This window comes from Microcaecilia unicolor, chromosome 12 (assembly GCF_901765095.1).
Source record: "Microcaecilia unicolor chromosome 12, aMicUni1.1, whole genome shotgun sequence".
NCBI classification, from domain to species: Eukaryota; Metazoa; Chordata; class Amphibia; order Gymnophiona; family Siphonopidae; genus Microcaecilia; species Microcaecilia unicolor.
Window position 1 is genome coordinate 110,666,957 of NC_044042.1, and position 113,593 is coordinate 110,780,549.

Consider the following 113,593-nt stretch of genomic DNA (forward strand, 5'->3'; position numbering starts at 1 on the left):
CAGATGGGGGTAAAAATAGCAAAATCAGTTAAAACACATCAACCATCCTCATTATTATTTGCAATGTGGGCCTCATACTTGTTCAGGCCACAGGTCAGTCAGCCTTCTAGCACACTTTTTCTTAGTAGTAATATCTCTCGTATATCTTTCCCAATCTGAGTAGCATCCATCCTACCCCTTTGTCACGGGACTGCTCACAACGTTAATCATTTTTAAACACAATAATAAATTTCTCATTACAAGTACATTTTCTCATTTATTAAAATATCTCTTTAACCCTTAACATGAACGAGGTTTACTTCCAAATCCTTCAGCCTCTTCTTAGCTTTATTATATATAATTCAAAACATATCTTTAACCCTCTGACATTGTGGCTTCCTGAATTAAGCAGCTATACACAAGCAACACAGATGATTTTTTTAAACAAAAATAAACAAGGCACTGAATCTAGAATCAGAATATAAAGGTAACATCTTTTCCAGAGTGAAACATTTAAATCTTTAAATCATTTTTTCTCAAAAAACCTCCAGCAGCAGTCAGTGGTGCAATTCTGTTATCTTTTCCTATTACTAAAGCAGAAAACTATAACCTTAAATCTAAAATAACATATAGGGAATAAACAAAAGGTTTAATAAGATACCATCTAATTTCTAGAATAGCAACATGAAACAAAACAACTTGTTAGTGCAGCTGTACTGTTTGTCAGGGCCGGTCTTAGACTGAGGCGGCCGCATAGGGCCCCGTGCCTCAGTCAGCCTCTTCCCTCGAGGGCGGGACAATGAGAATGAACGAATCAGGAAGACCTTCTGCGTTCTGATAGAGACATCGGGGGGGGGGGGGACTCGGGAGGGGAGGAGCGCTTTCAGTGACGCTGCTGTGCTGGATTCCGGCGATGGAGGGTAAATTTAAAAGAAAAATGATCCTTCCTTGGTTGGGGGGAGAAGAGGAGGGCAGGGGAGGGCAGGGGGGGGACAGGAGGGTCGCTGGACATGGGTGGATGGAGGAGAGGGAAGAAATGCAAGGGAAGAGTGAGGAAGGAGATGAGGTGAGGGAAAAGGAAGAGAGGAGAAAAAGTGCTCATGGATATAGAAAATAGGCAGAAGCTGGATCCACTGGACAGTCAAGTCTGCGGAGGACCCAGCTTTTACTTACGGATGTAGGGCAAGAAATGAAGAAGAAATGCGGAAAGTAAAGAAATAAATGGCAAGGAAGCCCTGGAAACGGGAGTTAAAAGGACAGATAGCAGCACAACTGGATACTGAGCCAGCACGATCAGAAAAACAAAGTCACCAGACAACAAAGGTAGAAAAAACTATTTTATTCAGGATTTATTAATTGGAATATGTCAGTTTTTGGAAATGTGCATCTGTGATATTTTTCATGTAAGTTTCAATTTTTGTAGTATTGCTGCATGCTGATTCTGACTTCTTGAGGTTACTTTCCAGTTCAGTATTTTGCCTTCATGTGTTTTTCAGGTGTGATCAAGGAAGGTGCAGTATTCTGCTAGCGTATAGTTTGCAGCCATTTTTGTTTTTTTTTTCACTAGGTTGTGCACTGGTGTTTTAGAGCCCCGGAGTAATTACAGTTGGCTTTCCATGCCACGCATAAGGTTGTAGCTCGTCTTGTCCTTGGAATTAGTGCTGTTTATGGTTTCATGATAGCATTTTGCTTATTATTTCAATCAGTTTTTTTGTACAAGTTTAGCGTCATTTGTCTTTATTTGAAATTTCATAAATAAATTTTTTTTCTAAAAATGGAATAATCGTATCAATGGGGTGGGGCTAGGGTGGGGGCGGAGCCAGGCTGGGGCAGGGCTAGGGTGGGGCCCCACCAAATTGGTCTGCATAAGACCGGCCCTGCTGTTTGTCACTTACACATTTCAAACAAAGGATGTTTACAAACAGTACAATGTGACCCCCCCCCCCTTTCTTCCACATTCCCTTGCTGCAGTCAAGAAAAGAGGAAAAAGGAATTCCTCAAATTTGGTCCAAGTTACATTTTTGTCAAAACCCAGAACAAATGGCAGCAGATTTAAAAATAGGGGGGAAAAGATCCAAGATGGCTGCCATTTGAACCTCACGTGCGTGACTGTTCTCTGTAATCCAACTTCTTACCGCTATGCCAGAGAAGGGGTTGGGCCACTGCAATAGTCTGTCAGCGTCAGTCTCCCCTCCGTGATCGGCTCGATCGAGACTTTTTTTTGCAGAGAGCCGGGACTCCGGTGACGTCGGAGAGTAGCCCGTTGGATCAACCCGGGACAGATGGAGGACCTGGTGTGATCTCTGGGCTGGAGGTTTCCCTCAGCCCTGACGAGAGAGCCCCTTCCCTGCAGTTGCGTGGCAGCAGCTCCCTGATGTTGGCATCTGCGGCCCTGCAAGTGAAGGGTTCAGCAGGAGTTGAGTGACGAGAGGCACTTTATGATCCCAAGGGAGCTCTAGAGAGTTTGGAGTTGCCGGCTCTACCAGCAAGGGCTGAAGCAGCTATATCTACTTTGGGGGAGTTGGAACATGCAAGTAAGGAGAGAGACTATCCTAAACTGCAATCCAAGGTACTGACTACTCAATTTACCTTACAATTTTCTTAGCCTCCTGAGGTAACACTGGATAGTTTGTGGTGTTTAATTGCAGACCTGCAGAGCCGGTAGTGGGAGGCGGGGCTGGAGGTTGGGAGGCGGGGCTGGTGGTTGGGAGGCAGGGCTAGTGCTGGGCAGACTTATACGGTCTGTGCCAGAGCCGGTGGTTGGGAGGCGGGGCTGGTGGTTGGGAGGCGGGGCTAGTGCTGGGCAGACTTATACGGTCTGTGCCCTGAAGAGCACAGGTACAAATCAAAGTAGGGTATACACAAAAGTAGCACACATGAGTTGTCTTGTTGGGCAGACTGGATGGACCGTGCAGGTCTTTTTCTGCCGTCATCTACTATGTTACTATGTAAGATCTGTCTTGGAAGGGAAGTTAAAAGAAACAGATGCTGGATTAGAATCTTTGATTCAACAAACTCAAGTACAAGAGAAAAACTTTCAACATATACAGACACTTCAAAGTAATATAGTAAAAGATTTGTCTAATTTGAGGAGGAAAACTGAATCGCTTAAATTTTTTTAGGAGTAATAATTTCCGTTTTCTTAATTTTCCTAAACAATTTGCAATTTCCCCTCAGGATATGTTAAAAAAAAGTATGTTAAGGAAATATTGGGAGTTTGCTGAAGAAAGTATTCCACCTTTTTCGCAAGTGTATTATTTGCCTACTAAACTTGTAGATAACCAGCAACACCAAGATAAGCAAATGTTGGATGTATCCATGTTGTTAGAATCTTCAGATACTGATTTAGTTACTGCATCAACTTTACATAAGTACATAAGTAGTGCCATACTGGGAAAGACCAAAGGTCCATCTAGCCCAGCATCCTGTCACCGACAGTGGCCAATCCAGGTCAAGGGCACCTGGCACGCTCCCCAAACGTAAAAACATTCCAGACAAGTTATACCTAAAAATGCGGAATTTTTCCAAGTCCATTTAATAGCGGTCTATGGACTTGTCCTTTAGGAATCTATCTAACCCCTTTTTAAACTCCGTCAAGCTAACCGCCCGTACCACGTTCTCCGGCAACGAATTCCAGAGTCTAATTACACGTTGGGTGAAGAAAAATTTTCTCCGATTCGTTTTAAATTTACCACACTGTAGCTTCAACTCATGCCCTCTAGTCCTAGTATTTTTGGATAGCGTGAACAGTCGCTTCACATCCACCCGATCCATTCCACTCATTATTTTATACACTTCTATCATATCTCCCCTCAGCCGTCTCTTCTCCAAGCTGGTAGCTACTGTGGTGTTGGCACCAGATAAAATGTGGTTACTGAGAATGTTCTTTAAAAATAAAGAAAAGACTTTTATGGGACTGAGAATTCAAATTTTCCTGGACGTTTCTAGAGATACCCAGAAAAGACATCAGCAATTTCTTCTAATGAAACCAGACGTTCTTCAGTTGGGGACTACATTTTTTCCTTGTAAATGTGTGATCAGATACTGATCAGTCAAATATGTTTTCTATGAACCCTCCCATCTTACAGCTTTTTTTTATCATCTAAACGGATCACTGGGGGGTGATCTACCTAGTGATTGGCTCTTGTTTTGTAATAGGAATTCCAAGGCACGCTAGGTTACATTTGCCTTTATAAATTTCCTCAATTATTCTCCACTGTATGGAATCTTGGATCTCATTTGCGGACGAGTATGATTAACAGATGAAAAAAGTTTTTTCCTTTTTTTTTTAAATTGTTTTATTCAAATATTGGCATATGCTTATTGTTATACTTTCTGTACAAGTCTCATTTTTGCTTATTGAAATATTGATTTAAAAAAAAAACTAGGGGGGGAAGGTCACAAATTAAATAATATAACAAATAAATGCATCAAAATTTAAACTATCCGCTTCCACATTCAGTTTAAACTTCTCGTACTGACCTGTAAATGCATCCACTCTGCAGCCCCCCATTACCTCTCCACTCTCATCTCTCCCTACATTCCTCCCCGTGAACTCCGCTCACTGGACAATTCTCTCGTCGTCCTCCTTCTTCTCCACTGCTAACTCCAGGCTTCGCTCCTTTTCTCGCGCAGCACCTTATGCCTGGAATAGACTTCCTGGACCTCTACGTGTAGCTCCATCTCTACCTGTTTTCAAATCTATGCTGAAACCCCACCTTTTCACTACTGCTTTTGGCTCCTAGCCGCAATTGCCCTCCCCTTGTCCCTTCCTCCCTTCTCACCCATTACTTCCCTCACCTGTAACTGTCTTGTCTGTCTGTATTATTATTTAGATTGTAAGCTCTTTTGGGCAGGGACTGTCTCTTTGTATCAGGTGTTCAGCGCTGCATGCGTCTGGTAGCGCTATACAAATGCTAATAATAATAATAAAATTAGTACTTTCACTCGGTAAATAAATGAAAAAAAAAATTAATAAAAAGCTACAGGTTGCAAAATTCCAATTATTGAAACTTAGGGCCCTTTGTAAGTCACACTAGTATTTTTAGCCCGCGCTGAACACTAGAGTCACCCATATATTCCTATGGGCAACTTAGCGTTTAATGCATCCTAAATGTTAGCATATGCAAAAAACGCTAACATGCCCTTAGCATTGCTTAGTAAACAGGGCCGTTAATGGCAAGAGAGACCTTTTTTCTTTTCAAGCAATTCCCTGTTAAAGTAATCTCTGCAATTTTACAAATCTCTCTGGCTCTTATCGGTCCCAGAAACAAAGGAAAGCCTGGCCTTTTGCCACTAGAAATACTGCTCTTACAGGTGGGGCTTTGTGCCCCTGGGGAGGTTTGTTCACCAGAGGAGGTGGGAGTGGGAAGTTTATAAAGATTAAGATAAGGGCCAGAAGCAGTCACATCTTTAGCCTTGTTTTCCTCAGTTGCCCTCTGCAGCTCGGGTTGATATTTGAACCTGTGATCTTCAGAGTTGGTTGAGTGGAGATCCTGTTGTTGAAGACCTTGGGTGGGGATAAGGAGGGTGAACAAATGGTCTTCTATATCTTAACAGAGCAGAGGAGAAGACAAGGGTAAAAGGGCTGATATTGTGATCGGTGTTGACCTGAACATGTATACCCTGGAGGAAAGGAGGAACAGGGGTGATATGATACAGACGTTCAAATATTTGAAAGGTATTAATCCGCAAACAAATCTTTTCTGGAGATGGGAAGGCAGTAGAATGAGAGGACATGAAATGAGATTGAAGGGGGGCAGACTCAAGAAAGATGTCAGGAAGTATTTTTTTCACGGAGAGGGTGGTGGATGCTTGGAATGCCCTCCCGCAGGAGCTGGTGGAGATGAAAACGGTAACGGAATTCAAACATGCATGGGATATGCATAAAAGAATCCTGTGCAGAAGGAATGGATCCTCAGAAGCTTAGCTGAAATTGGGTGGCGGGGCAGGTAGGGGGAAGAGGGATTGGTGGTTGGGAGGCGAGGATAGTGGAGGGCAGACTTATACGGTCTGTGCCAGAGCCGGTGATGGGAGGCGGGACTGGTGGCTGGGAGGCGGGAATGTACTGCTGGGCAGACTTGTACGGTCTGTGCCCTGAATAAGGCAGGTACAAATCAAGGTAAGGTATACACATATGAGTTTGTCTTGTTGGGCAGACTGGATGGACCGTGCAGGTCTTTTTCTGCTGTCATCTACTATGTTACTATGTGTTAGACCTACAAATAGCTCCAGAGCTGTCAGTAGGTCTGAGTCGTTAGGGAAGGAGATTTTTGTGACCTGGTTTTCTGAGCATTGGAGAGAATTGCTAATGAGCTCATCTAATTTTAGTTTCTTCCTGAGACCGGAACTTAGACGTTATCCAACACCTTTCCTGTGCAGTCTCTTGCCACCAGCACAAAATCTGCCAATCATGGTTTTTCTGATCCCTTGCATGGCACCCCAATTGTAAACGAGTTGCTAAATTACCCTCAATAATCTGATGCCATCAAGGGATGGGAAAGAGTGTTCCCTTGCCATGACTCTTCAATATTACACTGATCAGGTGGCCACCTTTACTCTTGGCTTCCTCTATTATCCTGTAGCAATTCCTCATTATCTTATTTTGAATAAGAACCCATGGTCCTGAGCATAGAGGGGGAGGCGGCACAGGCTGGGCTGATGGACGAATAGAGTCCCACTGCCAAAACACACACCTCATCCTCATAAGCAGGTGGAGTGGTGGATTCAGATGGTGCCTTCAATCAGGCAGTGCAAGCCATGCACCTTCGATACATTTGTTTTTCAAGCTTATAAACTATCTCTTAACTCTTGTAACACTCTGTTTTCACATTCTCTTCATGGATCATATTGTTCCACCAAGACAATATGATCTTCTCTTGACTACTGTGTGGTCATCCTAAATTGGCCAGTGGCATCTGGTTATCAATTTGTAAAGCCCGCCTCTTGCCTCTAAAGGAGAGCTGAACAACTTCAGAAGAGACTGAAAGCCCTTCTGGCAAAGGAAAAAACACTCCAGAGTTTAGTTTTTACCTTTTATAATAATACTTAAATTTATTAGAGTAAATAAATGATTACAAAAATTATTCTTTTATCCCAGTATTACAGAAAATTGAATTCATATGGATATCAGTCTAAATTTCAGCATAAGGAAAATAAAATATCTCTCTGGTCTTTCTGTGTATTTCCCTGGAAGCTTAACAAATCTGACTGCAACAAGATGTGCTTAGTCAGATTACTGAAGCTTAATTTTGTCCAATCACTTAATGCCTTATATTTTCTCTCTTACTATCTGGTATTCTTCAACTCAAGTTGACCTCTAAGGTCACCTTCACGTAATTCTGCTTCTTTGGTATTTTTCCCAATAATCCATCATTTGCCCTTTGGAACCTCAAATCTCCCTGAATATCACTCATATTTCCTCCACTGAGAGTGTCTCTGCATTATGTTCAAATTTAAAAACAGACAGACACTTGATAAAGTTTATGGCCCATTATTTTAGGCCAAGCAAGCCTGTTAACTTGTCCCTGAAAAGGCCAAGAAGACACAGGCTAGCTGTAGATCATAGATAAGGGAATAAGTTATATATACAAAGCTGGCTGATCTCTGCAAAACCAGACAGATCTATACTAAACAAACTTCTCCCCCTCTCTCTCTCTCTCTCTCTCTCTCTCTCTCTCTCTCTATATATATATATATGTATAGATATATCTATCTATATCAATAGATAGATATAGAAATACAGTGCACTCCATTTAAGTGCGCGTCGGATAAGTGCATGCTCTGTTTAACTGCATGCCGTACTTCGGTCCCGTTTTTGGCACCATCAATTTCTATGGGGACAAACTTCAATTTAGCGCACCACTGATAAGTGCAAGATTCGCTTATATGCATGGTTTAAGACCACTCCTCTGTAGAAAAGACTCCACATAAGGGCGTGCTGGAATATGGAAGCCGATTGGCACGTGACAACCAATGAGATTTCAAATTTACCGCCTCTTTAACTTCCACAGGCAGAATAAGCGAAAGAATGTTGTTAAGAGTGTACACTGGGGTCGTTGTCGTCGCGGCGGAACTGTAAGACTTTAACACTGGCTGAACGAATAGAAGTTCTTAAAAAATTAGAAAGCAAAGTCAAGCATCTATTGCTAAAGAATATGGTGTCAATCCCAGTCAAATTTCACGTATCTTGAAGCAGAAAGACCAGCTTCTGGAAGACTGGCAAAACAATACAAATCCACAACGGAAACGAAAACGGGCAGGAAAAGCTGAGGAGGTAGAAGATGCTCTTCTTCGGTGGTTTTCTCGTGTCAGGAGCAGTTTCCTGTCAGTGGTCTACTGTTTATGGAGAAAGCTAATCAGCTAGCTGAAAGTCTTGGACTAACTGAATTCAAAGCCACTGTTGGATGGTTGGAAAGGTGGAAGGAGAGGAACATAAAATTCGAGAAACAAGACGCTGATGACTTTGGTGCTGAAAATTGGGTTGTTTCAGTTCTTCCTACCATCTTGAACGAGTTTGCACCTCGTGACATTTTCAATGCTGACAAAAACGATCTCTATTGGCGAGTGATTCCTGATGGAACACTTCCATTCAAACATGCCTAAACTACTGGAGGTAAAACATCCAAGGACCGACTACGATCCTCCTTTGCTGCAATATGGATGGGAGTGAGAAGTTGGAATCCCTCATCATTGGAAAGAACAAACATCCCCGTTGCTTCAAGAAAGTTAAGCGACTTCCTGTGTCATATGAGGCTAACACAAATTCATGTATGACTGGGGAAATTTGGAAGCAGTGGCTAAAGAAGTGAGACACTAGAATGTGGGCACAAAAGCGTCAGATTTTGTTGCTTTGTGATAATTGTGCTGCACACAGGGATGATGTCAGGCTAACGTCAAGGTGGTCTTCCTGCCACCAAACACTACCTCTCTGATCCAACCTATGGATCAGGGCATAATAGCCAATTTCAAACAACATTATCGGTCTCTTGTGCTACGTCATCTGATGAGCCACTTTGAGCCCGCAAACTGTGGGAAAAATGTGGGGTATAAATGTGCAAATAAATAAATAAATGGACTGGCAAGGATAAACGTGCTGTTGAACTGGCTCGTAATCTATCACTGTTGGATTCCCTACATATGCAGAAAGAAACCTAGAATCATGTTACACAGGCAACCATTGTGAACTGCTACAAGCGGGCAAGCTTTGTTAAGGATGTGGAGAGGTACGAAACAGATGCAGCTGTTGCAAACGCATCAGATGAACAGGTCGACATCCCAGCCAGTATTACTGAAGAGGAGTTCCATTGCTTCGTAGATATGTCGAGATATGCGCCTACAAGCAGGCAACAGCTGATGATGGAACAGATGATGAAATGAGCAGCGAGGCACATGCTGACGAAATTCAACAACCTCCTCCTGTCACTTTTGCAAGAGCGCTGGAGAGTCAACACCATGCGGGCCTATCTGGAGGCCACTGGATGTCAGTGCTATGACAGTTTTTACCATCTGGCAGACGTAGTCTATGGAACTCACAGACCCAATAGTGTACAGAGGACTATAACTGATTACTTAAAGTAAGCCTAACGTCAGTTAATGGAGACTGCATACTGTACGTATAATAACAGTACTGTACATATGTTTATCAGATGTCAAGCTTCTTTGGGTCACAATGGTTAAGTGCACGCTCCAGTTAACTGCATGTATTTCTTTGGTCCCAGACCCTTGCACTTAAGTGGATTGCACTGTATATATATATATATCTACATATATAGATGAATAGATAGATATAGAGAGAGAGTGAGAGAGATTTAGGGAAGCAGTCTCACAGCTGCAAAGTCCAGCAAGCTTTGTTTGACTGACTTCTGACTTCCCTTCTAAGCTCTGCTTTTTTTTCTTTTCTATTACCAATGATCAAGCATGACTGCACATTTTACATGATTACAAATTTGTTGAATGTATTTCTTTCTCAGATATTGCTTGCAACATTTACAGCCCACCTTCTCTTCTCTGGCTAGACTACATATACATTTCCTCCCTTAGGACTTGTTTCTTAAGGTCCTATATAGTACATTCTGGTTTAGCAATTACAGATAACAGATATTTAATTTATTTATGCCACTTGATATACCAAAACCTCACCATAGGCAACACAGCAGTTTATAATAAAAGGAGAAAAGGAGGTACTAGACAGAATATAGCTGAGCAGAGACCTAGGTAACGGAGGAGGGGAAGAACTCTAGGAAAAGGTAGGTCTTAAATAGTTTCTTTAAAAAGGTGAGGGTTGGTTGGTTGGTTTAAGATGGAGATGCAAGTTGTTCCAAAGTTTGGGTCCTCTGTATCTAAAGGCAGAGTTCTTGAGACTTTGAGATGAAGAACTGAAGGTGGGGAGAGGGTCAATAGGTTCTGATCTACAGAGCGGAGATGATGGAGAGGAGTATAGGGAATGATAAGAGAAGCAAGATAGGAGGGGACAAGTGGTGGACAGGATTTATAGACAAGGATTTTTTTTTAAATTATTTATTTATATTTTGCGATTATATTCAAGACATACAATCTTTTCAAAACACACCAATAAGTGGAATATAATAAAAAGAAAATATAACAAGAAGAACACAAAATTACATTTGGTGATTTTAGCCCACATTATGGGGATCCAAGATTCAAAGTTAAACCAAAGGGACTTGGCATAATAGGAAACAATTTCTGATAACATCTCAGGCTCTACATTATTTATTTTCTGCTAAGACATATGGGCTTATCTAGCTACCTTCTGAGCTTTAAGAAAATCATTCAATTGTTTATCATCATAAAATATATATTTCCGATCTTTAAACATTACTAAGCATTTACATGGAAAACGAAGCTGAAAACGTGCCTGTAAAGAAAGCACTTCTGTTTTCATTTCTAGAAATTTCTTTCTGCGTTGTTGAGTCCATTTGGATATGTCAGGAAATATAGAAATTTTACCACCAAGAAAATCTACATTTGCTTTCTGAAAATAATTCTTTAACAGCATTTCTTTGTCTTGCATGAAGACAAATGTCACAAGTAGTGTTGATCTCAGTTTTATCTCTTCCCTGGATTGCTCCAGGAAAGCCGTTAAATCTTGTGTGGGCGTTTCTCCTTTCGATTGAAGCTCTTGTGAAGTTTCTGTAGTATTTTTCACCGGTAGATAAAATACTTTTTGTAATGGAGGTAACATCTTTTCAGAATATTTTAATTGTTCCTTCAAAAGTCTAAAGAACATCTCTTTCGGCGAGATCATGGCACACACCGGGAAATTGAGTATCCGTAAATTCAAATTTCTCGTGTTATTCTCTAAGTTCTCAATTTTTCTAGAGATCAACAATTTTTCAGCCACCAATTGCGATTGAGTAGCTTGTATTTTAGAAATATTCTGTTCATTATTCAGTTGTTTAGTGGAAAAAAGTTCCATTTTGCTTTTCATGTCTTTAATTTGAGAACAATTATTCAATGATACTGTAATAAAGGATGTACAGTCCTTATGAAGGTTTTCCAGAGCAGTCCATATCGCCTCCAGCGATATTTCGGCCGGTCATTTCAGGGGCTGAAGCGCTTCCGCGCAAAGTAGAGATTCAGCTTGCTGGTCGGCGTCAGTCTCTGGGGCTCGCATTAGCTGCCTCTCCTCCCAATTTTCTCCCATAGCTGCTGTTTCATCGGAGCCTGCCTCCCCTTCAGGGGCGCTATACTTCCAGCCTCTGGAAACAATGCTCCGGTAGCTTGTGGGATCGGTGGGGTAGCAGGACCCAGCGGGCTAAGCAAAAAATCGCTCTCCAAGCCAGTATTGTCCCTTGTACTGGCAGCGGATACGCCCGCAGGTGTAGACGCCAAGAAAGCTGAGATAGATGTTTGCCTAGTTCCTGGGGTCTCTTTCCGAGGGAGAGGAGGTCCCCTCGTTTCCCCTTTCGCTTAGGCATGCTCTTTCAGAATTATGGGTAAGAAAAAAGTAAGTAACGCTGAAATTTGAAAGTAATTCTAGGGAGCAAATATCTCTGCTTCCTGTCTATTCAGCCATCTTGGATCCTTAGACAAGGATTTTATATTTAATGCAAGCAATGACACAGCTTGTTCCCTCCAAGGTTACAGCTCATCAAAAGAAGAATTTAATAATAATTCTTTATATGATGGAGAGTTTGTGCAATTTCTCCTTGGTCCCCTGTTAGACCCCACTGACAATTCTCCACGTTTCCTTGGTCCCCTACTGAACCTCTTCCACATGGCCCCCAAGAGAAAAAGGTTGGACAAGCCTGCTCAAAAAATAGATGACATAATATAATTGATTACAAGGAGGTAGAATTAAAAAGCAACCTTGGGAAATATTTCTTCACAGAGAGGGTTGTGGATACCTGGAATGCAGTCTCAAAAGAGCTGGTGGAAGCAAAAATAGTGCTGGAATTAAAAAAGGATTGGGACAAACAGTGGATTTCTAAAGGGCCAGGAGATGGAAACCAAGAAGGGAGCACCTCAACAGCTGTGAAATAAATGCTGTGTTTCTCTTAAACCATGGGCAATGTAACCTACACTGCGTGCAGGTATTGCCCGGGCAACTCTACTGGGTAGAGTGGATGGACCATATTGGTCTTCATCTGCCATCATCTTCTGTTACAGGGTTATGCAGCAGTTCCATTAACATAACCTGGTAAACTTGAGGACTGCTACTACTACTACTTAACATTTCTAAAGCGCTACTAGGGTTATGCAGCGCTGTACAATTTAACATGGAAGGACAGTCCCTGCTCAAAGGAGCTTACATTCTAAAAAGACAAATGTACAGATAATCAGATAGGTCAGACAGATTAGGGCAACCTATATGTTCGAAAGGTTAGGTTCCGAATGCAGCATTGAAGAGGTGAGTTTTAAGCAAGGATTTGAAGATGGATAGGGAGGGGGCTTGGCGTAGGGATTCAGGAAGACTGTTCCAGGCATAGGGTGAGGCAAGGGAAAATGAGTGGAGCCTGGAATTGGCAATGGTGGAGAAGGGTACTGAGAGGAGGGATTTGTCATGTGAGCGGAGGTTACAGGCAGGAACGTAGGGGGAGATGAGGGTAGAGAGGTAGGGTGGAGCAGCAGAGTGAGTGCATTTGTAAGTAAGGAGGAGAAGCTTGAATTGGATGCGGTATCTGATCGGAAGCCAGTGAAGCGACTTGAGGAGAGGGGTAATATGAGTATATCGGTTCTGGCGGAATATGAGACGTGCGGCAGAGTTCTGAATGGATTGAAGGGGGGATAGATGGCTGAGTGGGAGGCCAGTGAGGAGCAAGTTGCAGTAGTCAAGACGAGAGGTAATGAGAGCGTGGACGAGAGTTCGGGTGGTGTGCTCAGAGAGGAAAGGGCGAATTTTGTTGATGTTGAAAAGGAAGAAGCGACAGGTTTTGGCAGTCTGCTGGATATGCACAGAGAAGGAGAGGGAGGAGTCGAAGATGACCCCGAGGTTGCGGGCAGATGAGACGGGGAGGATGAGGGTGCCATCAACTGAGATAGAGAGTGGGGGAAGAGGAGAAGTGGGCTTAGGTGGAAAGACGAGGAGCTCGGTCTTGGACATGTTCAGCTTCAGGTGGCGGTTGGACATCCAGGCAGCAATGTCAGATAGGCAGGCCGATTGTTGGATTATTTGTAGTAAATAATTAGCAGATTTTAGTACACACAGCTTCAGCTTTAGAAATGTTAATTTCTTTCTTCATCTCTCTCTCATTCACCCCTGAATAATTCACTGCTGAGTCACTTTAAAGTTGAAGTAACAAAACATCTGTTTACTCACAGTTTGTAGTTAGATTATAATCAGACAGGCTTATATATACATATTACTATACATTTGTATTATCAGCTCCTTCCATGTGCTTAGATGGTAATGGATGCTCACACCACCATAGATCCTCTCAGGTTAGGAGAGATCATGAGCTCCATGTGCTCCATGTGCTGCATGTGCTGCATCTGACCCCCACAGGAAGTTGCATAGCTGTGTGACCTCTCTAAGTAATTCACATCAGAGGTCACAGAGTAATCACAGAGAAATAATAGGTGACAGGCAATGCATGTAAAATACAATTACATTCCAACAAACCCCTTCTCATGCATAACTGTCATGCAATTATTTATTCATACAAAGTCCAAGCTTTATACGCAGATTCACAAAATGTTCTCTGGGTAACGGTTTGGTCATGATGTCAGCTGTCATCTCACTGGTGTGACAATAGTGTAGACTGATGACCCCTTCTTTCACCAACTCTCGCACGTTGTGGTATTTCGTTGCGATGTGCTTGGTACGTGACTGAACCTTGTCATTCTGTGACAGTCGGATGCAGCTCTGATTATCTTCCATTATCTGGATTGGTCTCTTTTCAGCTATACCAAAATCCAGCAAAAGTTTTTCAATCCACATCAGTTCTCTGCACGCTTCCGATACGGCCACATATTCAGCTTCTGTAGAAGACAAACTCACAATACTTTGTTTATGACTGGCCCATGAAATTTGTACATTTCCATACATAAACACATATCCACTTGTGGATTTATAATCAGAATGATCCCCTGCCCAATCTGAATCACAGTAACATATTAGTTTTGGATTACTATTGGCTGAAATCTTTAATTTACAATCAATGGTACCCTTTAAATACCTTACCATCCTTTTAACTGCAGTCCAATCTGATTTGGTAGGTGAGCTGACCCTTCTGCTCAAAATTCCTACTGCATTTGCTATATCAGCCCTGTATGTGGTAGCTAGATATAAAAGCTTACCTATGGCTGATCTATATTGGATGTTATCTGGTAAAGGTTCTCTTACTGTTTCATCCTTCAGAAAATCAGTGATCATGGGAGTGCTTACAACTTGGGCATCTTGCATACCTAAACTTTCAATAAGCTCATTTATTTTCTGCTTCTGGCTTAGAAGATAAGAACCATCATTTTGTTTCTCAATTTCTATACCAAGATAGTATGACACATTACCAAGTTCTTTTATCTCAACATTGAGGTTTAAACACTTTACAATGTCCTTGTACTCTTGCTCACTTTCGCTTGCAATGAGCAGATCATCAACAAAAGCTAAAATGTATGCATATTGTCCATTTGTGCACCTAGTGTACAAACATTTATCTGCTTCACCTTGCTTAAATCCTAAATTTGTCAATATTTCATGCAATTTTTCATTCCAACATTTTGCACTTTGCTTTAATCCATAAAGACCTTTGTTTAATTTACACACTAGCTGTCTTTGTTTTGTATTTATGAAACCTGTTGGTTGTTCCATGTACAAGTCTTCAGTTATATCTCCGTGAAGAAATGCTGTTTTCACATCAATGTGGTTGACTTGCATGCCTTTTGAGACTGCAATGCTCAGAAGTGTTCTGATTGTCGTGTGTTTCACTACAGGTGCAAACACTTCATCAAAATCTTCTCCATATTTTTGAAGATATCCCTTTGCCACTAATCTGGCTTTATACCTTTCCACTTTTCCTTGTGCATTCCTTTTTAACTTGAATACCCATTTGCATCCTATAGCTTTCTTGCCAGGAGGTAATTTTGTAAGAATCCAAGTATTATTTTTATCCAATGCATCAATTTCTTCTTGTGCAGCTTTATGCCATTCAGCAGCTTCTTCTGCTGGCATTTTCTCAATCTCATCCCATGTTAAGGGCTCTTGAGCTTCTGCTGACTTTGTTAGGTAAGACAGTCTTGGGGGTGGAACACCTTTGTTTTCCCTGGATGAGCGTCTGACAACAGGTTGGTCTGACCTTTCTGCATCCTCTATATCTGAGAGTTCTTCTCCAATTGATTCCCCTTCTCCAACTGTACTGTCTTCTTCAATGATCCTTTCTGTGTCTGCTTCCTCTGCCTGTTCCTCGTTAGATACAGGTGAGTTACTTTCAGACATCTGCCTTGGTATGGCATTTATATACACTGGCATGTCTATTATGGTTCTAGTTTCATATTCTGGATGATAAGGCTCATCTGGGATAATCCAGCCTTTATCAACCCTTTTGTTTTCATCAAAATATGTAACATGTCTTATGCCAACAATGCCAGTTTTCAGATTCAAAATTCTATATCCTTTGTGTCCTGGAGCATAGCCAACTAAAATGCCCCTTTCTGTTGTGGAATCCAGCTTATGCCTTCTTTGCTTTGGTACATGAGCATATGCTGTACTTCCAAATGTTCTTATGTGTGACAGGTTTGGCTTCCTACCCTGCCATGTCTCATGTGGTGTGCGCTCAGCGCCTTTAGTTGGCATTCTGTTTTGTAGGTACACTGCTGTGAGAATGGCTTCCCCCCATAGTCTTTTAGGGAGATTGCTATCTGACAGCATACATCTGGTCATTTCCACAATTGACCTAAATTTTCTCTCTGCAACAGAATTTTGCTCTGGTGTATAAGCTACTGTTGTGATATGTTGAATGCCTTCTTGTTCTAGAAATGTGCGCATGCTTTGTGAAATGAACTCACCACCATTGTCGGTCTGAAGAACCTTTGGTTTTCTTTCAAATTTATTGCTCACCATGGCTACGTATTTCTTCAGCATGTCTGTGACTTGACTTTTTTCTTTCAGCAAATAGGCCACACAATATCTAGAGAAATCATCCAAGAATATTAGCACAAATCTGTTATTTCCCAATGATGGGATATTAAACGGTCCACATAAGTCACTGTGTATTAAGTCCAGCACTTTATTACTCCTATTTCCTGTGTATGCAGGAAATGAGGGTCTCACACCTTTTTGAGTAACACAGTCTATGCATTTCTCCATTTTACCAGCATCTGCACTTATCTGAATGCCAGTGGCCAGTTGCTTACTGTAAAGATCCTGGATCACCTTAGAATCACGATGTCCCAGGCGGCGGTGCCAGATTTCCAGACTACATTTACCATCATTCTTCCTTACTTGCACCATATGTGAGGCTTCACCTGAAATGTTCAGCTTATAAACATCATTATGCATAAAAGCTTCAGCATACACTTCATCATTTTTAGAGATTGTGCACTTACTGTTTTCAAAATGAATCACAAATCCCTTCTTATCTAATGTAGATACACTAAGCATATTGCAAACTGCTTGGGGAATATACAAGACATCACTTACAGGAATTTCTTTAACTTCATTAGACACTTTGCATTTTAAGAATCCAATACCTTTTGCTTGGATCTTAGCAGTCCCTGCGTTTGCAGTTTTAAGAATACCTTCCTCTGGACACATCTCCTGAAAGAAATCCTTACAATTGGTTAAATGGCATGTGCTCCCTGAATCCAAAATCCAAGTACTTTCATTTGAATTATTATTTACCATAGTCAAAGATTTTTCTGCCATTAGAAAGCCCTTGTGTTTATCTTTGTCCTTCATACATTTCCTGGTTTGAAAATTCTTTAGTTCCATTGGCTTAGGTGAGCTAGAGGGAGTGTTTTGTGTTTCCTTACACCATTTAGATACATGTCCCTCCTTTCCACATGAGTAGCAAATCAGCTTGCCCTTGGGTGGAGTTTTCTCATAGCTCCGCCTTCCTCTGTTCTTTGCCAAGAAATTTGTTTCATTTCTCTCTGACTTGCTTTGAGAACACATCTCCTCAGAATCATTTATTATGCATTCCTGCCTTAGTTTTGATGTTGCCTGTTCAAAAGATTGCCCTTCAATGGCCTCATTTACAGACCTAAAAACATCAAACTTCTTTGATAGTGAGGTAAAAAGAAATGCTCTTTTCAATGCATCACACATGGGAATTCCAGAAAGTTCTAGCTTTTGAAATGAAGACATAAGATGCATAATGTGATCATTACATTTACTTTTATCCCTTAATTTGGTTTCATTCAACTCTGCCAGCCAAATTGGTTGCTGCTTTGCATATGTAGTTGCATACATAGTTCTCAGTTTATATAAAATGTCCTTTGGTGTATCTTTTCCCTCCACTAATATGGCTTGTTTCTCTGAGAGAGCTTCCAAAAGCATGCACTTCACATAATAGTTTGCATTGTCCCATTCAGCCATATTTTCAGCTGTTCTGTCTTGGTCTAAGCATATATTTAATCTTTTTGCTCGAAGGAGACATATGAATCTTAATTCCCACTGCTGATAATTAAACTCATTTAATTTAGGCACCTTGAGAGAATAGAACAATGGTGAATTTCTTCCCTCAGCCATTTTCTTAGCCTTCTGTCTGCTGTGTGGGGGGAGAGAGAGACAGACTGAATCTTTCCTTTAAAACTTAAGAGAAAAATGTGGCCTTTTTTTTTGCCTGGTAATATTTCTCTTCTTTTTCAATTCCTGGCCCTGGGCCCATAACCCTTTTGTTGGATTATTTGTAGTAAATAATTAGCAGATTTTAGTACACACAGCTTCAGCTTTAGAAATGTTAATTTCTTTCTTCATCTCTCTCTCATTCACCCCTGAATAATTCACTGCTGAGTCACTTTAAAGTTGAAGTAACAAAACATCTGTTTACTCACAGTTTGTAGTTAGATTATAATCAGACAGGCTTATATATACATATTACTATACATTTGTATTATCAGCTCCTTCCATGTGCTTAGATGGTAATGGATGCTCACACCACCATAGATCCTCTCAGGTTAGGAGAGATCATGAGCTCCATGTGCTCCATGTGCTGCATGTGCTGCATCTGACCCCCACAGGAAGTTGCATAGCTGTGTGACCTCTCTAAGTAATTCACATCAGAGGTCACAGAGTAATCACAGAGAAATAATAGGTGACAGGCAATGCATGTAAAATACAATTACATTCCAACACCGATACCTTGGCCTGGGTCTCTGCGGTGATGTCTGGTGTGGAGAGATAGAACTGGGTGTCATCAGCGTAAAGATGATACTGGAAGACATGAGATGAGATCAGTGAGCCTAGGGAAGAGGTGTAGATAGAGAAGAGAAGGGGTCCAAGAACAGATCCCTGGGGAACTCCAACAGATAGCGGGATGGGAGTGGAGGAAGATCCATGAGAGTGCACTCTGAATGTGCGGTGGGAGAGATAGGCTTCCTGAAGGGCCATCTGTGTTAGTGTACTGAAATAGCCCAGGCTAATGGAATTTTAATGGAAAATGAGGGGACAAATCTATCACAGCATTTATGCAGAGCAATTGTGAGGGCACAAGACAAGTAACAATTTTGCATGAAGAAAAAAAGCACAACTGTCCCTTCCAACACAGGATAATCATCAACTGTGCAGGTCATGTTCTCAATTTTCCTTAATTTTTTTTTTTTGCAAGTTGTGAGGTAGACTATAGGATGCTGCCCCTTTCCCCTTAAGAACACTCCCTCAGAGTCAGAACCACCTTAAGCCCCATAGGCCTGCCCAAAGAGGAAGTGAGCTAGGAGGGGTGGAGCCAGGACAGCTGCCAGGAAGTATAAAAGGAGGGGCAAGAGTTGGGTTAAAGAAGCCCAGGGAAGGGAGAAAATGCTCCACAGCATATGCTAGGAGGTTTTCAACCCAGTCCTCAGGGCACACCAGCCAATCAAGGTTTTCAGGATATCCCCATTGAATTTAATGAGAACCAAGAAATAGGAAACAAATATTTATTTTAAAATTACCAATCCTAAAATGTAAACAAACTTATAAAAAATAATTATAGATTGGATCACTTACCAACTCACACTAAATTTTAATAAATTAAAAAATATACGAACATACAAATATATACTATGTGATATGCACTCAGAACCACGTATCCATATAGTGGGCAACCCACATCATCGCACATAAGGAGTCCTCAAAAGTCAATCAGCTCTTGCAGCTACAAGACTTTTAAGTTCAAACTAATGATAATGTCCAAAAATAATCTTCCAAAATGGCTTGCGTACTATAATCAAGTAACACAAATATAAGGGAATTAAGGTCCGTTGACAATAATGTGATTGACTCCAGAATGGGCCATAGGGGCCAGAGAGTGTGGGCATTGTACATATTGCAAGTATTCCATGACTATTTATCAATTTCAACAACGCACTTGAGGGTTTACATTCAAAGATCCAGTACCACATGTAATACAGCACAGGTGGTCTATTTATTTATTAGGATTTATTTACCGCCTTTTTGAAGGAACTCACTCAAGGCGGTGTACAGTAAGAATAGATCAAACATGAGCAATAGGCAATTAGAGCAGTAAAAATATTCGAACAATACAAAGTATGGCATGGTATACTACTTGCAATGACAACACAGTATGTACTAGAACATTATAATTGGTAGTGAAGGGTAAGGCAAAGTTGTAACATATAGATGAGTAAGAAAGTAGGAAGAATTAGAAACTAAGGTGACTGATTTGAAGAAAGTTGCACATGAGGTCAGAGAGATGGTTAAATATCATCTCAGCTAGGGTAGGAGTGGATAAACATGTCCCGCTGCAGTATGTGCAGCCCGAGTCAATCCTTGTGTGTGTGAGACTAACAAGTTAGTTACTTCTTCCATTAAAGGCTTGGTTGAACAGCCAAGCTTTCACCTGCTTCCTGAAGTAGAGGTAGTCTTGTGTTAAGCAGAGCCTTTCAGGCAATGCATTCCAGAGTGTGAGGGCTACTCTGGAGAAGGCTTGCTTGCGGGTATCACATTGTGTAATGTCTTTTGGAGAGGGTGTAGTTAGTTAAAGTCCTTGGGAGGACCTTAGTGTCCTTGGCGGTATGTGGAGGATCATCCTATTTTTCAGATACTCAGGGCCATTTCCTTTCAGGGCCTTGAAGATCAGACATAGTTTTAAATTTAGCCCTGTATTGTACTGGAAGCTAATGAAGTTTTTGCAAAAATGGTGTAATGTGGTCACGTCGCTTGCAACCTTCTATGAGTCTTGCTGCTGCATTCTGAATCAACTGGAGCTGGTGCAGGCCCTTTGTAGTCGGAGCATTGTATAGTGCATTGCAGTAATCCAGTCTTGATGTTACCATGGCATGCACAACTGGGATAAGATTTACCTTCTCGATGTAAGGAGAGAGGCAGCATAGCTGTCGCGAATAGTAGAAGCAGCTCTTGAAGATTGCTTGGATTTGGGTAATCAGAGTAAGTGTTGAATCTAACTGTATTCCAAGGTTCCTGACTTGTGATTTGAGGGGGAGTTCATACTTCCCAAAAGGGATTTTGATGTCAGGTATGTATCCACTTGTGTTAGGGACCCAGAGAAGCTCAGGTTTACTTGGGTTCAGGCAAAGTTTCTTGTGTTTAGTCCATTCTTGAATTGATGTTAGACAAGTGATCAGTTTATTCAAGGCTGTAGGTAAGTCAGGTTCAATGGGTATGAGTAGCTGCACATCATCCGCATAGATGTAGAACTGAGTGTCCATTGACCGAATCAGCTCTGCTAGTAGCTTTAGGTAGATATTGAACAGAATAGGTGACAGTATCGATCCTTGTGGTACCCCGCAGGTCAGTGTCCATGGTGGTGATGAGTTGCTGCCAATCATTATGGATTGTTGCCTGTCTGATAGGATCTGAACCAGGCAAGTACTGTTCCATTGATACCTGTTTCTGTCAGTCGTGCTAGCAAGATATCATGATCCACAGTGTCAAAAGCTGCTGAGAAATCTAGCAGTACTAACATCGAGGCAAATCCCTTGTCTCAGTTTCTGTGAAGACCATCTAGCAGGGATACGAGGACCGTTTCTGTTCCATAACCAGGTCTGAATCCAGATTGACATTGATTTAGCCAGTTACTCTTTTCTAGCCATTCAATAAGTTTCCCTAGAAACGGGATGTTGGATACTGGCCTGTAACTTTCAAGTTTGTCCTGGTCAAGGTTGTTTTTCTTCACTGCCCTTTTTAATGCTGTTGGTAGTTGCCCATTAGAAAGAGAGGTGTTCACAATTTTTGTGGCGCCTTCTATAAGGCCCATACTTGCCTGCTGCACTATCTTTGATGGGCAGGGATTGAGGGAGCAGGTAGTTGGTCGAAGGTCTCTTAGGTTATTAGGTTAAAAGTGTTCCGTCTCTGTTAGGAGGGGGCAACTTTGTGCACACCTGGTTGACTGGTTGGGATTGCCTGTAAATCCTGGTGGAGACTTTTAATTTTGTTGGCAAAGTATGAAGCAAAATCATTGCAGTTCAGTTTAGACTGGGCAGGCTGGTTTTGTTGTGGGGGTTGCAGTAGGCTGTTTACTATACTGAACAGCTGCTTGGTTGAATTGGCAGCCTGTGCAATGCATTGAGAGAAATACTGTTTTTTGGTTGCTGTTAAGGCTTGGCGGTACTTTGCCATGTGCTTCCTGCAGTTTAGCCTGTCTTCATCCAGGTGAGATTTGTGCCATCTCCTTTCCAGTTTTCGTCCTTCACGTTTAAGGACCCGAAGTTCTGGAGAAAACCAAGGTGAGCATTTGTGAGTGGGGCATAAGACCTTTTTTTTTAATGGTGCTGTTTTCTCTAAGGTCTTGGCTAGGTGTGTATTCCAGATGTCAACTTGTTCTGCCACTGTTGTCTTTTCATCTGTATGCATAGTCCAAGGCCTCTAGGAAATTCTCAGTGGTCAGCTTTTTTTTTTTGTCTCTGATCTCTTCTGATGATTGTGTGTCCTTGCAACAAACTGTATATTGGCCAGACTATTAGAAAATTAACATTTAGAATAGCACAGCATCTCAGCAACATTAGACTGCAACGTGCAGAAGCACCGCTTGTGGAACACTGGAGTGAGGCTCACCATTCTATGATGGATCTTCAATTTGAGCCTTAATATATGTTCAACTAATTCGGGGGGGGGGGGGGGGGGGGGGGGTAATGTACTGCAAATTCTGCACACCAAAGAACAGCGATTAATTTTTCATTGGGACACTGTACAGCCTCACGGTCTTAACCATGAGGTTGAACAGTTTGCTCCTGTTTAAAAATCTGGAATTCAGCTCTCAACCAATAATATCATTCGTGATTACACATGACGCCTGATGGGGGCAGTTCCCCTATATTGAGTATTGGCATCTTTGAGCAGTTAATTTATTTGGGCTCATGGAGTGCTTATGTCATGGGTAACTGCAAAAGAAGCTATATTTAGGACTGTTTAAAGTAATTAAGTTTTTGATACATTTTATTATTTTTGTTGGTGCTTAGATATATTTTGCATTTATTTTCATCTCCCATGTTTTTAAACCAAAGCGCTGGAGTCATGTGTTCATTAAGTTGTCACTTTTCTGTTTCTTTAAAAATTTTTAGGGGGGGAAGCTGAGGCAAATGCACTTGAAATAGCTGTAAGTGCAATAGTTCGCTTGGTGGCATGTCTGATGTCAAAGTCTCCTTCCTTGTTGTTATTTTATATCAATAACTCTCATAATTTAAAAGAAAACAGCTACAATATAAAAAGTAGCAATGCTAGCACACATATAAAAGTATTGAGAGTTGTATGTTCTCTTTGTAAGTTTTAGCATGAGTTTTCCATTGCCACGTTGGTAATAGTCCCAAGGTAAATATAGGAGTATCTCTGAGAAGTGCCCCCCCCTTTAAAAAATATTTTGAAAGAAATCAAAATAGCGCCAACATTCCATGCTACCAATCCCAGGGCAAGCTGTTGCTTCCCCATATCTGTCTCAATAGCAGACTATGGACTTTTCCTCCTGGAATTTGTCCAAACCTTTTTTAAACCCAGATACGCTGCTATTACCACACCCTCCGGCAAAGAGTTCCAGAGCTTAACTGTTCATTGAATGAAAATACATTTCCTCCAGTTTTAAAAGTATTGCATGTAACTTCCTTGAGTGTCTCCTAGTCTTTGTACCTTTGGAATGGGTAAAATAAATAAATAAAATTACTACTACTACTACTATTTAGCATTTCTATAGCGCTACAAGGCATACGCAGCGCTTACTCGTTCTTGTAGCTGTGAAAGCTGATTGACTTTTCAGGACTCCTTAGCTGCGATGATGGGATGGTTGGTGGGTTGCTCTCTATTGATGAGTACCTGGTTCTGAGCACATATCCCTTATATATTTTTTTGATTTATTAGAATTTAGTGTGAGTTGATAAGTGATCAATGCATAATTATTTGTTGTAAGTTTGTTTACACTGAATTTGATAGAGATATCCTGTAAACCCCTACTGGCTGGGTGTGCTCCGAGGACTAGGTTGAAAACCCCTGGCGCATACCTTCACTACTTGTGTGTAGCTACCAGAATAGTAGAGAATCCTGTTCTTGAGGCCTGGCTGGAGCCAGACCAGCATTTGGACAACCTTGCAGAGAGACTGTATAGAGTATACTTTTGGGCCTGTCAGCCTCAGGCCTATGTAAAAGATTGCCTCTGAAGAGACTTTATTCCTTATTTTTCTGTGGCTATGAAGTAACAGGCCTCCACTTGTGTTTAATAAAAAGTTTTGCTTTACCTTTGTAACCCTGTCCGGCTATATGATCCGAAAGCCCTTGCTCATGCTATCACAGAAGTGTACAACTGTTATACTGAGGCAGCAAGGCAGTTTTCATTTCATACCCAAGAAAACACTATACAAAAAGATGAGCAAAAATGAAGGAAGGCCGGTCAGAACAGCAAAATTTTATTTTCCACAACATATACATAAATACAATATTAATCCTATTCCACACATGCAAAAAACTGACAACTTAAGACAAAGTTAACACCAGAAAACTGACAAGACAAATTTCCAACATTGCACTTAAAATACATTTTTAAAAGCTCCAGTCCAAAGTCTATAAAGGACAGAACCCCTCCTCTGTCTTTAAAGCTCAGCAGACTTTTAAAGTCTAAAATTTTTCATACTCCAACTTGCCTATTCACACAAGCACAGATATCACTGACTGCAAAATTGTTTTATCATATCAAAACATAGTAAAGCTTGCTCCCTACAAATTAAACTTAAACCACAATGTGCCTTCTCTCAATTTGTAACCTGGCAATATTTTACTCATTTTTGAGTCGTTCTGAATGTTCCAAAGTAGATTTAAGTGGCAATGCAGCATACCCAGTTACATTTGCTCCCTGTCTTAATGTGGCCTACAATCCAAGCTATGATTTGCAGTTCAATTTGAATCTGCATGGTGGTATTAACAATCCAACTGTTTTTATTCCACACTAAGAAATGTTCTCATTTGCCTATAATCTTTGCTTAGCAAAAAAATGCACTGATAGAAAAGAATTAAACACTTGGGAACCAGTCAATTTCCCGACTTATCACCGATAAATATAATACGGTAGATCTGTGTGCATTTTTTAAAAACTGTACAATAGTCAGTACTGCTAGGTAACGAGTTTCTTTAAGAATGTACCCCATTGCTGCTTCAGAACAATTCTGGCTTACTGAGGGGATGGTGGATGCTTGGCTTCACTTATCAGCAGAGACTGTTGTAACTAAAACCAGGGCTGTGGCAGTGGCATAGCTAGGTGGGGCCATGGGGGGCCTGGGCCCTCCCAAATTTGCTCTGGGCCGCTGGTTGACTGGTGGGGATCCCTAACCCCACCAGCTAAAGACTTCGTCCAGCACTGGTTTGTGCAGTGCTGCCGCACTGCCTGCCCTGCTCTCTTTTCCCCTCATGTTGGGCATGCTCCTTTTAGTGAAATTGAGCATGCTTAGTTTCACTAAAAGGAGCGTGCTGGATGCGAGGGGAAGAGAGAGCAGGGCAGGCAATGCGGCGGCAGTGCCGGAAATCGGCACTGGATGGTCTTCAGCTGGCGGGGGTTGGGGACCCCTGCCAGCCAAGGCATTTGCGGCGGCGGGTGGCAGAGGGCGGCGTGCTGACCAAAATGTGCCCCCCCCCACCACGAGGTCTGATTACACCCCTGTGGGGTTAAAAGCAAAAAAAACCTAAATATATGGTTAATTTTTCATTTTATATGTATAACTTCATCTTAAAGTACTGGTAGATTTTAAGTTATTATTTACCAGTACTTTAGATCCAGGACAAATATATATTTGGGCTGCACATTTAACATGTTAAGTATTTAACTCATGTTCAAATTTCTCTTCCTCCCCCCCCCCCCCCCCCCCCTTTTTGTTTTCTGCTGGCACCTCTTCTTACCTCTCCAACAGCTCCCTCTCCTCATGGCTGTGGGTTTGCCTGATGCAGTGAAAGTACGCTGCATCTCACCCAGTTAGTTCCCAAGCCTCTCTTTGTAACAGGAAGCTCGATCAGAGGAGGTGGAACTTCCTGTTAAAGAGGCTTAGGGTGGGTGAGATGCAGCATGCTTTCACTGCAGGGAAGCTTAGAAGGAATTTATTTTCAATGCCTTGTATCCTTTCCAATAAAATGTGCGTCTCATACATCCCTCTTCTATACATATAGAATACATTCTTCTGTAACAGATCATGATCAAACACCTAGACTTACATATTTTACTTAACAGTTCACACCAGACTATGCAAGATTCCCCAAATCTCCTAAAAGGCCCCTTTAGGTTTTTAAACTTAAGCACTCTGTCACATCCTCTAATTTTGGTTTTTGAATATTAGCTTCTTGGTAACTAACCCCACACCATGTCCCTATTGAGCATTTCAGGGATGTGTTTACTAAAGTGTGTTAAGCAGTCTGCATGAGCTTCAGTATAACCTAACTAGCTAATGCTATTATTATTATTATTTTAATAAATAGCCAATGCAGTAGCCTAGTGATTAGTGCAGTGGACTGGGGAACTGAGTTCGATTCCCACTGCAGCTCCTTGTGACTCTGGGCAAGTCACTTAACCCTCCATTGCCCCTGGTACAAAATAAGTACCTGAATATATGTAAACCGCTTTGAATGTAGTTGCAAAAACCTCAGAAAGGCGGTATATCAAGTCCTATTTCCCTTTCCCTTAATAGAGGAGGGGGTGGGCAGAGAGTAGGTGCTAAAGAAAAATTGTAAATTATCTGATAATTTTCTTTCCTTTAGTCACAGCAGATGAATCCAGAGACTTGTGGGTTATGACCATCTATCAGCAGGTGGAGAGAGTACCAAACTGAACTCTGCCACATAGGACAGTATGCTCCTTTGTCAGTCACTATTTCTCATAACAAAGCAGAAGAAATAAGGCGGCAAATATTTCTCCCGCCTCACAGAAATGAGGCATAAACCCGCCAACTAACAGAAGTATGCACAGGCAACCACAGCAAGAAACCTAAGTAGAAAAACAGACTAAACTGACAGCAACCACCTCATGAAAGGGTGGGACTCTGGATTTGTCTGCTATGACTAAAGGAAAGAAAATCATCAGGTAAAACAATTTTACCTTCCTTGCCATCAGCAGCAGACAAATACAGAGACTTGTGGCATGTAGTAAAGCAGTCCATAAGTTGGATGGAAAGCAGACACAGCTGTGGAAAGAACTGACGTCCCAAAGGATGCCTTGGACCTAGCCGAAACCATCAACCAGACAAGCAGGGTATGGAGACATGCCAGGACATACCCCAAGCTCTGGCTCATTATGAGGCTGCATTTCCTCAACTGGGGCCCCACCAGGAGCAGGAAGGGAGACCACACCCAAACATCCATTGGTTGTCAGAAGGTACCAGAAAGGCCCACAGAGACTGTGATATAGTGGCAGATGGAAACTCTCAGGATGATTTTTGTCCCGAAGAATGGAGGGAACAATGGCTGATTAATGGAAATGGAAATCCGGAAAACACCACAGGCAATAATGGCAGGACCATGCCAAGAGTCACCCTTGACTCCAAGACATGAACAAGGTATCTGCAGAGAATACTGTCCGGATTTCAAATTAGTGATGGAATCAAGCAAATAAAATGCCAAGTTGGAGTCACAATGTCCATGCAGAAATGGCACACAGAACTCTGACTTAAGACAGGAAGGATCCTGTTGCACAACAGGGCTGAGGCTCAGGATAGGGCGACTGTGCCCCAAACCTGGAGCCAAGCAGAACCCTATAAGACAGGATGAGCTGAAACATGACACTAGCAAGTGACATTCTACACAGAAAGGGCTGAGTTGTACACTACAGTACATCAGAGGGGCGTTCCCCAGCTAGAACAGATTCCTCAACAAAGATGGAAAGTCACAGATGACAAATACGAGACCAGTCCGAGAATCAGATATGAACAGCATTGAAGCTGTTGTGCACTTCATGAATGGTGCAGTACTCCTAATCCAGAGATGCAGCTGCCCAGATCAATAGGAAGAACTTCACCCCAGAGCCAGACAAGGAGCAGTACTCTGTAATCTGAGATGGAACTGAACTACGCATTCAGAGAGAGAGAGATTTGGACAACTCCAAGGATGAAGCTATGAGGCATAACCAGAGAAAGGAGGAGATCCACTTTCTACAGTGAGTATACACACACGAGCCATGCCCCAAAACTCAGAAAAAGCAGTCTCTCATAGACAGAGATGGAGCCAACTGTATTGGAGCGATACAGAAGAAGAAGATGAAGATACGGCTCAGTAGCATGAATCTTGCTATTTGGGATTCTGTCAGGTACATGTAACCAGAATTGGCCACTGCTGGAAGCAGGATACTGGGTTAGATGGACCATTGGTCTGACCCAGTATGGCTATTCTTACGTTCTCATGAAGCTATGAGCCACGCCCAGTCATCAGAAATGGAACTGTGCTCCACAAAGGAGTCACAACCACCAGGAACAGATCATCATGTTCAGAGCAGAGTTCCACACACACAAAAAGGAGGCGTTTGCTTCCCATTCAGACATGGAGCCGTTCCAATCAACAGAGAGGAAACTGGGAACAGCATCCCAAAATGGAACCGAACTGAGATTGGGACCAGCAAAGCACGAGTGGAGCATGCTAGATATGGTGATTTGGCCACTGGGTATAGCCAGAACCATGCTCCACCAGCCAAATACTGAGCAGGACAGCATGTGGAATGGGGGAACTGTGCTGTACAGACAGTGATGGAGCCATGCTCCATATGTACCAACAGAAGCAGCTCAACAGCCATGAAAGATGAATACTGCCAATAATATAGAGCCACAAGCTAGTCAAGCAGCCGTAGCCATGTGCTAAGCTGAAGCTATCAACGGCCACAGGAATTGCTGGAGGTCGACAAAGCTGGAGCTGCCAACAGCGGAGTACCTGTAGAAGCAAAAAGACACAACCATGCCGCTTGCCCAGTGGAGAAGGGGCACTCAAAACAGCAAAAACCTAACAGTAGGAGGTGGGTAGTGAGGCTAGACAGCCTGCATAGCCCCTCAAAAGACAGTCCCGGAACAGCCATGAAGAGGCTGGTGAATGCACCACAAACTGTCTTCTGCTGATCAGCGACAAAAAACAGAAGACTGCAACCTGCCAGGCACCAAGGGGACATCCCAACCTGCACCTACTCCAAGATGCAAGGCTAAAGCGGCCCAAAAGCGAATAGTGCAAGCGCTAAATAATCTGAACAGTACATTGCCCATGTTGGAACAGCCCCAAGGTGGCAAAAGGCGAAGAAAGCTGAGAGGTGGAAACATTGCCATATGCTGAAGTTGAAGTCCGCAAATGTAGTCGGGAGCTGAAGACTGACAATTCCACAAGGTACCGAAAAACAGGTCAAACAACCGGGAGTCTAAGGCTCCCAACACAGCATGGGATCACCATCTTAGGGAAGCCATGCTGACATGACCAACATGCCCTGAAAGCAGCTGCTACAGAAGCACACCACTAGATGCTCATGCGGACATGGGCCGCAGCTGCACCCGCATCAGAGTAAAATGGCCATGCCTCAGGAAGGACAAAACATAGTCCAAGCAGCACAGGGCCACAGCTGCCAAACAAGGGACACTGCAATCCAGTAATCTGGAGTAAAACACAGCAGAGGACAGCAAACACCCCTGAAAATGGAAGCAAAAGCCTAAGGCTGCCTATGCAGCCGGGAAAGAGCAAGCTAGGCAACCATGAGATGTTTCCCCATAGCTAGAGGCGAGAAGGAAATACACTTCCCCCTGAAAAGAGGGCAGCCTTTGCCAGCATAGCCCAGGTCTCAGATGGAGAAGTGAGCTGCAGATTGAAAATGCAGCCTGGAGAAGGGCACCATCAAGAAGGCTGAAAGGGCAGTCAAGAAGAGTACAACCTGGGAGTTCTGTATGGGAATTTGTCATGCAAGAAGGAGCCAAGATCCGGAACCACAAAGGCAGACAAAAACCTCCATAAATCAAGGGAACCAGCGTAGTCTGCACCACAATAGCCCGGAAATTGCGAAGACAGAAAAGAAGAAAGAGCAATCCATTATTGCAGCCTCTGACCAAAATGGCTGCCGCTGACTGAAGAGAGGTATTGTAAAAAAACAAAAAAAAAAAACAAAACACCAAAATCATTCCTGCACTGGCCCAACAGTACTGTCCCCAAACACAGGCAAACCCCCACACAGGCTGCTCAAAAGGAAATATAGTATATTTCCACAGCTGCAATAACCCGAACAGCACAAATTCAACAGAGGGGAAGAACGAAAGTTGATACAATTTTGCAGGCCTTACCAGTATCCACAGGCCTTCTGACTCCAATCAGGTGGCTGAATCAAGACAGCTACAGGAGCGCAATCACACTCTCTCCTCCAGAATGCCACATAAACAGAAACCTGCTCTCTTCTAGCATTATTTTTTTTTTAAGTTTTGTGAGGAGGGAGGAGGAGGAGAGGGACCTGGCACCACCAGGTGTGCCCAAATCAGGCACCTCTACTGGCCTAGACACCCCCTCCCCCCCTACAAGCACAAGTGAACTGGAACAGGAGCTACAGAAGCAGGAGAAACCATGAGCACGTGAGAAACCATCCACAGTCTTCTGGAGATAAAGAATACTGACTGACCAAGGAGCATACTGTCCTATGTGGCAGAGTTCAGTTTAGTACGCCATCTTCACCTGCTGGTATGGTCATAATCCACAAATCTCTGGATTCGTCTGCAGCTGATAAGGAATTATTACATATACATTTAACACCACTTCAAATAGGCAACATTAAGTGCAGTAATGCATGCTAGACACCCTGTCTTTACTGACATTGCTGAGAGAACGCTAGACACCCCCTCCCCCATCAATTACTGCTGAGCCTCTGCACTAAATGTGCATTAAGACACCTGTTTGGGAAATATTTTAACTGTTGGTTATTTTTGGTGTTATACTTTCTTTCTATAACCTGCTTTGATTTCTTTAAGGACTAAGCAGGATATAAGAGTTGGAAATGAAATGAAAAACCAAGTGCACTATTATTTGTTACATTTGTACCCCGCGATTTCCCACTCATGGCAGGCTCAATGCGGCTTACATGGGGCAATGGAGGGTTAAGTGACTTGCCTAGAGTCACAAGGAGCTGCCTGTGCCTGAAGTGGAAATTGAACTCAGTTCCTCAGTTCCCCAGGACCAAAGTCCACCACCCTAACCACTAGGCCACTCCTCCACGTGTCCCTTACCTCTAAGTTTTATAAATTCTGACCATGTTCCGTCAAGCTCACAGAGCAGCCATGATTAGTACGGTATCGCCAAACTGGAACCAAGCAATTATGGGATATCACAAATGACAACAAAAGCACAATATACAAACCAATTGGATGTGAGGGGTAATTCAGGGGAATTGCAAGGGAGCAAAAAATCTAAACTATGTTGATAAAATCTTTTAATACTTTGGTTGGAAAAAGCCAAGACATTAATATCTCCTATACATCCCTCTCCCAGCACAATTATCTTCCATCCCTCCGTTGGCTGCTGGCCCTGTTGTGAAAAATCACAAGTACAAAAAATGTGTGCTAAAATTGAGCATGCAATTTTTTTTGTCTGCATTACTGCATCAAGTGTTAAAAGCATGATGATAAAATGTTTAAAAACAAGAATAAAAAAAAAAAAAAAGGAGTGAACTGAGCTAAAACTGTAGTAAAGTCCTTTCATTAACCACTGACGTTAAAAACAGCAGTAAGAGGTGGAAGTCTAACTCGCATCCAACCACTGCATGAAAATCTGGAAGTTCTGCTCAGCCCAGGACCCCAGAGCCAGAGGACTCTGCCACATGACCCCCTGACCTAGCAACAGCTCCCACCACCCATCTAATTGCCTTGCACCCTACCCATTCACTAATCCAGTCAAGACATGAGAGGGAGTCAGGAGCTTACGGGGAGGTCCAGGGCAAATATCTTGTCTATTTTTTAGGCTTTGAATTACTGTACCTCTGATCCAGGAATCTACCCCATCTCTGGAGCTAGCATCATAAGTGGTGCTATGAAAGCATTATCCCTGAACCTGGAATTCCCAGAGTCTGTGGTCAATCCCAGACCTAAATTATCAGAGTCCACCACCCCCACACCCAGGAACTCCAAGTCCAGGACCACAGTGGTCCAGCACCAAAGATTAACATTAGCCCCAGAAATGTGAGAATTCAACCTCTGGCCCAGGGGTTCAATTTCAGGTGTTAAGGCCTTCAAAACCTTAATGCACTTCCTACATCAGAGAGTAAAAGCTAATCATGTAATTTAAATAGGATTTGCATGGAGGGGCACTCATTTTAGAGACTTCAGACCATGTCTTTTTGCGAGTTCAAAACCTTATTAAGTCATAAGTAAAGCCGAACTCACAAAAAGATCTAAATATGAGTAACGTGGTGTGCTAATCTCAGTGTACCTAATTACATCGACCGCTCCTCCCACCCCTGTGATTCTTTTCCCCACACAGCACACACAACATGTATTTGATTCCTGTCAATATTCAGCTGATAGAGATCAAGCAGGTAGTTCAGGGCCCTGTGATTTCAAGTGCAGAAGGCAGCCCAGAAGGGGCGATGGTGGCAGCAGCAGTAGTAAGAGCACGGGACCAGGGTCGTATTTAAAATGCAGGTGCCCTTAGGTAACTGGGGAAAGAGGCCCCTCAGAAGTTAGTGGTTGGGATGATCCCTTTTTTCCTCCCCAAATTATTTATTCCCAAATCCCTTCTGCTCCTGGCATTCCCCCTCACTTTGGAGTTGACTCCACTTCCCTTTGTGCTGGTATCTACCTTACAATGGCAGTGATACTGGAAGGAAATTTAGTTCAGGGCCTATGAGCTGTCATGTGGTTACAGGCCTTGTGGCACTCATGCTCTCTCTTCTCCACATATACAAGAACAGGGTGCCACAGGACAGATTATGTGATGACTTGCAGGTCCTGTGCAGAATTTCCTTCTAGGAGTTGTTGCTGCAAGGCAGGCCTAGAGGAGAATGCCAGGATGGCAGGCCCAGATGGCGGAATTTATCAGCAATGCCCACATCCATAAAAGTTTGCAAAGCAAATACCATTCTGATTGCTTAGAAATATTTTTGGCTCTGCTAAATTGTACCTTTAATTTGAAGAGCTATTCACCTGTTCAGTATCCATGTCTGTTTTGATCATTCCCACAATAAGTAACTTCCTAATCCCTTATTTGTCCTGTAACTATCCTGAATAGATTGTAAGCTCTGTTGAGCAGGGACCATTGTACACAGTGATGTGTATGTTTAGTAGTAGTATAGAAATTAGGACGATCAGTGCCAGTTTAAAGGCACCTCACTACCAGGTTTTCATTTTCCTGTAGTGGACTGGACACTGTTCTGTGGGCAATTATTTCACTGACTGTTTCACAACAGCACGACTTACATTCTTTGCTTTCAGTCCAATAATCATGCTTGGCTGTTAACCAGAAGAACTCCACAATCCTACATTCATTTTCACTGGTCTTTATAGCACTATGAGCAGTGTATCTCACAAGGAAAGAGGATCAGCATGCTCAAGGTTCCGCTGGCTCTCTGAAAGAGGATTCTGGGATCTTGAAACAGGTAAAGTGCTTGTTTATTACTGACCTTAGTCACAGCTTCCTTGGAATTGTATGTTGAAGGGAAAAAAAAACCCCACCACACTGTCTACATTTTGCTGCATCAAATTAGTCTTCATTTCAATAAATCTAGCATAGTAAATGTCTTTCACTGCATGCCACCTGATGGCATGCACTGGAAGTGAACGTAGGGTTATTTAACCTATCTCTGGAGGTGGCCACACGATGGCCAAGAAGCTAGAGCAGGCAGAAGTGTAAATATCTAAGAGTGGCAGGGACACACATAAAAGTTACGTAGGTACGTACGTTAAGTGGGAGCCTCGCCTGTGTCCCACCCCCTTGCAAATACACACTAAGGGGCCCTTCTATGAAAGGGTGTTAAGCACTTAACTTGCAGTTAATGCATTAAGGGCTTTATGATAGTCTGTTTTTGCACATGACTGAATTTTTCAGAACTTTTCTGTCGGGGGTGTGGCAGGGGAGGAGAGAGATGTGCGCGTTACATTTACCATGCACTAACTGGCCAACACAGAGTGAACGCGGGACCACTTACCACCTCCTAAACAGAAGGTACTGAGTGCTTCCACATTAATCAGGAAGCAGATATCATGCGTAAATGTAAACACAAGACCTGAAAAAAAAAAAATTATGAAACACCCCTTCTTGATGCAGCATTAGTTTCAGGCTTGCGGTGTGTTAAACTTCTGCATTTTAGTAGAAAAGTCCCTATGTAAGTTAAGCAAGTATTTGCAAAATAGCACTTGGGCAGAATTTTTCCATACGTGTGCATGTATATACCGTTATTTTAAATGTTTACGTGGTAACATGTATAAGTGTGGGTACCCAGGTTACAGAATTGTATTTCATGGGTCCAACTTCGCAAGGGATTTCTCTCATTCTGTGTCTACAGCAGTGGTTCCCAAACCTGGTCCTGGAAGCACCACAGACAGTCAGGTTTTCAGGATATCCACAATGAATATACATGAGAGACTTGTATGCAGTGAAGGCAGTGCATACAAATCTCACAAATCTCTCAGGAATATTCATTGTGGATATCCTGAAAACCCGACTGGTGTGGTGCCTTCAGGACCAGGTTTGGGAACCACCTTTGCTAAATATGATCCAAGGTCTTAGAAAACACAAAGCCACAACCTACTGCTCTTCACATACTTACCAATGCTGATACAAACTATAAATAAAGTATCATCAAAAAGCATCTTTGATATTCTTTAGCTGACGGACCGCTAGGTCAACAGGCAAGTTAAACTTTAAATGACTGAGCCGGCTGAGGATATTAAGGGCACTCTCAAAGCCACTGTTGGCCATGTAACTCCAAGCTTGGTAATGAGACTGAATTAGGAGGCCTGATTTACAGATCAGATTAATCCAGGAGACCAGGCGCTGCTCATTCAAAGCCATGCAGACCAGTGCTTTGAACTCAGAGTCAGCACTGCGCTTGAATGGGTCGTGCTCCGTCAGTACTGTGTGGATGGCAGACAAGAGGCTCTGCTTGGGGGTGACAGTGACGCTCCCAGACACTGGCAGGGAAAAAGACTGAGACAGTTTGCGAGCTGGGGATTCCACAAAGGCTCGGCCATTCTTAGCATTGTAATACTTCACAAAGAGTTCCCAGGGGTGCATGGACTGGGGGGCAGTGCTGAACGCAGGGATTAAACAGGCAATGGGAGCCATCACCAAACTCATCCCTTGTGAGGAAGCATAGAGCCCGTGGGCCAGCAAGTCCCGGATGGCTATAGCCAGTTCCTTCCTGACAGCCACCGTCAGTTCATCTCGCCCACCCAAGAAAGTATCTTGCCTGGAAGTGTAGCTGATCACGTGATCAGTGTGCTGCTGGTACTTCAGGGCCAGCTGTTGCACTCTGTGCACAGTGAATTCCAGTTTCTTAACTAGGGGAGAGTAGTTTTTGACAGCCTCGTCCTGCTGCCAAAGCCTGTTGGGGATCTGGCCCATGGAGCAACCAAACTGGCTGATGGCAAAGATCTGCAACACAGCCAGTGCTCGACGCAGCAGCTGCAGCCCCGTTTCTCGCATCTTTTGTGCTTGTTCCGGATTCACTGTTCAGATGCAGGGTGAAAAACAGAGAAAATGGTAATAATATTCATCTACTGCCATTAACATACAAAGTACTGTGCAAATTAATCTCCAAGGCTACAAAATCCAGTCTTCTTTTTCAGCAGGTACATTCTACATGAAAAGCAACAGTGCCAGAGACATTTGCTGCGTTATGGGTCTCTCAACACTCTGGTAAGTCAATTCTTCCAAAACCATTAAAAGGAAAAATATATTTTTGAATAAAGATTTTGGTTAGAAATTTTGTGAGGAATTGTAATAGATATTTTCTTAGAGAAAAAGAAAACCTCTGCCATTACCTCTTTTCTTGTTGAAAACAGGTCTTTGCTCTTGTTTTCTACTGAGATTGTTGACAAGGCATGAATTAGAAAAATAAATACAATTTGGAACAGGACTTATTTTAAAGAAGCTGCTAGAGAGCAGATTCCTAATTTACAGCTATACAGCCCCTACATTATTAGATTTGCTGAACTGCTGAGGACGGAGGATGAGGAGGAAATTCCAGGGATTAGTTTAACACAGGGGTTCTCAACCCAGTCCTCAGGACATACCTAGCCAGTCAGGTTTTCAGGATACCCACAATGAATATGCATGACAACTGGCATACAAATCTCTCATGCACATTCATTATGGATATCCCGAAAACCTGATTGGCTGTGTCCCAAGGACTGGGTTGAGAACCCCTGGTTTAACAGAATAGAGAAAGAATTGACAAAAATGACTAGGAAAAGATACACACTCTTAAAGGAAAACAAGATCCACCTGAGACTCTGGTCTCAGTTAGTGTGCAGAGTTCTATGTGAAGTGCCCTGATTTGCAGGGCGGTACTCTCACGTCCAGATCTTCAAATACCATTAAAAAGGCACATTCCTTCCTCAGTCCTACATGTGTGCAAAGTTAGGGGCCTCCAGCCCTTGTCTCTGCAAGGCTATAAAGAAGTCTCAGAGGAAGGGACTATTTGTGAAAGCAAAGATATACTTTTTGATTCTGCATTAATCTACCTTTGCTGTTTCCAGGGGTCTTCCTGATATGTGGCTTGGAAGAGCCACCTCCATCACTTTGGCCTGTTGAGCACTTGCAGTGCTTCTCCTCATTCAGGGGGCTGCCAACTTCATCTAAAAAGAACAGTGAGATGATTTAGGGCTGAAAAATAACTCTAGCTTCAGAAAGCCTCTCCTTAACTAGATCATTCATTGACTGCTTTTACAGGAGAGCTCGATAATGGAATGGAAAAGTGGATCAACCAGGTATTACATAATAGTGAGTTAATCATTACCACAAAAAGGACAAGTTTCATCTGATTTCAATGGTTTATGAAATGGCACTTTTGCAATTAGTTGCTCTTCCTTGCCTAATTTTTTCCTAATTGTTTTAAAAACAATCCCTCAAAATATTTTTCTTGTACTGCGATACACACTGATGAAGGCTCCTAATACTGGAAGAAAACTAAAGATTTTAAAAAACTAATAAAAGTTTAAATTTTAAGGCTTAATGATTTGATATACCGCCTATCAATTGAAAACATAAACAGTGGTTCACAAATTTAAAACAACTAAATCATTCAAGGGAAATGGAAAAAAAAAATAACACCACGTAAATTAAAACACATAAAATGGAAGCAAAACATACACCATTTCAGGAAAAATCTGAAACTCACGCAGAAGGACACCCACTTAAGGAAATTGATACAAAAGAAGAAACAAGAGAACAACAATGTGAAAGTTAAAAAAGTTCCAAGGTACTCCCTAAAGCAGCGGTATTTAAATGACTGCAAAACAGTGGCCACTGTCAGAGAGGGACCAACATGATGCAAAGTGAAGTGTTTTGCTTTTTTGATTCATTTTAAGAAAACCATGGGAAATATTAAAATATATAAAAACATTAGAATATAAAAGACCTGCTAAATCTTCCAGTTTCCCTCCATCTACTTTAAGAGTTTCTTCAAACTGCTGGATCTTCAAAGCAGTTTAATTCACAAGTGGGAGAACGGAATATTTAGCAGACCAAGTTGTACAAGTGAAAATTTCTCTTATACTGGATCATTCACTTTTTCAGAGAAAAGTTGAGAACTTTGAATTACTAGGTTTTTAAACCTTCGCCTGCTTTACTTTCCTCAATTAATATGTCATTAACTCCTAGAAACGTTTTACAAATATCTTCAAGTTGTTTATAAGTATTCAACTGAGGTGCTTCCTCCATTGCATAGAATATATTATTTGCCTAATTCTAAGAAACATAGTAACATAGTAGATGATGGCAGAAAAAGACCTGCACGGTCCATCCAGTCTGCCCAAGAAGATAAATTCATATGTGCTACTTTTTTATTTGTACTGTCCTCTTCAGTGCACAGACCGTACAAGTCTGGCCAGCCCCATCCCCGCCTCCCAACCACCAACCCCGCCTCCCAACCACCAGCTCTGGCACAGACTGTATAAGTCTGCCCAGCACTATCCCTGCCTCCCACCACCGGCTCTGGCACAGACTGTATAAGTCTGCCCAGCACTATCCCTGCCTCCCACCACCGGCTCTGGCACAGACCGTATAAGCCCCATCCCCGCCGCCCAACCACTACTCCTGATAGAGGATCTTCTGTGGTGGATGTTTCTTCAGACAGTCTGAATTTGACGGATATATTGGACACAGAGGAGGAGATGGTGTCTAGATCAACCCTGATGGTGACTTGTTTTCAATCACGATAAAGAAACTTTGCTTTCCCTTTATTTTAAGACTAAAGATTTAAACTTTATTGAAGGCAAAGTTTCTGTATTTCCTGATGTAGCTAAGACTACCCAAAGTCAGACAACGGCAGTTTGAGCCTTCGTCAAAAGGCTATAGATTTGGGCGTTAATTTTCAGCTGAGATACCCTTGCAAATGTATAGTTTGGTTAGATAATCATGCTTATATATTTTATAAACTACCTCAATTACACTTTTTTGTAGAAGGCAAAGGTGCTACGGATAGTGGGGTTTGAGTTACTTCCATTTGTGAGAGCTGTAATAATTAATGGGTGTTCACTCGGTCGACTTTTCTGTCATTTCCTGTAAAAAACAAAGTTGCTCTTCATTGGAATAATTGGGATTCTTGTCTCTCTTTAGTGGACTATATTTGAGCTCTATGGTTGTTTACGCTTATGAAAAATTTCATGTAAAATGTTTGTGGTATAAGGGTCATTATTCTAATTCAATTTATATTGCTGTTATATTGAAAACGCAAATAAAAAAAAAGAATATAAAATTAAAAGTTTTGTAGTATAATTGAAAAAGTTTTTGCCTACAATTGATTATGAAGATCTTGTCTGTGTGCCAAGATGAAGTCAGAGGTTTTTTCTTCCTGCTAATATATTTTTTCAGATATACATTGGAGTACTGCATTTTTACTATGAATATACATATTAAATGTAAGATGTAATTCTAGTACAATGCACAACATTCAAATTGAATCATTATAAGAAAGGTTAATATTTTGAATCATAGATTTAGACAGTACCGTTGCTGAATCAGATGGCTTCAGGTTTCTTGGTATTCAGTTTTAGGCTATGATCCCTCAACCCGTCAGCAACCCACTCTATACAGACATTACGCAGACCATTATCTGGTCTAGCTGGACCTAAGGATATTAGCAGCTTAATGTCTTAAGTACAGCACAGACATCAGAACTTATAAGTTTGACACTAGATTGTTAGCTAGATCAGAAGGGTCCGTTAGACTTCTTGAAAAATGGCCAGAGATTTGCAGCATGCAAGGAAGCCCCCAGGTAAGAGGCTACTGTTCAACAATGCAACCAAGAAAGGGAGCAGGCCATCGTTAAGGTGTTTCACAAACTGGGGCAGTAAGGGATCAAATTAAGTGGAAGCTTTCACTGAAAGCAAGATCCTAGACAAGGAAACACTAATGCACAAATTAAAAATGCCATAAGTGGTACCCAAAAAGGAGAAAATGACAGCAGGGCATGCAATACAATCTATATATACTGAACTAAGAGAGAAGTTGGCTGCCAGATCTGTTCTTCCACTGGATCAGACAGGTTAAGTCCATGAGACAAGAAGTGGCTAACACTTGACAAAGTTACAGAAAATGATTAAAGAAATCGTCAAAACAATCTAATGGAATAGCAGATAAAGTGGAACTGAGCCCTGATTAGAGCTGGGCCATCTAGAAATGATAATAAACTGTTTAGAACTAAGTTGGAATACTACATCAGCTTAACATGCTGAATTTCCTTTTTTTAAAAGAAAAGTTGAGTTAATTTATGACATAAACCAGTAACTAGGATATAACAAAGGAGAGGGAACGACGTACAAACTAAAGTCCAAACAAAAAAACAGCGCCACGGGCCTTTAAAAATAGAACAGTTCTTTAATGAATGAGCCTTGACAAAAAGACCCGACACGGGCTGTGTTTCGGTGACTAGCACCTGCGTCAGGGGTCACAGTGATGACGTGGAAAACTTGGGGAATAACTCGAATATATTCCTCTACAATATATTATTCCTTACCCCACGTCCCCAAGTTACTTTGTAGCTTTTACTATATGAGACGTGGGGTAAGGAATAATATATTGTAGAGGAATATATTCGAGTTATTCCCCAAGTTTTCCACGTCATCACTGTGACCCCTGACGCAGGTGCTAGTCACCGAAACACGGCCCGTGTCGGGTCTTTTTGTCAAGGCTCATTCATTAAAGAACTGTGTTCCATTTTTAAAGGCCCGTGGTGCTGTTTTTTTTGTTTGGATAAACCAGTAACTAACCATTTACTTTTATAAGATACAAACATACCAACCTTGGATAAAATTGATGAACATTTCTAGATCTCTTATTTGCGTCTTTAGCTGTTCCACCAGCTGCTCTTTGACCCTTGCTGGATTTACTATTTGAGCAATGGCAGCATCCACTCGCTGGCGCAGCTCTTCTGGTGACAGAGAGTCAATGTCCTCATTCAAATTCATGTCCAATTTCTTTATTAACTCATCTATGATCACCTACAGGACATAACACAGCAATCGACATTAGCAATGTCAGTCTTCAGCCTCAGATATCTATGAATATTCCAACATAGGGTGAAATCACTCAAATAGACAAACCCAAATATGCCTCGTAATTAATGCAAAACAGTACATTGATTCAGATAAAGTACTAAACAAGGGTGCATGGACCTTCAACAATGGACCTCAGCCTAAAGGGCCCTGAGGGGATCCATGAAAAACGAAACTCTATTTACATTAACTAGAGACAATCAACAATTTACAATGTCTATCACCAACAGTTAATTCTATCCAAATTACAGCTGATATTGGAAAGTAAATCATTCCTGATTGTAGCAACTCTCCAGACTTCTACTTGATATCAGGTGCCTTCCTGCTTTATTTTTATTTATTTTGTTACATTTGTATCCCACATTTTCCCACCTATTTGTAGGCTCAATCTGGCTTACCACAGTACTGTAACGGCGTTAGCCAGTTCTGGTATGAACAAATACAAGGTGGTATTGTGGTAGAATGAGGTTCATGTATGGTAATTACATTAAGAGGCTTTAGAGAGGAAGAGGGGGAGTTAGGATATGTCCATTACAGTCTTTGGTTATGTTATGTCGCAGGTAACCAGGTTTTTTCATGTAGGTTTGGTGGGGTATGCCTTTCTGAACAGGTTTGTTTTTAGTGCTTTCCGGAAATTTAGGTGGTCGAGTGTAGTTTTTACTCCTTTTGGTAGTGCGTTCCATAGTTGTGCGCTTAAGTAGGAAAAGCTGGATGCATAAGTAGATTTGTATTTGAGTCCTTTCCTGCTTGGGTATGGAGGTTTAGATATGATCATGCTGATTTTGTAGTGTTTCTGGTTAGCAGGTCAGTGAGGTCTGTCATGTATCCCAGGGCTTCACTGTAAATAATTTTAAGAACTATTGTGCAGATTTTGAAAGCAATTCATTCTTTGACTGGAAGCCAGTGCAGTTTTTCTCGGAGGGGTTTGGCGCTGTCATAACGCATTTTCCCAAATATAAGCCTAGCTGCTGTGTTTTGGGCGGTTTGAAGTTTCTTTATGATTTGTTCTTTGTATCCTGCATAAATTCCATTGCAATAGTCTGTGTGGCTTAGTACCATTGATTGTATCAGGTTGCGAAATATTTCTCTCGGGAAGAATGGTTTCACGCGTTTGAGTTTCCACATTGAGATAAACGGTTTTTTTTATGGTGGATTTCGCTTGGGTCTCTAATGATAGGTTCCGGTCAATTGTTACTCTGAGAATTGTAACCTGGTGTTTCAAATGCTTGTGGGTTTGTATGCATTGTATTGGGATGAGATGATGAGACAATGTGTTTTTTCTGTGTTGAAAAAGTTTTAGTTGGAATGCATTTGCCCATGAGCTCATGATGTTTAAGCTGAGCTTGATTTTCTTGGTGATTTCTGCAGGGTGTGTTTGTAGGAGATGTATATTGTGACGTCATCAGCGTAGATGAAAGGGTTAAGGCCTTGGATGGATAAGGCCTTGGCTAGTTGGGTCATCATGAGGTTGAAGAGGACCAGTGATAATGGCGAACCTTGCGGTACTCCGCAATCTGGTTTCCAAGGTGATGATATATTTCTGCTTGATTTCACTTGATATGTTCTGGTGGTTAGAAAACCCTTGATCCATTTGAGAATGTTTCCACAGATTCCGAAGTAATCTAGGAGTGTTAGCAGTATGTTGTGGTTAACCATGTCGAAGGCCCTGAACATGTCAAACTGGAGGAGAAGAATACTTTTACCTATTGCTATTTCTTGCTTGAATTTGGTTAGGAGAGTAAGTAGTACTGTTTCGGTGCTCTGTAGGGGGCGAAATCCTGATTGTGACTCGTGTAGTATTGTGAATTTGTTTATGTAATCATTAAGTTGTTTGGTTACCAATCCTTCCATTAGTTTGACTACTAATGGGATAGATGCTACTGGGCGATAGTTGGTGATGTCATTTTTTTTTTCTTGGTGTCTCTTGGTATTGGGGTGAGTAGGATGTTGCCTTTTTCTTTAGGGAAGATACCTTGTTGAAGCATGAAGTTTAAGTGGGATGTGAGATCTGTTATGAAGTGGTGGGGGGCGGATTTTATTAGGTAGCTGGGGCAGGTGTCCAATTGACAGTGGATGTTGGAGTATTTTTTTAAGCGCCTGGGTAACTATCGGCAGAGAGGAGAGCAAAATTTGACCAGATTCGGTCCGCTGGGGTTCACCAGGGGTTGGGTCTAGACCATTAATGAAGTTTTCTATGTCCATGTTGTCCTGAGGTAGAGTTTTGTGTAGGTTTGCAATTTTTTCGTTGAAGTATTTAGCAAGGTTGTCTGCAGATGGGATGTCAGTGTTGGATGTGATGACCGGCATAGTTTGTTCACGAGATGGTATACTTCCTTCATGTTTTTGTAATCTGGCCCAATTTTAGTTTTGTAGTATGACCTTTTGGTCTGTCTTATTGCATATTTGTATTTCCTTTGTATTTGTTTCCATGCATTGAGTGTGTTTTCGTCTTATTTTTTTCCATGCGCGTTCCAGTTTCCTGGATTGTGTTTTTAATTTAGATAAAAAGGATCTCTAAAAGTTACTCTCTATACACCACTATTAAAAGAATATTAATTTACTTTCTCTTTCCATTAAACTTGTTCATCAACTTACTACAGGCTTTTCCCTTGCCCCCACTTTAAAAGGGAACAGTCATACTGCCCTTCTGGTATTGTTGACAGTAGATGTTTTGGAAGGATAATCAAGAAAACATTCAGGTGATTTTTCGAAAGAGAAGGGCACCCATCTTCCAACACAAATCGGAAGATGGGCGTCCTTCTCTCAGGGTCGCCCAAATCGGCATAATCAAAAGGCAATTTTGGGCGCCCTCAACTGCAGTCCGTCGCGGGTACAACCAAAGTTCACGGGGGCGTGTCGGATGCGTAGTGAAGGCAGGACTGGGGCGTGCTTAAGAGATGGGCATCCTCGGACGATAATGGAAAAAAGAAGGGCGTCCCTGATGAGTATTTGATCGACTTTACTTGGTCCATTTTTTTTCACGACCAAGCCTCAAAAAGGTGCTCGAACTGACCAGATGACCACCGGAGGGAATCAGGGATGACCTCCCCTTACTCCCCCAGTGGTCACCAACCCCCTCCCAACCAAAAAAAAAACCAAATTAAAAAACATTTTTTCCAGCCTCTATGCCAGCCTCAGATGTCATACCCAGCTCCATCACAGTAGTATGCAGGTCCCTGGAGCAGTTTTTAGTGGGTGCAGTGCACTTCAGGCAGACGGTCCACAGCCCATCACCCCCCCTACCTGTTACACTTGTAAATGTGAGCCCTCCAAAACCCACCAGAAACCCACTGTACCCACATGTAGGTGCCCCCCTTCATCCCTAAGGGCTATGGTAGTGTTGTACAGTTATGGCGAGTGGGTTTTGGGGGGTTCAGCACACAAGGTAAGGGAGCTATGCACCTGGGAGCAATTTGTGAAGTCCACTGCAGTGCCCCCTAGGGTGCCCGGTTGGTGTCCTGGCATGTCAAGGGGACCAGCGCACTACGAACGCTGGCTCCTCCCATGACCAAATTTCTTGAATTTGGTCGTTTTTGAGATGGGCGTCCTCGGTTTCCATTATTGACGAAAATCGAAGTCACCCATCTCTAAGGTCGATGATCTCAACATTTAGGTCGACCATCTCTTAAGGTCGACCTAAATGTTGAGATTTAGGCGTCCCCGACCGTATTATCGAAATGAAAGATGGACGCCCATCTTGTTTTGATAATATAGGTTGCCCTGCCCCTTCGCAGCACCGTCCTTAGAGATGGGCGCCCTTAGAGATAGTCGTCCCCGTTCGAAAATGCCCCTGTCAATTAACTGTTACCCATAGATGAGATTAATCCTTTGAATTAGGCCCTACAACCAAACACTGCATCAGGAAGAAGAAAAAAAAACCTACACCCTGAAAGGAAAAGTTAAAATCACTGAATATACTACTACTTAACATTTCTAAAGCACTACTAGGGTTACGCAGCGCTGTACAGTTTAACAACGAAGGACAGTCCCTGCTCAAAGGACGAAATGTCAAGTTGGGGCAGTCCAGATATCCTGGATGGAGGTATAATGGTTATGTGCCGAAGGTGACATTGAAGAGGTAGGCTTTGAGTAAGGATTTGAAGATGGGCAGGGAGGGGCTTGGCGTATGGGCTCAGGGAGTTTATTCTAAGCATAGGGTGAGGCGAGGCAGAAAGGGCAGAGCCTGGAGTTGGCGGTGGTGGAGAAGGGTACTGAGAGGAGGGATTTGACCTGTGAGCGGAGGTTTCGGGTAGGAACGTAAAGGGAGATTTTATTTATTTATTTAATTTGTATCCCACATTATCCCACCTCTTTGCAGGCTCAATGTGGCTTACAATTCGTCATGGATACTGGAAATAGAAGAGAATATACATTTGGTTTTACAGAGGGTTTTGGGTTACATGGTGGTGAAATACATGGTTGTATTAAAGCAAAAGACATTATAAGACATTCCTATATATATGAAAGATTGTACAGTTACACGTGTTGATCTTTGTGATATATCTTGTCGAAGAGATAAGTTTTCAGTAGTTTACAGAAGTTGGTCAGTTCATGGACCGTTTTCAGGTTACGTGGTAGTGCATTCCATAGCTGCGTGCTCATATAGGAAAAGGTAGATGCGTGCATTAATTTGTATTTCAGACCTTTACAGTTGGGAGGATGAAGGTTGAGGAATGTGCAAGAAGGAATGTATTGCGTTCCTGGGTGGTAGTTCAATTAGGTCTGACATGTAGGCTGGAGCGTCTCCATGGATGATTTTATGGCCTAGGGTACAAAGTTTGAACGTGATGCGTTCTTTAAGTGGGAGCCAGTGTTGTTTTTCTCGTAGGGGTGTCACACTTTCATATTTTGATTTGCTGAATATTAATCTGGCTGCCATGTTCTGGGCTGTCTGGAGTTTTTTTTTTTAAGTATTTGCTCTTTGCAGCCAGCGTATAGTGAGTTACAATAGTCCAGATGACTGAGTACTAGTGATTGTACCAGATTGCGGAAGACAGACCTTGTACATAAGTACATAAGTAATGCCATACTGGGAAAAGACCAAGGGTCCATCGAGCCCAGCATCTTGTCCACGACAGCGGCCAATCCAGGCCAAGGGCACCTGGCAAGCACCCAAACGTACAAACATTCTATACATGTTATTCCTGGGATTTTGGATTTTTCCAAGTCCGTTTAGTAGCGGTTTATGGACTTGTCCTTTAGGAAACCGTCCAACCCCTTTTTAAACTCTGCTAAGCTAACCGCCTTCACCACATTTTCCGGCAATGAATTCCAGAGTTTAATTACACGTTGGGTGAAGAAAAATTTTCTCCGATTTGTTTTAAATTTACTACACAGTAGTTTAATCGCATGCCCCCTAGTCCTAGTATTTTTGGAAAGCGTGAACAGACGCTTCACATCCACCTGTTCCACTCCACTCATTATTTTATATACCTCTATCATGTCTCCCCTCAGCCGTCTCTTCTCCAAGCTATATAGCCCTAGCCTCCTTAGTCTTTCTTCATAGGGAAGTCGTCCCATCCCCGCTATCATTTTAGTCGCCCTTCGCTGCACCTTTTCCAATTCTACTATATCTTTCTTGAGATGCGGCGACCAGAATTGAACACAATACTCAAGGTGCTGTCGCACCATGGAGCGATACAACGGCATTATAACATCCTCACACCTGTTTTCCATACCTTTCCTAATAATACCCAACATTCTATTCGCTTTCCTAGCCGCAGCAGCACACTGTGCAGAAGGTTTCAGTGTGTTATCGACGACGACACCTAGATCCCTTTCTTGGTCCATAACTCCTAACGTGGAACCTTGCATGACGTAGCTATAATTCGGGTTCTTTTTTCCCACATGCATCACCTTGCACTTGCTCACATTAAACGTCATCTGCCATTTAGCCGCCCAGTCTCCCAGTCTCGTAAGATCCTCTTGTAATTTTTCACAATCCTGTCGCGAGTTAACGACTTTGAATAACTTTGTGTCATCAGCAAATTTAATTACCTCGCTAGTTACTCTCATCTCTAAATCATTTATAAATATATTAAAAAGCAGCGGTCCTAGCACAGACCCCTGAGGAACCCCACTAACTACCTTTCTCCATTGTGAATACTGCCCATTTAACCCCACTCTCTGTTTCCTATCCTTCAACCAGTTTTTAATCCACAATAGGACTTTTCATCCTATCCCATGACCCTCCAATTTCCTCTGTAGCCTTTCATGAGGTACCTTGTCAAACGCCTTTTGAAAATCCAGATACACAATATCAACCGGCTCCCCTTTGTCCACATGTTTGTTTACTCCTTCAAAGAATTGAAGTAAACTGGTCAGGCAAGATTTCCCCACAGAAACGCCGTGCTGACTCGGTCTCAGTAATCCATGTCCTCGGATGTGCTCTGTCATTTTGTTTTTAATAATAGCCTCTACCTTTTTCCCCAGCACCGACGTCAGACTCACCGGTCTATAATTTCCCGGATCTCCCCTGGAGCCTTTTTAAAAAATGGGCGTTACATTGGCCACCCTCCAATCTTCCGGTACCACGCTCGATTTTAAGGATAAGTTGCATATCACTAGCAGTAGCTCCGCACGCTCATTTTTCAGTTCTATCAGTACTCTAGGATGAATACCATCCGGTCTAGGAGATTTGCTACTCTTCAGTTTGCCGAACTGCCCCATTACGTCCTCCAGGTTTACCGTGAAGTCAGTAAGTTTCTCCGACTCGTCCGCTTGAAATACCATTTCCGACACTGGTATCCCACCCAAATCTTCCTTGGTGAAGACCGAAGCAAAGAATTCATTCAGTCTCTCCGCTACGTCTTTGTCTTCCTTGATCGCCCCTTTTACCCCTCGGTCATCCAGCGGCCCAACCGATTCTTTTGCCGGCTTCCTGCTTTTAATATACCGAAAACATTTTTTACTATGTTTTTTTGCCTCTAATGCTATCTTTTTTTCGTAATCCCTCTTGGCCTTCTTTATCTGCGCCTTGCATTTGCTTCGACACTCCTTATGCTGCTTCTTGTTATTTTCAGACGGTTCCTTCTTCCATTTTCTGAAGGCGTTTCTTTTAGCCCTAATAGCTTCCTTCACCTCACTTTTCAACCAGGCCGGCTGTCTTTTGGAGTTCCGTCTTTCTTTTCTAATTCGCGGAATATGTATGGCCTGGGCCTCCAGGATGGTATTTTTGAACAGCGTCCACGCCTGTTGTACAGTTTTTACTCTCTCAGTTGCCCCCCTAAGTTTTTTTTTTTTACCGTTCTTCTCATTTTATCATAGTCTCCTTTTTTTAAAGTTAAACGCTAACGTATTTGACTTTCTGTGTACAGTTACTTCAAGGTCGATATCAAAACTGATCATATTATGGTCACTGTTATCAAGCTGCCCCAGTACCATAACGTCCCTCACCAGATCATGCGCTCCTTCTCTCGTCGGCTCCTGCACCAGTTGCTCCATAAAGCTGTCCTTGATTTCATCAAGGAATTGTAACTCTGTAGCGTGTCCTGATGTTACATTTACCCAGTCTATATTTGGATAATTGAAGTCACCCATTATTATCACATTGCCCATTTTGTTCGCGTCTCTGATTTCTTTTATCATTTCTGTGTCTACCTGCTCATCCTGGCGAGGCGGACGGTTTAATTCTTTTTAGTTTCCACATTGAGTGAAACATCTTTTTAGTTATGTTTGTCGCATGATTCTCAAGTGTTGTCAATCAATGGGGACTCCAAGAATTTTTAGGGTGTCCGAAACTGGTAGGTTTAGTTTAGGTGTGTTGATGGTGGTGAATTTATTCTTATTGTATTGCGAGGTGAGTACTAGGCATTGGGTTTTTTCTGCATTAAGTTTCAGCTGAAATGCATCTGCCCAGGAATTCATGATGTGTAGGCTTTGCTTGATTTCGTTGGAGATTTCCCTTAGATCCTGTTTGAATGGGATGAAGATCGTTACATCATCAGCGTATATATATATATATGAGTTTAAGTTCTGATTCGATAGTAGTTTGGCCAAGGGTGTCATCATTAGGTTGAATATGGTTGGTGAGAGAAGGGATCCCTGTGGAACACCGCATTCAGGTATCCATGTAGCTGATGTAGCCGAATTTGATGTCACTTGATAAGAGCGTGTAGTTAGGAACCTCTTAAACCAGTTGAGAACGTTGCCTCCAATGCTGAAGTATTCGAGGATGTATAATAAAAATTCCATGGTCAACCATGTCAAATGCGCTTGACATGTCGAATTGTAACAGTAGTATGTTATTCCCGTTTGCTATCAATTGTTTGAATTTTGTCATGAGCATAACTAATACGGTTTCAGTGCTGTGACTAGCGCGGAATCCTGACTGGGAATCGTGTAATATTGAGAACTTGTTTAGATATTCTGTGAGTTGTTTGGTCACCATACCTTCTGTTATTTTGGTAATTAATGGGATGGATGCTACTGGTCTGTAGTTCGTTAACATTTTTGTTTGCATCCTTGGGTATGGGGGTGAGTAAAATGTTACCTTTCTCCAGTGGGAAGAGTCCATTTTGTAGCATAAAGTTCACGTGGTTTGTTAGGTCCATTATAAATTGTTGAGGGGCTGACTTCATGAGGTTGTTTGGGCATATATCTAATTTGCAATGAGATTTGGCGAATCTTTTAAGCGTTTGTGAGATAAGGTCTTCCGGTAGTATTATGAATTCAGTCCAGATCCTGTCTGCTGGGTAAACTCCAGGGTCAGGGTCTAGGCATTCTAGGAGTGCGGTGTAGTTGATGGGGCTGGCAGGTATTTTGAGTCGCAGTTGTATGATTTTCTCCTTGAAGTACTTCACCAAGTCGTCAGCTCCTGGTGTGTCTTTGCTGTTGTTGGTGACTGGAGTAGTATCTAATAATTTATTCACGAGTTGGAAGAGTTTGTGTGTGTCTTTGTAATTTGGTCCAATTTCAGTTTTGTAGTATTGTCTTTTGGTATATTTATATTTCCTTCGGAGTTGCTTCCAAGCGTTGAGAGTGGGATCATCTTTCTTTTTATTCCACGTACGTTCTAGTTTCCTAACTTGTGTTTTGAGTTTTTTCAGTTCTTCATTGAACCATGGTATTGAGTTCTTTCTGTGCGAGGTTCTGGTTTGGATTGGGGCAATGTTGTCTAGTATTAATTTACATCTGTTATCCCAATCTGAGAAGAATTGGATTGCATCTGTCTTTATTGTCCATCCGTCAATGTAGATTTGTTGCCAGAATTTAACCAGATCTATTTTTCCTCTTGTGGTGTAGGTTTTTCGTGTTTGTGTGTTAGGTAAGTCTTTCATTCTCCATTGGAGGGTGATATGTGCTTTGTAATGGTCTGACCACAGTGTAGGTGACCAATTAGTGTTTGTTAGTGTAACAGTTGCGTTGTGGTCAAATTTGTGTGTTATGATATCTAATGTGTGACCTTTTTTGTGTGTTGGTTGTGTATTTTGTCCTTGTAGATCCCATAGTTGTAAGAACTCTTTACAGTCTTGGGTACTTGTTATGGTGAGATCTTCCAGGTGTAGATTAACATCTTCTATTATGATGAGGTTAGAGGAAGAGATACAGGTGTTCGAGATGAAGTCCATGAAGTGTGTTTGGCAGTCTCGCCAGTTGCCTGGTGGTCTGTAAAATATGACTGCGTTAAGGTGTTCCTGCAATTTTGGGTGGCTGATACTTATGGAAGCGATTTCAAGTTGTGGCAGTATGGATTCAGCTGTGTTTGTGATGTTGAACTCCGATTTGTATATTATGGCTATTCTTCCTCCTCTTTTTCCGTTTCTTGTCCAGTGTGTAATTTTGTATCCTGGTGGGCATAATTCTAGGATTATAGGGTCTTGAAGGTTGTGGACCCAGGTTTCAGTGATGAATAGGAAGTCAAGGTTGTCTGCAGTGATCCAGTCTGTTATGGTCTCTGTTTTTTTTACTACTGATCTGGCGTTTACGTATCCCATTTGGATTGAGTGGTAAGGTTCGGTTCGGGGCATTGGTGTCTTAATTTTTATTAGTTGCCTGTTTTCCTGATGTCTAGTTTTGTTGTGTCCTTTCTTCCCTTTCTGTTGGTTATTTCCATATATATTTGTTTTTCCTTTTAATTGATTGTTGTTCTTTTGTTCTGGTGGGTTGTGCTTAATTTGTCTGTAGGGTGTGTGTGTTGTAGGTAGATTGGTGTTTGTGTTAGGAATAGTCCATGCGTAGTATATTAGGGGAGAGGAAGTAGATTATCATAATCAGTTTGTTGGGGTTCATGTTGGCTGTTATTCTGAGATTCGTATTGTGTATTTAAAGGTATATAGCAGGTAACAGATCGTGCCTCCTTATGGTGTTGTTAGATGTCTTGCAGTCATTTATAAGACACTAGTAAACAAAGGCCCGTTTCTCAGCGCAATGAAACAGGCGCTAGCAAGGGTTTCATGGCTGCATGGCTCGTCGCGGTTTTACCTGGTTATTGGCGTGCACCGCTGCTGTTTCGGTTGTAGCTCTGTGTGGGTGGCGGTTTTCGTGCCCCGCCCTCGACGTCATTGCGCTTTGACGCGAGGGCGGAGCAGAGCTACAGTGTGGAAATCCGGAGATTGTGGCCTGAGTAGATCGTTGGAAGTGAGAATCTGCTCCGCCCTCAACGTCATAACGTTTCACGCGAGGGCGGGGCCCAGAGACTGTGATTTTCGTGGCTTCAGAGCTTCGAACATACGAACCTTGGCTTCAGTGACATCAGCAGTCAATAGAACGTTGAGGGTGAGTTTTATATATATAGATTTCTAAGGTAGACATATAAGAGTGTTTAGAAGCAAAGTGATTTGAAGGCTTTTAGCATGTGTTCGAAGGCAGCAAGGCACTTAAAACATTTATGCTAGCATTTAAACAATTAAGTGTATCAAATCATTTATAATACAAGGCACTAGGAAAGGGGTAAGTAGTACCAATAGGTGATTTTAATATGCCAGATGATGACAGGGGCGTTCCTGCTGTGGGGTCGTCCAGAAGCATAGGGATCTTGAATTCCTTACAGGAAGAATTGTTTCAGAAGTGGGTAACGGAACCAATGCGGGATGGAGTTATTCTGGACCTGGTGCTTACAAACAGAGAGAATGTTTCTGATGTCACGGTGGGAGACCATTTGGCATCTAGTGATCAATGGTGTGGTTCAATATTAAGACAGAGGAGAGAGCTTATTCGAGACTGAAGGTCCTGGATTTCAAAAGAACTAACTTTGCCGAGATGGGGGATTTTCTCAAGGAAGAGTTACCAGGATGGGAACAGCTGAAGGAAGTAGAACAGCAGTGAACAAGACTAAAATGACCCATTTTAAAGTCAAATTACATAAAAGGAAAGAGGAAAAGAAGGTCGCTCTGATTCTCGAATGTAGTATTTATTTATTTTTGTTACATTTGTACCCCGCGCTTTCCCACTCATGGCGGGCTCAATGCGGCAGGCAATGGAGGGTTAAGTGACTTGCTAGGAGTCACAAGGAGCTGCCTGTGCCGGGAATCGAACTCAGTTCCTCAGTTCCCCAGGACCAAAGTCCACTAGGCCACTCCTCCACACAAAAGGTAATGGAAAGACGGTTAGCCTTCATATGATGTATGATGACTCAGAAAGAAGAAGACAGGCGAGAATGCCTGGATAAGGTAAGAGAAGCTGGAAAAGCTGTCAGGAAAGTGAAGAGACAAATGGAAGAAAAGATAGCTAATACAATAAAATTGGGGGGATAAGACTTTTTCAGATATGCAAGTGACAGGAGGAATTGCCAAAATAGCATTGTGAGGCTCAAAGCAGAAGGAGAGGAATATGTGGAAGCTGATAAGGATAAAGCTGAACTGCTTAACAAATGGTCTGAAAAATAAGAAAAGAAACTCGGGCAAAATAAAACTAAGGAAATTAAAGGACGGGTTTAAAAGAGGTCCAATTAAATGAGCCACAAGACAAAAGTAGAAAAATAACTGGAAAGCACTAAACAGCTCTCAAAAAACCGGACAAGTAAGGAGAGGACAAAAAAAAAAAAAGCATCCTCTCGTCACGCAGAAAAAAAGAGAACAGGCGGGAAGGCGGTTCGCGCTCCACAAAGCTCTCTTTTTAGCTTTGGCAAAATGCCGGACCGGCGATGTGGATCGGCGTCACCTGCTTGTGAGAATCTAGAAGACTGCTTGCCCTTGGAGAAAAAAAAATTATTAATAATTACTTGTCAGCAGTAACTTGTTCGTGTTCACTACTGCACACAGAGTAAATTTTAAAAATAATGCTGTTTTATTTATAAAAATCCAAATCCAAGGAAACAGGAAAAGCCTCCATGGAGAAACAAAAAAAAACCCAACAAAAATAGAGGCTGACAAATGGACAGACCGACTTGGGAGATAATGTTGAATACGTTTAATGAACCAACTTGCATAAAGGACCCGACACGGTCTGTGTTTTGGATCCAGAAGCTCCTGCCTCAAGGGTCACAGATAAAATTCCAACCACTGATTAGCTTGGGCAATTCCTTTGTGCTTGTGCTTTATGATAAAAAAACAAAAACTTTTCCTCCAACTGTAAATTCAGAGGGGATCAAAGTACAGCGTACCGTTAAGACATCAAACCCTAGTTGCTAGCTGAAGAGCTTGGATATATAAGGGTGGGAGGTTATAAGAAGCAAGGCCTTACCCCTGGGTATGTTGCAACACTTATTTCTTTCCCAGCCCTTTTTGTTATGTACTGTGACAGAACTGTGTGTTTTAAGCCTGTAAAACTGCCTTAATTCATGAAGTATATTTCTCTAGTTTGGCCAGCAGGTTCTGCATGTTATGTTTTAAGTTATTACAAAGAACTGACCTTTCCCTTATTTAGTTAAGCACAGATAAAGAAATGCCTGTTGTGATTTAACCAGCTATTTTCAAATGTTGTTGTTATGGGCTCTAATTGGACCAGGAGCTCATTTTCATTTGGATTTGACTGTTTTTTTTCCTCCAGTCTTAGCCCGGGAGAATAGAGAGACAGATCTCTTTGCTAAGGCCCTGTAAACAGTTACATTTGATAATCTGTGAGCAGCATATTTCCTGATCTCCCCAGGTTGAATTTGTCTTATAACTGATCCATATTTTAGTTACCTGTTATTCTTTGCTGATTGCACTTTTTCTGTTTCACTGTTCACTATTTTAAAGACAATTTTCAGGTAATTGCCTCTTTGTCTGGACTTATAAAGAATCCTTGTGGTTTGTGTATTTGGTCTGTGAGTGCTTTCTGGGAACTGTGGGACCACTGAGAGTGTGATCTCCAGTAACCTAGAAATCATGGGGGATAATCTGAGAGGAAACTCGCCCAGAGGCGGTTGGGACTCAGTCAGTGGGAAGAGGGTGCTAGTGTAGAGCACAAGCAGCAGGTGCAGGCAGACCTCAGCTGTGCTGGGGATAGACCCTTAAGTGGCCGCAGGGTAACTCTAGGCAGGAGGCTAGGCATTTTGTGACATATACATGGAATGGTATGAAGTCCCTGCTATTCATATACCCGTCTGGAATATTGTGTTATATAGTTTTTGTTGTACATGTTACTTATATAAATAATATAGACTTCAACTAAAAATTCAACCCTGGTCACAACAAGTGTAAGGTAAGGTTATCCTACTGGCTCAGCAGATCAAGTTTAGTGAGCCCTATAGACCTCTTCTCTTTTTGTGTATTGTTCTCAATTGAAAGGTTAACAGGCGCCGAGTAAGACAGAAGTAAGGTTCACAGTGGAGGCAGAGTCTCAAACCACTCACTGATACCTCCTTCTAACTAAGCTAAAGTGTTAAAGGTTGTGTCTGCATTGAAAAATTCCTGACTAGTTTGCATTCTGATGGTATATGTGTGAAGTGTGGCATCCCAGACGCCTCCTATAAGCACTATCTGGTACTGTGTACCAATCCAGCGTTTCTGGCAGATTGTGTGGCACACATGTATGGATGCATATGGCCTCCCACCACTTAAGCAGCTTTGCTGGATAAGGGAAAATTAGGTTCTTACCTTGGTAATTTTCTTTCCTTTAGTCATAGCAGATGAAGCCATTACGTATGGGTTGTGTCCATCAACCAGCAGGGGGAGATAGAGAGCACTCAACTTTTCACAGTGCCTCATGGCCAGCCAGCTCCACTGCCTCTTCAGTATTTGAAGCTTCCAAAGCAGTATGGCAAACCGCAATGGGAATAAAATGAACTTTCCTCACAGCGAACGATGGCCCCTTAACAAGGGCATGAACTCAAAAGGAGGGAATGAACACATCCTCCTGGAGGGAATAAACTTGTCCTCCTTATTGTATAACTGGAGGGGATACACACAACCTCCTGGAGGGAATAAACTCATCCTCCAAAACATAAACTGGAGGGAATGGACTCATCCTCCTATAAGTGAACATGAATCCTGAAGACTGTTTTCCAACTTTCTCCCAAGGAAGGAACTTCAGGAAACAAGAACAGAACCTGAAACAGATTCACAGCATACAATCATACAGGGAGGGCTCATGGCTTCATCTGCTATGACTAAAGGAAAGAAAATTACCAAGGTAAGAACCTAATTTTCCCTTCCTTGTCATAAAGCAGATGAAGCCATTACGTATGGGATGTAACAAAGCAATCCCTATATAGGGTGGGAACAGGTCACACCACGCGCTAGCACTTGTGCTCCAAAACGCGCATCCCTCCTGGCAGCCACATCCAGCCTGTAATGTCGGGCAAAAGAGAGCTTAGAAGCCCATGTTGCTGCACTGCTTATCTCTTGATGAGAGAGTGCTCCAGTTTCAGCCCAAGAGGAAGAAATCGCTCTGGTAGAATGCGCCTTAAAGGCTACAGGCGGAGACCGGCCGGCAAGCAGATAAGCTGAAAAGATAGTTTCTTTGAGCCAGCGGGCAATAGTGGCTTTAGACGCTGGAGACCCTCTGCGAGGACCTGATAGCAAAACAAACAGATGATCATAGATCCTGAAAGAGATAGTAACTCGCAGATACTGCAGCAGAGTCCTGCGCACATCCAACAGGTGCAACTGCCCAAAAGATTCTGGAAACTCCTCCTTATCAAAGGAGGGCAAGAAAATAGGCTGGTTTAGGTGAAACGCTGAAACCAACTTAGGCATGAAGGAAGGCACGGTCCGAACCGTGACCCCGGACTCTGAGAATTGCAGAAATGGGTCTCTACAGGACAGCATCTGGAGCTCTGACACCCGTCTCGCCGAAGTAATGGCCACAAGAAAAACGGCCTTTAGTGTCATCTTTCTCCGATGCTCGCCGAAGCAGCTCAAAAGGAGAAGCCTGCAGGGCCTTCAAAACTAGCCCCAGGTTCCAAGCTGGACAGGGTGCTCACACGGAAGGCCGGAACCGAAGCACCCCACTAAGAAACCGTGGCACATCTGGATGAGCAGCTAAAGACACGCCTTCAACCTTACCACGAAGGGGGGCCAACGCTGCCACTTGCACCCACAGGGAATTATAGGCCAAGCCTATTTGTACACCATCCTGCAAAAAGTCTAGAATCGGCGAGACAGGAGCCCGCATGGGTGTGATCACTTTTGAAGCACACCAAGACAAACTGGCGCCAAATCCTAGCATAAGCCACAGAAGTGCTTGCGGGCCTGCAGGAGAGTGGAAATGACTGTTTGAATAGCCTTTGTCCCTCAACTGCGCCCTCTCAATCGCCATGCCATAAGACCAAAGCGGCAGGCGTCCTCCATGGCTACCGGGCCCTGTGACAACAGGTTCGGTACCAGAGGTAAAGGAAGGGGAGCCTCCACTAGCATCTGTCGGAGGTCCGCATACCAAGGCCTCCTGGGCCAATCCGGGGCGATGAGGACCACTTCTCCTGGGTGCAGCCGAATCCGCAGGAGCACGCGCCCTATCAAGGGCCATGGATGGAACACATATAGTAGGCCCGGAGGCCAGGGCTGAGTCAAGGCATCCAACCCTGCCGAGCGAGGATCTCTCCGTCTGCTGAAGAAGCACGGGACTTTGGCATTTGAACTTGTCGCCATAAGATCCATCACGGGCTTGCCCCATTTGGCACATATCTGCAGGAATACTTCGTCTGCTAGTTCCCATTCTGCTGGATCGATCTGATGCCTGCTTAGATAATCGGCTTGCACGTTGCTCTGACCTGCAATGTGAGCTGCCGACAGAAACTGAAGATGCAGCTCGGCCCAGTGGCAAATCTGTTCGGCCTGCGCGGCCAGTGCTCTGCACTGAGTGCCGCCTTGTCGATTTATGTAGGCCACTGCTGTCATGTTGTCCGACATCACTCTGACAGCCAATCCTTCCAGGGTCACTTGAAAGGCCAGAAGTGCCTGAAACACCGCTTTCAACTCTAGGCGGTTGATGGACCACTCCGACTCCTCGGGTGTCCATAGACCCTGGGCATGCTTCCCCTTGCAATGTGCGCCCCAGCCCTTCAGACTGGCATCTGCCACTACTAGACACCAATCGGGGAGCGCCAGCGGCATTCCTCGCCGCAGCATACTGTCTTACAGCCACCACTTCATGCTGAGTCGGGCCCGCAGGGAGCCAAGAAACTCTGAGAAACTGGAGACCAACTTTGAAGTAGGGAATACTGTAGAGGTCCCAGGTGCGCTCTCGCCCAGGGCACCACTTCCAATGTGGCTGTCATCGATCCCAGCAGCTGGACAATGTCCCAAGCTCGCGGGCGGGGCATCCTCAGGAGCAGACGGACCTGATTCTGAAGCTTGCACCGCCTTAGCTCGGGTAGGTATACATAGCCCGAGTCTGTGTCGAACCTGGCCCCCAAATATTCTAGAGATTGCGAGGGGGTCAGGTGACTTTTGCCCATATTGTCGACCCAGCCTAGAGACTGAAGTACTGAGACCACTCTGGCTGTAGCTTGATAGCTCTCTGTTACAGAGTCTGCTCTGATGAGCCAGTCGTCTAGGTACGGGTGAACCCTGATACCTTTTCGCCTGAGCAAAGCAGCTACTACCACCATTACCTTCGAAAAGGTTCGGGGAGCTGTGGCGAGGCCAAAAGGCAAGGCCCGGAACTGGAAATGTTTTCCCAACACCGCAAACCTCAGAAACTTCTGGTGCGGGGGGCCAAATTGGTATGTGCAAGTAAGCTTCTTTCAGGTCTACAGACGTGAGAAACTCTCCTGGCTGTACCGCAGCAATGACGGAGCGCAGGGTTTCCATGTGGAAATGCCGCACTCTCAGGGACTTGTTTAATTCTTTTAAGTCCAGAATAGGGCGAAAAGACCCACCTTTTCATGGCACCACAATGTAGATGGAGTATCGGCCGTAGCCGTGTTCGGCGGGAGGTACCGGGGACACGGCCCCTAACTGAATCAGACCTTGCAAAGTCTCCTCTACCGCCGCCCGTTTGGCGGCAGAACCGCATCGGGACTCCACAAACACGTCTCTTACTGGGGCGTTGAATTCTATTCTGTAGCTATCTCTGATCAGGTCCAGAACCCACTGATCTGAGGAAATACTGGCCCACTCCTCGGCAAAGAGGGAAAGACGTCCTCCGATTACTGAAAGCGAGGAGGGGACCGGCGCACCATCATTGAGAGGGTCGCCCCTGAACTCCAGGCCTAGAGCCGGTGGCTGCGGAACGCTTATCCGAGCGAAAGGAGTTCCTCTGCTGAAAAACGGGCACAAGAAGTGAACCCAGCAGAACGCCCCGGGCGGTACCTTCTAGCTTCACGGAAGCGAGGTCTATAAGAGGAGTGGACCGCCTGGCCCTTGGAGGAAGGCCTCGGTCTATCTTCGGGCAAGCGCTGGGGTTTAGGATCTCCCAGGCCTTTAACAATTTTTTTTTCCAATAGGAGAAGGCCTTGAAAGAGCAACTTCACCAACCTTTGCTTAGAGGCCATGTCCGCTGCCCAATGACGTAGCCAAATAAGACGGCGAGCCGCCACCGCTACTGCCATTTGTTTAGCCGAAGCTCTGACAATATCATAAAGGGCATCAGCCAAAAAAGGACAAGGCTGACTCCAGCCGCTGGAGCCACATCCAAGAAGGGCTCCACTCCATCTCCGGGCTGTTCCACTGCCTGTTGCAACCATGCCAGGCAGGCTCTAGCAGCATAACAACTGCATGCAGATGCCCGAACAGTAAGACCTGCAATTTCAAAGGACCGTTTAAGTGCTGCTCCAGCCTACGGTCTAGTATATACTTCAGGACAACTCCTCCTTACACAGGGAGGGTAGTTCTCTTTGTCACCGCAATGACTAGGGCATCTACTTTAGGCATTGCAAAGCGAGCCAAATGCTCCTCACGCAGAGGGTATAATTGCCCCATAGCCCTGGAAACTTTCAAAGGTCCCTCGGGGTCAGCCCACCGAGCGGAAATAAGCTCTTGGATGGAGTCATGCAAAGGAAAGGCTCGAGCAGGCTTTTTGGTACTAGCCATCCTAGGATTCACAGAGGAGGCCGTGCCACTGTCAGGCTCTTCAATAGAAAGGACCTGTAGGGCATCTGAAATAAGCGCAGGCAGCTCATCACGGTGGAAAATCCTCACCGTGAAGGGATCATCCAGATCCTGTGGTAATTCTGCACCTGACTGGCTCCTCAGACCACGAAGGCCTGCCAGAACTCTCCGAATCCTCACAGCCCGACCATGGGGGGGGGGGGGGGGGAGAGGAGGTGCACCACAATCTGAAGGGGAATTAGCCCTTCTACGCTTTTCTTTATGCCAATTATCAGGGAAAATAGCCTCAGCGGGCAGTCCCAGGCCAGAATCCACTGGGGGAGACAACAGAAGGGGCCTCATACGACCCTTGAGGGAGAGCTCTTTTCAGCATGTATGCTTTATGCAATAACAACACAAAATCAGGGGAGAAAAACTCACCCTGGGCACCCAGATCCCGTCCAGGGCTAGCCGCTCCCTGAATAGCCTCAATTCGAGGTCCCTTCCCTCCCCCCCCCCCCCCCCCCCGGGCTCAATGCTCTCCGTCTCTACAGGAGGCCGCACCATGCGGAGAATTCAAAATCGCGTCCGCTGCCAGCTCTGAGCGGGAAGAATCATCGCTCGCCATGCTCGGGCCGGCTCTTACACCTGTACAGCATGATTTACAGAGCCCCGCTGCTGATTTGAGCTTGCCACACCGGGAACAGCGCTTTACATACTCTGCAGCCATCGCCGAAAACGGCAGGAAAATTCAAAATGGCGGTTTCGCGCCAAAAAAAACGCCCCGATCGCGGGCCCACCCCGGAGGAGTTAGAAAACACTCTTACCTCACCGGACCGAGTATCACAGCTCCGGTCCCATAGAAGAATCAAAGGAAAACCTCTGTTCCATTTTTTTTTTTACGCTGTGAGGAAAGCAGAGGTAATAAGAACTCCGGAGGCTCAGATGAGTGGGAAAGGCAGGGAAAGGCGAACCAATGTGCCTGCATCCACTGAGTGGGAAAGGACAGGGAAAAGCAAGCTAATATGTCCACATCCACGGGGGCATGGGTAAGGCAGGGAAAGGGCTAACCTATGTGCGTTCAAAGTGAAGCTGCTATAGCCTCTAACACCCCGGCTAACAACTGGCAAGCCAGGAGCCACCCCCAGGCAGATTTTTGATGGAGCTCGAAGAAGCTGCAGCCACTCTGCTTGGGGAGATAGAGAATACTGAAGAGGCAGTGGAGCTGGCTGGCCATGAGGCACTGTGAAAAGTTGAGTGCTCTCTATCTCCCCCTGCTGGTTGATGGACACAACCCATACGTAATGGCTTCATCTGCTTGATGACAAGGAATGTGACAATGATTAAAAGAAGTACCAGTTGCCAAATGTTGTCTGCTTCTTCAATGGATAGCTCCAGACCCACTAAAGTTGACCCGCAGTGAAAGTGCTATATGTATGAGCTCTTGCGCATGGAGACGCTCTTGGTTGAGGCAAAAGGCACAAAGATAAAATGTAGATTCCTCCGCCTTTGGACACTTTTTCCCCACAGGTGTGTTTCATCATACGCAATGATGTGGATAAGTAGGATTGTTTGTGCTGCCTTGTTAACAAAAAGGGGGGGGAGGAGGGTAGCATGAGTCAGGAGGGATGTGTAGTAGTTGGAGGTTGGCTGACTTGCATTATAATTGTTTTTGTGCATATGGTTTGTTATGTTTTCTACAGCCACTTCCTATATCTCTTGCAATGGTATTAAAAATTCAACAAAAGATATTTTGACATAAAGGGTGTGTCTGCTTTCCTTGTGTTGTAACACTTGAAGTTAGCAAAGGGAGAAAAGCCGACTAAATGGTGCTAAAAACTGGGTCTAACTGGTTAAGCAGTCAGTTGTAAAAATTCAGCTTCCAAATAAATGCTACAAAAGCCCCTCTCACATCTAGTAATCATGTCACCACATATATAATATAAACTGTAGCGAATTCAAAAGAGGGACAGGAGAGTATGTTTATGGTGACCAGTGAAGGCACTTTTCCTTGGGCTGTTAAAGAACACTTTGAATCTAAACATACCAATGGTTTTTAATTTTTGCTATTTTAGGATTGGAGGGTTTAGAAGAGTACATTGGTTTTACTGAATACCACTCAAATAGTATTAACTCTTGAATGGGAGTAGTGGTTAGTGCAGCAGACTTTGGTTCTGGGGAACTGGGTTCAATTCCCACTGCAGCTTCTTGTGACCTGGGCAAGTCACTTAACCCCCCATTGCCACAGGTACAAATAAGTATATATACAAACCACAGAAAGGTGTTATATCAAGTCCCATTTTCTTTCTTTATACAAGATTATAACAATAAAAAGTATGTTAAATGAACAAAGCAAAAAGTGATTGTGAATTAAATCCTCTGGCCCATATTCTACTGTAACTAGCCCCAACTTTATTTTCAATGAGAATTATATATCAAATTATTTTACAACAGAAACGTGCACATAAAAAAAAACCCCACAGTAAAGAATATGTTCTAGGAAGTAATTTTTCAGACAGATATTGCCTGAGTTTCAGCCATCATCCAATGAAGAGACAGGATATCCTAGGATCCCGAAACCTCACCTGCTGTCTTTCCATGACCATGGACTGAGGGAGTGAATCATAATTCCCCTCCTGGTATGCAAACGTTTCCAGGTCATCCAATTGTGTCTTCAGCTGGACAATTAACTCTCGCTGCTTCTCACGCTGAGCTTCAATGCGTTCTCGCTTTTCCCGCTCACTCTGAAACAAGTTCAAGGAAAAGGACAGTTAGCATTTTCAGTAGCAAGGTTAGAATGGAACAATTTGCTGCTAACAGCAGGCTGATATCTGATCAGTAGAGAATGTGATGTATTTAACAAATTACAAAATAAACCTTGGCAACACTTCCGAGATGTACATTTTCTATTGTTTTTGCCTGCTGACCGACTATATAGAAAACTAGGGGAAACAAGTTAGTTGGCTGTACAGATTCTGACTAGCAGATTTATAGGTCAAACTTCAATAGGAAGCAACTAAAACTGTTTTTAATCAGTCTATGACATTTAGGGCACACTAAATGCTAGTCATCCATATATTCCTATGGAAGGCTTAACATTTTTAGCACGTGCTAAAAACACTAATGTGCCCTTAGCACTGCTTAGTAAACAGGACTCAATTTTATACAAAAAAATAGCTATGTTACTGTAGTACATTACAGCAGTCACTATCTAGAAAAAGATTGCAAAAAGTGACAGATATTAAAAATGTAAATATAAACATGGGGGAAAATATTAGGTAGAAAATAAATGTGAACCAATTATACCAAGCAAATTATTATTGTTGGATTACAACAGCATTGAGGATGAGAGACAAAAAAGCATGTTGGTGACAATGCTTGCCTGCAAGCATGGAAAATTAGAACAGCTTAAAGCCAGGCTTTAAAACAGGTTTGATTTAATGTATATTCTGCCTATCTTTACCATAAAATACTTATAAACTGCAGGTCTGCTCCAAAAGAACATCATCAGCTTTTTCTATTAAAAGCTAAGTGTGTGCTCTGGATCCACAGAGAGAAAATTAAAAGGCCAATGTTTTAGTCCTTTGTAATCCCATTTCACTCTCTCAATTTAACATTTCAGACACACAGAGATGCATAGATCCCACTCTGTGAGCACTAAGGGGGCAGTTAGTATGTAAAAAGCATTAAAATATTAAAAAGCAACCCTACTTCTCTCCTTCAGCTCCTTCTTGGCCTTCCTAAAGAGAATGAGGTATGTGGCCTACTAAGGAAGACATTTGGACAACTGTTTCATATGCAAAAAAAAAAAAAGTCATTGAAACAGCACAAAACTCCAGACCGACTCTGCCCTTTTTTTCTGAACAAAGTCATGAAAAGCCAGCTGAAAACAGCAACATCCTGAAGCCTGTTACCAACCGGAATAGAAATTTGTACTTAAAACATCACTTACCAAACCCTCCAGATGTAAAGCATGAAAATAAGAGTCAGGAATATTTAATTAGTTACTCAAGTAAGCACTTTCTCAAATAACAAGAAAACAAACCATACAGCTCTTAAAACAATGCATACTTTTCTATTCTCCTCTATTACCCATGCCGCCGCGGCCCCCCCCCCCCCCCCAAACTATGACCTTTTACAAATCACAACTGCCTGTGAGCAAAATCTCTCTCTATATAAAAGGCAACCCCAACGTTCTGAAGCCTCCACGGAAGTTGAGGCGCCAGAGATATCTGGTGTGCCCTGGAGTGTCTGCAACGCCCTCGCGTCAAAACGTCATGACGTCGAGGGCGGAGCTATAACACTCGAGGGCCGAAACGCGAGGCGAACGCGAACCCCGAACAAGTAACGCAAGTAGCTCCGAGGGACGGAGGGAGGGGGCCCCTTGCTAGCTCCCGTTTCATTGCACTCAGAAACGGGCATTTTTTCCTAGTATACTATAATCTCTTATGGACTCGGACTCTTAATCAAATAAGTAACTCTATACAACACTGGATAACTAATTTTATACAGAAAACCAACACTAAACACTATAATTGATTACCTTATTGAACAAATTTGATCTGTAACTGTGACACACAAAGGCACCTTATTGCTTACCAGGGTGCTGATGTGATTATTCTTCTTAAACAGCACAAAGGATCCATGCAATAAAAAACAATGTTGCAGTCATGCTCTGAATCTCAGCACATATTTTCTAATGTAACCATAAAGAAAGCAAATTTTGCTCCCCCTATACAGTACCAAATACTACACAAATAAGTTGCATGCAAAAAACAAATGTGACAGCATGTGCGCACAGATCTGCACTAGCAGCAGCAGCAGCTAATCTTTGTGTGTGCACACAAAATGTTACTGTGTCAGCACACAGGTACATATGCTACAATACTATTCTACACATATTGCTAGTTCTTTAAAAAAAATAGTGGCACTGGAGATGCAGTTAAGGTGTTTTTGGATGTATTAACCATACTTTGGACATTGGTTTATTATTGATAAAGACCTCCTTTACTTTAACAAAAAAAGAATTGTGTCAGCATATTTATGTGCAGGCACCAACTCCACTTTACACCCAATGTTCACAGTGAAGTTTAAAGGGAGGGGGGGAAGAGATCCCTTCAGAGATCAGCTGCAGCTCCCTTAGAAACTGATTTCCTATGGTTCTTTTTCCATTGTATATTAACAGTTATTTCTGAGCAATTCTGCACCAAAGTTTTGAAAATTCTGCGCTATTTGTAGCATTTTTGCACAGAAATGTCCTCATTCTAAAGGTCCAAAATTTCCTATTTCCCTCTTCAAAGGACTGCACAGCAGGAGGAGGAAGTGAACCGATGCACACATCGGGTCACTTCATGCTCCTGTCAGATTAGAGCAGACTGCTTATGTGAACCACTGCCTCAAGGTCCAAGACGTGCAGCCATAAAATAAATCTACAAATCCCAACATCTAAGGCAGAGAGTCTAAACACAACATCAAAACTATCAAATGTGCCCCTAGCCAAGTATATCCTGAACTTTTCCTGATGCATGACCAGCTAGGAAGCTCTGCAGCTTGCTCTGGTAGCAGAATATCTGCAAAGTCATGTTGCATCATAGACTTCAAGTGCAGGCTTGTGTAGAGCTGGTAGGCCTGGATGCAGGAGATGAGCATTGAGACCAAAAAGAATCCAGAGTCCTCCTGGAGCTTGTGACCCTCTTGAGAGTTAATCTGACAACCATGGAGTGGTATAGCAACTGGGCCTTCTCAAATCCACTTTCTTAGGGAAAACCTGCAAAGAGAGAGGGGTCTTCATCAATGCATCCCTGAGGATGGAGTGGAGGGAGTACTGTTACTGCATCTCTAGGGGGAGAGTCGTAGTCTAGAAAGGATAACAACTCTGCCCTACACTCAGTCTCCAATGTAAAAAAGGGATTGCAGCCACTGTCCGTTTAACAAAACTGGTAAAGACGAGACCCTCGGGAGGGAAAGGGGGCTTCTTTCTCTCCTGTGGAGGGGAGGGATCTGAAGGGATGTCATAAGACCTCTCTTCCGAGAAGCAGACTGGCTCCTCAGAGTCACACCACCAGTCAGTCTCGGATGGAAAGAGATCCTCCTGGAAGAAATGAGTCCTCGCCTGCCTTGGTCTACTGGAGGAATGCAGGAACCAACAGCAGCAAAGGTGGTCTAAAGAACAGGGAACAACTGTGGATGTTCATTTATTTATTTGTTGCATTTGTACCCCACATTTTCCCACCTATTTGCAGGCTCAATGTGGCTTACATAGTACCGTGAGGTGTTAGCCACCTCCGGTGATGAAACAAATACAGAGTGATGTTACAGAACACTAGAGAATCAAGAGAAGAGTGATATATTGTTCATTGCAGGTTATGGCTTCGTTGTGTTGCTGAGTTCAGTTACTTAAGTTGGATCAGTAGTGTATGCCTTTTCAAACAGATCGGTCTTTAGTGATTTCCGGAAATTGAGGTGATCCTGCGTTGTCTTTATGGCTTTCGGTACTGCGTTCCATAGTTGCGTGCTTATATAGGAGAAGCTGGATCCGTAAATTGATTTGTACTTGAGTCCCTTGCAGCTAGGGTAGTGAAGATTTAGGTATGTTCGTGATGTTCTAATTGTGTTTATGGTTGGTAGGTCTATGAGATCAGCCATATAACTCCGGGCATCGCCACAGATAATCTTGTGGACCAGGGTGCAGATTTTGAAAGTAATACGTTCTTTGATTGGGAGCCAATGCAGTTTTTCTCGTAGGGGTTTGGCGCTGTCGAATCAGGATTTACCAAATATAAGCCTGGCTGCTGTGTTTTGAGCAGTCTGTAGTTTCTGCTACAGAAACTACAGACTGCTCAAAAGTGCTTTATTGGTGAAAGGCCTGATTTGGTCAAGTTTCAACAAACTGCCTGCATCAGTTTAAAAACACACATAACTAAAATTAAAAACCACGTAACTAATACAAAATATATATGGAAATATATCATTACCATCAGAATCTCAAATAATAGTTCAATCTCTAGTCATAAGCCGCCTTGATTACTGTAATGGAATTTATGGGGGGTGCACAGATATGCTCCTAAAAAAAACTACAAAACTGCCCAGAACACAGCAGCCTGGCTCATCTTTGATAAATCGTGATTCAATAGTTCAAGACCACTGTGTGAGAAGCTGCACTGGCTTCCTGTGAAGGACCGAATCGCTTTTAAATTTGCACTCTGGTGCACAAAATCATCTATGGTGAAGCCCCTGCTTATATGGACACCCTAATTAACCTGCCGCCTAGGAACTCTCACAAATCAGCTCGTTCGTACTTAAATCTCCATTACCCAGTTTTTTGTGGCCTCAAGTATAAGACCACCTATGCATCCACCTTCTATCTTAGCACTCAATTGTGGAATGAGCTGCCTCAATTGGTCAAATTTACTCCTGATCACCCAACCTTCAAGAAGCGCCTCAAGACCTTCCTCTTTGGTAGAGCATACGCTCCAAACCCGCCTAGTGTCTCTTCCTTCTGAATTACAACTGTCGTAGCAACATACTGATCACCGCTACTCTTTCCCCTTTTCCCACCTTGCTATTTCCCTCTCTCTCTTACGATAGTGATTGTTTGTTGAATTGTTGAATGCTTTTTATAGACTGTTGTAAGCCATTTTGAGCATAACCATGGGTGGGAAAATTGTGGGATATAAATGCTATAAATAAATAAATAATGAACAGAAATACAAAGCATGAGCATCAAGGTTCCTTTTCCTGTAAATGGAATCAAAATACTCAAACATGTGAATATCCCAGACAGAGTAAACATCATTACACTATGACACAGTGTGCTTCCACTGTATAACAGACATATGTACACTACCCGGAGACGGGAAGGCGGTAGAACTAGAGGACTTGAATTGAGGTTGAATGGGGACAGACTCAGGAAAAATTGTCAGGAAGTATTTTTCCACAGAGAGGGTGGTGAATACTTGGAATGCCCTCCCGCAGGAGGTGGTGGAAATGAAAATGGTAACGGAATTAAAAAATGTGTGGGATAAACACAAAGGAATCCTATTCAGAAGAAACGGATCCATAGAAGCCTAGCAGACCTTGAGTGGCAACACCGGTAATTGGGAAGCAAAGCTAATGCTGGGCAGAATTCTATGGTCTGTGCCCTGAAAATGGCAAGGACAAATCAAGGTCAGGTATACAAATAAAGTAGCACATACAATGGAGCTTATCTTGTTGGGCAGACTGGATGGACCGTACAGGTCTTTATCTGCCATTGTGTTAATATGTGAAAGTGAAATCAAATATGTACAGTCAGCAAATATATGATCGATAAAAAAAAAATATGTACAATCGACAAGCCACACACACCTGACAAGAATATTGCCATACAGTGGAGGAGTGGCCTAAAGGTAGTATAGTGAGTTGAGATCCTGGAGAACCAGTTTCAATTCCCTCTGCAGCTCCTTGTGACCCTGGGTATGTCACTTAACCCTCCACTGCCCCAGGTACAACAGTAGTACAATGTACTACTTAGATTGTGAGCCCACTAAGGACAGACCCAGTACCTGTAAAATGAAACTATAAACCGCTCAGGTCTAAAAGGTATATAAATACTGAAATTAAATTAATAATAAATCTCTAAGGGAGTGCATAAAAAAATGCCTAAAAGGATGATAAACTACACAACATGAAAAATAAAAGTGTTTCAGAATGGTGAGGACACTTAATAATATGACTGGCCAGTTAAAAACGATCTAGGACTAACAAAATCAGTGTACTATATCGTCATACAATAGCGAATTCTGTGCCAAGGGAAAAAAAGACATGAAAATCCACACCTTACATTCCAATTAGAATTTAAATAACCACCGAGTTGAGATACAAACCAACCTACAAGTAGCCATCAACTTATGGAAAATATTTTAAAATTTATTTATATACACATACATACATATACGTACACACTAGTGGACTATCCATATATATTAGCAAAATATTAAAAGTGACCTCAGGATGGGCTACTTACTATTATACTTACTATTAGATGCAATGTTCGCAAAAAATTTGACAGAAACCAAGATGAATAATACCATGGCACTCTGGGAAATAATAAATATGCCAAATAAAATCTCAAACTGATCGCAAGTGTCCCATCAACTAGTGGAGACAATTTAAAAACTATGTACAAGATATTCCAGCGAACTGCGCACTGATATCTGTGTTAACAAAGTGCTAAAAAGTAACCACAAGTTATTTCATGCGATATGCACTAAAATTTAAATCAACATAAAGGGGCCCTTTCACTAAGGAACAGTAGGCCTAAAGCAGGCCTAACGTTCAGTAAGACACGAAGAGGCATCCCGCAGTAGTTTGACCATTAGCACACAATACTCCCGCAGTAAAAAAAATATTTTTGCCGTAGGAGGCGTTTCTGGGGGGGGGGGGGGGGGGGGGGGGGCAGAGAGTAGGTGTGCCTGTGCTAATCGGGTACACTGGCCACATTACCATGCGCTACCTATTAGCACAGGAGTAGCACGAGAGCCTTTACCACCTCAATATGTGGCAGTAAGAGCCATGCACTAATGGGGGAAATTAGCATGTGGCCATTAAAAAAAAAAAGCCAGCGGCCATTTTTCAGCTGTGCTAGAAAGTGGCAGAGTGTGCGGCAAACCCACACGCTAATCACAGTGCCAGCCACTTTCTAGCACAGCTTGGTAAAAGGGTTTCAAAGAAAAATACCAACCAGTAGTACAGCGATCTTTGGATAAAGGTTTGCTTATGCCAAAGAATCAACCTGATAAACCTCAAGATAAAAATCAAAAGACACTACATGAATGCTCAGACGCTTAAGTAATGAGCTCATGATGTCACAAACAAATGTCGCAGTGTTCGCATAAAAAGCTTATTCCTGGCAGTATATTCAACAGAAACTAGCCAATGGAATATAAAATTCAGAGAGTTCTTTTATTAAGATGCAGTTTATGTACAGTGCATTAACAACACGTCTGGATATGTAAAAAAAAAATAATAATAAAAAAAAAAAAGGCGCGAAGCAATCGTTATTGCACTGACTTTTAGCTTGTAGATAATGATGAAGATAATGATGAAGAAAAAGCAAATTTGCTAAATAGATACTTTTGTTCTGTTTTCACAGGAGAAAATCCTGGAGAAGGACCGCGATGGACTGGCAAAAGTGCAAATGAAAATGGAGTAGATACAGCACCGTTCACAGGAACAGAGTGTGTATAAACAACTTGAAAAGCTAAAGGTGGACAAAGCCGTGGGACTGGACGGGATCCACCCCAGGATATTAAAGGAGCTCAGAGAGGTTCTGGGGGGTCCTCTTAAAGATTTGATTAATAAATCATTGGAAACGGGAGAGGTTCCATGGAATTGGAGAACGGTGGATGTGGTCCCTCTTCACAAAAGTGGTGATAGGGAAGACGCTGGAAACTACAGGCCGGTAAGCCTCACTTCAATTATTGGAAAAGTAATAGAAGCGATGATGAAGGAAAGGATAGTGAATTTCCTGGAAGCCAATAAGTTGCAAGATCCGAGACAACATGGTTTTACCAAAGGGAAATCATGCCAAACGAATCTCATTGAATTCTTTGACTGGGTGACTGGAGAATTAAATCAGGGATGTGCTATAGACAATCTACCTAGATTGTAAGCTCTTTGAGCAGGGACTGTCTTTCTTCTATGTTTGTGCAGCGCTGCGTATGCCTTGTAGCGCTATAGAAATGCTAAATAGTAGTAGTAGTAGTAGTAATTTCAGCAAAGCTTTTGTCACGGTTCCCCACAGGAGGCTCTTGAATAAACTGGATGGGCTGAAGATAGGACCCGAAGTGGTGAACTGGATTAGGAACTAGTTGACGGACAGACGCCAGCGGATTGTGGTGAATGGAATTCGCTTGGAGGGAAAGGTGAGTAGTGGAGTGCCTCAGGGATCAGTGCTGGGACCGATTCTGTTCAATATATTTGTGAGTGACATTGTCGAAGAGTTAGAAGGTAAAGTTTGCCTTTTTGTGGATGATACAAAGATTTGTAACAGAGTGGACACCCAGGAGGAAAGGGAAAACATGAAAAAGGATCTGCGGAAGCTAGAAGATTGGTCTAAGGTTTGGCAATTAAAATTCAATGCGAAGAAATGCAAAGTGATGCACTTAGGGAATAGAAATCCACAGGAGACGTATGTGTTAGGCGGTGAGAGTCTGATAGGTACGGAAGGGGAGAGGGGGTGATAGTATCTGAGGATCTGAAGGCGACGAAACAGTGTGACAAGGCGGTGGCCGTAAGTAGAAGGTTGCTAGGCTGTATAGAGAGGGGAGTGACCAGCAGAAGAAAGGAGGTTTTAATGCCCCTGTATAAGTCATTGGTAAGGCCCCACCTGGAGTATTGTGTTCAGTTCTGGAGGCCGTATCTTGCTAAGGATGTAAAAAGAATTGAAGCGATGCAAAGAAAAGCTATGAGAATGGTATGGGATTTGCGTTACAAGACGTATGAGGAGAGACTTGCTGACCTGAACATGTATACCCTGGAGGAAAGGAGAAACAGAGGTGATATGATACAGACGTTCAAATTATTTGAAAGGTATTAAGCCGCAAACAAACCTTTTCCAGAGATGGGAAGGAGGTAGAACTAGAAGGTATGAAATGAGATTGAAGGGGGGCAGACTCAAGAAAAATGTCAGGAAGTATTTTTTCACGGAGAGAGTGGTGGATGCTTGGAATGCCCTCCCACAGGAGGTGGTGGAGAGGAAAACGGTAAGGTAAAATTATGTCTTACCTGATAATTTTCTTTCCATTAGTCCCTCAGATCAATCCGTCGTCACCACACACCACTCCGGCGTGGCCAGAGGCATGCCCCGAATCAGGTTTTCCGATCTGAGCCACCACCGTAGAGCAAAAAGAGCTCGAGGTGTCCAGGGAAGACAGATCGCATAATCCTCAGACAGGGGAGACCATCGGCTGAGGAGATTGCAAAGGTCGCATGTGACTCCGGGCCCAAGGAATGACCTTGATCGTCGCCGCAATAGAGCCCAACACCAGAACATAGTCCCATGCTCTTGGAGCCTTCACCTGAGAGAGGGAAGAAATCTGCTTCAGCAGCTTCGTCTGCCATTGTTCCGGCAGAAAAACTCTGCCCTGACGGGTATCCAGTCGTACTCCAGTGTTTGAGATGAGACGAGATGGCTCTTGGGAATATTTATCACCCAGCCCAGAGACTGAAGAAGATCCATGACCGTCTGAGTCGCCCGTACACATTCTGCGTGACACGGAGCGCGGATCAACCAATCGTCGAGATAAGGATGAACTTGCAGCCCTCTGGCCCGTAGAAAGGCTGCCACTACCACCATTACCTTGAAGGTGTGAGGCGCCGTGGCAAGACCAAATGGCATGGCTCTGAACTGAAAATGTTGACCCAACACCGCAAAACGAAGGAACCGTTGGTGAGGGGGCCAGATGGGAATGTGCAAGTAGGCATCCTTTAGGTCGAGGGATGCCAAAAATTCTCCTGGCTGCACCGCCACCAGCACCGACCGAAGCGTTTCCATCCAGAAGTGGCGCACCAACGGAGCCCTGTTGACCGCCTTGAGATCTAACACTGAACGAAAAGATCTTCCTTTCTTTTCCACCACAAAATAAATTGAGTATCGACCACAGCCGATGTCTCCCGTAGGAACCGGAACAACTACCTGCAGACTAAGCAACTCTGCCAAGGTGTCCCGCACCGCTGTGCTCTTTATCGCAGACTTGCAAGGAGACTCGAGAAAACTGTCTCCTAACGGACAAGCAAATTCTAGCTTGTAGCCGTCTCAAATAATGTCCAGCACCCATTCGTCTGTAGTCACCCTGGCCCATTCCGCCCCGAATTGAGACAGCCGTCCCCCTATCGGCGGAGAGGACTGGACCAGGGCCCCATGACTGCGTACCTCTGCCTCCTGGCTGACTATGGGGGACCGCGGGAGGAAGCCTTCACTCCGAACGAAAGGACTGCTGTGGCTTCTGAGGAAACCGGGGCTTTTGGAAGCCTCCGACTCTCCCGGGTCTATACCGTTTGGCCTCTCTGAAACACGGGCGGAAAGATCTCGCCGACTTAGATTTATCCTCCAGCAACCAACCTTTAGAGTCTCCAAGATCCTTAACAATCTGAGCTAGTTCTTCGCCAAACAGTAGCTTCCCCTTAAAGGGCAACCGAGCCAATCTTGACTTAGAAGGCAGGTCAGTGACCCAATGCTTTAACCAGATCCAGCGCCTAGCCGACACCGCTAAAGACACCCCTTTAGCGGAAGCCCTAAGGGTGTCGTATAAGATATCCGCCAAATATGCCAATCCTGACTCCAGGAGCGGAAAAACTTCAATCAAATCGTCCGGCGATGCTGCCTTTTGTACCCAAGACAGGCATGCTCTTGCAGCATATGAACCGCAGACTGAGGCCTGCAAAGTCAATGCAGCAACCTCAAACGAAGCCTTGACCGAAGCTTCCAGCTTCTTCTCCTGAGGATCTTTGAGGGCCGCACCGCCCTCCACAAGTAAGGCGGTCTTCTTGGCCACTGCTAAAATCAAAGAATCAACCACCGGCATGCGCAAAGACTCCATGTCCTCCTGCCTCAAGGGACACAGCTTGCCCATCGCCCGGGCCACCCTCAGACTGGCCTCAGGGGAATCCCATTGTGCTTGAATGAGCACCTGCATAGCCTCGTGAATATAAAAGGCTTTTGACGGCATCCATGATTGAAGGGCAGATTCCAGGGGAGATAAATTTAGCACCTGTAATGCCTGCACAATAAACGGAATCAATTCTTCCCGTTTAAATAGCCTGGCCACGGTAGGGTCATCCCCCTCCCCCTCTGGCAACTCCCCCTCTTCCAGATGGCCTGGTAAGGATTCCCCTGATCCTGGGACACCCTTCGAATCTGAATGCCCCAATTCGTCACCCCAGGGTTCCTCTAATTCCAACCGGGACCTCTTGGACAGCTTTTGAACCAACTCGGAGCATGAGGCAGCAGATCCCAAAATGGCCGCCTCTTGACCTCAGAGCAGAGTAGAAATGCTTTGTGCATAAGTATCACAAACTCCGGGGAAAATCCCCCCACAACAGCCTTCTCTGGGAGAGAAATTGATCCGTCCATGTCGAACGTGGTCCCAGCTGAACCCGCAGCCGCATCCTGAGACCGCGGCGCTAGCGAGAAAATGGCGCCGGCGGGTGCACGCGCCGACCCCACAAACTTTCCCGCCAAATGAGAATAGAGTCCTTCTGGCGCTTCGGTGCTCAAAACGCGTTCTCCCTGATCCGCACTAGGTCTCACCACCATCGCGGAACAAGACTCGCAGGCACCCGACGCCAACCTCTGCGCCCCGCAGCGCGAGCAGCGTTTAACGGACTCCGACGGAACGTACATGGCCCCCAAAAGCCTTACCTTCTCTGCAGTCCCAGCCCTGCTCACGTTCCACTTAATCTGAACGGAGAACTGCTCCAAGCTGCTAAGCAAGCCACAAATTAGGGTGGACTGGAGATTCGTTCCGTCTGGTTCTTTTTTTTTTTTTTTTTAAAGAGACAGGAGAGGAATACAGCCAAAATCCTCAGAAGAATTTAAATAGGCTGACAGGGGGAGAAGGGTAGGGACCTGCCACCACCAGGTGTATCCCACAATGTGCTGCAGCACCTCAACCCCAGACAAAGCTCAACACACCCGAGGGAATGGGATAGGAGCCTCAGGCCACAGAGCTGCACTTATGCTCCCTTCTACCTGCTACATAGAGAGAATACTGAAGTGAGGCTGGCTGCACATGCTCTATTGTAGAAAACTTCGGAGTTCTCGCTATCTAACCTGCTAGAGGAGGGGCATAACCCACAAGTCTCTGGATTGATCTGGGGACGATATGGAACGGAATTCAAACGTGTGGGATAAACAAAGGAATCCTGTTCCAAGGGAATGGATCCTCAGAAGCAGTGGCGTACCAAAGGGGGGGGGGGGCGGTGGGGGCGGTCCGCCCCGGGTGCCAGTGGGTGGGGGGTGCTCCGCTCCCGCCGCCTCCCGTGGCCGTTCCCGCGGTGCCGCACATTTAAAAAAACGGCGAAGCAGCGTCGCAGGCAGCACCTCGTGCCCTGCTTGTAAAAAAAAAAAAATCAAATCTCCTTCCCCTCCTCGTCTTGACGTCGACTCGGGCCTTCCAATCAATTTGATTGGAAGGCCCGAGTCGACGTCAAGACAAGGAGAAGGAAGGAGATTTGATTTTTTTTTTTACAAGCAGGCACGAGGCGCTGCCTGCGACGCTGCTTCGCCGGTTTTAACGGGACTGAGGTGGGGAAGGAGAGGGGCAAAAGGGACTCGGGTGGGGGTGTTCAGAGGGGAGAAGGGGACAAGGGGACTGGGGTGGGGGTGTTCAGAGGGGAGATGGGGACAAGGGGACTGGGGTGGGGATCTCAGAGGGGAGAAGGGAAGGGGAGGGGAGAAGGGAAGGGGAGGGGAGAAGGGGACTGGGATGGGGGTGTTCAGAGGAGAGAAGGGGACTGGGGTGGGGGTCTCAGACAGAAGAAGGGGAGGGGAGAAGGGGACTGGGGTGGGGGTGTTCAGAGGGGAGAAGGGGGCTGGAACTGGGGGCTGAAAAAAGGGGCAGAGAGAGGGGACAGATCCTAGATGGAAGGGGGAGCGAGAGGGAGGGCAGACCCTGGATGGATGGGAGAGGGAGGGCAAATGGTGGATTGAAGGGGCAGAGAGAAAGGGCAGGCAGTGGATGGAAGGGACGGCAGAGAGGGCAGACACTGGATGGCAGAGAGAGAGAGAGAGAGAGTGAAGACAGATGCTGGATGGAAGGAAGACGGTGAAAAGAAGATGAGGAAAGCAGAAACCAGAGACAACAAACTGTAAATAAAATATATTTTTTTATTTTTTTTGTGCTTTAGGATAAAGTATTGTAGATGTGTTAAATGTTTATAATAGAACATGTAAATAAGGTAATCTTTTTATTGGACTAATTTTAATACATTTTGACTAACTTTCAGAGAACAAAACCCTCAGGTCAGGATAGGATACTGTAACAGCACTATACTGTACTGACCCGAGGACAGAGGTTTTGGCCTCTGAAAGCTAAATGTATTAGTCCAATAAAATGGTATTATTTTACTTTCTATATTTGTTTTATTTCTATTTGTTAATTTGTAAAGTGGTGATTGGTACTTGTTAGGTTTTTTTTTTTTCAAATTTACATCTGCTGTCTTTATATTTTGCACAGTACTAAGGGACAGTTTCTGTTTCTGTGGTGTTGCATTGTATGCAGAGTCTGGCATTGGGGGTTCAATTTAATTTTTGTCTAAATAGAAAGTTTATGATTACTTATTCTATAGTGGATTAGGGTGTATCTGTGTTTGTGAAAAAGATATGGCTTTCAGTTGGCATTGACTGTGCAGGATCTACGATCTGTACTATTCTGTCTGGTTTCGTTTTACAATAGGTGAATTAATGTTCTAGTGCTCACTGTAGTGTTTAAGATGCTTTCCTTTTCCTTGTGTGACTCGTAGAAATGACTGCTTATGGTATGGTAGAATTGCTCTATAGGTCCTGAGTGTTTTGTATTCTCGGCATGCCTAGTACTGGATTTGGGGGGGGGGGGGGGGGGGGGGGGTTAAAAAATGACCGGCCCCGGGTGTCAACTACCCTAGGTACGCCACTGCTCAGAAGCTTAGCTGAGATTGGGTGGCATAGCTGGTGGTGGGAGGCGGGGCTGGTGGTTGGGAGGCGGGGATAGTGCTGGGCAGACTTATACGGTCTGTGCCAGAGCCGTTGGTGGGAAGTGGGGCTGGTGGTTGGGAGGCAGGGATAGTGCTGGGCAGACATACGGTCTTTGCTCTGAAAATGACAGATACAAATCAAGGTAAGGTATACACAAAAAGTAGCACACATGAGTTTATCTTGTTGGGCAGACTGGATGGACCATGCAGGTCTTTTTCTGCCGTCATCTACTATGTTACTATGTTTTTAGTTTATGTGTAGTGTCTCTTCAAGAAGCGTTATATATTTTTTAATGAGATTCCCCAGTTATTAGTCTTATTATTGAAATGATACTTCTCTCTCACTAGGTGTAATATCATTCGTGTTTGTTTGAAAAGCTAGTACGTTTAACAACATCCTACAGAAGGTATTTCCACATGTTAGTATAGGTTTTTCTGTCTATATCCGAGATGCTTATGGAAGGTATTACATATTTCAACTGACCACTGAATTGATAAGGTTATGACTAAGATGCTGCTGTTATTGTATTTTTCTGAGATTGAAATTGGTTGTTCCATGCTGTTAAACATAGATTTTTATTTATTTTTTAATAAAAGATATGCTCTCTCTCGAATCCTCTCCCCCACTTTTATTAAGGAGTGTGTTATGCTTTTTTTGCAGAATTTATGTCATATTTTTTATTAGCGCTATCCATCGGGGTCAACATTCCACCCGCACGATTAAACATTTTAACAGCGCTATTGATCGCATAAAGCACCCCCTCACATTTACTCCTGAACAGTGCAATATATAGACAGCAGATATAAATTCTCAAAACTGACATATTACTACAAATATAATTTCTCGCCTTTGTTGTCTGGTGATTTTCTTTCAAATTATCTTGTTCACTGTCTCTGGTTCTGTTTTCCTCTGCTCTGGACCTACTGTACTGTCTATTCATTATTTCTCATTTTTTCACTTCCTGCCCTATATTCACCTTTCATTCAATTTTCATTTTCCTTCTTCCTGTTCAAATCTATGTCGTTTCCATATTTTCCCATCTCTCTTCTCTTCCCCTTCTCTCCATGGGCACCATGTCCTCCCTTCCCTGAGCACCATGCTCTCTGCCTTGCTCCCCTCCATGGGCACCATCTCCTCTCTTCCCTCCATCCATGATCACCATTGTTTCCCTTCTTTGATCCTTCCATCCTCTATTTCCAGCATCTGTCCCTCTAACACCTCCCCCCTTCTTGCAGCTGTTTCCTCTTTCTCCCATGATTCCATGCCCCCCCCCCCCCAAACAAGGTCCACATATCTCTGCCTTCTTTTTCCTGCTTTCTCATTCTCCCAGAGCCCCTGACCTCGCCCCAGTCCGCATCTTTGTCTTCTTTTTCGTGCATCCTCTTTTTCTCACAGCCCCGGCTCCCGCCCCTGCCGGGATCCGCATATTTCACTGTCTTTCTTCCTGCTTCCTCTTTCGCCCATGCCAGCCATGGCCTACATTTTTCTCTCTCACCATCTTCCTTTTTTCTGCGAGCATCTGTTTTTACCTCTCGTGGCACGGCACTCCAGTGGTCCCCCCCCTGCATGCTCCTTCTCCCTGCCCCTCACCATTGTAGTAAAAACAGTGCTGCTTTCAACAGGCCCGAAGCGTCTTTCTGTAACAGGTTCTGAGGTGGAACTTCCTGTTACAGAGAGATGCTTCGGGCCAGGCGAGAAGCAGCACTATTTTCACTGCAGCGGTGAGGAGCAGGGAGAAAGAGCGTGCAGAGGAGAGAGAGGGGCTACTGGAGTGCCGTGCCACGAGAGGTAAGAACAGGTGCTGGCTGGTGGAAGAGATATGATGATAATGCATTAAAAATTTTAACGCCAGTTAAACATTCAACACGTTAATCGCGTTATTAATGCGTTAAATGTACAGCCCCTAGTTTTTTTTTGTCTTTGTTTTATTTGTACAATTTACAGTACTATTGTTTAAAAATTATTATAATATATATATGTATCACTTGTCTTATTTATTGATACGAGTTTATGATGACTGTTATTTTTAGACTCCTGAGGCAAGTCTTTCGGCCAAAACACGACTCGTATCGAGTCTTTGGATGCTTTAATAAACTTGATATTCTGGACATCATCTAGCTTCCGTCTTTTTTGTCACCTTCGCTGTGTTAGACATATCTTTGCACCTGTGAAGGTTCTTGTTCTTCTGTTTCCAATACCTTTCTCCCTTCCCCATGGGACTCCAGCACCTCTCCCGTCCCCCCTCCCAATGGGACTCCAGCACCTCTCCCATCTCCCCATGGGACTCCAGCACCTCTCCCGTCCCCCCTCCCAATGGGACTCCAGCACCTCTCCCGTCCCCCCTCCCAATGGGACTCCAGCGCCTCTCCTCCTTCCCTCAAGCCCCCCCCCCATGGGACTCTAGACCCCCCCCCCCCACCTCTCCATGGGACTCCAGCATATTCCTCCCTTCCCTCCAGGGTTTCCAGCACCTCTGTCCCTTCCTTCAGCTCCAGTCCACCCCCCCCCCCACTCCATGGATCTACCTTCACTATCCCCTTCAGCCTCAGCCCTCCTCTCTCCTGCGGGTCCAGTACCTCTGTCCCCTTCAGCTCCAATCCCAATGTGGGTGCGGTATTTTGTTTTCTTCCCCCTCCCATCTCTTTACCTTGCAGCCACGAGGAGATCCCTACGAGCTTGCTCTAGGGCCTTCCTTCTGATGTAATTTCCTACTTACTGGAAGTTACATCAGAAGGCAGATGCCGGCAGAGGAAAGGACCCAGAGCAAGCCGGAAGGGATCCTCCTCGTGGCTACGAGAGATATGGCAGGGAGGGAGGAAGGAAGACAAACACTAGGATGCCAGACCCACAGTAATCACTTTTTTTTTTTTTAACCAAGGGAGCAAGGTCTTTTTACCGCTCCTGCAGGGTGGTAGAAAGTTTTGCTCCCACACACGTGGTAATTTTTTTTTTTCAGCAGATTTGTCACAGGTCCCCATCCCAGTGTCATTCTCTAGTACATATGTCCGTTATACAATATGTATGTTAGTTTAATGATTTACTCTGTCTGGGATAAGCACATGATTGAATATACAGGAAGCAAACTTCATGCTCATGCTTTGTATTTGTACCCACTAATGGAGATTCTGATGGTAATAGTACATTTCCATATATATATTATCTGCCATATTTGGTTTGTTTTTGTATTTATAAAATGTTTAAAAAAAAACATTTTAATGTACATTCATAGACCCCTGATGGAAGAAGTTTGTTCAAATTTGCCCAAGTTGGAACTCTCACGAATAAAGGCACTTTTGGACACCTGCAGTTGTTCCCTCTTCTTTAGACCACCTTTGTTGATGTTGGTTCCTGCGTTGGTTTCTGCAAAAGGGCCCACGCCTGTTTCTTGCTACTGCAGGAATGTCCAGGCCGTCAGGGTGCCAATATGCGGATCTGTCACTCAACCTGAGGAAGCTTCCATCCCTGATGTCGAGTGAGATACTGCATGAGTTGGACCACACTCCGATGCCTGCCGAGGTGAGCCCCTGAAGAGGGTTGGATCTATGCTGTGACTTGTGCAAGATCTCTTGATGCCAATGCATTTTGCCTTGGTGACAAGCACTAGGGCCCCGCAGTACTGAGGACAACATCGAATCCTCAACGTCACCTTGGTGTCAAGTCTGATGCAGACCGGTCTGAGGGCACCAACAAAGCGCCTGAAGTAGAGGCCTGGGGAAACCTCCTTGCTGCTGGTGCACTTCCAGTGTCCAAATGAGTCAATGCCCTCCAGTGTCAATGAACTGGACTTGGCACCAAAAAGGTGTTCATGCTGAATCTTCCTGGTTCTCTGGGTCCTCTTCTGCATTGCCAAATAGAGGATACAGGAATGAGGGTCACAGTGAGGCATATTTTCAAAGCACTTAGCCTTCCAAAGTTCCATAGTTTGGAAGGCTAAGTGCTTTGAAAATATGCCTCAGTGTGGCCCCAAGCACTGGTGACACCAATTATGGGGATCAGTTCCAGAGATGATCCGATTACACTGGGAAGTGCGCTTAAAGCCTCTGGGAACCTTCTGGGACATGGAAGGAAAACAGCCAACACCAAATCAAATGGCTCAATGGTGAGGGTGGGGAAAAAAAAAGTCATTCACCCCCAAAAATGCCTGATGCAACCCGGCTACAGCCCACAAAGCTGAAAAATAAAATAAGTTTTAAACAGGACAAAAATGACTAGGGACACTAAGAGGAGCAAAAAAATAAACCTAAAAAAAAAAAAAAAAAAAGAGAGTGACACAAACCCCACGGGAAAACCACGAAGGCAAAAGTGAAATGAAATGCACTGAGGAAAGATCAAAACTACAACCTCTCTTCTTTTTTTTTTTTTTATACAGTTTAACATCCATCTATTAATAATAAATGTTGGATACAAGAAAAAAAATATGTAGGAACTTAAATTTTTTCAAATGTAAATTTACATACCATTCAGACCACAACTTAAAAAGATAAGATACAAGGAAAGGAATTCACTAAGTAATATAAAGAAATAGAGCAAAAACATGAGGAGAACCCGCAGCCAGACAACTCAGCGTGTTCACTCTCTATTGGGCATCCTGGGTTGAGCTTTCAATACTTTCTTTAGAAATTAAAAATTCCCTCAATTTCTTGGGTTCCATAAACATATAGTTAACTGAGTTCAAAGTTATTATACAGCGACAAGGAAATACTAACTTAAATAATCCCCCAATTGCCAAAATTCTTGATTTTAAACAGAGGAACTCTCACCGGCGGGCTTGAGTGTCCCTGTTTAAATCTGGAAGATGTTTAAAATATAGTTTAAAGGTACTAGTCTTATCCATTTCAAGTGCAAACGAAACTATAAGGGTAGTCCTTTCTGTTACTAGTTCCATGGAGTTTTCTAAAAACTCTGTCAGATTCAATTCCAGTTGTTGTGGTTGAGGATTCAAAGAATTTAACTTTCTCCCAGTTAGGTATTGAGTTTGTACTATAGAAAGGAATCCCTCTGTTGGGAGACCCAAAATTTCTTTAAAGTATCTCCGTAACATGTCCATAGCTGGGATTAAAGGCAATTTAGGAAAATTAATAAACCGTAAATTATTTTTCCTCCCTTGATTTTCGAGGAATTCTAGCTTCCTTGCCAGAATTTCTCTATCCTTGACTACAGTCCCTGCAAAATTTTGAAGAGTAGAAAGTTCAGTCCTTAAAGATTCAATTTGACCTTCCTGGGTTTGAGATTTCTCTGATAATTGTTTTTGAGTCCGTTTCAAATTATCCATATCTTGAGCTAAGGAATGAGTTACCTGGGAAAGCAGAGAGTTCATACCCTGGATGGCGTCCCATAAGAGTCTAGAGTCACCACACTTGGTTTTTTTCACCTCCCGTAACACCGGCGTAGCTCCCATTGGAATAGGGGTAGAAGTTGACAAAACCCCGTGTTGTTCCATTCCAAATGGAGAAAGATCAGTGACGAGGCCTCCTGAGGGCGGTGGATTCTTTTCCACTTCAGGCGTTCCATCCACCCTCTCCGTCAAAGTCATTATACATCCGGGTCTTGGAGGGATTGTGTTTCCTGGCGGGCTCAAAGAGATCGCCTCCACGCTGTTTTCTGCCGATACCATTGCGGAACGTTCCGAAGCAGGTGTCCGAGTGACTAATGGTTGAACCCTGAACTGCTCCAAAACTGCTTGTCGAGCGGGGGGAACACTCCCAGGCAAAGAGGAGGCCGACTCCTTGGCCTTTCCTTTCTGTTTCCCCATGACCAGCACAGGGTACAGACCCAGCTTCTTGATCTGCAATCTGGTAAGTCAGGAGCTCAAACTCATACGTCTGCTCTGATCGGCCATCTTGTCCCTCACCGCAACCTCTCTTCTTCATGGAAAAGTAAAGACTGCTGATCCCACAGTCACACACTGGGTCGGAAATTACCTATGCATACATGGTGGGATGCTGCCAAAGGCTTCTTAAAGAAGCAGAGTGCCCAGCAATGTCCACACTGGGCTCAGTGGGATGACATGGCCTGCTTTGTCCTCTGAGAAGAGTGACTTCATTATTATGGCTGCAACATAGTCACACTCATTGCATGATTAAAAAACAATAAAATGATAATTGACAACATTTTGTCCACTAAATTGAACATTAATATGCCTTCCCCTCTGTTGAGATACTGTAGATTCAGTGATCGGTTAAGCTTCCTTTATTCAGAGTATATCTGCCAGCAAAAAGAAGTTCAGTTCCTCAATACACAGCACCTGCACTCATAGCAAACAACATGTGGTATAAAGTACATATACTTGTACCTGATCTACCATTTTCAGGATACAACCTAGAATCTGCTAGCACCAGCCTTACTTCCCAACTACCATAGTTGCTACTGAAGACCATTCCAGCCCTCCTAATCTGCTCTGCCATTTACAGGACAGACCACAGAAGTCTGCCTGGCACTGAAAGTTTAGTAAAATCAGTCCTTACCACCACACATCACTGCCAGAAACCAGCAGTCTCCCTTCTGGAAGCATGGAATCAGCTGTGTGACAATCCACTTGATAGGTGAAGGGGTAATTGCCTTTGTTTTACATATCATGGCACCGATCCACACCTCTTATACACACACACACATCTATACACACACACACACACATCCCCCCACACACATCTATACACACACACACACACATCCCCCCACACACATCTATACACACACACATCCCCCACACACACACACATCCCCCCCCCACACACACACATCCCCCCACACACACACACATCCCCCCACACACACATCTATACACACACACACATGCCCCCACGCACATCTATACACAGACACACACATCCCCCTACACACACACATCCCCCCCACACACATCCCCCCCCACACACACACACACATCCCCCCCACACACACACCCCCCCCACACACACATCCCCCCCACACACACATCCCCCCCCCACACACACCCCCCCCCCACACCACACCCCCCCCACACACACACCCCCCCACACATCTATACACACACACACACCCCCCCCCACACACATCTATACACCCCCACACCCCCACACACATCTATAGACACACACATACACCCCCACACATCTATACACACACACACACACACACACCCCACACACATCTATACACCCCCCACACACATCTATACACACACACACACCCCCACACACACCCCCACACACACATCTATACACACACACACACATCTATACACACACACACATCCCCCCCACACACATCCCCCCCCCCCACACACACACACACATCCTCCCCCCACACACACCCCCCCCACACACACACATATCCCCCCCCACACACACACACATATCCCCCCCCCACACACACCCCCCCACACACACACATATCCCCCCCCCACACACACACACATCCCCCCCCCACACATCTATACACACACACACACCCCCACACACATCTATACACACACACCCCCCCCACACACATCTATACACACACACCCCCCCACACACATCTATACACACACACCCCCCCCACACACATCTATACACACACACCCCCCCCCACACACATCTATACACCCCCACACACACATCTATACACACACACATCCCCCCACACACATCTATACACACACACACACACAATCCCCCACCACACATCTATACACACACACACACACATCCCCCCCACACACATCTATACACACACACACACACACATCCCCCACACACCAATCTATACACACACACACACACACATCCCCCCACACACATCTATACACACACACACACACACATCCCCCCCACACATCTATACACACACACACACACACATCCCCCCACACACATCTATACACACACACACACACATCCCCCACACACATCTATACACACACACCCCCCCACACACATACAAACACATCCCCCCACACACATCTATACACACACACATCCCCCACACACACACACATCCCCCCACACACATCTATACACACACACACATGCCCCACGCACATCTATACACAGACACACACATCCCCCTACACACACACATCCCCCCACACACACACAACATCCCCCCACACACATCTATACACACACACATCCCCCACACACACACACATCCCCCCCACACATCTATACACACACACATCCCCCACACACACACACATCCCCCCCACACATCTATACACACACATCCCCCCCCCCACACACACATCCCCCCCCACACACACACATCCCCCCCCACACACATGCCCCCACGCACATCTATACACAGACACACACATCCCCCCCCACACACATCCCCCCCCACACACACCCCCACACACCCCCCACACACACACCCCCACACACACACATCCCCCCCCACACATCTATACACACACACACACCCCCACACACATCTATAGACACACACATACACCCCCACACACATCTATAGACACACACATACACCCCCACACATCTATACACACACACACACACCCCCACCCCCCACACACATCTATACACCCCCCACACCCCCACACACACACACATCTATACACACATCTATACACACACACACACACATCCCCCCCACACACACATCCCCCCCCCACACATCTATACACACACACATCCCCCCACACACATCTATACACACACACACATCCCCCCACACACATATATATATATATACACACACACATCCCCCCCCACACACATATATATACACACACACACATCCCCCCACACACATCTATACACCCCCACACCCCCACACACATCTATAGACACACACATACACCCCCACACATCTATACACACACACACACACACACACCCCCACACACATCTATACACCCCCCACACACATCTATACACACACACACACCCCCCACACACACCCCCACACACACATCTATACACACACACACATCTATACACACACACACACATCCCCCCCACACACATCCCCCCCCCCCACACACACACACACATCCTCCCCCCACACACACCCCCCCACACACACACATATCCCCCCCCACACACACACATATCCCCCCCCACACACACCCCCCCACACACACACATATCCCCCCCCACACACACACACATCCCCCCCCACACATCTATACACACACACACACCCCCACACACATCTATACACACACACCCCCCCCCACACACATCTATACACACACCACCCCCCCCACACACATCTATACACACACACCCCCCCCACACACATCTATACACCCCCACACACACATCTATACACACACACATCCCCCCACACACATCTATACACACACACACACACATCCCCCCACACACATCTATACACACACACACACACATCCCCCCACACACATCTATACACACACACACACACACATCCCCCCACACACATCTATACACACACACACACACACATCCCCCCACACACATCTATACACACACACACACACACATCCCCCCACACACATCTATACACACACACACACACACATCCCCCCACACACATCTATACACACACACACACACATCCCCCCACACACATCTATACACACACACCCCCCCACACACATACAAACACATCCCCCCACACACATCTATACACACACACATCCCCCACACACACACACATCCCCCCACACACATCTATACACACACACACATGCCCCCACGCACATCTATACACAGACACACACATCCCCCTACACACACACATCCCCCCACACACACACACATCCCCCCACACACATCTATACACACACACATCCCCCACACACACACACATCCCCCCCACACATCTATACACACACACATCCCCCACACACACACACATCCCCCCCACACATCTATACACACACATCCCCCCCCCCCACACACACATCCCCCCCCACACACACACATCCCCCCCCACACACATGCCCCCACGCACATCTATACACAGACACACACATCCCCCCCCACACACATCCCCCCCCCACACACACCCCCACACACCCCCCCACACACACACCCCCACACACACACATCCCCCCCCACACATCTATACACACACACACACCCCCACACACATCTATAGACACACACATACACCCCCACACACATCTATAGACACACACATACACCCCCACACATCTATACACACACACACACACCCCCACCCCCCCACACACATCTATACACCCCCCACACCCCCACACACACACACATCTATACACACATCTATACACACACACACACACATCCCCCCCACACACACATCCCCCCCCCCACACATCTATACACACACACATCCCCCCACACACATCTATACACACACACACATCCCCCCACACACATATATATATATATACACACACACATCCCCCCCCACACACATATATATACACACACACACATCCCCCCACACACATATATATATACACACACACACACATCCCCCCACACACACTTCACCCAGTCTATCTCATCCCCCACTCCCAGCCTTTACCCAGTCACCCCTCTCTGACCCCTCCCCCAAGAATTCACCAGAGCCTCACCTTTCCGACTGCAGCTATAGAAGAAAATTTTTCCACTTCTTGCTGCAATTCAGCTCTATGTAAGCTTGAGCTGTGCCATGCAGGAAGTCTGAGCGATTTCAAGTCCTGTGAGGCTTCCCAAACTTCCTGCACTGCATGGCTTAAGGTTAAAGAGAGCTGCTCTAGCATAAAGTAGGAAACATGTTTTTTTTGCCAACACTGCAAAAAAGAAAGAAAATAACATTCAAGGCAACCCAAGTGCAAGGATGCAATTTCTAGGCATCATGACGACTTAGTACCTGGAATTTGTCAAGCTCTGCATATGAACATGTACTGGAATACTATTCCATGCATAAATGATTGTTAGTATTTGAAAACTGTGCGTGCTGGAACCCTATTCTGTGCATCAATATGCAGTCCAGTGCTTTAGCTGCAGCAAGTCATCCCCTGCTGGTTTTTGTTTTTTTGTTTTCTTTTAATTCATCAATGCATTTTAGCAAAATTCTTGAGGGTCCTTCATGCTCGCGGAAGAAAGAAGACATGAAATGCCCATTAATGCCAACCACAGAGTGAGCTAACTTTACTCCTCCTCAGACCTGGTATTAGAAAACTGTGAGCTCACCTTCCTGGTCTCCTGCATACTTCTTAGCATCCCTTTATACCAAACTCGGTTCCCAGACTCAAGAACTTGAAACACTATAGTATCTTCACTTATTACAAGAGTGCTCATTGCCAGCAATGTTTTCATGGCAATGGATCAAGCACATAGTTCTTCACTGGCTCACTTTTAATGCCACTTTTAATTATTTTATATATATATTATTTCAAATACTCATCTTTTATGAGCTGTATCAGGTCATGGGATTGTTGTTATCGCCCGACATGCATGTTTCGCCCTTGTCGCGGCGAACAGGCACTGAAAGCAGCAGATAGGCAGGCAGGCTCGCCTCCTCGTTGCTTCCCTTCCAGTCTCAGCGTGTCCCACCCTCCTCTGATGTAATTTCCTTTCCGCGAGGGCTTTCACCTCTGGTGAAAAAACATCTCCCCCCTACCAGCAAGTCGTTCGGTATGGACACTTTTACTGAGGCTATGCTGAACTGGAGCCAGTCAAAAACCCGTCCCTTGCTTTTGCTGGGGAGCAGACTGGGCCTTAGTCGCACGCTGTTGACGAGAATGAGCGTGCTGGGGTTGAGCCTGGGCAGGCTGCCAAGAAGCAGGAGTGTACCTATGCCTAGAGTAGGTATAGGGGGCACTCCTCCTCCCTCCAAAAAACCTCCTAGATGAGGAGGCAGTAGCAGAAGGTGCCCGGTGGGAGAATCCATAGCATCATTATGCTTCTTGATTTCATCAACTTAAAATCCTCTACTTTTTCTCCAAAAAGATTGTCCCCCCAGCAAAGAACATCCGCCATCCACTGCTGGACAGAATGATCCAGGTCAGAGACACGCAGCCATGAGAGTCTGCGCATCACTATACCTCGAGAGCAATTCTGGATGTCACATCAAAAGTGTCAAAAGTACCCCTGGCCAGGAACTTGCGACACACCTTCTGCTGCCAGACCACCTGGCGAAAAGGCTCGGCCAACTCCATAGGGAGTGCATCAACCAAGCTGGACAGTTGACGTATCAAGTCTCGCAAGTGTACGCTTGTGAAGAGCTGGTATGACTGGATCTTGGCAGTGAGCATAGCGGCCTGATACGTCTTCCTCCCAAACGAATCAAGAGTCCTAGCTTCTCTGCCTGGGTGCGCTGAAGCATAGTCTAGTACTCCTGGCTCTCTTGAGGGCGGAGTCCACCACCATGGAATTGTGGGGTAAGTGAGACCTCATCAATCCTGGTTCACCGTGGATCCGATACTGGGATTCAGCTTTTTTTTTGAGACCATGGGGCCAGACAGAGAGGCAGACCAGTTTCGCACAAGGACTTCCTTCAGTACCTTATGCAGAGGGACTGTCACAGTCTCTTTAGGTGGAGAAGAATAATCCAGGACCTTGAGCATCTCAGTCCTGGGCTCATCCTCAACCTAGGAATAGCCGTAGCCAAAGGAGGAAAAGGACAGACTCTCGGGTGGGGATAGTCTTCTTTCCAGCAGAGGGGAAGGGTCAGAGGGAATCCCAAAGGACTCATCAGAAGAGAAGTACCTGGGATCTTCCACTGATTCCCACGAATTCTCCTGCTCAGTGTCGGATACAACCTGTGTCAAGGTACTCGACGCCAAGGAACAATGTCGTCTGTGGCGATGTCGAGAAGTCGACGCCCAATCAGACTGCGGCAAAGCTCCCTCCACCAACGAAGGGGAGTCAACCTGGGTGGCAGCCAATGGCGCAGGCTGCACCAGTCAGAGACCTCACCACAGGAGAAGGGCCAGACACTGCTGCAGCAGATGGCACAGAAGGCGCAGGCACCCCTGACACCAAAGCTGATTGTCGCAGTAAGCCTTCCAGAAGTTTTGGAAACAAGGCACGGATACAGTCATCGAGAGCCGCCATCAGAGAAGGCTGCGGGGCCGGTGGAACAGGTGGTGTCAGAATCCATGGAGGCTCGGGAGCAGGTACCGGGCTGCCAAGAGACCGACGCATCGGCACCTCCTGTACCAAGGAGAAGCGGTCCCCTTGGCACCAACGCTTCTCGGGTGCCGACTCTCTCGACACCCCAGAGCTCCCAGTACCGTGCGTCGAATGAGAACGATGACGGTGCTTCTTCGCCTTCGCTCGACGCACATCATCAAGACTCCTCGGTACCGATGAGGATGTGGAATCCTCACGTCTCCTCGGGGCTGGGTCCAACGAAGGTCGGTCCCAGGGGGCCTGCATAACAGGAGGCCTAGAGGCAGGTGGAGACATTACCTCTCTCCTCGACGTTGATGCTCCTGTCGATGTCGACGTTGAAGGACCGGACTGAGCCCCAAAAAGCTTTTCTCACTGGGCCTCTCGAGACGCTTGGGTCCGCTTCTTCATACGAAGACACAGACTACAAGCGGCTGAGCTACAGTCAGGCCCAAGGCACTGGATACATCAGGCATGGGTATCTGTACCTGAGATGGTCCGGTTGCACCGAATACAACATTTGAAGCCGCTGGGTGTCTTCGATGACATGGAAGAAAAAAACGGCTTTGGCGAAATCAAACTATGCGATTGTGCTAAGAAAGAAAAAGCACAAAAAAAGTGGGAAAGGCCAGCCGCGCCGAAAAAGAAAGGAAACTTTAAAGGTGGACAAAAAATAAGAAAACTACGGGAAAACTTTTTTTTTTTTTTAATTCTTTAAAAGAAAATAAAAGCAAAATAAAGCGAAAACTGAGTCGCGAAGAGTAGTTCTCTTCCTGGGCCTGATGGAGCGCAGAGGAAACACTGCCGCAGCTAACCGCAGAGAAAAAAAGGAACTAAAGAGGCACGCTCACGCAGCAAGTCGTTCACACTGCCCGCGTGACAGAACTCTCTGGAAAGACTTTGAGGTGTATTTTCAAAGCACTTAGACTTACAAAGTTCTCTCTCTCTCTATTTTTAACTAACCTAAATTTGATAAATTTTCTTTCATGAGTTTTAATGGACACAAGCTCTGCTGGAACCGGATCAAACAGACCCTGCATCACTGCCATCTTGGTCAAGGGTCAGTGGGTTGTTTCAGGCATCTGCCTCCACCTAGAGCTGTAAAAGCTATGTCAATTGTATGTTTATTGCTTATAGTCAGGCTCCAAACTTCTATTTTTGACAAAGCTGCTTGCAACAATGGGAAAGCTTGCATAAAGTGGCCATCTGGAGATTTTTTTTTTTTTAATTTGCAAATATGACTTCCAATTTTACAGAAGCAAGGAAGAAACTGCTATATTTAAGTTTTCTGTCTATCTGGCTGAGATCCTATCTCATTACCTGGCAGTTTTGCTATCTAGACCAGCAGGTTTGCCCTTGGGTGTGTTTTGCCTACACTAACACATTGTATTATCTGCTGCAGAGTCCTACACCATGAATCACAGGTAGCAAAGTATGTGATATATGAAAGGAGAGGCTATGACCAAACACAAAATCATTCTGGTTAACAAGAAAAAAAAAAGGCTTATGCTTTTCTACAAGAACAGTTTCACAGAATCATCTTTCACACATATTGCAAACACAAAATGAAAAGAGCTTTAAACTTGCTTCACATGTTACATGTGAGGGAAACATGCACTAATATTTTTGAAATTATACCAAAATTCTCAATGTTATGCAAAATGATGCACAATTCCCTGGGGCGTATTTACCTCCCACCATGTCCAGCATCTCTTCCTCCCAATCACTGATGATTCTAGCAGTGCCATCTTTCAAAATAGCTGCATCTAATCCCTCATGGTATATTCCACTGCACCAGTAGATGCCAGGCTGCTAAACAAGGAAATCCTTTCAAGCACCGCCTTATTTGGCAGATTGACCCCTAGGGCCAGGCACCACCATTTTGAAAGATGGTGTCACTCCCGTCTTTAGAGTTGGGGGCAAATCGTCTGGTGAGGTTGCAGGTGTGTCCGAGAGTTCCAGGCAAATTAATTCTATAAACCAGAATGATCACTTAATTCCCCAGGATGCAATACCTGTGAAATTTTGAGGTTCTACTTCCTGTGAAAATGGCTCATGGAATAATTTGAAATGGAAAGGAAGAATACAACTTATATAAAATTAAATTGCAAAACTGTCTGGTAAATGGTCACAGGCGACAACTTGTCCAAGTACTCGTACATGCATGGTGATCCACTATCTCCTCACAATCTGTGGGTCATAACGTGATGATCTATATCTGAGGACTGGCAACTCATGTCAACTATGGACATGGGCACCCATTAACTTGTTAATTTTAGATGCTCATATTTTAAAGGTACTTTAGCTTAAGAAGATTCTACATCACGCCTGCAAATCACTAAGGTCAATGATTATCTCCCTTTCCCTGAGCTTCTGCTATACATTTAAGCACCACTGATTCACCAACCTATTTTCTGCTGCATCACTGGGCAAATCACTTTTACACAACTGCACAATTATCTAACCTAATGTATGTTTCCTAGCACAATGATAGATACTGTTAACTGGAGGTCCGCACAAGTGAAACATAAGATATTTGTGAAGGACTAGTCATTTACATCTCTAGTGTTAATACTGACTCACCTGTCCTGGCAAACCTACTGGACAGACTGGATAGACCACATGTCATCCACTATGTTACTATGGCTGTGTTACTGTACACAACTTACTCCCTTCCAAAAGGAAATGAATGTTATCGTCTTCCCTTCAAGTATCCCTTTAATACCCACTTACTTAACAGCACGGTACATAGGAGAATGCAGGAAAGGAAATCTGTTGAAATACGGGGGCATTTCCTTTCCACTTCCCTGATCTGATGTACAGTATAATAATGGCTCCTTGATACACTATGACCAGTGTTCACACTGATATTCAGGGGAAGTGAACATTACCAGATGTTCATGCACTTCCCTATCCTCCCATCAAGGGTGTTTTAATATATATGTAATTTTATTTGAGATTTATTAACCACCTTTATAAACAAATTCACCCAAGGCAGTGTACAGCAGGTCCAGTTTAACATGAAACTTACAATTTTGTTTACATCGTAATAGTAAAATGACCAAATATAAAGAAATACAATTGAGGTAAACTTGGAAATACATTGTCAGTACAATACAAAAAGACCGAGCACGGAAGAACATTCAAATAGCAAATATAATATGATGTCAGCATATCAATAAAACACCTAATAAGCATGCAATATAACATTCAAATAACAAATAGGATGTTAATGCTCTTCTATGTAGCGGAGGGGCCAAGTGCAGATATACAGATGGGGACAAGATGGGTAGTAGAGAGTCAACTGGGATAAATAGATGGGTGGCTAAACTCAAGGCAAAATCTTTGTACAGTTAAACAATATACGACGAACTGGTCTAAGTTACAGGGTGTGCAGCAAGCTAGTCCAGGTGTGGAGTAGAGAGTTGCACGGGGACAGAAATCCTACCCATCCCCGCCCGTCCCTGCTGGAATCTTACCCGTCCCCACCCATCCCTGCTGGAATCTTACCCGTCCCCACCCATCCCCGCAAAAATTTAAACCATCCCAACCCGTCCCCACCCGTCCCCGCAAGAATTTAACCCATCCCCACCCATCCCCGTAAGAATTTAATAGTACATAAAAGAAAGTTCCAGTCAGCTCCCTTTCTGGATTTGAGCCACAGCACTGTAGGCAAGGACGGACCGGAAGTTGGAACTTGGAACACTCTAGTGCGCACATGTAAGATTTGTCTCTGATTCACTGGGATTGTGTGCTGAGAGGCCGCCACATGCACGCGCCAATAGGTCAGGTGACATCTGATTCTCGTGCCTGTGTCAGAGCTGAGGTCTGTGCACCAGCCTGGGAGCAAAGAGGATTAATAGTAACATAGTAAGTGACAGCAAATAGACCTGAACGGTCCATCCACTCTGCCCAATAGTCACACTCATGATCAATTCATCATTAAATCAACGAGTGTGATATTATATACTTGATTATAGTCTTTCTTTCGTGTTTCTAGAACAAAGACCACAGGAGTCTATCTGGCCCCATCCTTATGTTCCAACTGCTGGAGTTGCCATCGAAGCCCACTCCAGCTTATTCATGTTCTCATTTGTGGGACACAGACCGTAAAAGTCTGTCCAGCACTGTCCTCATGTTCCAGCCACTGAAGTTGCTGTCTAAGCCCTTTCCAGCCCATCCTACACCAGATTGCCATGTATGAGACACAGAACATACAAGTCTGCCAGGTATCAGCTCTAGTTCATCACAGCCAGAGTCGCCATCTAAGCGTCACTTGACACATCCACACACATGCAGCCATTTAAGGTTAGCTTTTATATAACTTCCATTTTCTAATTAGAGATCCTCTGTGTTCATCCCACGCCTTTTTGAATTCCGTCATCATTTGTGACTCTACCACCTCCTTAATGGAAGACTTTCCACATTTATGCTGTTAAATCAAGGAAGAAGAGGAGGAGACAGCACTCAAATAAATTGGTATTCGGTAGATGAGAGGCTGGTGCAGGTGCAGCTTACACTTCCACGGGAAGCCCACAGAACTGGTTCCATCCCCGCGGGAACCCCGCAGGAACTGCCTCCGTCCCCGCGGGAACCCCACAGAACTGCTTCCATCCCCGCGGGAACCCCGCAGGAACTGCCTCCGTCCCCGCGGGAATCCCGCGGGTTCCGCGGGATTCCCGCGGGGACGGAAGCCGTGCAGCTCTCTAGTGTGGAGTGAGTTAGTCAGTCACCACATGTATTAAAGGCTTGGGAGAAGAGTCAGGCCTTTACCTGCTTCCTGAAGTAGAGGTAGTCACAAGTGACACGTAAACATAGTAAACATAGTAGATGACGGCAGAAAAAGACCTGCATGGTCCATCCAGTCTGCCCAAGAAGATAAATTCATATGTGCTACTTTATTTGTACTGTCCTCTTCAGTGCACAGACCGTATAAGTCTGGCCAGCCCTATCCCCGCCTCCCAACCACCAGCTCTGGCACAGACCCTATAAGTCTGCCCAGCACTATCCCCGCCTCCCAACTACCAGTCCCGCCTCCCACCACCAGCTCTGGCACAGACCGTATAAGTCTGCCCAGCACTATCCCTGCCTCCCACCACCGGCTCTGGCACAGACCGTATAAGTCTGCCCAGCACTATCCCCGCTGCCCAACCACCAGCCCCGGCACAGACCGTATAAGTCTGCCCAGCACTAGTCCCGCCTCCCAACCACCAGCCCCAGCACAGACCGTATAAGTCTGCCCAGCACTAGCCCCGCCTCCCAACCACCAGCTCTGCCACGTAGCCCCTCTGGGAGTAAATTACAGAGTGTGGAGGAAACACCTGAGAAGGCTCACTAGTGGGTATCACTTTCTTTTGATGAAGGTACAAATAGTGATGATCCTTGAAAGGACCTTAGAGGTCTTAAAGGTGTGTAAAGGGCTAACTTATCCTTTAAGTAGTGTGGTCCATATTGTCTGAGGATCTGGTACTGGTAGCCAATGTAGCTTTCGCAGAAAGGATGTGATATGGTCACGCCACTTGCAGCCTTCTGTCAGTAGTGCTGCAGCATTCTCAATTAGTTGGAGCTGATATAAACTCTTTTTGGTTTCACCAGTGTAAAGGGCATTACAGTAGTCGTGACGTTATGGCATGAACCACTGTGGTCACACATCTTTTTAATATATGGAGAAAAATTTCATAGTTGCTGCAGAGAGAGAGAGAGACAATTTTTAAAGGTTGTTTGCATTTGAGGGATCAGAGTGAATGATGAATCCAGCAGTATCCCAAGATTCCTGAACTGTGATTTTAGGGGGAGCTGGAAACTACAGGCCGGTAAGCCTCACTTCAGATATTTGAAAAGTAATGGAAGCGATGCTGAAAGAAAGGATAGTGAATTTCCTGGAAGCCACTACGTTGCAAGATCCAAGACAACATGGTTTTACAAAAGGTAAATTGTGCCAAACGAATCTCATTGAATTCTTTGACTTGGAGAATTGAATCATGGACGTGCTATAGACGTAACCTACTTAGATTTCAGCAAAGCTTTTGACACGCTTCCCCAAAGGAAGCTCTTGAATTTATTTTTATTTATTTTTGTTACATTTGTACCCTGCGCTTTCCCAGTCATGGCAGGCTCAATGCAGCTTACATGAGGCAATAGAGGGTTAAGTGACTTGCCCAGAGTCGCAAGGAGCTGCCTTTGCCTGAAGTGGGAATCAAACTCAGTTCCTCAGTTCCCCAGGACCAAAGTCCGCCACCCTAACCACTAGGCCACTCCTCTCCAATAAACTTGACAGGCTGAAGATAGGACCAGATGTGGTGAACTGGATTAGGAACTGGTTGACGGAGAGATGCCAGAGGGTAGTGGTTAAAGGAATTCGCTCGGATGAGGGAAAGGTGAGTAGTGGAGTGCCTCAGGGATTGGTGCTGGGGCCGATTCTGTTCAATATATTTGTGAGTGACATTGTCGAAGAGTTAGAAGGTAAAGTTTGCCTTTTTGCGGATGATACTAAGATTTGTAACAGAGTGGACACCCAGGAGGAAGTGGAAAACATGAAAAGGGATCTGCAGAAGCTAGAAGAATGGTCTAAGGTTTGGCAATTAAAATTCAATGCGAAGAAATGCAAAGTGATGCACTTAGGGAGTAGAAATCCACAGGAAACGTATGTGTTAGGTGGTGAAAGTCTGATAGGTACCGAAGGGGAGAGGGGGTGATAGTATCTGAGGATCTGAAGGCGACGAAACAGTGTGACAAGGCGGTGGCCGTAAGTAGAAGGTTGCTAGGCTGTATAGAGAGAGGTGAGACCAGCAGAAGAAAGGAGGTGTTGATGCCCTTGTATAAGTCATTGGTGAGGCCCCACCTGCAGTATTGTGTTCAGTTTTGGAAGCTGTATCTTGCTAAGGATGTAAAAAGAATTGAAGCGGTGCAAAGAAAAGCTACAAGAATAGTATGGGATTTGCTTTACAAGACGTATGAGGAGAGACTTGCTGACCTGAACATGTATAACCTGGAGGAAAGGAGAAACAGGGGTGATATGATACGGACTTTCAAATATTTGAAAGGTATTAATCCGCAAATTAACCTTTTCCGTAGATGGGAGGTGGTAGAACTAGAGGACATGAAATGAGGTTGAAGGGGGGCAGACTAGAAAAATTTCAGGAAGTATTTTTGCACGGAGAGTGGTGGATACTTGGAATGTCCTCCCGCGAGAGGTGGTGGTGATGAAAACAGTAACGGAATTCAAAAATGTGTGGGATAAACATAAAGGAATCCTGTTCAGAAGGAATGGATCCTCAGAAGCTTAGTGGAGATTGGGTGGCAGAGCCGGTGGTGGGAGGCGGGGCTAGTGCTGGGCAGAACTCTACGGTCTGTGCCCTGAAAATGGCAGATACAAATCAAGGCCAGGTATACACAAAGTAGCACATATGAGTTTATCTTGTTGGACAGACTAGATGGACCGTACAGGTCTTTTTCTTGTTGTCATCTACTATGTGTCAAAAACTATTTCAAGTCAGGTACTTGTTCACTTGTGTTAGGTACCCAAATAATCTCCGATTAGCTTGGGTTCAGGCAGGGACTGTTGGTTTTTACCCATTACCAAGTTGAATGTCTTTATTAAGCTGATAAAAGGAATTCCAAGTGCCAATCCAAGTTATTTCAATTATATAAGCCCTTGGGGCACTCACTACACTTAGAGAGTTTAAAAGGCACCCCTCAGGGTTAAGAGCCGCATAGAAACTTAAGTTACTCCCTGTAAATCATGAACTGTTTATTGAACCACACCTTCCTTCTCCTGGCACACATACTTCACTGTCATGGAATCAGGTTTGCTTGCAAGCTGCAGAGATTCACATACTCACAATACAAGAAAGCGAAGCTGCTTACCTGTAACAGGAAATGCAGCTACACTTGCTGATGAAGTCTCTGACTGAGCCTGCTTATCGGTGCTCTCTCTTAGCTAAGAAGCTTGCTGAAGATTCATTAAGCATAAGCAGGGATTCCTGCACCTAAAGCAACTCCTCTGATAGAAAGGGAACAGAAGTTGAGTAAGTGTGGCTGCATTTCTCTGCTTCTATAGAGAAACTCAGTTACAGGGAAGCAACTTTGCTTTCTCCAGAGACCAACAGGGCAGATGCAAGCACATTTGATGGCAAGTCCTTAGCTGAATCTCAGTGGGGAGGTGGTGGTGTTCTTCACAAGCAAAGATATTCCAAAGGAAAGACTGGCCAAACGCCATGTCCCAGTCATTGGAGGAATCCAAGCAACAATGTTTAGCAAATGTAAGAGACAAGGCTCAAGTTGTCACTTTAAAAGTCCAGGAAGGACGTTTCTAAGATGAGCAACTACTGAAGCAGTGCCTCCGAGTCTATGCGCCTTCACATAATGGTACTGGAAGGCACAGTCCCATCGGTTTAAAGGGTTCTTTCATCAAGTGAGCCAACACAATATTTAGGTCCCAGGATAGGGTAAGTTGGTGAGGCCCCATATGAAATTAAGAGACTGCGGGATGACTGGACACAGGTTGGTTATCAATCCTGTCCTGATAGACCATTAATTGCTAAGAAGCAATGTCGAACTAACAGTTTTTATGCCCAATTCTAAAATATGAAGATAGAAGAGCATGTGGACAAGAGATTGGGTCAGTGCTTTTCACTCTGGACCAGTGAGTAAAGCAAGTTCATTTAGAAATCGATAAGACTTTCTGGTATTGGGTCATCATGCCGCTAGGAGGACCAACTTCACTTCTTGGATCAATGTTTTTCGATCTGGACCAGTGAGAAAAGTTCATTTAGAATCGGTAAGACTTTCTGGTACTGGGTTGTGATGCCGCTAGGAGAACTAACTTCACTTCTTGGGAAAATGGAAGAGCATCTACGAGGCGCTACTCAATCTCCATGCTGTGAGTGGTAAGACTGTGCAGATTGGGGTGTTGCAGATAGCCCTGGCTGGATGGTGTCCTAGTGGTACTGGAATGTCTACCTGAAGAACTAGTAACCAAGGGAACCATAGCTGTCTGGACCATCAAAGGACAATTAGGCTCACCTCTGCAGCATCTTTAAAAGAATCTTCTATAGGACTCTGGAAATAGGTGGGAATGGAGGAAAGATGTAAAGGAGATGGTGATGTCGAAAGCATCTCTCACTACAACTGGACTTCCCTGGCACAGCAAGCAGAAGAGTGGGCACTTGACAATGTCTAGGGCTGCAAATAGGTCCACTTGGGGGAATCCTTCATTTTTGGAAAAGTCAGTTGATGAACTTGGTGTCAAAGGACCATTCACATGTGTCTAATTTGCAGCTGAGAGTGTCTGCAATTTGGTCACAATTGACCTGATGTTGGTGATAAGCAAAATTACCAGGTACCAAATATGAGTGGCCTCAACAGACACAGGGGATCCCAAAGCCCCTTGCTTGTTCAAAAACATGTTTCCTCGATTGCTTGTTCAAATAGAATATACTTGTTGCAAATGCATTGTCTGAATGCTTGTACAGTATAGTAAACTGCTTGAAGTTCCAAATAAAATATGTGGAGTGAACCCTTTCTGCATTGCATTGGTTATGATGGTGAGTTGCGGAGGCTTGAAAGGACATCCCACAAGGATGGACAGGGATTGACTCCACCAATGAAGAGAGTCCTTGAGGGCCTGAGGAATCAGGATGTGATGGTTGAGTTTTGAGATGCCAATGTATGGAGGGGCATGTGAAGCCTTGCATAAAATACTAGATATACCATAGCTGCCATATGGCCAAGGAGTCTGAGAAAGGTGTGTGTGATGACAGTCTTCGACAGATACAGACAGGCACACTAGTGGGGGTGATCCACCTTCATTCCTGCAGTAAGAAAGCTGTTGCTGATAAAGTGTCCAGATTGGCACCTATGAATGTTAGTCTTTGTGCTGGAGTTAGGTAGGTTGGTGTAATTGACTACGGATTCCAAACTTTGTATTGTGATTTGGAGACAATTCTTGGAATGGGCTAAAAGAAGCCAATCATCTAGGTAAGGGTAGCCAAAGCAGCTCTGTTTTCGGAGATGTGCTGCTGCCACTTCAAGGCATTTTGTAAATACCCTGGAAGCTGCCAAGCTGAAAGGCAGGACCTTGTACTGGTAGTGAAGTCGATTGAACCTGAATCTGTGAAACTATTTGACCTGGGTGGATAGGGATATGGGTATAGGCATCTTTGAGGTCCAGGGAGGTTAGCCAGTCTTCGCATTTGAGAAGTGGGAGAATGTTGACTAGGGTTGTCATTCTGAACTTTTCCTTTTTGAGGCTGAGGTGCCAGAGCTCCAAGATAGGAAGTGTTCCCACCCTGTTTTCATGGGGATGAGGAAGAAATTTTAAATAAAAACCCTTCCCCTGTTTATGGTTGGGTACTATTTGTACTGCATTGCTGTGCAATAGGTTGGTGAGCTCTGTGGACAGCAATGGGATATGTTGTGGAGGGATCCAATGCTGAGGTGGTCTCGTGCAGAAGTTCAAATATCCCAGAGAAATGTTGTTGAAAACCCACTGCTCTGACATGGCTTGCCAGGCTGAAACAAAATGGCTTTGTCCCCTGTTGGCAGTGGGTCAAAAACTAGGGCTAGGTTTGGGAGCTCATGTTCTGTTTATGGTTCTCTGCCTGTGAGAATAGGTCCGATAAGACTGACGAGATAATGATGGTCTGGAATATTGAGAAAATCTCCTTCTTGGATAGAGCCTGTTGAAGAATTGCTGATGTTATGGCTTTCTATAGCTGGAGATAGAAAATATGTTGTATTGCATTAATTGTTCAGGAGGCTGAGTGAAAAGTTCATGCACTGTGGAGCAAACTTGAGAAACCATGCTGTTTATTTTTTCCCTGCCCAGATAGGGAACATCAATGAGACATCATGCAAGTCCTCTTGAAGGTCAGAAGCATGGCTCTCTCTTGTTTGCATCATAAGTAGAACAGATGAAATGGTATGTAGACTCTTGCAAGGTGACCTGTAGCTGTGAGATAAGTGTCGGCACAGTCTACTGTTGTACATGTGGTAGCGTCCTGCAACTGCATCTAGATAGAGTATTGATAATGTAGAATTTGAAGTTGGTGAGCTTGTATCTTGAAGGGCAAGTATGGCCCCTTAGTATACCCTTCTCCCAATGGAATCCAGTAATTTCGACTCCTTCCCTGGGGGGAACGTAGAAATGAGTCTTGGCAGACACTGATTTCTTAATAGCTGATTCTGAGACCATAGAATGATGGCGAAGCCGTGGAAGGTTATGCCCTGGGGCATTTTGGACCTCGTACTTCGGGGCAAGACATTCTGAAGTTGGAGAGATAGAATAAGGCATTTGCCAGCTGGTGAGGTGCAGATCCTGTAATACTGGCAATGAAAGGGTCTCTTTGCTGGGCGCTGCACAAGACTTGAGGAAATCAGGAAATCCTTTCTACTCACAGTCTGAGGGTTAGAGTTAAGTGATAGTAATGTAGTAACCTTCTGAAGGAATCACGAATTGTAAGTAATCCTCTGCTAGGATCAAAAATTGAGAAGTGGAGGAAGAAGAAGCTGCACTTCAGTAGCCGTTTCTTGATTTTATGTTGATAGTGGGGTCCTCTTCATTAGCCAAATAGATTGATTGCGATTGGTGTTCTGGAGAGGAGTATCCAGGACAGGGTTTTGGGGAGGGGGGGGGGGGGGGAGAATCTTGATCTACTGGAGTTTGGTGCCATGAGCCAGAACACAGGTTGGCAGATAGTGGCAAATTCATGGATATCGGAGGTGCAAACTGGTTCCACTGCTGGCTGCCTTCTGGAACTGTAGTCGTGGGGCAGATGATTGTGTGGGTTGGAAGCAGACAAGATTTTGCGCCTGCAACTGTTGTAGCAGGGCTGCACTGTCTTGCATGAAGTGGTGTAGTACTGAAAAGAAGCAGTCTGGTTTTTGGCTCCCCTCCAGAGTCAGTAGGGACATACGAGTTGGTGATCCTGCTTTGGTAAGAAAGGCCTCCTCTGGGGGGGGGGGGGGGGGGGGGAGAAGCAGATGAAAGGGACTCAGCGGGCCTATTAGACTGGTGTGGAGAACAACCTACTACTACTAATCATTTCTATAGCACTACTTGACATACGCAGCGCTGTACACTTTATAAGCAGGAACTTTCTCTGTCCCTAGTGGACTCACCTGGGGCAATGGAGGGTTGACTTGACCAAGAGTCAGTATGTTTGTTCTCCGTATGCTTAAACTTTTTGATGCCTTACCTGCCCCATGATCCTGAACCTTTGTACTATAGGGCTTCTAAAAGACTCCATGTCGCCGCAGAAAAAATGTACAGGGGAGAGACACGATTACTCAGTAGCAGGAAGAAAAAAAAACCTGAGGAGACCCAGAGGAGGCTGCTTTAGGCGCAGGAATCCCTGTGCATGCGCAGTGAAACTTCAAAAAGCTTCTTAGCTAGGGGAGAGAACCGGTAGGCTGGCTCGGTCAGAGACTTCACCTGCAAGTGTGTCTGCACCTCACCTGCTTTTCTCGAGAGAATGGATTCCAGCCGGATCAAGGTGAGAAAAACTGGATTCCCATCAGGACTAAGGTTGGCAAGTTTCTTAAAAAGAGGGGCTGTAATCCAAGATCAAATACAGAAGAAAGTTTCAATAAGCATTCTCCCTTAGGGCCTACATAGAACCCATCCTTTTTTATTTTACCATTCAAACTTAACACTGAATATAAACTGCAATTGTTGGGTTCTGCTGCATTGCAAATATATTAATGCTCCTTTTTCAAGCACTAAGAAGAAAGCAAATAGCACAGTCACATGGAAACAGAACCTGACAGCAGAACTTCCCAGTTTCACTCCTGGTGCAATGCAAAAGACTGCAGTATGCTGCCAGCTTTCCTCTTCTTTCTGACAAACGCCTTCTTGAATTCTCTTACTGTTTGCATACATCCTTCACCCCAACCCATGAAGAAATATTTTCTAACATTGCTCGAGTCTAACCCCACTGGCCTGTGGTTGTACCAACTTCCTTTGCACTGAAAAATGTTTCTACAGTACTATGGTAAATACCTCTGTCCACCCCTTTTAAGTCTTACCTGGTGCAGAAGCAAGAGTAGCATCAACCTAGATCAGAAGAAAAGACACCTGGAACCTTTTTTTTTTTTTTGGGGGGGGGGGGGTGGGGGGGAATGTTATTGCCTATTACTTCCCTAACTCAACAGTCTGAGTGACAAAAGTTTCTTTCCTGGCTAAGGCCTCAGAGAATGAATCCAAATAAATTATTTTCCTTTGCAATCGGGCATAGGATCCATCAGGATCACCTTTCCCAACATGATATAAGCTCCTGCTAAACTTGTCTGAGGATGATATAGAAAGCAATGGTTACTGCAGGTTGTACATTATTCACATTACCTTCCGAGCAATACAGAGATAATTAAGCATGTGTTAACTCACGCAAAGACATGGCAGAATATTTAAGGAGGTTATTAAGTATTTTGTTGCAATGCACAATGGATTTTGATTCAAGAACAATGTGGGAAATTTTTCTATGAGATCACAAACAGCAGTAATCCACAGCTCATTGCAAAATGTCACCCCTCTTGTTAGTGCCAGTGATTGGCGCAGGAACTGACAGGAAAGATGACATTTAAAAAAACAAACCACACACACACCCCAAAAGTTGTCTGCTGTACATCAGCCCCCGGCTCCCTTCCAATATTTAAAAAAAAAAAAAAAATCCCTAACTTTCCTTGGTGTGTAGCCATACTGCCCCCCCCCCCCAAATGACTGGCACTGGCACATGCCTCGGTCGGGTTGGCTCAGGGGGACCATTTTGTTTGATTATATTATGGATATAGTTGAATCGCCCACTGATTAGATTTTTTACCATGAGCTACAAACTATGGGTTGACGCAATTCATGTTGATGATTTTTATAGCACCCCATAATGTGTTGGAGTGACGTTCCTCTTGATTTTTAGGTTTATTTATTTAAAATTTCTAAATGATTATCTGTTTGATGTCCCCCTTTTTAATTTACCAATTTATTTTATATTAGATTTTATTAATCCATTTTTTGATCTGTCCATTTGGTTGGTTACATAGGCTTTTAAGTCGATTCATTTAAAACTTTTAAATGATCATCTGCTCAATGTGTTTTTTAATCAATCAATTGACTCATCTTTGATTAGTTTATTTGGCCATTCATTTGGGTGTTTAGATTCATTTTATTTAAAATCATTAAATGATCATTTGTTTAATGGTTTTTTAATTGACCAATTGATTACATATTAGATGCAGTCCCTTACACTTATTTTGATTCGTTTATTCGTTTATCATATACATCCAATCAGCGAGGTCCACGTCACGATTTTTTGCTATTTAATTCTAGTTACTTCTCGGCGTCCGTTTTCCTTTTTTTTCAAGCTTTGTCAGTGTGCGTTATATGGAGTGCTTGTCAAGGTAAGGTTATTATCCGTGTGCATATATTTGGAATCACTCCGATCTTTTGTTTTTTAAATTGATTTTTTACATTTTTACTAAGTTTGTTTCTAGTAGTTTCGATAACATTTGTTTTTCCAGTTGGGTTCAGCATTTAGACTTGTTGCTTTATAAATAAATATAACTATAACCTCGGTGGTATTTTTACATTTCATTTTACTTTCCATACTTTTTATCTTTAAGCCTAACATCGCTTGTATGCATCGCAATACTTTTAACTTGTTTTGATTTGTCTATTTGTTCGTTTATCTGTCCATTATAAATTTAATCTATGTCATATATGCTTTTCTTGCTGTTTTATTTTAGTAGCCTTTTTTGGCGTCCGTTTTCCGAAATTTTTAGAAATATATTATATGTAGTGCCCGTTTAGGTAAGGTTATCATTTGCATGCATAAATTTTGAGGCACTCTAATATAATTGGAAGCAACATGATATCTTGGATCCTTCATCTGCCGGACTTTCCTTTATTTTTTATCAATTTTTATATTCTACATTTGGAATATACCGTTTGTTAAGAAATCTTCTATGAAATAAACATTTATACACTAGTTGATATTAAAATATATATTTTTATATATATAAAAAAAATGTATGGAAAATTTTTTTAATGAAATAAACATTTATATACTGGTTGATATTAAAATATTTTTTATATACACAAAATTTTTAATTATATACACATATAGTTTATAAGGTTTTATGATATTTTTTTTACTTATATACAATATTATTAAAAGTGTTTTTAAATTTGTGATATATAACCTATATATATATATATATATTTACATATCCATATTGTTTATTTACATTTTAGGTTTCTGTGATCATTACTAATTGATTATTAAATGCTCCTTCAGTTGATGTATTGCTGAATCCCAATTGATTGGTAGGTTTCTTTTATTCTCTTTTTTTATTCTTTTTTTTCTTATTTATAATTATTTTACATTATTCATCAAGCATTACATCTTGAACAGAAAAGGTACTTCATCAAGAAAAAAAAAGAAACAAAACACAAATACATCCTTAATTCACAATTGAAAATTACCAGATTTAAGTAAGCTCAAGTCCTCAATTTTACGATCCAAGTATTACATATGTGGAATGTAAAGAAATATAATATTAAGGATTATTAAACCTGGCTAAACAAAGAGTTCCATAAAGTTCTCAAACTCTTCTAGCAACAAGAAATTCTGTAAGTTGTGAGGATTCATAAAAAACATACTTCACTGACTGGTAACAGATTACGCACTTACAGGGGTAATAGAGGTAAAAGGTAGCACCCAGCTGAAGGACACCTGGTTTTAAAAGCAAAAATTTATGGTTTACAAATTCTTGAGTAATACCTGGTGTAATAAATCTTACTGGTTATAATTTTAAGTGTATATATAAATGAGGTGGAGCATTTGTAATAGATCTATTTATCTATTTTTCTATATAATTTCTTTATGTCCCATTTATTACTTTTTAATATTATGTTTCTCTCAAACTGATCTTCATATAAAAAGGTTTTCTAGAATTCTCATTAATTTTAATGAATATAGTACATACGTTATGTACTGTTTAATTTTTATCATTATATCTGTGATGTTTTTAAATTGATATTTTTTATATATTTTTAAATTGTTTTTTTAAGAATTATATTAATATATGTTTGTTTAGTATAATGCAAATGGATTTTTTTATATATGTTGATATATGTGTTTATATGTTTATAATTTTGTAGACCCCTGGGGAAGGCTGATATAGCCGAAACACGGATCGTGTTGGGTCCTGATTAAAGTTTTTTGGAGCATCTTACCCTTGTGTGTGGTGACTGATCTCTTGACATTGGGCCCACTCCACCCTATTTCTGTTGCAATAAAAAAAGGTATCATCTTATTTTCTTTTCAACGTTTTATTTGTATTGATTACCTTTAAAAGTGGACTAACACGGCTACCACACTTCTCTACTTAAGAAAACAAAGTAAACAAAATATTTTCCCTGGCTCTGTTTCTCTAAGGGGGTCTTTTACTAAAGATTAGTGTGTGTGTGTGTGTGTGTCAAGTGGTGCTTAGATGGCAACTCTGGCTGCATCAACTAAAGGCCGATGCTGGGCTGGCTAGTATGGTCTGAGTCCCATAGGATTCAGACCGTACAAGCCAGACCTGCACCGGCCTTTAGTTGATGCAGCCAGAGCTGCCACCTAAGCACCACTTGACATGCAAACACACACACAATACAACAAACAAAAAACCCCAAACAAACAAAAAGTGCTAATCTTTAGAAAAAGACCCCCCTTCCCCCACCCCCCCCCCCCCCGCCTTAGAGAAAGAGAGCCAGGGAAAATATTTTGCTTACTTTGTTTTCTTGCTTTTTTGTTGCATGACTATCTTATTTCTAATCTATAACTAAGCAGGTTACAAAAATATATGCATAATCAAAAATATTTTAAAACATTAAAAACGACAAAATACTGATCCATATTCTATCACTACCAGATAGATGGTGACATGTCAATCTCAAAGCGAGAATGCAAGTGAAAACTGGTATGCCTTCAACTACCTTCTAAACTGCAATAAACCTGTAAGTAGCGAGTCTCAGGTATCCTAACAACCCGTTCCATAATACAAGGACCTGTGGAAAAAGGCTTCTTCGAGTCTCAGCCTAACACAACTTCTGGATCTCTCTATATACATGTACATACAGTGGGGGAAATAAGTATTTGATCCCTTGCTGATTTTGTAAGTTTGCCCACTGACAAAGACATGAGCAGCCCATAATTGAAGGGTAGGTTATTGGTAACAGTGAGAGATAGCACATCACAAATTAAATCCGGAAAATCACATTGTGGAAAGTATATGAATTTATTTGCATTCTGCAGAGGGAAATAAGTATTTGATCCCCCACCAACCAGTAAGAGATCTGGCCCCTACAGACCAGGTAGATGCTCCAAATCAACTCGTTACCTGCATGACAGACAGCTGTCGGCAATGGTCACCTGTATGAAAGACACCTGTCCACAGACTCAGTGAATCAGTCAGACTCTAACCTCTACAAAATGGCCAAGAGCAAGGAGCTGTCTAAGGATGTCAGGGACAAGATCATACACCTGCACAAGGCTGGAATGGGCTACAAAACCATCAGTAAGACGCTGGGCGAGAAGGAGACAACTGTTGGTGCCATAGTAAGAAAATGGAAGAAGTACAAAATGACTGTCAATCGACAAAGATCTGGGGCTCCACGCAAAATCTCACCTCGTGGGGTATCCTTGATCATGAGGAAGGTTAGAAATCAGCCTACAACTACAAGGGGGGAACTTGTCAATGATCTCAAGGCAGCTGGGACCACTGTCACCACGAAAACCATTGGTAACACATTACGACATAACGGATTGCAATCCTGCAGTGCCCGCAAGGTCCCCCTGCTCCGGAAGGCACATGTGACGGCCCGTCTGAAGTTTGCCAGTGAACACCTGGATGATGCCGAGAGTGATTGGGAGAAGGTGCTGTGGTCAGATGAGACAAAAATTGAGCTCTTTGGCATGAACTCAACTCGCCGTGTTTGGAGGAAGAGAAATGCTGCCTATGACCCAAAGAACACCGTCCCCACTGTCAAGCATGGAGGTGGAAATGTTATGTTTTGGGGGTGTTTCTCTGCTAAGGGCACAGGACTACTTCACCGCATCAATGGGAGAATGGATGGGGCCATGTACCGTACAATTCTGAGTGACAACCTCCTTCCCTCCGCCAGGGCCTTAAAAATGGGTCGTGGCTGGGTCTTCCAGCACGACAATGACCCAAAACATACAGCCAAGGCAACAAAGGAGTGGCTCAGGAAGAAGCACATTAGGGTCATGGAGTGGCCTAGCCAGTCACCAGACCTTAATCCCATTGAAAACTTATGGAGGGAGCTGAAGCTGCGAGTTGCCAAGCGACAGCCCAGAACTCTTAATGATTTAGAGATGATCTGCAAAGAGGAGTGGACCAAAATTCCTCCTGACATGTGTGCAAACCTCATCATCAACTACAGAAGACGTCTGACCGCTGTGCTTGCCAACAAGGGTTTTGCCACCAAGTATTAGGTCTTGTTTGCCAGAGGGATCAAATACTTATTTCCCTCTGCAGAATGCAAATAAATTCATATACTTTCCAAAATGTGATTTTCCGGATTTAATTTGTGATGTGCTATCTCTCACTGTTACCAATAACCTACCCTTCAATTATGGGCTGCTCATGTCTTTGTCAGTGGGCAAACTTACAAAATCAGCAAGGGATCAAATACTTATTTCCCCCACTGTACATACATTTATCCTGCTTCTTTGGGTTTCCAGCTCAATTATAACCGATCAACTGCTCCCAAATTTTTCCCTCAACAGAGAACTCACTGCTATAACCAGACTAAGTCAGGGCTATGCGCCAGGGCTCTCAACCCCACCACTAAATGTCACTCCTAAGGTACAACGACACGTGCCCTCCTTTACTGCACCCCACTTGACCCAGGAAAAAGACCTGACCAGAAACAAGGGACCTTCCATACAGCATCACTGCAGGAGGAGTGGTTAGGGTGGTGGACTTTGGTCCTGGGGAACCAAGGAACTGAGTTCGATTCCCACTTCAGGCACAGGCAGCTCCTTGTGACTCTGGGCAAGTCACTTAACCCTCCATTACCCCATGTAAGCCGCATTGAGCCTGCCATGAGTGGGAAAGCGCGGGGTACAAATGTAACAAAAATAAAAATAATCGTTAGTCCAGTCCTTTTCCATATTGTTTTTTTTTTTAATTTACAGTAGTTTTTCTTATTTTTTTCACTTTTATATTTTGCTTTCCTGAATTTTAGCCACCAGCTACTACATTTTAGGCACTCAGGTGAACTTGCTCCTGGGATTTTTCCAACCTTGTCCATATGCATTACAATGACAGCCTGTATTCAGCTGGGCACAAGTTCAACATCAAAGAAATCAAGTTCCCACTGTACACAAACAAGTCTTCAGGAAAACCAACAAAACTAAAATGACTAACCCTAAAATGATTAACACAAAAATGTAATAGGGGCAAGCTGGAGTTGAGTTGTATTTCAATATTTGGAAGGCAAAATCATCTAAATCATACAATTTGGAAGTATCATGTTTTGACTGTTAAGATACTACTGAGCACAATAGTTTGAAGATACTTACACTGAAAGTAAGGAATTCTTATCAATCCAATCTATTCACAGCTATGGGAAAAATATTTGGAATTGGCCACTCCCCCCCCCCCCTCAAATTAAGTAAAGCAAAGTTCAAATTAAAGAATGCTGACATAACACTAACAACTTTTTAAAAAAAAGTGGTATTTCAATCAAAATGAGAACCTGTATATGCTTTTGGGAGGTTAACTGGGGTGTATAGCACTGCACCAGGAAGACACCTGGACATATTAAATGGGACACTAATCTATATGTCCAACATTGGCTAGTGCAGTTCCCGAGTCCTTGAAGCAGTTTTATGAAATGCTGGCCAACGTTTGATCCAGAGGTGGAATGCTTACTAAACTTTATTTTTGGACACTAATGAAGATACTTTATTTGTTATACTTTTTTTGTGGAGGGTTTTATGCCTATGATTGATTTAACGCCATACCTGGATGTTGAGGCTTTTCCTCCATTATGTTACATGGTAGTGGTTTTTTTTTTTTTAATATTCTGGGATACTATAGGTACTTCATCATTTGCCATTACATTGTTTGAAGTAATTTTATAACAAGTCACCTAGATTTGTAGGATAAGCAGTTACCTATTTTTAGTCTATTTTATAAATATACTTAAGTGCCTATGCATCTTCATAAAATACCAGGAGTAAACTGGCTGGCAGAAATCATAGCTAGATCGAAAGCTGCAGACATTTATGCCTTTTCCACCCCAGTTGTGCTCCAGAACACACCTGCATGCATGTCATATAAGTTGATGCAGCATTTAAAGCTGAATACAGATAAAACCAAATTGTTATGGTTTAAAGTCTGATGATTCCTAATAGCGGACCCTGCAGAGGGATGCTGGACAGGTAATGAGGGGTGGCAAGCTATGTTTCTGGGGTGGCACATGCCCCCCCCCCCCCCAATGACACATAGGCATGATTTTTCTCTGAAAATCAAAATCAATTTGGAGGAGCAACTGCTCCCCTCGCCCCCCACCCCCAAGCTATGCCTCTGCATCTAGAGTACTGGGACTAATCCTGGACTCTTCTTTAAGCATGGAACCTCAAATGAATTTGCTATGAAGATTTTTTTTAAGCTTAGGCAGTTACATTTAGTTTATTCTTATTTTTACACTTGTCATGTTAGAATTTTGGTTCAATTACTATGCCTTTCTCATTTGTTTGACAAATACAAAGAGTTGTAGTAATCCATCAATGCTAAAGCTTCAGTTAATACAAAATACAAAAGACTTGATGTAAAAGAATCCCACAGGCTTGCTCTTAAAGAACTTCCCAAGAACATCTGTATAACTTGCCTATACGTTATATCTTATAAACTCCAGAGCATTAGCAGTAAATTTGAGACAGATCATACTTCACTCCACTGCCCCACATACAAAACAAGAATCCTGTACATAATATGTAAACTGCTTTGATTGTAACCGCAAAAAGGCAGTATATCAAATCCCATCCACTGGCTTAGGAGTGAGCTTTATTCTTGTCATGGTATGCGCAAAACTAACCGAGTCGGAAAAACTGGCCCTAGAATTGTTTTTAAGGTCTGGTTCATAAGTGGAGTAGTGGCCTATTGGTTAGAGTACCAGTCTTGACATCCAGAGGTGGCCGGGTTCAAATCCCACTACTGCTCCTTGTGATCTTGGGCAAGTCACAACCCTCCATTGCCTCAGGTACAAGCTTAGATTATGAGCCCTCCTGGGACAGAGAAATAGCCAGTGTACCAGAATGTTGAGCTACTACTGAAAAAGGTGTGAGCAAAATCCAAATAAATAATAATAAAATGTTGACAGGTTATTCTCCAGAGAGTCTTTCTAATTTAATTAACTGGCATGACCAAACATGGTCATACTAATGACCGTTTAATGTTAACTTTTTTATCTATAAAAAAAATTCATCTTCAGTCATTGTATGATAATCATTCAGCTTTTGTTCCATGAAATACTGAAATTTTCTTCCATACTTGGTATGTCTTAATGCTATCTGCACTTTCAGAAAGACTTGAAATCTTATCTATTTGCTGAATCTTTTAATTTAAAAACGTAAGAATAGCCATAGTGGCTCAGACAATGGTCCATCTAGCCCAGTATCCTGCTTCAAACAGTGATCAATCAAGTACCTAGATATCCAGACAGCTGTTACCAAATCCTCCAGCTGCGAGTTCCAGAGCTTAACTATTCTTTGAGTGAAAAAATATTTCCTCCTATTTGTTTTAGAATGTAATTTGAGTGTCCCCTGGTCTTTGTGATTACAGTTATGATAATTCTTGAAGTTACTTTAATTTCTGATACATTACCCACTTTGAACTTATTTGTAGGAATTAGGTGGGATAAAAGTGCATATCAAACATATAAATGGCAAGTGACCGTACTCACTTGCAAATGCGCAGTACAGACTTCCCTCTCTGTCCCGCCCTCGCGTCAAGATGTCAGAGGGCAGAACAGAGAGGGAAACGGAGTTGAATTGTCTGACACCGCCGCTGCTGCCTGGAAAGGAACATCGCGTGAAACAACCTCCACCCTCCTCCCCATCCCCGCCACCACTCCCACCCCCCTCCGTATCGGGCCCACTGCACTGACCTGACAGCACCTCTCACCTCCGTGTGGAAGCGCTGCAGGCAGCAGCAGAGCGATCTGCTGCTGCCTGTAGCGTTTCACACGGAGTTGAGAGGCGCTGTCAGGTCAGTGCAGGGGGCCTGGCACGGAGGGGGGAGGGAGCGGCAGCGATGAGGGTAGTTGGACGTGGGGGGAGGGCAGGTGGGAGAGGCCATGGTTGCTGGACTTGGAGTGAGAGCAGGGCACAGAGGAGGGCTGCTGGGGAGGGGGGGAGGCCAAGGGAAAGAGGAGGGCTGCAATACTTGCCCATTTTTATGGGCTTAATGGCTAGTATAACATAACTGGCCATGTTTCTAATAAACACTAGGAAAATCTTATAAAAGCTATTTTACTTTCAAAAAAAGTTTATAAAAAGTAGCCCCACAGAGCCTAGTTTTGTATAATATATTGCATAAATAGTCACAGCATTGGCATTTAAGTACCCATATCACACACACACTAAACCTGCTTCAGAAAAGATGTAGATGGTGCATCTGCTTCCCTAGGATCATTTTATAAAAGTGCATGTCACCTTTATAAGATAGGCAGAACATGGACCACCTAGGCTAACAATGTGCATAGCTGCACATTATCAAAGGAGCCAACTTTTCAAAATGATTGGGGGTGCTAAACCCAGTGGAAATTACCCCTCTCTAGATACAGCCGAAAGAGTTTGCTCACCAGAGCCTGGCTCCTATGTCCAGGGTCGGTCATAGACAGGGGCGCCCACATAGGGCCTTGCGCTCACAGGGGCCCCGTGGCCGGTAACTTCCCTGTTGTGTTGCAATCAAACTCCATCTGCATCGTCCCCAGCCCACTCCTGCCACAATTTCTCATCTCTCTGCATGCGCTGGCCGCCTCACCATCCTGACCCCACTCCTGCCACTGGCCCACCACAACATGTGCTGCCTATGCATATCTTCTCTGCTCTGCCAATACGCTAAGCAGCTGTGGCACTTGTCGGTCCTCCTTAATTGACGTCCTGCCCGACAATGACTCGGTTGTTGACGCCAGAGCGCCCGTCTGTCGCGCGGTTCACCCCCTGATGTAATTTCCTTCCTCAAGGGCGGGCTGCAGCACTAACTTTTGCAGAACAGAACACTGAGGACAGAAAGGAGTCAGTACTAACTTTGAAGGGGGGCGCTTGGAAAGGAAGAACAAAGTCTGAGTCTCAATAATTTGTCGTTATTTGAAATCTCATAAATATATACCTTTTAAATTTAATAATCTGGTCACTGGAGGTGGAGCTTGGGTGGCACTCCGAACTTGCTAAGACCAGCACTGCCTATGTCCACTATAATAGCCTGATAGGGGCGGAAGGCCCAGTGGCATGCTGCTGGTGATCAAGTGGTCTCAAGGTGGGGGGATAACCTTCTTTCCTGCCCGGTCCACTGGGCTGCAGCTATTCCCCCCCCCCCTGTATTTTAAAAATGGCAGCAGACACTCCCAGCGGAAGTCCTGCGACACTGTCGAGACCACTGCGCGACATCTTGGCTGCTATTTTGAAAACACGGCGGTGCTGGCAGGCGGGGGCATGTTCTGGCCGCTGCGCAGAGGCCACCAAGCTAGCAGGACCCCTCGGGTAGGACTGGGGTGGTGGGGGCTGTGGCAGCAACCGAGCCACTGCCATTGCTTTTTGACTTGTAACCTCTCGCTTCTACCTACCATCCTCTCCCCTTCCTGTACACATTAATTGATTTGCTTGCTTTATTATTTCTGTCTATTAGATTGTAAGCTCTTTGAGCAGGGGCTGTCTTTCTTCTATGTTTGTGCAGCGCTGCGTACGCTTTGGCGGCTCTTCCTACTCACCGAGCTGTCCAACAGACCGGCGTTCTGCGCCTGGCAGCCCAGCACGTGCGGGCAGCCCCGGAAGGCGAAGTCCTCGAGCTCGCGCAGGAGCCGTTCCTTCTCCTCGCTCTGCCCCGCGCGCACCACCTGTCGCAGGCGAAACTGCACCTGCGCAAAATGCGACGTCAGGGCCAGCAGGGACGAGTTCAGCAGCTCCTGTTCGCCCTCCAGTCGCCGCAAGCGCTCGGCCACGGCGGCCGGTAGCGGGGCTCCTCGCCACAGCTGCTGCTTTCCCTCCGTCTCTGCAGGGCTTGCCACCGCCCCCACCGGAGCCCAGCGCTCTCCTGCTAGTCCCGCTTCACCGTCCGACAGGGACAACTCCTCCGCCGACATGGCGACAACTCTTCAAAGCGACAAAAAAAAAAGAACAGCGATCAAGAGAGGCACTTCAGTCTGAACCAGCCGTCCGCCATTTTGGTAGGAGAGACCACGTGACCCCCCCCCCTTGGTGACGCAAAGAAGCGCTTGTGTTCTTACGTCTCCCTGACGACCGCGCGCGAGCCTGTCATCACGGCTCACGCATCTCTTACTCGCAGCCAATAGTAGATGCAGATTTAAATACTAAGGGGTTATGTAATGTTTTTTCTCGTCAGAGAGGATCCTAGAACATTTTCAAGAACTATTCTTATTTTTAAATCTTTTTAATCATCTAGCGGTGGTAGCTATCCAGGCAGTGAGGGAGTCGTTTTTTTTGTGAATAGAAAAAAAATAAATATATGCGTGCACGATCTGCTTGTCAAAA

General features: G+C 43.9%; 1 protein-coding gene across 1 annotated transcript; it reads right to left on the reverse strand.

Moving 5' to 3' along the window:
• Positions 1-34,635: 34,635 nt before the first annotated feature.
• On the reverse strand, positions 34,636-113,258 carry RUNDC1 (RUN domain containing 1). Its single transcript, XM_030221236.1, has 5 exons — positions 112,813-113,258; positions 61,637-61,795; positions 40,467-40,665; positions 36,688-36,801; positions 34,636-35,670 (listed from the first exon to the last, which is right to left on the reverse strand). The coding sequence occupies exons 1-5, from the start codon at positions 113,182-113,184 to the stop codon at positions 34,802-34,804; spliced, it is 1,713 nt and encodes a 570-aa protein (XP_030077096.1). The 5' UTR covers positions 113,185-113,258; the 3' UTR covers positions 34,636-34,801.
• Between the last annotated feature and the right edge of the window lie 335 nt (positions 113,259-113,593).

Bases quoted from the DNA above. Each gene is read 5' to 3' on its own strand.
- RUNDC1 (XM_030221236.1), bottom strand. From the start codon at position 113,184: ATGTCGGCGGAGGAGTTGTCCCTGTCGGACGGTGAAGCGGGACTAGCA. The intron at 36,802-40,466 runs GTTGGTATGTTT...TGTTCTTTTTAG, and splicing joins GTTCATCAATTTTATCCAAG to ATGAAGTTGGCAGCCCCCTG. The intron at 35,671-36,687 runs GTAGATTAATGC...GCATCTGAACAG, and splicing joins GACCCCTGGAAACAGCAAAG to TGAATCCGGAACAAGCACAA.